General features: G+C 37.1%; 1 protein-coding gene and 2 pseudogenes across 5 annotated transcripts; 1 reads left to right on the forward strand and 2 right to left on the reverse strand.

Annotated features, from left to right (window-relative positions):
* Nucleotides 1-8,233: 8,233 nt before the first annotated feature.
* Nucleotides 8,234-9,134, reverse strand: LOC101724509 (transmembrane emp24 domain-containing protein 2 pseudogene; annotated as a pseudogene).
* Nucleotides 9,135-27,316: 18,182 nt separating this feature from the next.
* Ctdspl2 (CTD small phosphatase like 2) lies at nt 27,317-103,596 on the forward strand. 5 transcript variants are annotated; one of them, XM_004861722.3, is made up of 13 exons: nt 27,317-27,519; nt 54,943-55,152; nt 65,624-65,762; nt 67,790-67,939; nt 72,295-72,510; nt 77,062-77,140; nt 77,692-77,803; nt 81,525-81,611; nt 93,234-93,296; nt 93,401-93,480; nt 97,976-98,102; nt 99,931-100,026; nt 101,528-103,596. In XM_004861722.3, exons 2-13 carry the CDS (start codon nt 54,967-54,969, stop codon nt 101,591-101,593), a joined length of 1,401 nt encoding a protein of 466 aa, XP_004861779.1. In that variant the 5' UTR covers nt 27,317-27,519; nt 54,943-54,966; the 3' UTR covers nt 101,594-103,596. The 5 variants fall into 5 exon arrangements, with proteins under 5 accessions (XP_004861779.1, XP_021097417.1, XP_004861781.1 ...); XM_021241758.2 differs by having other exon boundaries at nt 67,793-67,939; XM_021241756.2 differs by having other exon boundaries at nt 27,322-27,631.
* On the reverse strand, nt 46,891-49,413 carry LOC101703097 (putative C-mannosyltransferase DPY19L4 pseudogene; annotated as a pseudogene).
* Nucleotides 103,597-103,834: the final 238 nt, after the last annotated feature.

Here is a 103,834-nt window from a genome sequence, read left to right on the forward strand (position 1 = left end):
TTCTCAATATGCCAATATCTTGTTGCCTTTGTGTCATTAATAATACTGCAGACCATTCCCAGAAACTGGGTGTTGGGTTAAATATAGTGCAGCCTCCCCTCCCAAATAAACAGAGGTGGTTGGATCTTGGGACAGAGGCAAAGGGCTATAGTTAGCAATGCCCAGAGATCACTGAAAAGAAGACCCTGAAAAGAAAAGAGACCTCCATACTAGCAGCAAAGTCTTACACTGTGATCTACCCACAAAACTCAAAAAGAAACAGAAAACAAGAAAAAAAACATGAGAAGAAAAAGCAACAGAAACATGAGATGGTTGGACAACAGCATGCTTCCAAAAACTAACCCCCAAAGATGATCCGTGGGGTACTCGGGGGAAGGGTACAAAAAGCCACACAGCCAAATTATTTGAAAAGATAAAACAGGAGATAAAAGAAACATCAATAAGATACTCGGTGAGCTCACAGAAGATACAACTAAACAGATAAACAAAATGATTGGTGAGTTCACAGAAGACACAATCAAAAGCTACCTAAGCTAAACAAAATGATACAACACATGAATGAGCAGCTTAGCAAAAAACTAGTGTCCATGAAAAGGTACCAAACAGAAATTCAGGAGATTAAAAATTATATTCAAGGGCCGGGGATTTAGCTCAGTGGTTTTGTCGCCTGCTGCGCAAGTGCAAGGACCCAAGTTTGATCCCCAGTACCCAAAAAAAAAAAAATTCAAAATGTGGGCAGCAGAAGCACCCAGTGAGAGGACAGAGTGTCAGAACTGAAAGATAGGGCTCCTGTCAGTGACCAGTTATTCAGACATACCTTAAAAATAGCAAGAGACCTGTGCATGGCAGTGCATGCCTGTAGTCCCAGAACTCTGGGGGCTAAGGCAGAGGTTCACAAGTTGGAAGCCTGTCTAGGTTATATTGTGGGTTCAAGGCCAACCTTGAAAAAGGGATTCAGCAGCTCTTAGATGAAGCAAAGAAGAATAAGATTAATTGGAATTAGTTAAAAATCAGAAGACAGCACAAATGACAGAAAATCTTATTTACAGAAATACCCTAATACCAGAACTCAGGTTGCAGAGGCAAGAGGATCACTGTGAGTTGTACATAGTGTGGGCTACATAGTGAATTCAAGGCCAGCGTGCACTACAAAGCAAGACTCTCTCTCTCTCAAAAAAAAAAAAAAAATGATAATAATAATAGCAGAAAACATTCCAACTATGAGAAAGAAGTTTACATAAAGGCAGTGAGGCGTATAAAACTCCACATAGCCACAATCAGAAAAGAACCTCTCCATGACATATCAAAATCAAAATCTGAGAAATCCAACATTAAGGACCAAATCGTAAAAGCTGTTAGAGAAAAGCAACAAATCACTTATAAAGGTAAACCCATGAGAATTATAGTAGACTTCTCAACACAAACATTAAAGGACAGAAGAGCTTGAAGTGTTTCAGTCCCTCAGAGAAAAATTCCAACCCACATGAATATATTCTGTAAAACTATCTTTCAAAATTGACAGAGAAATAAAGTATTTCCATGACAAAGAACACCTTCAGAAATTCATAACCACAAAACTATCACTGTAAAAAATTCTCAAGGATGTACTAGAAAGACACAGTGATGCCAACAATGCCAAAAGGAATAACAGAATAAATACACCAGGCAAGGTAAGTAGTTAAGTAGAAGGGGAAAACAAGGAAGCAGAAACAGGAAAATAATACAATGGCAGGAATAAGTCAATAATAATGTCAGTAATAATTCTCAATGAAAATCATCTCAAATCCCTAATCAAAAGGTATAGATTTTTAAAATAGATCAAGAAGACAAATGCAACAGTATTCTGTATACAAGAAACACATTTTATTTATTTATTTATTTATTGGTATGAGGATCGAACTCGGGTCCTTGTGCTTGCATAGCAGGCAGCGAAACCACTGAGCCAAATCCCCGGCCCAAACACATTTAATTTAGAAGAAATTCATAAACTAAACCTTAAAGGCCAGATGATGGAAAATAATATGCCATGCAAAAGGAACCCAAAGAAAAGCAGGTTGTAGCTGTCCTTTTTTCAGACAATATAGAGTTAAAGCCAAAGCTGATCAGAAGAGGTAAAGATAGTCTTTACATATTGGTTGAGGGAAAAATTCAACAGGAGGAAGTAGCAATTATAAATATATATGAACCGCCCAAGTTCATAAAACAAATACTACTGAACATAAATGAGCAGAAAAGAAATCAATACAATTATAGTGGAGGACCCTAATATGCCACTGTCACAAATAGATCAACTAGAGAAAAAAAAATCAACAAAGACATATCACAATTGAACCATATCTTCAAACAAAGGGACATGAATCTACAGAGCTTTCCACCCAAATTCAACACAATATATAGTAGCACAGAGAATTTTCCCCAAAATAGACTATATACTAGCCAATAAAGCATACTTAAGTAAATACAAAAGAGTTGAAAAGTCTTAGTGCAATGAAATTAGAAATCAATGACAAAACAAACCACAGAAATTATACAGATACATGGAAATTAAACAGTATACTCTTTTTTTTTTTTTTTTTGGTACCGGGGATCGATCTCGGGTCCTTAGCTTGCGAGGCAGGCGGTGGAACCACTGAGCTAAATCCCCAGCCCTAAGTAGTATACTCTTGAATAATCAGTGGGTCACAGAAGAAATCAAGGAAATATTTAGTTCCTAGAATCAAACCATAATAAGCCCAAATATATAACCCAACAAGAGTCTGATGTCCGGCACTGGAAAAAAAAAAAAACTAACGATGCACCTCAAGATACTAGAAAAAAAAGAACAATCGAAATCCAAAGCTACTATTAGAAAGGAAATTATAAAAATCACAGGAGAAATTAATGAAATTGAGACTAAAAAATAGAAAAAGAAACAATGAATTGAAGGGCTAATCTTTGAAAGAATAAGCAAAATGGACAAACCCTTAGTCTTACCAAAAAAGGAAAGAAAAGGCCCATACCAATGCAATTAGAAGTGAAAAAGTTGATACATGGACATTGCCAAAATCCAACTTATTAGCAACTACTTCACATACCTATATTCCAATAAATTGAAGAATTTGGAAGAAAAAGGTTCATAGATACATATGAATTACCAAACCTGAACCAAGGGGATATAAAAACGGTGACAAACAGCAGAGGAATGAGACCACCTGAGCAGGCTAATGGAAGACAATAAGACACAGACTTTATTCACCTTGGTGCAGATCAACTGAGGGCAAGAAGTGGCTATCAGTGATGAACAAAGAAAAAACAAGGAGCTTTATAGGAGATTGGGGAAAGGTTCTGTCAGGTCTGTCACACACAGGGGTCAGAACAAATATTTGTGGTTGGGGTCCATGCAGCAGTCAAGGCAGATGTATAGATTTTATCGGGTGACTTGGCACTAGGAAGGTGTTGTGCTATACTTTGTGGCCTTATCTCTTTTCTGTAACATCTTGTTCTCTGTGTGTTCTGTCTATTCAGAGACAGCACAGCCTGTGTCAGGGGAGATGGTGCAGCCTGCACCTGCAGCATGTTTTCCTGAGGGCTGTGGATTTTTCTATCTGCTAAGACTGTAGCTTGGAATTAGACAACATATTTATTAACCAGGTCATTGCCAGATGAGGCCTGACAAAAACCGTGAATAATCCAATAACAGGCAACAAAATTGAGGCAGTAATAATAATTTTGAAAACCTACCAACTAAGAAGAGTTCAGGTCTAGATAGGCTTACTGTTCAACTCTACAAGACCTTCAGGGAGGCTCTAACTTCCATACTCCTCACATTTGAATGAAATTGAAAGGAAAGGAGTACTTCCAAAATCACTCCTAGAAACTAGCATAGCCCCGGTTCCAAAACCAAAACAGAGCCCAGCCGAAAAAGAGAACATAGGCCAATCTTTTGAATGAACATAGCCTCAAAACTCTTCAACAAGATACTGGCAAATAGAATGTAACAAATCATCAAAAATATTATACACAGGCTTTATTCCAGGTGTGGAAGAATGGTTCAAGATTTGCAAATCAGTAAATGTAATACATCACATAAACACAAGCAAGGACAAAAATCACATGATGCAGACAAAGCTTTTGACAAAATCCAACATCCAAATTCGTATGTACCTATGAATCTACCCATTTCACCCAAAATCTCAACAGACACAGACAAAGGTTTGACAAAATCCGGCATCCATTCATGATTAAAACCCTGAAGAAAATAGGTATAGAAAGACCTTATTTCAACCTGATAAAAGCTATTTGTAATAAAACCTATTGTTAATTTTGCATTGAATGAGGGAAAATAAAGCTTTCCCTCTAAAATTATGAACAAGACAAGGATGCCCACTATCACCACTCCAGTTCAGTATAGTACTGGCAACATTAGCCAGAGCAATCAGGCTAAAGTAAGAAATAAAAAGGATGTGTATAGGAAAGAAAAAAGTCAAATTATCATCACTTGCAAATGACATGATCCTTTACATAGAAGATCCAATAGCAAAAGTGATCCTGGGTAACAGGAGCAAAGTAGGAGGCATCATAATTTCAGATTTTAAGTTTTATTATAAAACTGCAGTGATAAAAACAATAGTGCTGGCACAAAAACAGACATGTAGATCATACAACAGACTAGGGAATGCAGAAACAACCCCAGGAACATTGAGCTATCTGATCTTTGACAAAGGAACCAAAAATACACTGGAGGAAATGTAACCTCTTTTAAGAAATGGTGCTGGGAAAGCTGGCTATCCACATGTAGAAGATTGATTTAGACACATTTATCTCACTCATGTACTAAATTAAAATCAAAATGAATCAAATATCAATGTTAAAACAAACACAATCTGCTGGTGGATAAAACAGATACAAATCTTGAAGACATAGGCATAGGCAATGACTTTCTGAACAAAATCCCAATAGCAAAGAAATAATATCAAGAATCAACAAATGGGATCATATCAAATTTAAAAACTTCTACATAGCAAGGGAAATAACCAACTGAATGAAGAGTCAACCTACAGAATGGGAAAAAATTTTGGCAGGTATCCCTCAGAGGAGTAATATCTAGAATACATAAAGAACTCAAAAAATACCCCCCCCCAAGTTAAAGACCCAATGAAAAATGTGCAAGGGAAAGGAATAGACATTTCTCAGAAGTACAAATGGCTATTAAATACATTCAAAAATGTTCAACCATTATAGAAGTGTAAATTAATACAACACTGAGAGTCCATGTTGCTCCAGAAAGAATGACTCTCATCAAGAAATGAAATAGGCCAGAGATGTAGCTCAGTGGCACAGCGCCTGCCTGGCAAGTGCAAGGCCCTGAGTTTGATTCCTAGTACCAAAAAAAAAAAAATCAAATAATAACAAATGCTGGTGAGGTTGTGGAACCCCTCTACATTGTCATTGGGAATGTAAACTAGTACAACCACTACGGAAATCAGTACGGAGATTGTTTAAAAAACTAAAACTAAATATTCCATTCAACCTAGTTATTCCCCTTCTAAGTGTTTTCTCAAAAGAGCTAGATATCATATTACAATGATAAAGATATATTCATTTTTATGGCTTATATGTAGACACCCCTGCCCCCAAGCCTCAAACAGTCATAGGTGGAGCTTTTTGGAGGTGGCTGGATCTAGAGTGTGTGGTACTGGTATCAAGGATGTGATGCTGGGATTGACTCATAGTGTGATGCTAGGATTCAGACTGTCCCACCTGGGGTGGGAGCATTACCCACCCTTGGGTAGCCTGGATAAGGTATGGACAGAAAGAGGGTCATCATTTGTCCTTTGCTTTCTGCCTTCTGCCTGCCCTGCTTTGCCATGGACTGTTTATTCTCTGTAATGCCCCTCTGCTGTGCTCCCCTGCCTTGGAGCCAGCTGACTATGAACTGAAATCTCTATGAACTGTGAACCAAATAAGCCTTTCCTCCTTTAACTTTGAGTTGCGGATATTCTGTCTCAGCAATGAGAAAAGTAACTAAAACACCCATGTTTATAGCACAATTCATTCACTATCTTTTTTTTTTGTACTAGGGATCGAACTCAGGACCTTGCACTTTCAAGGCAAGTGTGGTGCCACTGAGCTAAATCCCTGGCCCCTATAGTAGCACAATTCATAATAGCTAAATCTTGGAAGTGACCTATATCCATCAACAGATGAATGGATAGATAAAGAAAATGTAGTATCGGGCCGGAGATTTAGCTCAGTGGTTTCACTGCCTGCTGCGCAAGCACAAGGACCCGAGTTCAATACCCGGTACCAAAAAAAAAAAAGAAAAAAGAAAATGTAGTATTTATACAAAATAGAGAAAAAAGGGCAAACTAGTCTGTTATGGTTTGGGTCTAGATGTCCCCCCAAAGCCTCATGTGGTCATAGGCCTGATCTAGAGTGTGTGAAGCTGGAATTGATTCATGATGCAATGCTAGGCTCAAGGGCACTAGGGTTAAGGGTGTGAGTGCCACCCGCCCTAAGTAGTCTGAATAGGATAACAGGGGCAAGGAGACGCTATTAACTCTTATTACCTTTGCTGCCTTCTGTGTACCATGTTGTTTTTGCTCTGCCATCCCTGTTTTTTGTCACTACCTTGGATTTGACTGATTATGGACTGAAACCTCTATGAACTATATGCCAAATAAACCCCTTCCCCTTTAACTTCGGGTGTCTGGTATTTTGTCTCAGCAATGAGAGAAAAGTAACTAATACATAGTCATTTGTAGGAAAATGGAGGTACTTTGAGACCATTATGTTAAATGATCTAAATCAAACACACAAGTTTAAATATCATATTGTTTCTCTTATATGAGAAACCCAAAGTATAAAATATAAATATATATAAATATAAACCCAAAATATAAAGAGCAAAGTAAAAGATAGATAATAGGAAAAAGGGAGATAGATCTTTTGCAAATGAAAAGGGGAAGAGATGGGAGAGGAGACAGGAAAGGGAAGGGGATAAAAAAGGAATTAAGAGGGCCAGGGATTTAGCTCAGTGGTTCCGGCGCCTGCCTTGCAAGCACAAGGTCCATAGTTTGATCCCCAGCACCAAAAAAAAGAATTAAATTTGGGCCGGGGATTTAGCTCAGTGGTTTCAACGCCTGCTCCCCAAGCGCAAGGACCCGAGTTTGATCCCCAGTACCAAAAAAAAAAAAAAAAAGAATTAAGATGTGTTATGTGGGGCTGGGGATTTAGCTCAGTGGTTCCAGCACCTGCCTCAAAAGCTGAAGGTCCTGAGTTCAATTCCTGGTACCAAAAAAAAAAAAAAAGATGTGTTATGTGCATGTACGTAATGAGGCATGCAATCATTGGGACCCCCAGCAAAATGATTCTTTAAAGACTTGAGTCACAGAATGAGGGGATCCAAAGAATGCAGTTATTGTAGTAAAGCACTATCAGGCTTTGTGTTTATTTTCTGACAAACTGCATTTTATTATGAAAACAAAAGAAAAAGAAGATCAAATGAAAATAAAAAGAAGGTTCTGTATTTCATTTACGGTGTTCGAATTCTGAAGGGACCTGTATAATGAAGGCAGCATCCAAATAAGGAATTTCATGCCAATTTGTTGGGTAAATTGCCTGACCCCCAGTTAGGTATCGAGGGATGCCAGATCGCCTGATTGAGGAGATGAAAGAAGAATATACAGAGAACAAGGAATAAAGAATAACAAATTATAGTTTATTACTTGGGAGGCTGGGAATTGATCTTAGCTCTATCTGGCTAAGACCAAGATCTCTGGATTAGTCAGTATTTATGATTATACAACATAACAAGGGGGCATAAAGGCAGATGTAAGGAATAGCAGACCTAATGCACTAACAAGCCACACTGTAAAAGGGAAGCAACTATGGATACTTGTGAAGGACAGGTCACAGTTAGCAAACTACCTGTGCTATCTTACAGGTCATAGCTAACAAGCCACCTGCAGTATCTTTAGCTAATGTTTGATCTCGGAGAATAGCTACATAGAGTTATAATTCCTCAGCTGGGGTGCTTTCTTGCTATTAGAGATGTCACAATCTCATTGATCATTGAGATCTCAATTGTGACAGTTGGCATTGGGAAGTCTGTCTCTGTATAGAAGCTGAAGGTTCATTTAGCAAGTCACACTTAGGCCTTGAAATGACTCATAATTTTATTTTATTTTTTTATTTATTTTTTGGTACCGGGGATTGAATTCAGGTCCTTGCGCTTGCAAGGCAGGCGGTGGAACCACTGAGCTAAATCCCCGGCCTCACTCATAATTTTAATCAATAGCCTAACTCGTAAGCCAAATCAATAATATCTAAAACCTGCTCAGTGCACTTTCAAGCTGATCTCCCACACCAATTGAATGTCAGATATTTTAATAACTTTTGCTAAAAAGTTCCCCCCAATATGTATTAATTACAAAGAAACATAAACTGTGAACTTACAGCTCAGAAAATAAAAAATGTAAAAGCTAATAACATTATTATGACCAAGGTATTTAGTGAACAAGTGAATTATAAGTTTGGGAGCATCAGGAAATGGCCTTTCAAATAACATTCCAGACTGCAAAAAAAAAATCTCTTCAAGTAGTAGAACCACTCTGCAATTTGTGTTGTCCTTGGTGGCTTTCTGTATCTTTTCCTGACCTTTGTGTACTCCCATTTGTGCTTTTCAGCTGTCATGGGCACTGCCAGCTCTGTAATCATTTTTTTCCAGTTTGTTCTGCTAAGCTTCCGTTTCCATGTCTTATCCTGCTAGAGCTACCCCAGTACCAGTGGTGAACATCACTACTTTGGAGTCATGGTAGACATCTTGTTACTAAAACAAAACTTAATGTTCCATCCATGTGAGCAGCAAATGTGTGTTTTCCACTAGATTTTAGGTCTCCTTTGTAAATTCCTTTATTATATGGTCCTGTGATCTCCACCTTGATGTTCAGGAAGCTGCCCTTGGCCACCTCGAATGTGAGGCCCATCTTTGTACCTGAGGTGTCCTGCTGGAAGAAAAATTCCTTAGCCTGCTCCCGAATGCTGACCAAGTAGCCTGAGGCCCTGGCCAAGACAGAGGCCAGGAGCACCAACAGCTCTACAAGCTTCCCTGTCACTGAAGTGGGGCAGAAACTACCCTCACAATGGTGTGGCATCTACAGCTTTTGCCCCTCAGCTTATTTTTGGTATTTATTATATTCCAGGTAATGATGAATGTTGAGAAAAATAGAAAAAAGGAATATTGATGTGGCTGCTATTTTAGATAGGCTCATCAGGAAATACTCTTTTGAATAGGTGATGTGAATACATACAGCATAAATATCATGTACAGTACTGTCCAATAGAAATATACACCACTTACATAGTTTTAAATTTTCTAGTAAATAAAAAATGTTGATAGTTTATTCAACCAATATACCCCAAATGTTACCATTTTAACGTGTAATCAATATAGAGTACCACTGAAATACTTTATATTTTTGTGTATTAAACTTGAAATTTAGTGTATTTTACATTTACAGCACATTTCTTTTCTTTTTTTCTTTTTTCTTTTTTCTGTTTTTGGCACTGGGGATTGAACTTGGGTCCTTGAGCTTGCGCAGCAGGCAGCGAAACCACTGAGCTAAATCCCTGGCCCGACAGCACATTTCAACTTGCTCACTAAATTGTCACTGAAAATATTTATAAAATATTTAAGGGTTATAAATATTGTTAAGTAGATCCGCATACTCATTTCAACCATACTTAAACATTTTTCAGTAACTGAATCAAGTATTAATTTTTCCAACAGATATTACTTTCTAAGGGCAGTTTAAGGTTTAAAGTAAAATGAAGCAGGAAGTACAGCACAGTGCTGTCACATACCCTGTTCCTACACACACATGCACACATGCACAGAGCCTTCCCCATGGTCAACATTTTGTACCATTGTGGAATGTTGGTTATAACTGATAAACCAATGTGAAGACATCATTATCAAGCAAAGGCCATAGTTCATGTTGGGATTTATTCTTCCTGTCATACATTCCATGGGTTTGGACAAATGTATAATGATATGTAGCTACCATTATAGTACCATACAGGATAGTTTCACTGCCATAACAATGCCTTGTGCTCCATTTATTCCTCCTTGCTTACCCCCTAAGCCCCTAGCAAACACTGATATTTTACTGTCTTCATAGTTTTGCCTTTTCCTGGATGTCATGTAAGTTGGAATCAAACACGATGTAGTCTTTTCAGATTGGCTTCTTTCTCTTAGTAATGTGATCTTAACATTACCACATGTCTTTTCATGGCTTGATAGCTCATCTCATTTTTAGCTGAACATGTACCACAATACACCTAACTTGGTTATTCCAAGTTTTGGTAATTATGAATAAAGCTGCTATAAATATTCATGTGTAGGTTTTATTGTACATAAATTTTCAACTCTTTTGGGTAAATGTCAAGGAGCAATTTTTTTTAAAGAGGTTTGCTAGGCAGAATTTTTTTTTTTTGTACCAGGCCTCAAACTTAGGACCTTGTGCTTGCAAGGCAGGCAGCAGCACTGTTGTGCTAAATCTTGGCCCTATTAAGCAGACTATTAAGAAAAGAAAAGAGGTCAATTTACAGGTGAAATGCAGTGTCAGAATCCAGTGTATATACTTACTATCTTTAAGGCGCTTAGGAAGTTTTCATGGAAGGAAAAATAGCTTGAATAACTTTTGTGTCCTGAAGCTGCAAGGTTTTTTTGGTGGGGGGTGGTTCTTTTGGTACACAGGATCGAACTTGGGACCTGTGCTTATGAAGCAGGTGGCGGCACCACTGAGCTAAATCCCCAGACCTGCAAGTTTTATTAAAAATACAATATAAAAACTGTAATTTTCCTTGTCTCTTTTCTACCTACTTTTATTTTTTCTGTCCTACCTCACCCAGACCCCCACCCCCAGACTTCTATCCCTTATTGTTTTTTTTAAATTTTATTTTATTGATACAATTTAGGTACACAATATAATGACATTCATCATTGGAAATTTGCACCTTTACATAATCTCTCTTGCTTCTTATTTTTCCCCCTTCCCCTGCCCTCCCTTCAACCCCTCCATCCCTCCCTATTTACAAAGACTGTGTTAACATTTTTTCATTATCTCATATTAATTCCATTCCCTTCTTTCCTTTCCCCTACCCCTCCCACTTCCCCCTCCCCTTTGCCCCTTTTCTTCCTATTTCACATTATCTACTATACCTTTTAGTCCTTATTTACACTTTCAGTTTCTCACATTAGAGAAACTATTCGGTATTTACACGTGTGTCCTATTTATTTCACTTAAGAGTATCGCCTCAATGTGCATTCATTTAGCAGTAAATGTCTCTAATTTCTCATTTTTTATGGCTGAGTAGTGTTCCATTTTATTAAAAAAAAACCACACATTTTCTTTATCCAGTCTCCAGTTAATGGGCATTTGGGCTGTTTCCAAGCTTTAGCTATTACAAATTGTGCTGCTAAGAACATGGGTGCACATATATCACTGTGGTATGGTTCTTTTAACTCTTTGGGGAAGATCCCCAGCAGTGGAATGGCGGGGTCAAATGGGACTTCCAGTCCTAGTTCTTTGAGCTATCTCCATACTGATTTCCACAGTGGTTGCACCAGTCTACACTCCCACCAGCAGTGGAGCAGGGTTCCTCTTTCCTCACAGCCCCGCCAGCATTTGTTATTGGTTGATTTCATGATAGCAGCCATTCTTTCTAGGGTGAGGTGGAATCTCAGCCTTGTTTTCATTTGCATCTCTGGAATGACCAGTGATGTTGAAGACTTTTTCATATGTTTATTTGCTATTTCTACTTCTTTGTGTGAGAAATATCTGTTTATTTCAGATGTCCATTTTTGGATTGAGTCTTTAAATTTGGGAGGTCTGATCTTTTTAAGTTCTTTATAGATTCTAGATAGTAGACCTTTGTCTGAGGAACAGCAGGTGAAGATTTTTTCCACATTGTGGGTTGTCTCTTCACACTGCTGGTGGTTTCTCTTGCTGTGCAGGAGCTTTTTAATAAGAAGAGATCCCACTTGTTGATTGTGCTAGTTCACGGACAACTGAGGTTTTGTTCATAAAATCTTTTCCTACACCAGTGTCTTCAAGAGTTCTACCTGGCCTCTGTTCCAGGCAATTCAGCATTTCTATTTTAATATTTAGATCCTTAATCCATTTTGATTTTAGTTTAGTGCATGGTGAGAGATATAGATCTAGTTTTAATCTTTGGCAAGTTGAAACCCAATTTTTCCAGCACCATTTATTAAAGAGGCTATCTTTCCTCCAGGGAGGTTACTTGGCTCCTTTATCTAACATGAGATGACTGCATGTGTCTGGAGTTGTTTCGGCATCTTCTAATCTGTTCCACTGGTCCTCAGGTCTGTTTCTTTGCCAATACCATGCTGTTTTTATCACAGTAGCTTTGTAGTATAGTTTCAGGTTGGGGATTGTGATACCCCCTGCCACGCCTCTGTTACCTAGAATTGCTTTTGCTATTCTGGGTCTCTTCTTGTTCCAAATGAATTTTTGGATTGTTTTCTCAAGGTCCATGAAGTATGCTGCTGGGATTTCAACTGGGATTGCAATTGAATCTATATAGCAGTTTTGGAAGTATGGCCATTTTCACTATGTTGATCCTTCCTACCCATGAGCAGGGAATGTCCTTCCATTTTCTGATCATCTTCAATCTCTCTTTTCAGAGTGCTATAGTTTTCAGAGAAGAGGTCTTTGATTTCTTTCGTTAGGTTGATTCCTAGGTATTTCAGTTTTTTGGATGCTATTGTGAAAGGAATTGTTTGCCCTATTTCTCTCTCAGTGAGTCTGTTATTCTTATACAGGAAAGCTATTGATTTTTGTGTGTTGATCTTGTAACCAGCTAGTTGACTGAATTTGGTTATTAGGTCTAGAAGACTTTTGGTGGAGTTCTTGGGGTCTTCTACATAGACTATCATGTCATCTGCAAATAATGACAATTTGATTTCATTTTCTATCTTTATTTTTTGTATTCCTTTCTCTTGTCTAATTGCAGTGGCTAATGTTTCCAAAACTATATTGAACAAGAGTAGTGATAGTGGATATCCTTGTCTTGTTCCTGATTTTAGTGTGAAGGTTTTCAGTTTTTGACCATTTACTATGATATTGGCTGTTGGTTTTTCATAGATGACTTATCAGATTGAGGTAGAGACCATCTATTCCAATTTTTTTGTAGGGTTTTTATCCTAAATGTGTGTTGGATTTTGTTGAATGCTTTTTCTGCATCTATGGAGATGATCATATGGTTTTTGTCCTTGGCTCTATTGATATAGTGTATTTCATTGTTTGATTTGTGTATGTTAAACCATCCCTGCATCCCTGGGATGAATCCCACTTGATCAGGGTGTATGATCTTCTTGATGATCTTCTGCATTCTATTTGCCAGTATCTTATTAAGGATTTTTGCATCTATGTTCATTAGTGAGATTGGCCTATAGTTCTCTTTTTCAGTTGGGTCTTTCTCTGCTTTGGGGATCCAAGCGATGCTTGCTTCCAGGAATGAATTTGGGAGTATTGCTTCCCTTTCAATTTCATTGAAGAGTTTAAACAATAGTGGCAATAGTTCCTCTCTAAATATCATAGAATTCAGCAGTGAAGCCATCAGGACCTGGGCTTTTCTTAGTTGGTAAGTTTTTAATTATGTTTTCAATTTCATTGATTGTTATTGGGTCCTGTAGAATTTTTAGGTCTTCTTCATTCAACTTTGGTAATTCATACCTATCTAGGAATCTGTCCATTTATTCTGTGTTTCCCCTCTTATTGGCATATAGGTTCTGGAAGTAGGTATTGACGATCCTCTGGATTTCTGCTGGGTCTGTTGTAATTTCACCCTTTTCATTCCTAATTGCATGGATTTGGGCCTTTTCTTTCCTTTTTCTGACAAGGTTGGCTAAGGGTTTGTCAATTTTGTTTATTCTTTCGAAGAACCAACCCTTGGCTTCATTAATTTTTTGTACCATTCTCTTAGTCTCCATTGAATCGATTTCTGCTCTGATCTTTATAATTTCCTCCCTTGTATGAGCTTTGGATTTGTCCTGCTCTTCTTTTTTCTAGAAGCTTGAGGTTCAGCATTAGGTTGTTTAATTGGGCTTGTTCTGTTTTCCTAATATGGGCATTCACTGTTATGAATTTCCCATGTAGAACTGCTTTCATTGTGTCTCATAGAATCCTGTATGTTGTACTGGCATTCTCATTTACTTGTAGAAACTGTCTAATTTCTTCTTTAATTTCCTTTGTCACCCATTGATTGTTCAGGAGGGTGTTATTAAATTTCCACGTGTTTGTGGGAGTTTTGTGGTTTCTTATTGATCTCCAATTTTATTGCACTATGGTCTGATAATATACAGAGGATAACTTCAATTCCTTTGCACTTACTTAAACATGTTTTATGAGTGAATATGTGGTCTATTTTGGAGAACGACCCGTGTGCAGCTGAAAAGAATGGGTATTCTGATTTTGTGGGGTGGAAGACTCTGTAAACATCTGTTAAATTCATTTGTTCAAGAGTTTGATTGAGTTCTAGTATTTCATTACTTATTTTTTGTCTAGTTGATCTATCTATTTGTGACAGTGGGGTATTGAAGTACCCCACTACTATTGTATAAGTGCATATATGACTTTTCATGTTCATTAGTATGTGTTTTATATAGTTGGGCGCACTAGTGTTTGGTGCATAGATATTTATGATTGTCATCTCTTCCTCTTGGATTCTTCCCTTTACAAGGATATAGTGGCCTTCTTTGTCTCTCTTAATCAGTGTTGGTTTGAAATCCACTTGATCTGCAAAGAGGATAGCTACTCCTGGTTTTTTTCAGGGTCTTATCACATGGAGTATTGTTTTCCCCCCTTTAACTTTCAATCTATAAGTTTCATTTTGAATTAAGTGTGTTTCTTGTATGCAGCATATTGTTGGATTTTGCTTCTTGACCCATTCTGCCAGTCTGTTTCTTTTGATTGGTGAATTGAGACCATTAACATTGATGGTTATAACTGATATGTATTGACTTATCATTATCGTGACTTTTTCTTTTTGTTGGATTCTCCTCCTTTACATTTAATTTCTTGTCACGCCCAATGGATTCATTCTGCTGTGCTTCCTGGGGTTGTGATCCTCATTTTCTGTTCCAGGGATATTATCTACAATTTTTTGTAGTGCTGGTTCGGTATTCACGAAGTTCCTAATGTAGTCTTTGTCATGAAAGTATCTTATTTCTCCATCAATTTTGAAAGACAGTTTTGCAGGGTACATCAATCTGGGTTGGAAGCTGTTTTCATTTAGGGCTTGAAATACATCACTCCAAGCTCTTCTTGCCTTGAGGGTTTGCATTGAGAAGTCTGTTGTGATTCTGATGGGCTTTCCTTTGTATGTGATTTGTTTCTTTTCTCTCACTGCTTTTAAAACTTTGTTCTTCTGTTGGGTTTCTGGAATCTTAACAATTATATGCCTATGTGTAGATTTTTTTGATCAAGGCTATTTGGAGTCCTATATGCCTCACTTATCTGTATGTCAAGTTCTTTTCCCCTGCTTGGGAAGTTTTCTGCCATTATTTCTGTGAACAGTTTTTTTATGTCATCTGCACTCTCTCCTGTTTCTTCGTTGACCCCAATCAGTCTTATGTTATTCTTCTTTGCATCATCTAGCAGCTGCTGGATTGATTTCTCGTGGTCCCTTACAATTTTGCAGCAATTTTTCTTTTCCTGATCACTAATTGCAATCTTATCTTCTATTCTGTCCTCACATTGGCTTACTCTGCCATGTAGACTTTCAATGGAGTTTTTATCTCCTAGAAATCTGTATCTGTTTTGTGGATTCCATTTGTTTCTTCTGTTGGGATTCCATCGTGTTCCTCAGCTCCTCTATTTTTTTTATCTGTGTCGTCTCTAGATTTATTAATCACATCTTGCACTATGATCACAATCTCTGCTGTTATCTGAGAAATGATTTCTAATTGCATTTTTTCCAGATCCTCTTTTATTGCCAGTTCAGGGAGTCCAGGTCATTGAGTATCAGAGTGTCCCATCTCGTTTCCCTTTGGGTTGCTGTAGGTGATCTGGAAGTCTGTTTTTGAGACTTGTTTACATGTCTTCTCATTTCGATGGGAGGGGGGTGCTGTTGGCACCTGCATGGCTCACCTCCTCTGCTCTGGGAGTGGTGGAACGTCGACCCAGAAGCCCCTTTCTCTGGGCTGGGGGCGGTGGAATGGCAGCCCAGAAGCCCCTTCCTCTGGGCTCTTAACTGGAAGTCTGCGGCTTCACTGCTTCATGAGTTAGAGCAGCAGGGACCCCCTAACTTCTGCTGTGGACCACAAGTGGCTTCAGGGCATGTCCAATCCCCAGGTGCTTGGCAAGTGTCAGCCAGCCACAGAGATCACTAAATTCTCCCCATCCCTTATTCTTAAGGGACTGAAGTTCCACCTTCTTACTACTTCAAGCTGAAAAGGGGCACTGACTCCGCCCAGTTAGGGAACAGAATTCTCATCCTGACTGACCGAAAAAGACTTAAAAAGATAGGGTTTTATCAGAACATCATTGAAGCTTAAGGCAGTCTGACATGTGACAAGAAAAGATATCTAGGGATTTGTCAGTAATATACACACATTTTGTTTTAATAATAGCACAAGGTGAGCATCAACTTGACTTGGAGCCAGAGAAGTCAAAGTCTTAGTCTCCATTCCTCATTTACCTCCTGCCAGTGGCTTCTCAAAGGAAATGTGACTGGGCAAGGTACAAGAAGGTCCTCCAGCCAAGATGGTTGGCTAGGGTTTTAGCTCAGTGGCGCTGCGCCTGCCTTGCAAGTGCAAGGTCCTGAGTTGGATCCCTGGTGCCAGGAGAAAAAAAAAAGCCAAGTTGGGGAATCTAGACTTATCCCACTCACAGGGCAGGTTGCAGGTTCACTGACTTCCATTGCAGGAAAAGAATTTTCAGGACAGAGGCCCCCATTCTTTTTAGTGCTGGGGATTGAACCCAGGGCCTTAGTGCTGAGCTAAAGCTAACACCTTTAAAAATTATTTATTTTAAAACTATTTATTTTGAAACACAATATCACCACATCATTGAGTTGCCCAGGCTGGGCTCAAACTTGATATTCTCCTGCCTCAGCCTCCTGAGTGCTGGGATTACAGGCATGTGCCACCACACCCGGCACTATTTTGTTATTATAGTAAAATACACATAACATTTACATTTTACTATTGTATATTTACTAACAAAGCATACAATAACAGAATACAATTCAGTGGCATTAACCACATCACAATACTGTAGAATCATTACTATCTAGTTTCAGAACTTTTAAACACTAGATGGGAACCCTATACCCATTAGGCAGTTGTTCAAATATTAATTTTAAAATTTAAATTAATTCAAATTAAAGAACATTTAAAATTTAGCCAGGTGTTGTGGTGTATGCCTGTGATTCCATCACTTGGTAGGCTGAGGCAGGAGGGTCACTGCGAGTTTGAGGCCAGCCTGGCCTATGTAGTGGCTCCAAGGCCAGCCTGAGGTACATGGCAAGACCCTGTCTCAAAAATAAAAAAGATCAAGATGTGCTATGTATGTGTGTTAATCTCTCAAGCTGAATACAATCACTGTGATATGTACTGCAAATATATACTGGTGAAATTCTTTTTTAATTTAAAAATTCAGTTCCTCAGTCACATGAACCACATTTCAACTGCTCAGTCAGCCACATAGCCCTACATGTCCAGAGATAAAAAGGCTGAGGAAAAAACAAATAAAAGTCTATTGATGCAGGAATGCAGTTTTTCAAAGAACAGTTACTTAGCCAGTCTGACTGGAATACAAAGAACAAGAGGTAGGAAATTTGCTTAGTGAGCTAGTCAAGTGTTATGGCTTATAACTAGATCCCCCCCTCCAAAGCCTCATGCACTCATAGGTGGGGTTTTTCAGAGGTGGCTAGATCTAAGGTATGTGAATATGGATTAGGGATATGTGATAACTGGATTAAACGTGCAGATAACTGGTTTAGTGTAGTTCTGGGTGGGGATAATGGGAAGGCCCATCCTGGGTTTGGGTGGCACTAACCAATAGGCTTACAGCCTGGATGAAATAAAAAGAGAAAGGGATGCTTGCTGCTTCCTGCCTCCTGCCTGCTCTGCCATGAACCGTTTCTCCTCTGTGATGCCCCTCTGCCAAGCTACCCTACCTTGGAACCAGCCGACTAGAGACCTAAACCTCTACAAACTGTGAGGTAAAATAAACCTTTTCTCCTTTAACTTGTGGGTGTTGGGTGTTTTGTCACAACAACAAGAAAGTAACTAAGACACCAAGAACTAGCTAATGAAGAACTTTACAAGTCATAGCAAAGACTTTAGATTTTATTTATTTGTTGTGTTGTTATGGAATGAAGCCTTGTGCTTGTTAAGAAAGAGTTCTGCCACTGAGCTAATCTTCAACCCTTGGATTTTAAGTGATAGAAAATTTATTTATTTATTTTTATTTTTAGTACTGGGGATCGAACTCAGGGCCTTGCACTTTCGAGGCAAGCAGCTGAACTGCTGAGCTAAATCCCTGGCCCTAGAAAATTTATTTTTGAAATATTAAATGAACTAAGTGTTCATTAATGGAACATGCCTGTAACCCCAAACTGCTCAGGGAGGCTAGGGCAGGAGGATCACAACTTTGAGGTCTGTTGGTTAATTTAGCAAGATTCTGTTTCAAAAAGGAAAAAAGGATGGGAATGTAGCTCCCTGGATTTAATCCCTAGCACCCACACACACAAAAAACAATTTGTTGCTGTGTTGAAAAGATTGAAGGGATTCAAGGGTGAAGTAGAAAAATTTTAATCTGTTCGTATTCCAGGTGAGAGATGATTATTACTGAATGAGGAATGTAGCTGAAGTGACAAGAAATGTTTGGATCCAGTATGTAAAGTCAATTCCTCAGCATCACTAAGGGATTGGTTCCAACAATGGAGCTGAGGAAGTCACTCCCTTCCATCTATTTAATTTTCAACATCAGCTAGGCATGGTGGTGCAGGCCTACAATCTCAATACTTGGGAGGCTGAGGCAGGAGAATCACCATGAGTTCAAGACCAGTCTGGACTACACAGCCAGACCCTGTCTCAAAACACTATTGTGTTTTAACCATTCCTCCTTCCATTGTCCTAAGAGAGGTAGAGAATCACATAATAAAAATCTAGGTAATCTCTGGCTCTAGGCTCTAGGTGAAAGGACAAGATGTTGGATCTCCTAGCCTGAACTTCAGTCACTTTTACCCTACATTTCATGCATGTAATTAAGATCAGAGTGAGTTCTGGGATAGGTATGTGTTGAGAGCTCCTGAGATAGCACAGAACTCTGTCAATCATTCTTGTTAATCATACCTAGAGCCTTAGGGGAAGCAGCTGGTCTTAGGTGCATATCCTTTAAATTCCAAAAGCCTGATTTATCTGGGGCCTGCTGTGTGTTTTGTTCTGTGTGCAGTGCTTTTGCTTTCCTGTCATCCTGGCACCACTTTCCTGTTTGTGCCATATCTTCATTGACATAGACTTCCCTGGGCACAACTTGTCACGCTCTTCAATAAATGTAGCTATTAGGGGCCAGGGATTTAGCTCAGTGGTTCCGCTGCCTGCCTAGCAAGCACAAGGTCCTGAGTTCAATCCCTGGTACAAGAAAGAAAGAAGAAAGAAAGAAAGAAAGCAAGCAAGCAAGCAAGCAAGCAAGCAAGCTGTTAGCTGGGTGTGGTGGCACATCCCAGTTTTCATGGTGGTAATTTTTTTTTTGTATTAAATTTTTTTATTGGTACATTGTAGGTATACAACACAATTACATTTCTCATTGGGAATCGTACCTTTACATGCTGCATCTTGGTTCTTATTTTTTCCCCATTCCTAGCCCTCCCTTCACCCCCTCCACCCTTCCCTATTTACAAAGACTTTATTTCCATTTTTTCCATTTCTCATCATTTTTCCTTTCCCTTCTTTCCTTTCCCCTGCCCCTCCCACTACCCCTACCCCTTTGGACCTTTTCTTCCTATTTTACATTATCGATTATTCATTCTAATCACTGGTACATTTTAGGTATACAATATAATGACATTCATCATTGGAAATTTGCACCTTTACATAGTCTCTCTTGGTTCTTATTTTTCACCCTTGCCCAGCCCTCCCTTCAACCCCTCCATTCCTCCCTATTTACAAAGATTTTGTTCCTGTTTTTCCATTTTCTCATATTAATCCCATTCCCTTCTGTCCTTTCCCCTAGCCCTCCCACTTCCTTCCCCTTTGCCCCTTTTCTTCCTATTTCACATGACCTATTATACATTTAGTCCTTATTTACACTTTCAGTTTCTCACACCAGAGAAACTATTCGGTATTTACACATGTGTGTCCTATTTATTTCACTTAAGAGTATGGCCTCAATGTGCATCCACTTAGCTATAAATGTCTCTAATTTCTCATTTCTTATGGCTGAGTAGTACTCCATTTTATTAAAAAACCACATTTTCTTGATCCAGTCTCCAGTTGATGGGCATTTGGGCTGTTTCCAAGTTTTAGCTATTACAAACTGTGCTGCTATGAACATGGGTGCACATATATCACTGTGGTATGATTCTTTTAATTCTTTGGGGAAGATACCCAGCAGTGGTCATGGTGGTAATTTCAACATTCTCAGGAGGATTGCTGCAAGTTCAAGGGCAGCCTGAACTAGATAGCAAGACCCTGGGTCAAAAAACCAAAACAAAACAAATAAAACAAATAATATAGCTGCTTTCCTTTTGCCATTGGGTGTGTGCTTGCAACACACTGGATGTTGTACACAAGAGCCTGGATTATACCTGCTGAATTCATCATGCAGTAACAATACAGCATACTATTTGCATATAATTTATTTACTTCTGTATACTTCTTATTGTTTTTTCTTATTTGCATTACTGGGGATTGGACCTACATCCTTTGCACTGAGCTATACTCTCAGCCTTTTTAAAAATTTTTGGTTGTGAGGCAGGGTTTCACTAAATCACTAAATTGCCCTGGTTGGGTTTGAATTTGTAATTCTCCTGCCTCAGCCTCCTCAGTAGCTGGAATTACAAAAGTGCACCACCATGCCTGGTTGAATTTTAATTTTTTTTGAGACAGGGTGTCACTATGTTACCCAGGCTATTTTGGGTTTTTGTTTTATAAGATTGGGTCTTGCTGTGTAGTACAGGCTAGCCTTGAATTCACTACGTAGCCCAAGCTGGCCTTTAATTCTCCATCTTCCTGCCTAGCAAGTGCTGGTATTACAGGTGTGTGCCACCCTGCCCTGCACTTCCGACTGTTCTTGAACTCATAGACTCAAGTGATTCTCCCACCTCAGTCTACTGAATAGCTGGGACCAGAGGCATACACCACCATATCAACTCTCCCACACACTTTAAATGGTTCTAGATTACTCATAATAGTTGATACACAGTAAAATGCTATGTAAATTGTTGTTATTGTCTAGGGAACAAGGGGAATAAAAAGTCTGTGCTAGCTCAGTATTAACATAACTTTTTGTGTGTGTATATGTGGTACTGTGGATTGAACCCACTGAGCTATATCCTCAACTTTTATTTCTTATTTTGAGACAGGCTTTTGTTAAGTTGCTAAATTTCCCAGGCTGGGCTTGAACTTGTGATTCTACTGCCTCAGCTTTCCTGAGTGCTGGGATCACATGCAAGAGCTACCACATTTCGCTCATACTTAAAAATTTTTTCATTGGCAAATAACAAATGTACATACTTATGGAGTACAAGGTGATGTTTTAATTATTTCAAAGTAGTTAACATATCCATCACTGTACAAACTTATATTTTTAGGTGCACAGGCCTATAATCCCAGCACTTTGTAGGCTGAGGCAGGAGAGAGTTCAAGGCCAATCTAAACTATATAGCTAGACCCTGTCTCAAAAAACAAACTTATTTTTTCAACGATAACAATGATTATTAAGAGCTGTTATTGTTGTGGCAATTTTGAAATATGTGATACATACTGGAATATGTGCTACGTAGCATGGTCACTATGCTATGTAATAGATCTCAAAAACTTATTGTCTTAGTTGTGGAGACAAAAAAACCCCACACTCAAAGTTAAAGGAGGAAGGGTTTATTTAGGTCACAGTTTGTAGAGGTTTCAGTCCATACTGGGCTGGCTCTAAGGCAGGGTGGCATGGCAGAGAGGCATGGAAGAGGAGAAACAGTTCATGGTGGGTAGAAGGTAACAAAGCAACAAGGAATGACCACAGATCTTTCTGTCCCTTATATCTTATCCAAGTAACTTGCAGTGGGCAGCACTCACACCCTTAATCCTAGTGTCCTTGATCCTAGCATTGCACTATGAATCGGTCCCAGCGTCACACACTCTAGATCCAGCCACCTCTGAAAAAGCCCCATCTATGACTTCATGAGGCTTTGAGGGGACAACTAGACACAAGCCATAACATGTGTTCTTCCTCTCTAATTGAAAATGTGAACCCTTGTTCAGCATCTCCCCATGGGAGAAAATGTCTGCAAATCATACATCTCATAAGAGGTTAATATGGGCAAAGGACTTGAACTGACATTTTTCAAAAAAGACATACATAAACATGACCAACAGGCTTATAAAGAGAATTGTTTTTAAAATGAGGGTGAGACTGTTTTTTTTAATTTTAAATTTTATTAGCACATGTTTGCAGTTCATGTGGTTTACAGTCATCTTGGGGAGTGGTTACATGTATATACCACAGCTTGTTTCTTTTTTTTTTAATTCCTTTCCCTTCTCCTCCATCCCATTTTTCATTTTTGTTGATATTATTAATTTTAGCTTATTATAGGATAGTTTACATTAATTGAGGTTATTAGGTTCCTGTAGATGGCATGTCTTTATTCTGATTTCCCCTTCCCCTCCTCCTCACCCCTCACCCTTGTTCCCTTGGATCACTTCTCTATTGCAAGAGATCCATCCCCTAGTCCCCTTCTATCCATCCTTTATCATTCCCTTTGTTTGTACTTTGTCTCACTCAAATGATACCGCATAGTATTTAAGCTTGTGTGTCTGGTTTATTTCATTCAACATATTTTCCATATGCATCCATTTTTCTACAAATGTCTCAAATCTGTCATTCTTTATAGAAGAGTAGTATTTCATTATATATAGATACCACATTTTCTTTATCTAATCATGTGATGATGGGTATACAGGCTGTTTCCAGGATTTAGCTATTAAAAATTGTGGTGCTAAAAACACTGGTATGCATGTATTGCTGTAGCATGATGTCTTAAGTGCTTGGAGGAAGATACCTAGCAGAGGTATTGCTGTCATACATTTTTTTTTTAATGATTGAATCTATTAGATGTGGAATGTGAGGATATAAAAGGCTTGAATATTTTCTGAAAGTTTATTAGACTTTCCAATAGATTGGATGTGTAGTATGCAATAGTGGCACTTATTAAGGTGGAGAACACTGAGAGAGAAGCAAATTTGAGAGAAAATTGTTTACTTTTAACTATGTGAAGTTTTAGATGGCCATTGCCATCAAGTAATTGTAATAATGGAGAAAAACTGTGGTTCTGATATTTCAGTATTGAATATGAATACTGCTTTAGTAACAATAATGATAAAACCATATACATCATGGAAATGGAATTAGAAAACTATGAATTGTTTGGGTTTTTTTTGGTACCGGGGACCGAACTCGGGTCCTTGCACTTTCGAGGCAGGCATCGGAACCACTGAGCTAAATCCCCAGCCCAATAACTATGAATTGTTAAATACACATACCTATGTTTCAAGTAAAATGTTACGTATACTGCATAGTGTTTTGGATTTTGTAATGTTTACATGTACATAATGAGAGGTCTTAGAGAAGGGACCCCAGTCTAAAAACTGAAACTCATTTATGCTTCATATATACTCTATACACGTAGCCTGAAGGTAATTTTATGCAGTATTTTTCTGTGCATCTTCATTTTGATTGTGTTCTCTCTCACATCAACATGCACATGAGGTCAGGTACAGAATTTTCCACCTTTGGTGTCATGTGGTACTCAAAAAGTTTTGGATTTTGATACAGGTGTGGTGGTGCATGCCTGTAATCCCAGCACTTGGGTGGCTGAGGCAGGAGACTTGCCGAGAGTTCAAGGCCAGCCTGAACTACATAGCAAGACCCTGTCTAAACCCCCCTCAAATTAAAACCAAAATAATGTTTTAGATTTTGGAACATTTCATATTTTGGAATTTGGGTTAGGGATGCTTAACCTGTATCTGGAATAAAGGACCTAATAAAAGACTGTTGAAGATCTGAGATACTTCTATTACTCTGTGAACATTCCTATCTCAGTAATGGTTACACATAACAGTAGTTTTGAGTAGTTTAAAAAGTCACACACCACTAGTTTTTTCATGACTTCTTTTTTGTTTTGTTTTGTTTTCTCATACCGGGGATCAAACTTGGGACCTTGTGCTTACGAGGCAGGCGGCAGCACCACTGAGCTAAATCCCAGGCCACTGTGGCTTCTGTTTTGCATTTAAATATACTTCATACTTTTAATTCATATTTTTTAAACTTTTAAGTCTAAAATCTTGGATAGAACTGTTACTGACAATGATATTAACAATTATTACTTAAGAAGCTAGGAAAGCACCTTCTTAAATGCTTTAATAATTTCATAGGAGCTTCATAATAATTCACTTAGGTATTGCAGAACAGATTGTTTGGTGGTGCACACCTAAATCTCAGGACTCTGGGAAGCTGAAGCAAGAGGATTCCAAATTCAAGCCCAGCCCAGACAATTTAGTGTCTTAGTGAGATCCTGTCTCAAGGTAAAAATGTAAAAAGAGTTGGGGGCCAGGCATGGTGGCACACACTGTAATCCCAACACTTGGGAGGGAGGCTGAGGCAGGAGGATTGCTGTGAGTTTGAGGCCAGCCTGGGCTATGTACGGACTTCAAGGCCAGCTTGAACTATAGTAGTGAGACCCTGTCTCGAAAACAAAAACAAAAACAAAAAAACAAAAAAAGGGTTGGGGATGTAGTTCAGTGTGAAGGCCCTGCATTCAATCCCCAGCTAGGGTGGAGGATAGTAGACTGTGGATATAAATGATAGCTAAGGTGAAAAACAAAAATAAGAGTTATTATTTGGGGAAATGCTGTTAAATATCAAATAAATTGCAATTTATTTAGACTTATTACTAGCAACCTTTCTAAACAAACATAATAATGATAGTAGCATTTGTTAGAGGAGATGGTATAATGAGCAGAATGGGAACCTGAGTCCCAAATGTATTTCCTTTTTTCTTTGAGACAGGTTCTTGCTAGGTAGTTCAGGCTGGCCTTGAACTCACTATGTAGCCCAGGCTGGCTTCAAACTTGCTGGAATCCTGTTTTAGCCTCCCAGGTGCTGGAATTATAGGCATGTGGCACCACACCCAGCTCCAACTGCATTTCTTACTAGCTGAGTGAGATTGCTTTGCATAACGTTTGTCTTCCAGTTAACCTTTTTATTTTTAATTTTTACTTGTATATGTTTACATATTTCACATGGATGAACCATTCTCAGACATTTAAAATACACATTAAGGACTAGCGCACATTTTTTTTCATTTTAAAGAAGTTTAAACAAGACACTTGACTTAAAGGGAAAACTATCTAGGATTCTTTTTCTTTTAAAGAGCAATTTACTCCTACATAAAGACAGATTGCCCTACATGTAACAGGTACGTACAAAAAAGTTATAAAATTGTCCTTGGTTTTACAATGATAAATGAAAAATATTAGAATTCTCCAATCAAAACTATTGCACATTTTTGAAGGAGGCATTCATGTCTTTTTTTCCAATTTTTACTTCTTTATTAGTATGTTTGCAGTACATAACGATTGCATTCGTCGTAGGGGTTTGGTACTGGGACATAATACACCTTAATTCTTTTTATGTCTCCTCCCCATTAGCCTTTCAGAAATCTTGTATGGACTTTACTAGCTCTATGCGTTGTATACTGTCCGCTCTCAATCAGTGTTGCCTTGAAAGCATTTTTGGACTGGGAAGATTCAGGGCACAAATGGACTCTGAGCTCTGACAAGACCTGTAATACATAAGGTTTTCACAACCCACCTGCTCCACATCTTAAAATAGAAACCATCATATTCGCAGGGGTGTTATATGGGCTAACTTCTCAGCTTCATCTGGCACTGCCTTCCATTCCAAATCCTCTTTTCCTGGCTCTCAGAACCACTTCCCTAATGGCTCAACTTGAGCTGTCTGTGGACGTTTAGACACTCTTGCGACTCTAACTCCCATTTCACGTGGATGCAATCTTACCAGACTTCTCAGAGCCCTCGGCTCGCATTCTCGCGTGCTCCTAGGACGCCTGTCATTCCACAGCTTGTGGTCATCTTACCACACTGCATTTAAATTTTGTTCACCTGTCTGTCTTCCATAGACTTAATTCTGCGAAGGCAGTGTTCCCGTATGCCTTGTTCAGTTGTATTCCTCATCACTAGTATTTTTTTTTTTTGCTTGATCGAAAATGACACTGGCCTGGAATCTTGGTCCAAAGATAATGCTTCCCCACCACAAGGCTTGTTTTTTTGACAGCTGATACATTTTCGCCGTTGGAGCCGATCCTCCCTTTGAGCCAGACTTTCAGGTGGGAGCCCGTTTGTCTCAACGCTCGAATCCTCAGCCTGCAGAACTACCGCCGACATGGCATGCAAAGGAAGGGCATGAATTTGTATGACTGATCAGGATCGAGTGCTCTGCTCTCTAGGCAGGGAGCTGCAGAAAGGACCCGTAGGGACCACTGGGGTCCCAGGAAAGGAGCCAGATTCGCTTTGTTCCAGACTCAGGAGCGTTCTGCACATTCTATCTCCTCCGGCGCGCCAAGCCGTTAGTCCCGCCCCGTCCACCTCCGCTCCACCCACTTGGCTCCCCCGGAGTTACTAAACTTGGGCCGCCCCGGGCCGACAAGTTCCTAAGCCCCGCCTTCGGGGTGAGGTTGCGCTCCCCCTCCCGCCTAGGCTCTCAGCAGTTCCGTTAACAGCGAGAAAAAAGTAGTCCTTTGCGTCCCGCCTCTCCAATCCTAACGCTTTACTCCCTACTCCCCTTGCGACCACTACATAGCCGGCTACGGAGGCCCCTAAAGTACAAATATCCCCCAGGCCCTGGCGTATCCTGATAGGTTTTGTCTTTTCTTGCTCCACCCAGTCCTAAGGCGCTCTTTTCATTTTTTGTCAGAAATCTAGACTAGCCACCAGGTGGCCCCCACCTCGCCTTCTTAGGCCGCTGGCATTCCTTCCCTCCCACCTCGCTGGATTGTGGCGGGAGGGGGAGGAGGAAGTCAGAGCGCGTGCGCAGGGAAGCCGCTTTCCATCCGGGTCCCTGTCTGTGCGGTGCAGCAGGTCGGTAGGCGGGAAATGGCGACTGGCTGAAGGAACTGGTTCTGTTGCTGCTGCGGGCTAAGCGGGAAGGACACCCCATATTGCGCAGTCGGGACCATAGCCGGAGCCTGAGGACACTTCTCTGTCGTCATAGTGAGGTAATTCCTTTCGTCCAGACGTTGCTGTTGCCGCCAGCCGTAGTCCTCTTCTAGGGCCGTCTGCCGAATCTCCTCCCGCTCTCCGCCGGTCCTCAGTGGTTCCAGCGCGCTGGTAGGCATGCACTGTTTGGCGCGGCATCCGTCCACTCTGTGGAGCCTCTGTTCTCTGGACTTTTCCCTGGGAATGGAATGGGAGCTCGCTTCCCGCCAGCTTCAGCGCTTGGTCTGAGGCCTGTGTTGTGATTTCTGGGGTTAGATTTCACTTTGCTACCCACCCCCACCCCGATCTCACGTTCCTGGTCTCCAGCCGTGTGGGTCCCTTCGGGTCTGTAAGTTAGAAGATCACTTTTCCTGACCCTCTTGGCCCACCTGATGTTTTCGTTATTTCTGTTAGGATGCTCTTAGGGAGGCGTTGCTGTTTCAGTTCCTATAAGTATCTTGAGAATCTGGAGGAAGGGATTTCACTGAGTTGTGTTCGCTTTCTGTACTGCTAAAATGTTGAGTTGACATTGTTACTTTTTCAGATCAAAGGTGCTAGTAAAGAACAGCTCATGTGGGAGGCCTCTGGTTTCCATAGTGGTCAGTTAAGGGTGAATCTTATTAAACTTAATATTCTGTTTTATTTGAGTATTAAATGGCTGTGTGAGTGCATTCTTGACCAGAAGCCTGTGGCATATAATTGCATAAATAAATGTTTGTTTACTTCTCACCCTAGTGGTAGCTGAATGTGTAAATGATGTTAAGCACTTTAGAGCACTTTAGGGATGCCTAAAGAGATACTTCTAATAAACTTTCCCAAGATGCTGAAATGAAATGTATTCAGATGTTCCTTCAAGGCAGGGATTTATGTTTCTGATGCTAGTAAAGAAATACGAAATTACTACTCTACCTAGGTATACAAATTAGTGATTTGAAACGATAGATTTATCTACATAATTTTCAGATTGCAGTTGCTTAATATTCCGTCAGACCATTCGTTGCCAAGTTTTACATTTTTGTTTAGTGGTCCATCTGTTATCCTTACAAAAGTAGGAAAATGGCAAGTTAAAGCTAGTTTCACTCATCCTTTTTCTTTTCTTCATGTAAGCAGTCTCGGTATTGTTCAGAACTTTTTGAACATGTTGAATTTAGGGTCTTTGTAATTTTCTTTTCTCCTATAATTAAGACAAAAAAATGGCTCATGTTACATATCAGTTATTTATTACTCAAAAGCTGTCTGCTCTGTAGGTTCACTTTAGAGAACTTCATTATTGTAACATCATTATAGCCTTCATCTGGTAGACTTTCCCAAGGTCATAATGTCAAGGCAAAGTTTAGCTTTTATATGAAGCACTCTTTTACATTTGGGTTTAGCTAGTTGAATTGGGGTTGGAAAGTGGAAGTGTGGGCATGTTGGATACTTGCTGTCAATTTGTCCAAATAGTGGGGCCAAATACATAACTTAAGGGGATCTAAAATAAGTTATTGATCTAGTGTAGGCTTTGTATATTAATGATCTTTTCAGTAGTTTGTGATGAAATTTGGTTTACAGGAAACTGAGTGAGCATTCTAGACTACATCTTGAAGAATTCTCCCAAATAAATCCAAGCATGATGGTCCATACCTGTAATCCCCGCATATAGGAGGCTATAGCAGGGGATTAGGAGTTAGCAATTTCAAGGCCAGCCTGGACTAAAAAAAATCTTCCAATTTGGAGCTGAGGATGTAGCTCATCTGTAGAGTGCTTGCCTAGCATTCTTGAGGTTCTGTGTTCAATTTCCAGTTGGGGGGGAGGGGACTCTCCCAAACTGTTTACTACTACATTCATTCAGTATTTATATTCTTTTGGTACTCTTTTCAGCATGATTTGAAAGTTGCAAAAGCTATTAAGTGGTGTAGTCCTTAATTCTTATGGACTTGTAGCCGTATTGAAATTCTAAATAGGATTGCATAGGAATACCAAATAGGATTAGTACATTTTATTTTATTATTATTTTTTTGAGACAGGGTCTTGCTGACCCTGAACTCACTATGTAGCCCAGCAATCCTCCCCCCTCAGCCTCCCAAGTGCTGGGATTACAGGCGTGTGCCCAGCAGAATTAGTACAGTTTATAATATTCCATTTTATACAGTGTCTTGTGAGGATTTCATTTGAGCTAGGAAAGTTATTTTTCACTGTTAAGATAGGAAGATTTGGGGAACTTTTATCTTTTCCAAATTAATGTAGCTGCCTCCAAGTTTGTGATTTTGGTCAGTTGTCTTTTTCGTGAGATTATTATACAGTAGAAGCCATCTGATTCTGGTAAAAGAACCTTGGATGTAGTGTTCTGAAAGGATGTTCTACATTTGTAACTATAGAGTTAATTGCTGAATGAGTAAAATGGTATTAAGTGCTCTTGGTTATATGAGACTATGTTTTGGATTAATGAGATAATGAATAAAGTGATTTGCCAGAATTTGGGGGGAAAAATGTAATTTGAAAAAAGAAATGTCTAGCCGAGTGTGGTGGCCCATGCCTGTAATCTAGGAACTTGGGAGGCTGAGTGAGGCAGGAGGATCACCACAAGTTCAAGGACAGCCTGAACTGTATAGCAAGACCTTGTCTCAAAAAAAAAAAAATCTAATTATGTTTGTAATATGCCAACTTATTATGAAAGCAGAAAGTAGAAAAGATGCCTAAAATTAATTTTTATCTACATTTCTTCCCCCTCCCTTTTTTTTTTTTTTTGATAGTATGAGGATTGAACCCAAGGCCTTTGCACTGGGATATGTACCTAGCCCTTTTTTACAATTTTTAAAATTTTTTGGTCCGGGGATTGAACTTGGGACCTTGTGCTTGCCAAGCAGGCAGCAGAACCACTAGCTAAATCCCTGGCCCTACAATTTTTTAAATTTTGAGACAGGTTTCACTAAGTTGCCCAGGTTGGGCTTGAAATTGTTACTGTCTGTCTCAAATCAATCAGTGTTGGGATTACAAGTGTCTACCATTATGCCCTTCTCATTTCCAATCCTTTCTAATTTTATTTTGAGCCAGGATCTCACTAAGCTGCCCAGCCTGGCCTCAGACTTGCAGTCCTGCTTCAGCTTCCTTGAGTACCTGGGATTACACAGGTGTGCCACCTTGACTGGCCAGAAGGGATACTTTTAAGTAACAAATACCAGATAGGCTGCGAGAACTTCATACCAGTATATGGTGTGCCCTTATAAAAACTGACTAATTAAGGCCTGGGGATTTTGCCCAGTGGCACTGCACCTGCCTTGCAGCCCAAGGTCCTGAGTTCAATCCCCGGTACCAAAAAGAAAAAAAAAAAGTTGACTGATTAGGTTAAAAAATTACCTAACCCATTTTAACAAGATTGGCTACAGGGAGTTATTTGCTCCACTTTCAGGATGAAGATATTTATCAGATAATGAAACCTATATTAAAACTGTACAATTGCAGCTTTAATTGACATTTGCCTTGAGGCATATATCTAAGCCAGACATAAATTTTCTAGTGGTTATATGATTACATTAATTTTTAATTTAAACTATACTGCATTATAATTAGCCCTACATCACAAATGGGTAAATAGGTGGTTGAGTAGAGGTATAACTTTAGAATTGCCAGTGCCAAACTTTATTTCTTTCTCTCCAGTGTCATAAGGGGTTCTTTCTAAGATGCTGCTTAAAATCACAAATTCTTAGGGAAAACTTTATTGTCTTTTAGTAGCACAGACTAATTTATTGAATAAACTTACCACACACAGATGACAGTTCAGAGAAAGTGGAACACAGAAAAGTTAATGTGCATTGGTTGTGACGAGGAGAGATGTGAAATACAAGAGTGTATTCTAGAGAAGACAGGCACGATGAAGGTAGAATTATAATGGGACACCTTTGGAGTCCTTTGGGAGTTTTGTGAATCTGGCAATAAGGAGGAATGGTAAGAGTAAGAGTGGCCCTAAAATGAATCATAAGATATTACAGACAAATATAATTTGAACTTAAGATTACAATAGGCGAATCGACTTTATTAGGGACCCCATATTTTGTGGTCTTCATACACTCTTGTATTATAGGGACAGAATACAGGTGAATATGCCTACAGTAAATATGAATCATCAACAGTATTTTTACTTGGAGTTCTAGTAGTCAGGGTTTCAGAATAGCTGTAACACTTTTTTTTTTGGTACCAGGGATCAAACTTGGGTCCTTGTGCTTGTGCAGCAGGCAGCGAAACCACTGAGGTAAATCCCCGGGCCTAGCTGTAATACTTTTTAGGATAAGGAAATGCCTTTACTGTTTTGGTTAAAGAAATATAAAACAGCTGGGTGTGGTGGTGCATGCCTGTAATCCCAGCACTCTGGGAGAATGAAGCAGGATGATCACAAATTCCAGCCTAATTTGAGCAGTTTAGCAATTTAGCAATTAGATTGTCTCAAAATAAGGAAAAGGCTGGGGATGTAGTTCAGTGGAAGGCCTGGGGTTCAATTTCAGTACTGCCGAAGCAGAAAAAAGAAAAGAAACATAAAATAGTGTACTAGTAGAAGGCACTTGAGTACTTCAGAAATAATTGAGATTAAAATTTATTAGCAGTTTGTATAGTTTAGGAAGAGTATTTTCTTCCTTTTGAAGAAAACATTGAGAAATTGGGAGCCAAAAAAAGCAGAGAATTTGCTAAAAAATAATGAAGAGAAAATTTTAGGGTTCTCATGTTGACTAATGAAAGTAATCTTGGGCCGGGAATTTAGCTCAGTGGTTCCGCTGCCTGCCTTGAAAGTGGAAGGTCCTGAGTTCGATCCCCGGTACCCCCCACCCCAGTAATCTTTAGGTAGGAATTTAAAAGTTTTATTAAGAGAATATATTACTTGTTACACATCCAGGACACATAAGTATGTTTTTAGTTCAGAGGAAACTGATTACTTAGTAATAATTGCTTTTTTCCTGGTATTCTGCAAATATGTATGATTATCCTATTGAGTTGAAAATGATTAACCTTCCATTGACTTTATTTTAGGTAAGTTTTGTTAAATTAAGATAATTACGTAATGTTTTAAGTTTTTGATGTGCAGAGAGATAAAAACTATTTTTAAAATATTCATAATGACTTTTCAAACAACCATTCATTGAAATACGCTTTTTAGTTTTCTCTTTTAGTAATAGTGAATAAGAGGATACTTCTTTAAATAATTATGATTATATCAAATCTTTGACTACTGATTCAAATAAAAATTAACTTTATTTTTTTTGGCACTGGGGAGCAAACTCGGGTCCTTATGCTTGTGGGGCAGGTGGTGAAACCACTGAGCTAAATCCCCGGCCCTATTTTGGAAAAGGCTATCATATTTTACTTCATGATTTTAAAGATTTCAGTGAATAATTTCTTTGTCAACATTGATTTTTTCTTACTATCAAATTAATATGTTCTAGGGGTTTCAGATTTCTTTTGGGCTGAGAGTAAATTTAATATGAAATTGATTTATTTAAAGTATTAAATAGTGGTGGTGTATACCTGTAATCCCAGCACTTGGGAGGCTGAAGCAGAAGGATCACTGAGAGTTCGAGGCCAGCCTGGGCTACATAGTGAGTTCAAGGCCAGCCTAAACTACATAGTGAGACTTTGTCTCAAAAAAAAGAAAAAAACAGATTTTTATTGAGTTGGACATGGTAATACAACCTGTAATCCCAGGTAATCCAGAGGCTAAGGCAGGAAGTTTTCAAGTTCAAGGCCATCCTGGGCAACTTTTCAAGACTCCATCTCAGAATTAAACAAGCCCTACATGTGTAGCTCAGCACTACTTGAGTTCAGTCCCTAGCATTCTACACACATATACATTTACTGAAAGAGTATAAATAAATAGCGTCTCTCTCCTTACCCAGTTTTGGTGAGAACTACTTAAATAAAAAGAACTCTTAGGAAAATTCTGCCAAATGCCACTGAGCTAAATCCCCAGCCCTACTTTTTAAATATTTAAATTGTCTTTGTTGATGTATCCAATAAGTACATTGACACTTGTGTACAAACATATGCAGTACATGAAAAAGAAAGTAGGCACATTCTGTAGAAAGGATGGTAACATAATAAGAAATGATAACCTAGCAGTGTCAGGTTTCCTCTAAGTTTAAGAAAAAAGTGAGCTGTGGCCCAGGCATGGTGATACGTGTTTCTAATCCCAGCTGCTTGGAAAGCTGAAGCAGGAGGATGCCAGTTTCAAGGCTAGTTTAGGCAATTAGCAACACCCTATCTCAAAATAAAAAGGTCTGGGGATGTAGCTCTGTGGTAGAGCACCCTTGAGTTTGAGCCTAGTACTGGAGGTGGGAGAAACTATGGTACGTCTTTGGATTTTATGACATGTCATTGCCAAAGTAACAGGTTTTTTGTTTTTGTTGTTTTGCAATGGGGTCTTGCTACATTGTCCAACCTGGTCTTGAACTCCTGGGCCCAGCAGTCCTCCTCCTAGTAACTGGAACTACAGGTGTGACCATGCTGGGCTAACGTATTTTAAAGTTTTATTGACATGAACTTTTTTACATGGGATAGAATTCTTTTTTACAAAATGTTTATATTTAGTGGAAGTAGTTAAAATAGTTTCTAAATTATGTTTCTATTAAAGCTAGGTTAAAGAAACAAAAATACATCATTTTGTCCATAATAAATGCTGATTTTGCCCAGATAGTATTTCTGCTAAGAATATATTGTATATGATTTTAAATTGGGGGACCAATAGTAGCATTTGAAAATGGACTGGGAGGTAGTGGTAGACTAGTTACCTAGGATGGGCAAGGCCCTCAGTTTGATCCCACAGTACTAAAAACAAAAGAAAAGCATTAAGTTGTTTATTGGAAAAACCTGTAAGGAGGAAGAACCTCCAGAATTTTGTCAGCCTAACTCAGCAGCTCTTTTATTCTTGGTACAGTATAGTCCCTATATTTTACAAAACAAACACACACACACCCAAACCCAGGGCCGTTTATGTGCTGGACAAATGCTCCACCACTGAGCTCTATTTACAGGCCTGCCAAATATTTTTGTTACAAATTTAGGTAGTATTTCCTGAATAATAATTGTATAATATTAAGATAAAAGTATACATCAAAAAATAATAATTACTCCCAAAGACCACCTATCTTTATCACACAATTTGTTGTGAAGGGAAGGAAAAGAATTTTTCTCAAGGAGCTGGTACTTTATATAATGCTCTTGTGCTTATACTTTTTGTCCTATTTAATTTTTGATTTTATTAGGTGACAGAAAAGTCTCTTCCTTCTCTTGAGTCACTTAATGACCTAGGGAAGTTGTGGTTCTCTGAAGTCATTGAATAACTTTAAGGAAGTGTAAGTTATTGGTTTCAGATTAGTCAGTCTAGAAATACAAATTAAGTGGAAATAGATGCTATCACTTTTGAAAATACCGTTTGGGGTCAGCTGAAGCAATGACTTTTAGATTTTTTAAATATAAGTATTAATATAAATTTAGGAGTCATACCATTTATAAGGTAGATTATAAGTTAATGAACCCATAGAATTTTAGAGGTAGTGAAGACTAAAGGGGTTATCTCTAGTCCAGTAACAACTGCATATTTTAAATGATGAATTATTCTAAAGACTTTTTAACATAGAGTAAATGTTTATATTAATTGAGTTGTCACAGGTTGAGTTGTATATAACAGAGGAATGAAGACAGCTCAGATTAATGTTCATTTCTCATTTTAACAACTTTTAAAATTTTATAAACCTAAGGCCTTGCTCATGTTGGGCAAGTACTTTATCACTGAACTCTATCCCTAGCCGTTTAAAAAAATTTTTTTTGAGACAGTTTCACTTAGTTGGTCAGGAAATTAATACAGAATATTGCATGCATGTATTATTTATATGGACAGCTATAATTGTATATACCTAAATTGTATGGCAAACCTTGACTTTGTTACCTTTAAAGTTTGACTTGTGATCTTTTTACAAATTTCTGTATATTTACTTTTTTTCTCCATTTGTTAATGGGGATTGAATCCAAGGCCTTGTGCATGCTAGTCAAGTGCTCTACCAGTGAGCCGTGCCCCCAGTCCTGTTTTATTTGAGACAAGGTCTTAGTAAATTGCTTAAGCTGGCCTCAAATTTGGGATCTTTCTGTCTCAGCCTCCTGAGTAGCTAGGATTACAGGTATGTGCCACCACACCAGCTACTACCTAACTTTGTCACCTTCCTCATCCCCCCTCCCCCTTTTTCTTTTAGGCAGGATCTTACCATGTAGCCGCCACTGGTCCATGATCCTCCTGCCTTAGCCTCTTGTGTGCTACGGGGTGTGCCACCACATGTGGCTCCTGTTTTCTCTTAATGTGTGATGTATCAGTATACTACTTATCTATGTCATTCAACAATATACTTGTTTGAAAGAGGGCGCATTAGTTAGTCCTTGGTAACTTGTTAGGAATATTTCATATGGGGCTGGGGATTTAGCTTAGTGGCACCGTGTCTGCCTGGGAAGTGCAAGGTTCTGAATTTGATCCTCAGTACCAAAAAAAAAAAACAACCAATACTTCATATATAATAAACTATTTTCTCTTCATGCTGTTTAGGTAGAAATTTGTGCACTAAAGACTTTAGTAACAAATTATTAACCAAGCTTATCTGTGTATCATTCTTGTAATCTTATTAGCACAAGACAGTTTCAGATCATAATTATTTGCCTCAAAGATTGCTTGGGATAAGGGATTTTGTGAAAAGAAGGAAGGAAGGTTTTTGTGAGGGAAGGTACATTATTAATCACTTTCATTTCTAGGTCCCTTTTCATGAGCAAGAATTGATTATTTTAGTAAGGATTGTTTGTTTATGTGACATAGTTTTCCTTCCATTTTCTGGTCTTTTTAAAAAGAAAAAAATGAAAAAATTATGATGCAGTTCAATGCAGATTGAGTTAGTGTGCTAGTTTAGTAGAATTATAGCTCAGGTCTCTGCCTTCAAGACTCTTACAGTCTAATTATTTCCTTTTTTTTTTTTTTTTTTTTTTTTTTTTTGATACTGGGGATTGAATTTGGGACCTTGTGCTTGCACGGCGGGCGGCGGAACCACTGATGTAATCCCCGGCCCAAGACTCCTACAGACTAGTGCAGTTAAATATATAGAAGCATATAATTTCAGTATGATTTGTTAGGAGCAAAGGTAAGATAATTGCAAGGCTTACACAAATTTGGGGATATGGAGGTGGTTATTTATTGGGGTACATGATATTTGGGCTGAATTGTTAAAAATGAGAGTAAGAATTAGAACAGGGTATAGTGCTCTACAGTTGTAATCCCTGCTACTGTGGAGGTGTAGGCAGGTGGATTGCAAGTTCCAGAACAGCCTGGGCAATTTAATGAAACTTTGTCTCAAAATAAATAAATAAAATGGGCTGGGATAAAAGCTCAGTGGTAAAGCACCCCTGGATTCAATACGCAGTACTGGAGGAAAAAAATGGAAAAGTTGAAAATATGTTTGAGAACAGCAAGCTGGGTGGTATCATATGCCTATAATCCCAGCTACTTGGGATACTGAAGCAGGAGGATTGCAAGTTCAAGGCCAGATGGGTAATTTAGTGAGACCCTGTTCCCAAAAACAAAATTGCAAGGGTTGGGGATGTAGTTTGGTGGCAGAGTGCTTGCCAGCATGTGTGAGACTGTGGGTTAAATCCCTGGTGCTACAAAAGAAAAAAAGTGCGGAAGTATGTATAGGCACAGAGTGGGCAGTAAACTATTATTTCTGCAGTATGAGGAACGAGATAGCAAATATCATTTAAAAGAAAGACCCAGAGGGTAGATATTGTAGGGATATATATATATATAATATATATATATATAAATAAAACACCAGAGGTTAGTTCTTATTTGGAAGGTAGTTGATGGCAAATCTAGAGAGAAGAATAGGGATTTTTGTGCAGTACAATGGACTTTAAGGAGATGAAACTGAAAAATATTTTAGAGATTAGATCATTACAATTTGATGATTGACTGACTAAGGAGGTAAGGGAAAGGAGTGATAATTAGAATTTTAGAATTGTCTCTAAATTTTGGGCTTGCTTTTATTAGGTAGATAGTCATAGCATACTTGTGATGAAGAATGTGGTAGGAAAAATACAGAAGGAAGAACAGAATTTCCTATTTGGGTGGGATGGGAAAAGTAAATTCAGTTTTGAGGTGCTAAATCAGTATTGAAGAGGGAGTTGGATGTGAGTCTGAAATATCAGGTGGTGGTCAGAGAAACTGGCAGAATTTGTGTTGCAGCTTATAATAAATACTTGGAAGAAGTTCTTTCTCCATATTCAACCCCCCCTACCCCCACCCCGTTTATTGCTTTTACCTGGGCTGCAGGAAAGTAGAAAATAAACTTCAACTTACAGTTTGAGATTGCTGTGCAATCTTTTTTGGGGGGAGGGGGGACAGAGTCTCTCTGTGCCATGTGGGCTGGCCTCGAACTCCAGTGATCTTCCTGCTTCAGCCTCCCCAGTGCTGGAGTTAGGGCTGCAATCAGCTTTTTAAAAATTTATTTATTTTTGAGACAGGGTATCCCTTTGTAGTTCAGGTTGGCCTTGAACTCACAGTATATCCTAGTCTGGCCTCGGACTAACAGCAGTCCTCCGGCTTCAGACTTGCAAGTGCTGGGATACAGGCATGCGTCACCATGCCCAGCATGCAGTCAGCTTCTAATAATTGTAAAATGAGATCTGGTTCAAATGTATAAAAAGTGAAACTTTATTTATTTATTTTTGGTACTGGGCATTGAACTCAGGTCCTTGCTCTTGCCAGGCAGGCACAGTGCCACTGAACCCTTGTTTTGTTTTGTTTTTTGAGACAAGGTCTAGCAGTGTAGTTCAGACTGGCCTTGAATTCATGACATTCTTCCTCTCTCAGCCTCCTGAGTGCTGGGATTACAGGTAATGGGCCACCATACCTGGCTCTTGAGTTCTTATGCTTGAAATATTGCTACCATTGCTGTGTTTGTTTTGTGATATAATTATTTTAACTTGATCATTTTTATTCATTAGTAGATTTCCTAAATATGTGCATTTCTCAGTCTTGTTTTCTACTGATAATAGAATTTACCTAGAACTGAGCCAAGATGAGCCTATCTATGCATGTTAAAATTTCTCTTTATACTACAAATGTAGGTAATAAAATGATGTTATTACAGATATTATATAGGTAATCTCAAACCTGTACTGGCCCAGTTAATATGTATCAGGGCCGGGGATCTAGCTCAGTGGTTTCGCCGCCTGCTGTGCAAGCGCTATTACCTGAGTTCGATCGCCGGTACCAAAAAAAAAAAAATATGTATCATCTTTGATATTAGTATCATGAAAATAAATACTAGCCTCCTAAAATGAGGTTAGAAAGTGTTACCTTCTCTTCTGTGTTTTGGAAGAGTTTGTGTAGATTTGCTGTGTTTATTTTTTAGATATTAGTAGGTTTCCCTAAGTTTCCCTAAGATATTAGTAGGTTTCCCTAAGTTTCCCATCTGCACCTCAAGTTTTGTCTGTTGGAAGTTTTTACTGTAGATTCAATTTTAAAAATAAATATAAGACTAATCAAGTTATCAATTACTGTGTGAGTTTTGGTGATTCATATTTTTTGAAGAATTTGACCATTTCATCTAAACTGGTGAGTGTATAGGCATAAATTTGTAATGTTGCATAATTTTTCCTTTCAAAATCTATAGGATCTGTAGAACATTCAGTTTTTCACTCCCAGTATTGACAATTTGTGTCTTTTTTTCCCACTCTTGCCAGAGGTTTCTTAATTTACTGATTAAAAAAAACCAAACCCTCAAGTTTTGTTTTTTTCCACACCCCTTGTCCCCAAGTTCTGGGGAACCAAGTCTGATGCATGGTAGATAGGCACCCTACTACTGAGCTATCTGCACAACAAGCCCCCCCAGTCTTTTCTGTTTTTAACTTCATTGATTCTGGTTCTGTTGAATGCTTTATCTCTTGATAGAGGGTTGTATTTTCTTCTCTTTTGGGTATCTCACAATATTTTACTGAATTCTAGATATTGTGAATAGGACTGTAAAGACTGCATAAATAATATTTATGTCTGGAATATATGGACTTTAAATATAGAGAGTTGAGTCAGCCTAGTCAGGACAGTTTCAGTTTTGATGCTGCAAAGGGTGCCTTCAGTACCTCATTGGCCTCAAATTTTTCATGTTTCTTTGTGGTTAGGCTTGTGGTTGGTGTATGTGAAGATGTTTCTCAGTTTTCCTGAACACCTCTCAGCTTTGGCTTGTCTTGTGCCTGTACCTTTCTAGATAATTTCTAAATGCTTCTGATTCTCTTCCAGAGAGATAGTCTGCTGTTGTGTTACTTGGTGCTTGTTGGCTTGTTGGAGTCAAGGACGTCTCAGTTGCTCTGGTCTAGGCTGTTTGGATAGGTCCTTTGTGTGTGGTCATCTGCAGTAGGACTTCCAGTGATCTTGTCCTTTTAGATGAGACACCACCTGTATCTTTGCAAATCTTGTTTGAGAAAATAATTTTCCTGATTCTTTTTTTTTTGGTACTGGACATCGAACTCGGGACCTTGTGCTTGCGAGGCAGGCGCTGAAACTACTGAGCTAAATCCCCGGTCCCGAAAATAATTTTCCTGGCATTGGTATAAGATCTGGTGCTTTAGACTATTTTCTGCCCTTCCCTTAGTGGTAGAAGGTTATTTTCTTTTATCTTTCATCCTTAACAATGTTTTCAGTTGTGCCCTGGGGGGATTACTAGGCTTGTGGTGCCTTAAAGTTTTTTTTTTTTTAATAGCACAACATTTATTGGTACATTTTAGACATATACAATGATAACACTCATTAGGGAATTTGCACCTGTACATGGTACATCCCGCTCCTTTTTTCCCATGATTTTTCTGTTGTTGTTTTGGTTTGTTGTTTGTTTTTCTTTTTGGGGAGAAGGGTCTGGTTGGGACTTTGTGTTTTTTCTCTAGTGGAGACAGCTCCCTACCTCCAGCACTGAACCACACAGGAGGACTCTCTGCAGTCCCATGTTCCCATACTTCTGAGCACTTGGGGATCTGGCTAAGATCTTGCAAATGGATTTGAATTCCCATTGTATGTATGGCTCTGAGGGGTTACAAGCTTCACTTTTAAGATTTTTTTTTTTAACCTGTTTTTAAGGCACCACTGTTTCTTGACTTGCTGTATGACAGATGAACCAGTGCTTGTGTTCTGGCTCTCCCAAGAATGTCTTTGTCTTTTCTTGAGCTTGAAATTACTTGGTTGCCCCAAGCCCTCAGCTCTCAGATGGGCTAATTTTTTATACATTTTCTTCCCTGCTACTAGGCTGGTAGCACATTCTTTGTGGCTTTCTCTAGCCTAGGCAGAACCCAATTAATTTATAATAATAGACCTGTAGGCAAAACTCCAGTTCGTCATAGTAGCTCCCTTTTTTCCTTCCGTAGATTATAATTGTGTGATGTTTTTTTTTCCCCCCTGCATCAGGTTGCCACCTTTTATTTTGGGAGAGGTTGCCTTCTTTTTGGTTAAACTTAGACCAAAGAGAGCATTCACATTGGCTAGACTGATGATGGAAAAAGAATATTCCCAACTTGCTCCCTGTTGTCTTTTCCTCTTTCTTAGACACTGATTCCCACAAACTTGTGTACAGCTTCTGTCAGCTTCTCCTCTGCAGTGTTTGTCATCTCTTCCCAGTTTTTCCTCTCAACCCTGTTTATTCTTACATTGTTTCCCATTGTGGAATGCTCAGAAACACTGGACCAAATTGATATGAAATACTTCAATAATTTGTATACCTGAAATTTGCTTTGTTTGGTCTGCTGGTTATTTGGGGTTTTTTTTTTAAGTAATTATTTAAAAGGTGGGGCAGGAGGACAAATTTTGCTTCATCCCTTTTCCTGTCCCTTTTTTCTGTTCCCATCATAGTAGTTTTTTAAAAAATAATAATAGAAGATAACTTTGTTTTCCCACTCTAGTCTCTGCCTTTCACTCTATTGGAAAGCTTTTCTTACGCTTCCATTTGTGGCTTGGAATTTTTTTTTTTTAATAGGTGGTTATATATAATATAAATTTACAATTTTAATCTTTTTTTCTTTTTTTTTGGTACTGGAAATTGAACTCAGGGCTCCTTGCTTGTCAGGCAGGTGCTGTGCCACTAAGTTACATCTCCGGCCCCATTTTAATCACTTTAAAGTATATAGTTCAATAATATTAAGTTCGTTGAGTACCTATCATTACCGTTACCTCTAGAATTCATTCTGTCCTCTCAAACTGAAATTCATATTCATTAAACAATCCTCAAAGTTCATTTGTATTGTAGCATGTGCCAGAATTTTCTTTTTTTGTTGTTGTTTTTTTTTTGGTTTTTTGTTTTTGTTATCGGGGATCGAACTCAGGACCTTGTGCTTACAAGGCAGGCGGCAGCACCACTGAGCTAAATCCCCGGCATGAATTTTCTTTCTTTTAAAGGCTGAATACTATTTTAATTGTATACATGTACCAAATTTTGTTTATCCATTCATACATTGATAGACTTGCTTCTACTTTTTTTTTTTCCTTTGTTATTGGGGATCGAACTCAGGACCTTGCACTTGCAAGGCAGGTGCAGTGCTGCTGAGCTGAATCCCTGGCCCTGCTTCTACTTTTGACTGTTGGTGAATAATGCTGCTGTGAATAATATGGGTATAGGTTTGTTTGTTTGTTTGTTTGTTTGAGACAGGGTGCCACTATATAGTTCAGGTCACCTTGAACTTACTGTGGTGGGATTACAGGCATGCACCACAATGCCTGGCTATTTCAATTTTTTTTGAGACAGGGTCTGAGTTGCCCAGGATGGGCTTGAATTTGTGGACCTCCTGACTTAGCCTCTTGAGCAGCTGAGATGACAAGCATGTCCCACTAAGCCTGATTTGGTAAATCTGTATGTAAGTTTTTGAGGAGCTGTCAACCATTTTTCCATAACAGCTCCACCATTCTAAATTCTCACCATCAGTGCAGAATGATAGTGTCTCACTATGAATTCCAGGCTGGTTTTGAACTCACTGTGTAGCCCAGGCTGGCCTCCAACTTGCAATCCTCCTGTCTCAGCCTCTTGATTGCTAGGATTATAGGTGTGAGCTACCACATCTCATTGAGGTTTTGTTTCTTTTCTTTCCTTTTATTTTTACTTATTTTTTTGAGTTTTTGTTGCTGTTGTAGAAGTTCTTTATATATTCTGGCTATCTGATCTCTATAGATGGATGGTTTTCTTCCATTCCTTTTTTTTTTTTTTTTGTCAATACCAGGGATTGAACTCAGGATCTTGCGCTTGTAAGGCAGGCATGGTGCCACTGAGCTAATAAATCCCCAGCTGCCTTTTCATTCTTAATAGGGTCATTTGCTACACAAATGTTTTAAATTTTTATTTGGTCCCATTCATACTACTTTTCCATCAAGTGAGATGAAATATCCAAAATAAACAATTTAAAGGAAAAAGTATTTATTTTGGCTACCATCTCTGAAGTTTTACTCCAGGGTCTCCTGGCTCTACAGCTTTTAGGTTTGAGGCAGTGCAGAGACTTTGTGGTAGAAGGGAGTGGTAGAGGAAAGCTGCTCACCTCTTAGCAGCTAAGAAGCAGAGAGGGGAAGGGCCTAAGCCAGAGGAAGGAGCCAGGGATAAAATATACCCTTTTAAAAATGTTTTATCTTTTGTTTTTATTAGTACATAATGATTACATTCATCATGGGGAGTTTCTACATGTACATAATTCATCTTGATTTTTTTACTTCCCCAGAGATATACCCTTCAAAGTCATGCCCTCAGTCACTTCCTTCCTTCCTCTAACTAGGCCCAACCTCCCCACAGCCCAGCAGCTACGAATTTATCAATGGATTAATCCGATGATGAAGTTAGAGTCCCTATGATCTATTCACATTTTCAAAAGCTTCCCCCCTCAACAGGTGATCCTTTGGGGGCCATTTTAGATCAGACCATGTTTATCTTTTTTTGTTGCCTGTGCTTTTGGTGTTATAGTTATCTAAGTTTGATAGCTTTAACTCTTTTCTCTTCAATACCAGGAATTGAAAGCAGGGCGCCCTATGCATCTAAGCGTGTACTCTACTACTGAGCCCTATCACCAGACTAGTTAAAATTTTATGTGTTGGGGGGGGGGGCGGTCCTGGGGATTGAACCCAGACCTCTGCACTGAGCTGCTTCTCCAGCTCTTTTTATTTCTGAGGCAGGGTCTCCCAGTGTTTTCCAGAATGGGCTTGAATTTGTGATCCTCCTGTCTTAACCTCCCAGAGTGATGGCATTACAGGTATGTATAACTATGCTGGGGTCTGGTTAAAATTTTTTCTAGGTAATGAATATTTTCCAATCACAAGTTATTCTTTTGAAATTATCCAGCAATTGTTCATTAAGACATTTCTTGCCGGGCCAGGGATTTAGCTCAGTGGTACCATGCCTGCCTTGAAAGCGCAAGGTCCTGAGTTTGATCCTCAGTACCTCCCCCCAATTTTTTCTTGTCATCTTATTCATTTTCTCTTTTATAAAATGGAAACAATGGAGATTATATGATTGAAAATAAGTCAAATGTATAGTACTAGAAAGCATTTAGGACAGTGCCTTGCACATATAGTAAGTACTTAATAAATGACAACTGTACATTAACATCACTTTAACTTTTTCCATATTCAGATAAATGTAAAGAAAATAAGTACTTTATTTTTGAAAAGAATAGTTTGGGGTTGGCTTTCTGAAGTCAACAGATAGAGAATTAGCCTCACTAGAAAACCATCATGAAACTTTTTACTCAGTGCTTTGTAACATGTGGTTGAATTATGTATCAGTATTCAGGTGAGCATAGACATTTAACCCTTTATTTTAGAATTTCAGTGACTTGCAAAAAATATCAAGAGATTGAATGCAATTATTTATTGAAATGCTATCACACCAGTGTAGTTCTGTGAGGTGAAGCTCTTTGGAAATTCAGGTTAAGAAAATTTCTGGTTAGAACTGTGTCCTCCCCCCAGGACTGGGGATTGAAGCCAGGGTCTCCCACTAGGCACTGTACTACGGAGCTTGAGCTACATCCTCAGTGAGAAGTAATTTTTCCCCATTTTTAATGTTTGTATTATGAAGTAATGAGCTGTATGTCTCTTTAAGCGTTCAAGTAGATGTTAGATTACTTTTTCTCAGGAATGTTCTCTGAGGTACTGTGTTTTGCTTTGGCTGGGAGGGATGAATTAGGTCTTTCAGCTTTGATGTTTTTGAGTTTTAGAAAAAGTGGGGAAAGGGCCAGGTGTGATGGCACATGCCTATAATCCCAGCACTCGGGGAGGCAGAGGCAGGAGGATTGCCTCGAGTTCAAGGGTAGCCTGGGCTACATAGTGAGTTCAGGGCCATCCTGAACTGCAAAGCGTCTCAAAAAACCAAACCAAAACAAAACAAAATGAATGGGGAAAGGGCATGCATAGACTTTTAATGAAACAGAAGCTAGAGGTAGTTTATAGAATGTGTAATACACAACTTAAAATAATTTTAACTTTCAGTTACAAATTTTTTTTTTTTTGGTACTGAGGATCGAACTCCAGTCCTTGTGCTTGCACAGCAGGCGGCAAAACCACTGAGCTAAATCCCTGGCCCTGTTACAAAATATTTTAAAATTAGAAATTAAATCTGATGAGTAAGATTCAATAATTTTTTTTTTTGTACGGGGGATCGAACTCAGAACCTTGGCACTCACCAGGCAGGCACGGCACCACTGAGCTAAATCCTCGGCCCAAGAGTCAATAATTTAGGTATTCTGTATGCTGCTGGTTGAAAGTACTTTTCTGGAAAGCTGTTTGTTATTATTTCTGGAGATAACTACCAAATGTGAATAGTTTTTTTTTAATGTAATTTACATTTTATTTTTTTCCCTCCAAATCTATTTTATTTAAGGAATTGACAAGCAAAATCAACATACTAAAATGGCAAACAGGGCCGGGGATTTAGCTCAGTGGCACAGCGCTTGCCTGGCAAGCACGAGGTCTTGAGTTTGATTACCCCTACCTCCCATAAATAAAAAAAATAAAATGACATGGCAAACAAAACATAACTACCAAAACTAATTCAGCACATGTGATCATAATATAAGCCAATTGAAGTTTAATTAAATATTTCACATTACATAGAAAGTAGGTTGTTCTACTTCCTCTTCAAAATATACAAGCTGACTTTGTTTCTTTGTTTTTTGGTACCGGGGATCAAACTCAGGATCTTGCTGTTGTGAGGCAGGCTCAGTGTCACTGAGCTAAATCTCTGACCCTGCAAGCTGACTTTTAAATTACATTTTTTACATGCTCTGATCACAAGTACTACATGTGACAATTTGTTCTGTACTTAGGTAGGTATGGTAATATTTTCATAAAGTTGGATGCTAAACACAAGGAAGTCACTACTAAGATGTACACAGTCACCTGAAGTACATTGCCTGCAACTATCGGAATATAGTTAAAACAGTTATATAAGAGCGAAATGAAAACCAACAAACAAATGCATTAGATATATGCACTCTGAAACAGTTCTTAAGCTCCAGAAGAGCAAAGCATCCTAGAGTTACTCTAAGAATAAATGTACTTTAAACATATATGTGCGTGTGTGTGTGTGTGTGTGTGTGTGTGTGTGTGTTATAGAAAATAAAAACAACAGGAAGATATTCCCTCCTAATGGAGTAATTTAGAGTTCCAAAAATGCAATTTTTTTTTTTTTTTGGTAACAGGGATCAAACTCAGGACCTTGTGCTTGCAAGGCAGGCAGCGGAACCACTGAGCTAAATCCCCGGCCCCAAAATGCAATTTTTACAGTACTCTAACAAGTAAAGTTTCAAAACCTGTTCACTGAACAGGTATATAAGGCAAAACTAATCATGCATCTCATCTTATTAAAATGATACATCTAAAGCTGTATCTATCCTGAACCTCTTTAAAAGGGCAAATTAATTGTTTTAGAATTCTTTTCATAAATGATCAAAAATACTAAAGGAACATAGGATTTACACTGTGAAATGGTGTTTTAAATTTTCTTATAATTTTTTCTGGATGTAGAAAATTCTATCATAGATTTGTAAATAATATTTGTATTTTAGAGTGTTTCTGCATGTAGAGGTATGTTTAACAGCATCTACATATACCTCAGAAACTGGTGTACATTGTAGTATACATATTATTTTGAGAGTTTTTTATTTAATACTTTCATGGAAAATGTGAACAGACTGTATACCCTATATCTGTATTTTTTAAAAACCTGAACATTTTTTTAAATACCCATGTAAAAATATATATTTATGTATAAGTAACAAGCGTTATTGTTTTATCATGATTAAATTGTTGTCAAATTAATGGACATAAGTGAAAAGATAATCACTTAATAAAGAGACATAAAATAATAAAATTCAAATAACCTGCACTGTGTATTACTAAGAAAGTGCTCACTTATAGAAGCACCAGATGAGAGTGATATCATGGAATATTGTGGATATACTTTTATGTATATCCTTAAAATACCTTTTATAATTTCAGTTTTAAATGTCACAGATTTTCAGCTAACATTTAAATTAGTTTTTTATTGTAAAATTTCAGTTATTAAAACATTTTCAGCAACCTGCTTGAAGAATAATCTTTCCTTTTGTGATATAATTATATCACTACATATTTATTAAAATTATGTTTGAGAAGTATACTGACCTTGAACACATTCAAATTCAAGATCAATATTATAGAATGCAGATTTGGAAACATTGAAATAAGCAAAATCTTTAAAGACCATGTGACAGTAAGGAAGAAACCTGTCTGGAATATTGCACAGTGACAGATTTGACATTTGACTCAAGATCAATAATGCTTGATCTACTATTTCTCACAAAAAACTGAGCCAAGTTAACAGCAGGAGGGAAAAGGAGCAGCAGCATTTCAAATGGCCACAGTTTGATCTGCATCAGACACCAGGTAGGTAGAAGAAAACTGCATTTTACTTCAGGTACAGTAAGTCTTTGAAATGAAGGCTCTGTTACTTTTCAAGACTGGAAAGATATCACAGTGTTAATTTTATATACAAAGTAGGATCTGTTCCAGTATACTTGAGTGAAGTAATTCACATATGGAGACTAGTTAATTTTGACCTCATGACAAAATCGTCCATATTTTGAGTAGGTTAACTTGTCGCCTTCTTCACAAACCACGTGAGCCATTTGCAATGTCTAATAAGTCTTTAATCCTACAGCCTCTCATGGTTCCCATCTCATTGCAGATAGCATCTTCTACTATTAGGTAGTTAGCCTTGTAGGATGTCAGAATTTTATAAATATCTTTGGCAGATCGCTTTGAACAGATTTGATAAATATTTTCATTTCTCTTGAGAAGATTGTCATCATTGTAGAGAGGCAAGCTGGTCACCATCCATCCAGTGCACAATTTAATCACTGCCATTAACTGTGGGCTTCCTGCAAACACAGCTGCCACTGGGGCTTATCTTTTTATCCAGGTCATAAGTTCCACTGTATCTGGGTCATAGAGTTCTTGTAGTTCCGTTAACTCCATCATTAATCTGGGAAAAAACTCTTTCCATAAACTGAGAACTATTATGGTGGGCACAGCCATGCTTAGAATAAGAGCCAACAATGTTGGGTGCACAGTTCTTAATTGAAGCCACTTGAAAAGTGTCGTCCAAAGTTCAGGAGAACACACACCAGATGCTGCCAACATGCACATGTAAGGAGTCCAAATGCATTTCAAGCCTTCTAAAACCATTGCAAGAGAACCCAATAAAATAGTGTGAATTATATGATAAATTATTTCTGTCCTTTCTCCAATTCGCCCACCTTTTGGAAAAACAATTTCTTTCAAGGACTTACCATTAATCCTCCTAAAAATAACTTGCATCATAGAAGACAAATGATTAATGCTAGAATATAGAATGATAATAAAAAAGACTGTGTCAATCGCAAAAGAAAATCCTGAGATGGTGTCTGGAGGGACTCCTGACACAGGAGCCAATTTGTCGTAAAATTCTTAGTCATATTGAGCCCAAATTTTACTTCAAGGAATTTGAGTATGTGCTCATTTTCTTTGTGTGGAACAAACATCTTTATTATAATATTCGATGTCACTGGCAGAGTACACACCAGGTAAAAGTTAATCGATTCTTTCATTATTTTAGCTACATAAGTTCTTTTCTTCCCATTCAGCTGAAGGCACTTTGTAAGCATTAAGGCTGCTACTAAACTTAATAAAGGAGATACTAATAAAGCTGGATTCTCAAACTGCAGTAAATATCCCAGAAACAGAGAAAATATGTAGATTTTATACACCTCATGGACCTTGTCACCTTGCTCCACTGAAAAGACATCTAGCAGGAACAGAGATACTGCTTGAAGAAACGAGATAGTGGCTGTACTCTCACATCATAAAGGTGTAAGTTGAAGCGCTCATCAATAGGTAGCAAAACCTCTCTGCATAAGTATTTAAGTTGCTTTTAAAATAGCTTGTAAGTGCAGCAACTTGGCATGCAAAATATGGCAGTCCCCAGTTTTCTCTTAAGGGAATGGAGTATTCAATTCTTGTTGTATCTACCCTGTTGTTAATGAACCATGCAACAGTAACCATTCCTGCTAGCCATGTTCCACTCATAAGCGAACTTGTAACAAATAAAGCAGTAACATATATTCCTTGCAATCCAAAACAATGCCAATATAGAAATACATAGGCTCAATAATCTACTCTCTCAAATGAGGGCACCTATAACATATCTTTATAATAGGAGTATTAATAGCACTCACCCTGAAATGTGATTTCCCATTCAAGTTCATTTTGGAGCTCTTTCAGGAATTGGAATGTCACTGATTTTCTCTTCTTTGGCAGATTCCTTATTTTCTGAAGACTTTGGCTTTTTTCTTTGGCATAGTTTTACAGCTGGACATTCTTCCTCTGCCATGTCTCTGCAACGCTGCAGTTGGCCTCTGGCTCCCGCGCGGCCCAGAGTCTCCCTCCCTCTGCATCGCCAAAGCCCTCGGCCACCCTGGGCCCGCTCCCAGCCCCGCTCCCCTGTAATTTACTTCTAAGAAACTTTTTTTTTCTTTTTTTGAGATAGGTTCTCATTGTATTACCCAGGCTGGTCTTGAGCCAGATGGTCCCTGGTCCATCTATCCTCCTACCTCAACTTTCTAAGTAGGTGGGACTATAGGTACACATTACCTCACTCAGTTTAAGAAACTATTTTAAAGGGATGGGACTCTAGTTCAGTAGTAGAGTGCTTGCTCAGTATATGCAATGCTCTGGGTTTCAATCTCCAGTAATGCAAAAAAAAGAGAGAGAAACTGTCTTAAGGGAAGAAAATTTATATAGTTATTCTATTTGAGGTGATGTTAGAAATTTTGAACAGTTTAATTTCTAAACCAGTTAATAAATATAGGGATTTGTCTATTATGTGACCATTACAAATTGAATTTTTAAATCACTGTGGTGGTACTTGCATGTACTCCCAGGTAAAGAGGGCTGAGGCAAGAGGATTGTTGGATCCCTGGGGTTTGAGGCCAACCTGGGCATTATAGTGAGACCCTGACTTTAAATAAATAAATAAACAAACAAATCAACACCTCAGATTTTTGTTTGTTTTGAGACAGAGTCTCACTATGTAGTTCTGGCTGGCCTTGAACTCGATATGTAGTCCAGACTGGCCTGGAACATTGGGTGATCCTCCTGCCTCAGCCTCCCAAGTGCTGGGATTATAGGTATACGCCTCCTGGGCCAGTTCATAAAACCTTGTATTTTTAAAAGAAATAAGGGAAAAAAGGTAATACATGTAATGTGTCATTCAAAATTGATTAAAATATGTGCATTAAAACCGACATACCCATATTTCATTCATCTCAGGGTAGAGGAATTATGGGATCTTTTTTCATGCTTTAATGTGCTTTTAGTTTTAAAACAGTATATATTTTATGCCTGTAATCTGGGAGGCTGAGATAGGATCAAAAATTTGAGTCCAGACTAGCCAATCTAGCAACTGTTAAAATAAAAAATGTTAATAAGGCTAGGAATGTACCTCAGTTCAAAGGCCGTGAGTTCAATCCTCATCACCCCCCATAATATATATTTTATAATCAGAGAAAAGTGTCAATATTTCATCTGAAATAAGACTTTCAAAATTTTAGGGGATCAAGCCAAGCATGGTAGCACTGTAATCCCAGCACTTGGAAGACTGAAGTGGTTTCAGGTTTGAGGCCTGTCTGAGCTATATAGTGAATTCAAGAGTTCAAGGCCAGTGTGAACTACATAGTGAGACCTTGTCTCAAAACAAAAAAAAAATCAAAATTTTAGGGGATCAAGAATTAATTTTGTTTTATGTAGACTAAATTATGTATATGTTTCATTGGGTTCCTGTAAACCTGGCACATTATTAATATTCATTTATTTTTTCCCTCTGATTTTGAGTCATGTTTCTAGTCTCATAATTTTTTGTTGAAAATTGACTGTTTTAAGATAATATTGTAATCACTGTGGATTCAGAATGTTCCCCCCCTGCCAAAGTGGTTGGTCATAACTTCCTACAAACTATTTCTCCGTATTATGCAACCATTGATGTCTTTACTTATTTTTATTATTTTTTAAATTCTTTCATTTTGAAGCCTGATTTCTTTTCTTGGGCATACTCCTGAATCTGCATAGCCCAGGAATCATGTAAATATCTTAAGCATAGATCTTAGCTATAATATTTTGACAAATAGATCCATACTCTATCACATTTGAGAGCTTCCCTTCCTCTAAGGCAGCTTCTATTCTGATCTTTACTTTTGTTCCTTTTTTTTGTGTGCCGGAGATTGAACTCAGGACCTTGCACTTATGAGGCAGGCAGCAGCACCACTGAGCTAAATCCCCGGCCCTTTGAATTTTGTTCCTGATAAAATTTCTTCTTGGGCTGGGGATTTAGCTCAGTGGCACAAGGTCCTGAGTTTGGATTCCAGGTACCAGAAATATAAAATTTCTTTATTTTATTTTATTTTTGGTACCGGGGATCGAACTCGGGTCCTTGCGCTTGAGCAGCAGGCGGTGGAACCACTGAGCTAAATCCCTGGCCTAAAATTTCTTAATGGTATCATCAAAATGTATTTGTGTCTGCCATTGTACAGCATTGTGTGTGTGTGTGTGTGTGTATGTGTGTGTTTGATTCTTTTGTGTTGTTGATGTCAATAATTGTTACATTGTATGAAAACACCACTATCTTTATCTTTCTATAGATTGTAGTACAGAAATAGAAATAATACTGTATTGAATATGGCTTTTTTATTTTATTTATTTTTGTTGAGACAGGGTCTTCTGTGTAGTTCAGAGTGTCCTTGAACTCACTGTGTATGTAGCCCAGGGTGCCCTCAAAAGGCAGTCTTCCTGCCTTAGCTTCCCAAATGTGGGATTACAGGTGAGGGTCACCACACACAAGTGAATACAGCTTTTTTAAAAAAGTAAAAGTGTGTCGTGTACATGTTTATATTTGTCTTAGATAAAAACTCACAAGTGCAATTACCAGGTCAAAGAATTAAGTGTATTTACATTAGAACTTTGCCAAAAAACTTCTGTTCCTACTACTGTAGCAGAGCATGAGAGTTTCCTTGTTTCATCTGTTACTATTTTTGTCAGTCTTTTACACATTTGCCATTCAAGGAATGCTTTTATAGTTTTAACTTATACTTCTGATGAATATTGAGTATCATATTCTTATGGTTTTGCCATTTAGTTCTTTTTTTTTTTTTGTTACCGGGGATCAAACTCAGGACCTTGGGCTTGCGAGTCAGGCGGCAACACCGCTGAACTAAATCCCCAGCCCTATTTTGCCATTTAGTTTTTATGAAGTCTCTTAAGTCTTTTGCCCATTTGTTTTGTTTTGTTTTTTCATTTTTGGTACCAGGAATCAAACTCAGGACCTTGTGCTTGCCAGGCAGGTGCAGAGCCAGTGAGCTACATCCTGGGCCTTTCTGCCCATTTTAAAAATTAGCTTGGTTACCCATTTTATGGCATTGTAGGACTTCTTTAAATGTTCTAGATAAAGTCCTTTGTGAAATACGTATTTTGCGAATGTTCTGTCAGGTGCTTGCCTTCCTAGTTGTTTTCTTAGTGGTGCCTTTTGGTAGACAAAACTTTTTATGAAGTTAGTTATTCCACTCTTTTGTTCTTTGTAGATCACATGATCTGCAAAGAGAGTTTTGCCTTTTCTTTCTGATACGGTTTTCTTTATTTTTCAGGCCTAATTGCATGTTAGACTCTCCGGTGAAATGTTGAGAACAAGTGGTGAAGCAGGGTGTGATATTGTGTGCTTGTAATTCAGCACTCTGGGAGGCTGAGGCAGAAAGATCACAAGTTTGAGTCCAGTCTGGGCAATTTAGTGAAAACTTGTCTCAAAAAGAGAAAAAAGGGTTGGCAGGTAGCTAGGTTAGAAAGCCCCAGGTTTAACATAACGTGTTCATGACTCGTAGCTCAGTTAATAGGGCCATAATTTGTGTGTCTCACTTTTGGGTGGCTTGAACCACCAGTGGTACAGGCATGACTGTCCCATTGGACAGCTTCTTATTAATTTTATTACTAGTAAAAAGACCGATAAAAGTGATTAGATCTGTGGTTCAAGTTGGCAGGAATGTGTTAATCCCCAGTAATGAAAAGAAAAAAACAGTGGTGAGAGTTGAACGTCTTTGAACGTTGAGTGTTTTAACACATATGACGTGCTCTAAGTTTTTCATAGGTTACTTTTATCAGGTTGAGGAAGTTCCTTTCTATTCCTTATTTGTTGAAATTATGTTTATCGTGAAAGGATTTGATTGAGTGCTTTTTCTGTGTCAGTTAAAGTGATCATACAGGTTTCTTCCTTTATCCTGCTAATATTGTATATTATCAGTATCTTTTTGTTTTATTTTGTGGGGATAAGGTGCCAGGGATCAAACCCAGGGCTTCAAGCACACTAGGCTTGCTTTGCCACTGTTATATTCCCACCCCCTGATTTTTTAATTTTGAGCCACCTTTGCGTTCATAAAGGATATTGATGTGTGGCTTTCTTGTCTTGTGATGTATTTATCTGATTTTGGTATACTGATAAGGTTGGTCTCATGGAATGTGTTGGGTAGTGTTTCTTACTAATTTTTTGGAGGCATTTAGGAAGAAATGGTGTTAATTTTTTAAATATTAGGGGGAATTATCGGTAAGGCCATCTATCTGGTCCTGGCCTTTTCTTTGTGGGAAATTTTTCTTTCTACACATGTTTTCTTTTATATAAGCAGAAGGGGGTAACTGAGAGAGGGAAGGGAGATGATAGGAAACCAGGAGTAGACTTCTGAAGATGGGGAAGAGACCAGCGGGAAGGGGGAGGGAAGGAAAAGGAAGTGGGCTGGGGATTTAGCTCAGTGGTTCAGCCGCCTGCCTCGCAAGCGCAAGGTCCTAATTTCAAAGCCCCCTGGCCCCCACAAAATTTTCTGTCCATGATTGGTTAAACTTGCAAATACAGAGGTCAGAGTATACTTTATAAAAGTGAAAGAAAGATAGTTAAGTGATGTAGCTTAAGTATAACCAAAGTTGTATTAAAATTCAAATCTTAGTCTTTGTATTTTTTTTCACAAATTATAATTCAGTCTGTGACCTTAATTTTCTATGTGTTGTAGCAGTCTTGTCAGCCATTAATTTTATCATCTGTAAAATGAGAGAGTTCAAGTAGATAGCCTCATTTTTTTCCCCCTTACATAAATCCAGGCTTTTTTGTTTGTTTTTGACTGTGCTGGGGATCAGACTCAGAACCTCACACATGCAAGGCAAATGCTTTACCACTGAGCCATATCCACAGCCTATTCATCTAGTTTTTTGTTTTTGTTTTTGTTTTGTTTTTTGGTACCGGGGATCACACTCAGGACCTTGCACTTTCGAGGCAGGCGGGGATCACACTCAGGACCTTGCACTTGCGAGGCAGGCGGGGGAACCACTGAGCTAAATCCTCTGCCCTTATATGGTCGTTGATTGTTGAACTATGTCTATGAATTTGATTCATTCATTGAATGATAGTTTTTCCCATTATGTTTTAAGGGCAAAATCCTTCCCAACCTTTTTTACTACTTATTGTGTTTACCTAGCTCAGTGCTTCAAGTATGGTTAACTGCTCAATAATTTGTAGAATAAAGGAGTGATTAACAAATGATAACAGTGGCATAGGTGTTACAGGCGGCATAAGATTGTAGGAAGAATATGCATACTCTTTGGATCCTTAGTTTAGATCATAAGATACAATATTTTAGAGGTTGTTGAGAGGATAACTTGAGATAGTAAAAAGTAGAAAACCTTTTACTTAAAATATTAATTTCTTCTTTTTAATTTCTTATTTCAGTCTGCTTAAAGACCAACATTTTTTTAATCAGTGTATTTTTTTATCATATAAGCTGGGCATATTTATGTACACTAGGTTGAATTTTAATAAGCTTTATTTTTTCTCTTAAAGTTTTACATGTGGCACCCATAAAAGATGAGACTGAGAACACGAAAAGCTTCTCAGCAATCCAGTCCAATCCAAACACAGCGCACTGCCAGAGCCAAAAGGAAATATTCAGAGGTTGATGATAGCCTGCCTTCACGAGGAGAAAAACCACCGAAGAATGAGACCGGCTTATTGTCTTCAATTAAAAAATTCATTAAAGGAAGCACACCCAAGGTAGTAGTTTTGCCATATACTTACACTTTTTAAAAAAAGAGATTTAGATTGTATTCTCTAAGCATGTATACATGAAAAATTGATATTGACAAAAGTCACTTGTAAGGGGATATCTGCATTTTGCTATTACTTTACTTTTAGGATTATCACATGCAAAATATTTAATGGAGGTTGAAGGTGAACATTATTCTATTGAACTAATGGGGAACAAAAGAAAAAGTTTCCTTTTTTTAATTTGACTTGTATTTTTTTAACTTGTATTTTCTTACATTTCAAAGAAAAAGTTTCCTGTTGATGTTCATTTGCTGTATCTTTAGGTTATTTTTTTGTCTATCAGAATTCTAATGTTATTGTAGAGTGAAATTATTACTCAAAGAGAAAACAAAATTATTTAAAGAAAGAATGGACACTGACATTAAGTTTATTATTTGATAAGTAGAAAAATTATTGTTGACTTAGGTGGTAGATTTTGTTGTAAAAAAATTAATACAGTTTAGTAATCATGATCAAGATTTTGATGTATTCTGTGTTTATGTAGGATTTGGTGCTTCTTTGTTTGTTTGTTTGTTTGTCTTGAGACAGGATCTGCATATGTGGTTCAGGCTGGCCTTGAACTCACTTTAGCCCAGGCTGTGCTAAAACTGCCTGCAATCTTCCAGCCTCAGCCTCCAGAGTGCTGGGATTATAGGCGTGCACCACCACACCCAGCCTTGGTACTGTCTTTGTGTGTGATTTCTTTTGTCAATTTTGTTTCTTTGAGTAATTTTGTCTTATTCTGCAAGTATTCTAGTGGAAAATTAATCATGTGATAAAGATCAAATTTCTTCCAGAAACATGAATTCCCATCTCTTTAAATTTCTAGTGAGTTTTCATTGGCCTCTGTTGATGGAGGTTACTATTTAGTAGCTCATTCTCCTGCACACAACTGTAATTGTTATTCTTAGTAGTAATTCATAATTACTCTTTATTTTCTCATATATTCTTTTTCAGTATTCTTTCACTAGAAGACAGATGCTGTGATTCCTTAAATGTGCAAATGCAAACCCCTAGTCATTACCTAGCCTGAATATTTCTAGATTTTATTTTATGATGCTTGTGATACATATATGTCTAAGCATCTTGGTTACTTTTTTCTTACTCATGCAATATAACAACTAGAAATGAAATTAAATTTTTCCTATGTCTTTTGACTTCTGCTCATATTATTTCCTCTGAGCTTCTATTAATGGGACTTCGTGTTGTACTTTTTCCTAAACCTTTAACTGTTAGTTCAATCTTTGTTGGTCAGCAAATTTTTTCACATGTCAATTTAAAACACTCAGGATCTTTGTATCGAAATTTTAGTCAAAAAAGAACCATTTTAGCCAAAATGTATTAATATCCGCCCACTCAAAGATGTTAGGTAAATAGGAGAATGAAAAATATGTTTGCAAATTAATTTATTAATTAATAGTTTGGGGTTAAGGTTTTTCCTATAGCTACACATTCATTTAGTTGTACTGATACTCAACTTGGTTTTCTTTATCATATTCTATAAAATTGTTATGGAAATTAGTACTGTATTTAAATGCAACACTGAAATCATGGTACATTGGGTCTTTTCCCAGTCTACTGACCCTGTGTTAAAAGTAAAAAGTTTGTCATGTATAAGTTGTAATGTCCTCTAATTAATGTTGCTGTTTTATGTACATCATCATAAACCATCTTCTCATATTCTAGTTATCTTACATGATGCTTACTTATGTATGCATCTTAAATACAGTATCTTTTTTTCAGAACTTGAAAAGTTCACAGCTGATACTGAGGTGCTTTATATTTAGCATTTTCTTAATTTTTATGACCATCTTTTGATATTTTATGGAAGAGAAAACTAAGACTTAGTGGACATAGGTAAATATTGTCAATACCAGTAATTATAATAATAAATAACTTGCCTAGGATAAAAAATTAGTAAGGAACATTGTAACAGTCACTGATACTTATGGAACAGTTACTATATGCTAAGAGCACTTCTGAGCGTTTTCAAATCTGATAATTTACTTAAGCCTTACAAACAAAGTAGGTCCTATCATCGCCATATTACAGGTAAGGAAACAGGCACAGGGAGGTTAAATAACTTGTGGAAGATTACTTAGCTTTAAGTGGCAAGAATGGAACTCAGTTATCCTGGTTTCAGAGCATACACTTTTGTTTTGGTACCAGAGATCGAACTTGGGTCCTTGCGCTTGCAAGGAAGGCAGCGGAACCACTGAGCTAAATCCCCAGCCCAACATACATGTTTAACAACTGTTATTATAGCATCTCTAGTGACTGACAGTGCTAGCCCCTTTTTTAATTTTTAATTTTAAGACAGGTTCTTGGTAAATTGCCCAGCCTGGGCTCAAGCTTGTGATCCTGCTGCCTTGGCCTCTCAAGGTGCAGGGATTACAGGTGTGCCAACCTCATCTGGCCCTACTGTCCTTGGTGTCTTAAACTCAAGTATATTGAACTCCAATACCTGTGCTATTTCTCCTTTATTATTCTGTCTCCAAAATAGCTAGATACTGCCTTTACTTAATAAGTGTAGGGATAGTAAATCTCTTGTGTGGAAATTATTCTTGGTGAAAGTAAAAAAAAAGATTGGTTCTTCTTTTGCTTTCCATTTTGTCATCAATTTATATTGTCATCAGCTTAAAGCTTGAAACTTGTTCTTTTCATAGAAAATTTTTTTCTGTAATATTTTGTGCATTTGCTGTCTTTAGTCCTTTTGACTAGATGATAGACCACTCTTTATTTTTTACTAGTGTCCTTTTCAAACCTAATTGAGTTACTCATCTCTATGTGCTGCCACCTTTGGTTTCCTTGGTACTTTTCCTTTTCTTTTGGATTTGTATGGCTATGTGAGTAGACTTGAAAGATTCAGACAAGCATAAGCCTGGATTTTAGAAACTTCCTTGTCTGCTTTTTTAGCCTATTCTATTTGCCTTCTTTTACTGTTATCTAAGATCACATGGCTACTGGTGTTTCTTAATATATTGATTGCTTGCTTGCAGTACGGACTGGGTATTGAACCCAGGGTATTCACACTGAGCTACATCTCCTGCCCTTTTTAATTTTTTCCTTAAAAAAATTTTTTTTTTTGAGACAGGATCTTGATATGTAGTTCAGGCTGGTTTTGAACTCTTGGTAATCCTCCTGCCTCAGCTTCTGAGTGCTGGGATTACAGGTGTGCACCACCATGCCAAACTTTTTCTTTTTGTTTTGATACTGGACCTTGTTAAGTTCCCTTGGTGGAACTTGAACTTGCGATTCTACTGCCTGAGCCCTCAAAGTGCTGGCTAGTGTGTGTGTCACTATGCCCACCTTCTATTTTTATATTACCAATCAGGTTTCATCTGTACTCTCTTCCTGATATTGCCATAAATTAAGCATAAAAGTATTCAGGTTATCAAAACAAAGGTTGTTGGGCCTGGTATTTAGCTCAGTGTTACCGCACTTGCCTTGTAAGCGCAAGGTCCTGAGTTCGATCCCCAGTACCAAAAAACCAACCATAGGTTGTTGACTTATGAATATAAGGAGTATATACTTATATATATACTTATATATACTCATTTGCTAGGGCTGCTGTAATAAAATATCACACGCTGAGCAGCTTAAATAGTATTTTCAGAGCTGGGCATGGTGGCACACTTCTGTAATCCAAGTATGGGAAGTTGAGGCAGGAGTATGAGGAATTCAAGGCAACTTGTGCTACATAGCAAGTTGGAGGCCACCCTGGACTGTATGGTCATACCCTGTCTCAAAACAACAACAACAACTATAAGACTATTTTTCATAGTTCTTGGGGCTAAAAGTCCAAGATTAAGGTGTTGGTAGGTTTGATTTCCTTTGAGGACTTTTCCTTGATTTGTACTTTCTCTCTGTGTCCTCACATGGTCATCCATTGTCTTTGTTCTAATCTTCTCATAAAGATACCAGACATACTGTTTTAATAACCATACAAACAAATCCTTTGTAATTTAGTTACCTTTTTATTTTTTGTTTTTCTGTGACAAGGTCTTGCTATGTAATCCTGGCTGGCCTTGAACTTACAGCAATCCTCCTGCTTTAGCCTTCCTAGGTCAGGAATTACAGGCATGCCCCACCCCCCCAGCCAGTTACACTTTTAAAGACCCAATCTTCAAATACAGTCACATTGTAAGGTACTCAGAGTTAGGGCTTCAGTATATGATTGGGTGCATAGTTGGGGGAGTCACAGTTCAGCCCATAAAATAACAAAGCCACCTTTTCCTCTTCTTACTTAAGTACTGTTAGACTTTCATAGGTAAGGAACAATTTTTTATATGAGTGTAGTTCTAATGAAATTCTGAATATTCTTATCTTACATTAAATCGGTATCTGTAGACCTTTAAACTATGATAGGCATATGATAAACTATGACAGTGCATTTTATACTATATTATACATATTAAACAATTCTTTTATTGGTGCATATTAGTTATAGAGAATAATGGATTTCATTTTGACATACTCATTTATGCATACTTTGATCATTTCCATCTGCGCATTACTTGTCTTATCCTTTCCTGTTAATTAGGTTAATTGATACCTTCCTTGAAAGTCAAAAGAGCATATATATGTAGATCTTTTTCTGAAATGTATTCTGTTCAACTGAACTCTATATTTTTATTGGACCATCATTTTTACTGTATTTTTTTTAGTGAGTCTTGAAATGAGATAGTGTAAGTCATCTAGTTTTGTTCCATTTCAAGTTTGTTTTAAGGCTTCTATACTTTCATATAAATTGTAGAAGTAGCCCATTTCTCTTAAAAAGTTCATTAGAATTATAATAGAAATTCTACTGACTATATAGTAACCCTTGTTGCTGTTGTGAGGGGAAAAGGATTGCTTTCACCATTAGTATGAGACTAGCTAGATATTTTTTATAAGACTCCTCTACCAGTTTGAGGAAGCTTTCTATTTCTTATGTGTAAGAGTTTCTAATCATGTTGAATTTTGTTACAGGCTTTTCTGCTTCTTTCTAGGTCTTCTTCAGACTTTCTTTTATGTGAACTGTTTTTGAATGGAAAACCATAATTTGTATTGTTGGAGTTGATTTGTTGGGTTTTGTTTTGTTTTTTAGGATTTTTATGTCTGCTCAAGAGGGATTTTGGTGTGTAGTTGTCTTGATTTGCAATATTTTAGTTATGGGGATCAGGTTCATGCTGGTTATGAAAAAGTTGAAGACTTTGTTTTGTTTTGCTTTTTTTGAGGCAGGCTTTTGCTTTGTTGCCCAGAATGGCTGAGACTACAGGTGTGTGCCATCTCATGCTGTCTTGAGAATTGTTTATTTATGTTAACAGCAAGCCCTTTATGCTTGAAAATCAGTTGTGCTAGATAGAACACCCTGGGGTCACATTTTATCTTCTTGATTGCTACTCCATTTTCTTCTGACATAGAAGACATTGCTGTTTTATGTTTGATAATTTTTTTTTCCTCTATAAATGAGTTGATTTTGACTTTTTCTCAAGGATTTTGTTTCTTGAAATTTTTTTAGATTATGTCTTAGTATTGTTTTTTCTTGATTGATATTTTTAAGTAAATAGGATAATATTCTTTCAATATGTATTTCCAAATCTTTTTTTATTTGGAGTTGAGCAGATTTTGGTAAAAGGATACAAAAAGGCTGGTTGTGGTGGTGCACTCCTGTAATTCCAGCTACTTAGGAGGCTGAGACAGGAGGACTGCAAGTTTTATGCCGGCCTGGACAACTTAGGCCCCATCTCAAAATAAAATTTAAAAAGGGTTGGGGATATAGCTCAGTGAGAGTGTTCCTGGGTTCAGTCCCGAATAATGCATTAGAAAAAAGAAAGAGAGCAAAAACAGTCCTGTTTAAAACTTGACAAAGAACTCAAACAGGAGTTTAAAGAAAACATATAAATGGCAATAAAGCACATGAAAAAATGCTCAGCACCATCATTCAATAGAGAAATGGGTATCAACATTACAGTGATACAGCTTTTCACATGCTCCTGGTTAACTCTGGACAACATTTCAGTTAGATAGGAATAAGTTCAAAAGCTGTATTGTGCAACATAGTGACTGTAGTTAACAATGTTATGTATTCTTGGAAATCCCTGCGAGGATTTTAAGTGTGCTCACCACACACGCACATGCACACGCACACATATATGATATATTGCATGTAAATAGGAACAAAACTTAATGTCATTTCACTTCTAACCTTGGATCTCCTTTACTGTTGAGCTGGGCAACAATTCCTTTTTCCCAGTTTCATTTGTGGTTACTAAGTAGCCTGCCATGCTTTCCTGTTAGGTATTTGGAGCCTCTCCTATTCTCAGGTTTGTCACCCCCTCTGCATTGTTCTGCATTGGTATTTATGAGCATTTTTGTATAGTGGCTGTTGGTTTGTATTTATCTGCTTGGATTTTTAAATTTATGGAGGATATCTTGTTTTCTGGTTTTGCATTATTATCATTTGGTTTTTGTGGCCTCTTTAGTTCTATGACTGTGCTTACTTGAAGATTCAGATTTAAGAACATTACCTTCCCAGGACTTTCCCCCTAACACCTTACCTTACAGACAACTTTGAACAATACAAATTCCAGAGAAAGTACTGTAGTATTATTAAATTTAAGCAGCCTATTTACTAATGTAGAAATTTTATTTCTCCCAAGTTCCTTTTACTAAAATGTCCCCAAATTACAAACAGGCATGTGTCACTTAACAACAGAGACATGTTCTGAGAATTATGATGTGAGCCAATTTTGTCATGTGAACATGAGGGTATTTGCCACACTGCCTGTGTGGCTGAAGGGTTCACAGAGTGAGAGATGACGGAGAGAGGTTAAGAAAGACAAAGAGATATAATGAGCTATAGGTGGGGCCAGGTGGGGCTCTAGCTTCTGATGGGAAGAAAAGACCACCAAGCAAATGGCAGCACGTTTATTTATAGTGGCAGAGGTAGGGAAAGTTTAGGGGGAGTTAAAAGGGCTGGTCTGTAACCGGAACTAAGGTCTGCAGGACATCGTGTTTGATGTTTCTCTGACGAATGGGTGGGAAGGAAAACAGTCCTGTTCTCTGTTCTCGGCCAGGCCTTGCTCCACCATTCCCTCTTGGAGCCTGTTCTCCTCCAGCAGGGCCCTGCCTGGCTCTGCCTCATCCGCAGGAGGAGGCGAGTTAGGCCTGGCTATAGTAATCTACAGCATATCGGCCCAGCAGGTATTCACACAAACCTAGACATTATATGTCAGTCATTTTAGGTGACCTCTTGAGATAGAGTAAGAGAGCTGGAGGTATAGATCAGTGGTAGAGTGCTTGGACTGGCATGTGTCATGCCCTGGCCCCAACCCCTAGCACTGCAGAGAGAGACGTAGGTGGGGTGGGAGCAGGTAGGCATATGATAAACAAGATGTATGAGGCAACTGCTGGCGCAACAGGCTATTTTACAGTAAACTCTTTGTATTTTAAGAGTATACTCCTACTTTTGTCTTTGTTTTTGTTTGTTTCGGTTTGGTTTTCGAGGATGCGCCTCACTATGTAGTTCATGTCTCAGCCTACCAGGTACTGGGATTACAGGCATGTACCACCACGCCCGGCAAGAGTATGCCCTTAAGATAATTATAAAAATACAGCATATTAAATGTGTAAACCAGTAACATAGTGATTTATTATCATTATTAAGTATTAGGTAACGTATATAACTATGTATTATACTTTTATACAATTGACAGCTTAGTAGGTTTGTTTATATCAGCATAAACACAAAAGCATTAAGAATATTAACCTATGACATCAGCAATAGGAATATTTTAGCTCCATTATCTTTTGGAACCATTGTCATGTATGCTGTATGTCATTGAATTGTCGTTATGCACAGCGGCATGGCTAGTTGGATGTTCAAGAGATGGGTTGTTGATATGTTGTCTTTCAGATTTGAGTTATCAAACATTTCAATGCTTTATTCTGAAGAGTAGGATGGTCAGTGACTGCACTACGTTAGTTTTCTTCCTTTTTAGAGATGTAAGCTAAAGTACTTGAATGTTTTCTCAGTTAACCACAATATAGTCAGTTCTGTGTGGTACCTCCAAAGTATCAATTTACACAGCATTATTAAATAGGAAAATAGTATCAGTATGAATGGTGTGTTGGTTTATGCATGATTTTTCTCTAGACAAAAGGATTCTGAATAATAGGAATTTGATTTTATATTTCATCAGGAAGAAACATTCAGTTCATGTTCTGCATAGGCAAATGCCCCTTAACTTGTATTTCTTTATCTTATCTTTTTTTTTAAAATTAAAAATGATAACCTGCAGTGAGGGCTCCCTTCCCAGAGTGGTAGAGTCTAGCAGGAACTCTTCCAGTATGGCATTTGCATTTCCTTTTATGGGTATCTTTTTTTTTCTTTTTGAGTCAAGTTCTCATTATGCAGTTCAGGATGTGAACCCACTGTGTATCCCAGTCTGGCCTTGAATTTGCAGTGATCCTCCTGCCTTAGCCTCCTGACTACTGAGATTACATGTGTTTGCCACCATGCCCAGCTGGCCATTTTAACAACACCCTTACTAATTTAAATCTCCACCATAGAGGTCCTATAAATCCTTGTTTCTGCTTCATTGGTTTTGGTACCCTGAGGTAAGAGTGCAGCTAGCTACTTTTACTGCCACTCAAGAGTTGCTCAGATTATCCCTAGAGGACCCAGTCTTTGTTTTTGTTAGTGCTGTTAGTTACAAAGTTACAGGAGTATTAAGTAATCTGTCCTAACATTCTCCTCTCACCCTTTCTGGACCCATTTTTTTCCTTAAGCATTGTTACTTTTAGTATTGCAGAATGCAGGTTCTCAGGAATGTATATTTATGTTTATAGCGACTGTAGTAAATTTCTTCCAGAGGAGGCTGGAATTTAAGCTTAAATTTAAGCTTTGCTGTATTTATGTTTTTGAAGGACTTTATAAAGAGAGCCCTGTTTTTTCTAGTGGAAATTCCATGTTTCAGAAGCTTCCTGCTTGCCATTTTATTTTATTTTATTTATTTTTGAGACAGAGTCTCACTATGTAGTTCATACTGGCCTTGAACTCACTATGTAGCCCAGGCTGGCCTCAGTGATCCTTCCTGTCTTTGCCTCCTGAGTGCTGGATTATAGGTGTGTGCCATCACGCCTGACCATCGCCATTTTAAAATACAGGGGAATATTAAACAGTAAAAATTTTGTTGTAGATTATTGAGACTATTTCGTGCGGTAAAACTGTCTTGTTTGGTTGGAGTACCCTAAAATTAGATGAATTGCTATGCAAAAGTATAAGTGTATATTGAATATTTGCAGTAATATCTTCTGTTTTGTATTTCTGCCGTTTATAATGCCATCGATTATTTAAAAAATAAAATAATACTCAATCTCTCAAAAATGCAGAACAGTATATTGTATTAGTTGCTGTGGGGTAAAACATCAAATACAGAAAATCAAGAAGTTACTGCAGTCAAATAAGAATGTTGATGTATATAAATTGCATAGAGTTATAGTTTTGAAAATATAATCCTTTTCATTCTGTTTCAGGCAGTCTCAAATCAGCAAGGAATTATAGGGTAATATTATAATAGTATAAGAAAAAGACTCATGCAATAGGTGACTAGAAAATTTTACAAATGAGAAAAATAGGATTGGGGGTATAGCTTAATAATAAAAGTGCTTGCCTAGCAAATGTGAACCCCCTGGATTTAATCCCCAGCACTGTAAAACAAACAGATAGAAAGAAATAAATGAGGCTAATGCTTAGAACTATATTATTTTAGTCAGTTACACTGCAAGAGTAGTATCACCTGGTCCTGTGGATTGCCCCAAATAAGGCAACAAATAGAGAGCTTTGAGTCCTTGGTGTTAATGTGGATATTTAAATAATTGAGGCAGTAGAGATGCGGCAGTTGGCAGGCCCTGTTTTTTTATTTTTTATTTTTTGGTACTGGGGATCGAACTCGGGTCCTTCCGCTTGCGAGGCGGTGGAACCACTGAGCTAAAAATCCCAGGCCCAGGCCCTGTTTTTTGAAAGTTGAGCACCAGCAAGTTCAGTGAGACTCCTTCTCCTACCCTTAGTGCTTAAGGAAATAATCTCTTTTCCTAAGAACAGTTCTAAAAGTAAGGGAAAATAGGCTGAAAATTCAGAATACATTGTACAATTCAGTATTTCCATAGCTTGGAAAATTTAGCAAAGACTCAGAAAAGGATCTGAATTGTGGGATGTCAAAATTATGGGGATGCTGTAGTTGCATATAGTTGCATACTGTAACTTCATCGATACTTTTAAAACAAAAATTTCTTGTTTTTTTAAGTTTACACTCTTTGATATTAATTGCATTTTGTTTCTCCAGGATCTGAAAAACAAGAGAAAGTATACCATATTTTATCATTTAAAACAATGTAACATTAAGGAAGAATGAGTGTGCTCAGTGCATGTTTTTTCCTCTTATATCTTAAGGAAGAGAGAGAAAATCCTTCGAAACGAAGTAGAATTGAACGTGATATAGATAATAATTTGATCACATCAACACCAAGAGCAGGAGAAAAGCCTAACAAACAGATATCTCGAGTAAGACGGAAAAGTCAAGTAAATGGAGGTTTGTTAATATTTAGATACTGTTTTACCTAGGTAAAGGACAGATCTCACTGACATGTTCCTTATCTGTTTTTAAAAATCTGCTTTGAGCAATTTTTGCCCTATTTTTATAATCTTTTATATTCAGTATTCGTAGTATAAAGTGAAGTAAAAATTTGTCTTCCACAAACATTTTACCTCAAGTCAAACTAAAGGCACAGTAACTGTTTAGCATAAAAATATAAACAGATTGGGATGTAGTTGTATTGCTCAGTGGTAAAGCATTTGCCTAGAATCGATGGAGCCCTGGGTTCAAATCCCAGCACATACATGCACACACACTGATGTATGCATCGACATTTTTTTAACCTCTAATAACCACATTTCTTAGAGCAGTAATAATTGTGACTTAATTTGAGATATGTACAAAAACTTGTTTCTGGATCATGCTATGAGGGCTCAAAAAGGTATAGTACTTAGGTCATTTAGTCCAGTAATTTTAAACTAGGAGTGTTATTGTTCCTGTGGGATATTTATCAATATCTGGAGACTTTTATAGCTGACATACCCTGTGGCGGGGTTGCATAAGCATAAGTAAGGGGTGCTAGCAAGCATCCTATAGTGCATAGTACAGATCATCACAGCAAAGAATTATCAGGCCCAGTATTTACCGAATAGCTGAGAAGCTCCTCAAAGTCTACAAGGAGAAAAACATTAAGGACAAGCAGAGAAGCTATAAATATAAAGAACAACACTTCAGAGCATGGAGTTGTCTTTTAATTAAAGCTGTCTTCATAGGTCAGCAGCAACCTTGTGTTGTGTCTCCCATCAGTAGAGTAATATATTGTTATTACTTGAAGTGACTAGTGTGGTCAAAAAAGGAGACTGAGATGGGCAAGGACACAAGACAGGAGAGAAAAGAGAGAAAGAAACAAGTTTTAAAAAGTTTAACAAAGAAGGAAAGAAATGTAGTAGTCACCCAGTTGATTTCATTTTTATATTTCTTCAAAAAAAAACACCAAACTATGAGAATGTTTACTTTCAAGATGCTGGACATGGTGATGCAGGCCTCCAATCCTAACACACAAGGGGCTGAGGCAGGAGGATTGCCACAAGTTTGAGGCCAGCCTGAACCATATAGCGAGACCCTGTCTCAAAAAAAAAATTTTTTTTACTGTACTTACAAGAAACTTATAAGTAACTGAGTAGTCTTCATAACCACTCTGAGATGGCACCTCAGTATCAATGAGTATTTTTGTTTGTGTTCTGGAGGAGGTGGTGCTGGGAATTGAACCCAGGGCCCCACTCATACTAGACAAGGGCACTACCACTGAGATCTTCAACCCTCATAAGTAATTTTTGATTCTGCTGTGTATTGTCTTCCATAGAGCTATGTTGCCTCTAGTCATATAACTGTCATTCATTAGAAATAGATGTAAGGGGAAGTTTTATGATGGAGGTAGCACCCCCAAATGCAAACAGAAACAGAGTCTTCCATTCTGTTTTTGATACTGATAACTTGTTAGCTTACTTACAAAGAATTTGCTTCACTTTCTTTATTTTTGTTGTTGTTGGTACCAGGGATCGAACTCAGGACCTCATGCTTGCCAGGCAGGCGCTGTCACTTTCTTTTATACTATGTTGATTTGAAAATTTTCAGTGATTTTAAATGTAAGTGTAAGTTGGGAAAACTCAGTAAATGTTAGCCTTTCTAAATTATTACAAATACAATAAGATCACATGATTTAGAATTGATTTATTTCATGATTTCTTTCCCCCTTTTTTGGCGACAGGGTCTTGCTATGTAGTTCAGGCAGGCCTTGACCCTAGAACTCACCAGCAGTCCTCCTGCCTCAGCCGCTGGAGTGCTGAGATTACAGATGTGTGCCCCCACACCTGGCTATTTCATGATCTCTTAGTAGCACTTCTGAACATTAACATTAATCAGTTTTCATGAAGTGATTTTTGGAGGTGTTTTTAAAATGAATATTTACAACACATTTCTAAAAGTGTTTTGTAGATCACAAAGTTGTTGTTTTTCTTTCTTAGAAGCTGGTAGTTATGAAATGACAAGTCAGCATGTAAAACAAAATGGAAAATTAGAAGATAACCCTTCCTCTGGCAGTCCTCCAAGGACAACGTTGTTGGGGACCATATTTTCTCCTGTCTTCAACTTTTTTTCACCAGCAAATAAAAATGGTAAGTGTAAGTCATTTTTATGTAGTCAAGTATTAACTAGAATTTGAGTTTCAAAAATTCAGTTTTTCTAGTTTTTTGAAAAGTCTTTTAAAATTTACTACATATTTTGTTAGCAACTTAGATTTGTGTATAATTTCTTTAAAAATACGCAATTCTGAAACATTTTTTAAATAACTGAAATAAGTTATGTTTAATTCTGTTGTAGTGAACTCTCCTTTCATTATCGGAAAAGCTAGATTTAAAACTGGATTGGAAGGACAAGTTTTAGTTTTACTATCTTGGGATGACATATAAAACTTTTTTTCTCTTGGCGGTACCAGTGATTGAACTCAGGACCTTGCACTTGCCAGGCAGGTGCAGTGCCACTGAGGTACATCCCCGGCCCTGATGTATAAAACTTAAGAGAAATATTTTCAGTATTCTTGGTTGTTGGAATTAATTGAAAATCTTTAAGCTAAAACCGTAAGTTTTTTGTGTTTTTTACCACCCAATTTATCATCATTTGATGATTCCTCCCCAGGAATTTTTAATCTAGATAAATAGTAATTCACTTAATTAGAATTTTAGGTAAATAGTAAAGCTTCCCTAATTCAAGTGATTTAAGGTATTTTGAGACAGTTGTTGAGCACATGGAAAAGAATCACTATATGGTTGTTGTCTGGATAAATTCTAATCTTAATCGTGTTTCTAGATAATAGTACAATTTTTATAAGACATAATGGTATAACGTAAAATCAGAATGTCTTCAGGGAAAAAACACTGTAATGTATATTAGCACCTGAAAGGACTATAGAGTCCTATAAAAGAAACAAAATAAATAAGTGCTTTTAAGTTTTCAATCTTACCTGTATCTCCTAGACATATACGAACATATATTAATATCTTGTAGAACTAGATGCTAGTGTATTGGAATTGTTGGCATAAACGAAAGAGAATAGACTTTGAAGTTAGATAAACATGTTTTAAAATTCTACTTCTGGGCTGGGGATGTAACTCAGAGGCACTGTGCCTGCCTGGCAAGTGCAAGGTCCTGAGTTCGATTCCCGGTACCAAAAAATAAAATACAATAAAATTCTACCTTTGCCACTCTTGAACCACATTACCTTTCACAACTTCTTTAAATTCCAGGGCCTCTTAATCCATGAAATGGAATAATTATATTTAAATGTTAGGAGTGTTTTGAAGATTTCAGTTTATACAACATATATTTATTGAACATCTGTAGTGTTCACCATTAGTCAATGAAGACTTGAAAATGAATAATAACACATGATCCTTGTCTTTAAGGAACTTACCTTTTTTTTTTTTTTTTTTTTGGTACCAGGGATTGAACTGGGGCCCTTGCGCCTACGAGGCAGGAACCACTGAGCTAAATCCCCTTAAAAAAAATTTTTTTTTTTTTTTTTGATACCCGGGATGGAACTCGGGACCATGTGCTTGCGAGGCAGGCGGTGGAACCACTGAGCTCAATCCCTGGCTCCTCAAGGAACTTACTTTTTATGTGGGGTGGGGGTGTGATCCAGCAGTGGTGGCACGTGCCTGTAATCCCAAGCAACATTAGAGGCTAAGGCAGAAGAATTTCAAATCAAAGTCATACTGGGCGGGGGCTGGGGATTTAGCTCAGTGGTTTCACTGCCTGCTGTACAAGCACAAGGACCTGAGTTTGATCCCCGGTACCAAAAAAAGTCATACTGGGCAATTCAGTGAGAAATCAAGGAAGAAGCCAGGAGAGACTTCAGTTCATAGATTCCAGAGGAAGTGAGACTATCCAAGCCCAGGGTCAAAGACTTAATAAAAGAAAATGAGTTTTGAAAAGAGACTGCTGAGCTGCGTGCAGTGGCACTTGCCTATAATCCTAGCACTTGGAAGGCAGAGGCAGAAAGATCATGATTTTAAAGCTCCTGTCTCAAGAGAAGAGAGAGACGACTGAACCTGATAATTAGAAAGTCATTGGTTTCTTTGCTAGAACAAATTCAGAGGAGTGCTTACATTTGAAAGCCCAATATCACTGAGTTAGGAACATGAAATGAAGAGTAAGAGAAGAGACAGGACCTGGCGTGGCAGTGCATACCTGTAATCCCACAAGTTTGATGCCAACCTGAGCTACATAGCAAGACTCTGTCTCCCAAAAAAAAAAAAAAAAAAGGAAGAGACAACAACAGTAGGTTACTTTTATGAAGTTGGATATGAAAAAAATTAGAGAAATCACAGACTCCAGGGATAGATTTCTCTAGAAATAGATAGATTTCTCTAGAAAGAAAACAAATAGAGAAGATTTCTAGAGACTGTTGCCAAAGTTGGAATTGAAAGAATAGTAAAAGTCTTTAAATTGAAACAGGGCTGGGGATTTAGCTCAGTGGTTCTGCCACCTACCTCATAAGCACAAGGTCCTGAGTTCAATCCCTGGTACCAAAAAAAAAAAATTGAAACAGGACAGGTTTTGGGGGGCTTTTTTTGTAATGTAGAGGAAGCACTACAGGTGTGAACAGAAACAGGTTTTGGAGAAAGAGGAGTTGATGTTTGATAGTTACAATGTTTTCTTTGAGGAAAGGAGGTGGTTTCATTTACTGAGGTGGTCCTGGTGGGATAGTCTTGAAGAGAATAGTGAAAGTTTAGAATGGTTGCTCTAGGAAATAAAAAAAGCGAGCTGAGACACACACACACACAAGTGTTGAGCAGCATGCTGTAAGTCTTGTTAAGATTGGAAGATTTTATCTGGAGGGTTTTTACCAGTCTTTTTAATCATATTATCCTTTAGTAGCCTGAGAAGTCTGTTGGTTAGATAGATTCAAAAGGGATTTCTTGCCAGGTGTGGTGGTGCATCTGTAATCCCAGCATTCAGGAAGCTGAGGCAGGAGGATCGCTGTGAGGCAAGAATACATAAAAAGATCATATCTCAAAAAAAAAGAGGGAGCTCTTGTCAGAGGAAGGACAAGTGAGCAAGACTTCTGAGGGTGCCAGTTTGAAAGTTTGTCAAGTGATGCACTATAAAGTCTAGGTGAGAAAGGCAGGGAATAAGTTGCTGGAGGATGTGTTTGGACTAAAGAGACTGACCTTTATCAATCTTGAAGATCAGATATAATGGGGGTGTAATAGATAATTGGAAAGTTAGGTTAATATATTCTATATAAAGCCTAGTATTTTAGGTTTCAGTTTATGTCCAGGTTGTAACCATAATAACACCTGCTAAAAAGCAGTATGAATGAAGATAGTTGGAGCTGAAGAGGGAAGAACTTTGAGAATTAGTCACTGAAATCATTTGTAATAATAGAAAAAAGTACTGTATTAAATAGGAAAGTAAACCAGTAGCTAGTGATTGAGCATCTGTGATTGAGGATTCTGGCAGTGTAGATGACAGCAATGAAGAGAAGTGCGGAATTGTTTATCTATATTATATCAGCTCAAAAGAACAGGTTTTCTGGCCTGGAATGTAGCTCAGTGGCACTGCCGCCTGCCTTGCAAGCACAAGGTCCTGAGTTCAATCCCTGGTACCAAAAAAAAAGAACAGGCTTGCTTTTTTTTTTTGGCAGATTAATAGAAAATCAGTCATCTGGCAGCAGCAGTAGGGATAAATGAGTTTTGATTTAACTAGTATGTTGAATATGGGAGAATAATGACCAAGGGGGAGGGTATCAGGAAAAGAGATTTTTTAAGAGATTAAATTTAAGGTTTCATGAGGAAGTTGAGAATATTGAGGGTTTTTAGGACATTTGAAAGATTCCAAAATCATTCATAGTGGAAGAATTGGATAACTTCAGTCTTTGTTATTGAGATGGGATTTTGCTGACCAATTATTCTTTTTTTTTTTGGTACTGGGTGTCGAACTTGGGACCTTGCGCTTTCGAGGCAGACGGAGGAACCCCTGAGCTAAATACCCGGCCCTATTCTTTGGTTTTTTTAATAAAAAAGGTTTTCATGATTAAGAGAACATTTAGCCCTTTCTTGGATAATTACCTTTGGTAGAAAAATTACAATTACCCACAATAGCTAGAGTGTTTAGTATTTGAAAGAAAGGATAAGGAGCTGTTTGGGGGTAGTTCAGTACCTGGCCTATAATATGTCTTCAGTGATACTTGCTTTAATGAAATGAAGTTGTAAGATGTGGTTATTGCTTGACTATAAATAGGTGTTTCTAAACTACTTGAAAACTTAAGAAAAACTGTGTATTACTTTAACCTATAATAGTTTTTATTTCTCATTGTTTGAAATGTTTCTAAAAACACACTAAGTGGTATCCTCAGCTTTGTTCTTTTGTGAATTATTCATTTAAATAAATTGTATAGTGGTAATTTAATTTAGTTTTTCTAAGTATTAGAATTTTTAAGTGATGATAGTATGTTAAATGATGATTTCAGGAACATCAGGATCAGATTCCCCAGGACAAGCTGTGGAAGCTGAAGAGATAGTGAAACAACTTGATATGGAACAAGTGGATGAGATCACTACCAGTACTACTACATCAGCTAATGGAGCAGCTTACTCAAATCAAGCAGTTCAAGTGAGGCCATCAATAAACAATGGTTTAGAAGAAGCAGAGGAAACAGTTAATCGTGATATCCCTCACCTTACAGGTAAAAATAATTCCTTTTTCAAAAATGTATCATCTCTATTTTCATAGATTAAATGCTTAAGTTTTTGTTTCTTGAAGTTAAAAAAAAATTGAAACAAAACTTTGTCCCAAAAATCCAGTTCATTATTTGTACCTTTAGGTGTGAGGTTCCTACCTAGAGGCAGTCTCATACCTTCAGATTTGCTTCATATATAAATGATTATCACCACCGCCAACCTTGGAAACTTCTGTTCCTGGATCTCTTACTGTATCTCACTGTTGCTCCCTAACTCTGGATTATTAAAAAGCCCTAACATAATTATTGTGTTCCTGGCCAGTTGACATTGAAATGTGGAAATATACAAGATCAAGAATTTATTACCTCTGAGAGCTGTGGTACAAAAAAGTATAAGATGAATTTGTGGCTGGGCATGGTGGCACACACCTGTAATCCCAGCTCTCAGGAGGCTAAAGCAGAAGGATTGCCTCAGGTTCAAGGCCAGCTTGGGCCACATAGTGAGTTTAATGCCTTGTGTCATATCAAGACCTTGTCTGAAAAAACAACAACAAAATGCATTCCTTTTTTTTTTTCCTAGTATGCGGGATGAAACTCAGGACCTTGTGCTTGAGAGGCAGGTGTGGCGCCATTGAGCTAAATCCCTGGCCCCCTTCATTCTTTTTTTTTTTTTTGTACCAGGGATCGAACTCGAGTCCTTGCGCTTATGCAGCAGGCGTCCCTTCATTCTTAAAAGTGAAATAAAACTAAGGATAGGCCATCTACTCCCTCTGGGACAAATTTCATCCCAGATTTGTTTTCTTTCTTTTTTCTTTTCTGTCTTTCCTTTCTTCCCTTTCTTTCCTTTCTCTCTTTCTCTCTCTCTTTCTCTTGCTTTCTTTTCCCTCCCTCCCTCTCTTCCTTCCTGTCTGTCTTTCCTTCCCTTTCCCTGTCCCTTTCCCTGTCCCTGTCCGAGGCAGGGTCTCACTGTGTAGCCCAGGCTCGCCCTGAACTCACAGCAATCCTCCTGCCTCAGCCTCTTGTGCTGGGATTACAGGTGTGCACCACCACCATGCCCGGCCCTAGATTTGTTTTGTTCCTTATGGTACCAGGTATTTGAGAGAGCCCAGCAAATGTGTATTGATTAAAAAATATGGTTTGATGTGAGGAAGTACAGTAATATAAGTACTTACTCTGAATATAAAAGAGACACTTTTTTTTTTTTTTTGGTGTTTTGAGACAGGGTCTCGCTTTGTAGTTCAGTCTGGCACTGAACTATGTAGCCCAGGCCAGCCTCGAACTCACGGCAATCCTGCCTCTGCCTCCGGAGTGCTGGTATCATAGGCATGTGGCACCACACCCAGCTGAAACATTTTTTAAATAACTGAAACGGTAGTAAACATTTTAAAGAAAAAATATATGCGGTTATGAGGCATCTATACAGTATAACCCAGTAATACTGTTGTGACGAGAAAAGCAACAGAGGAAAGATATTTTAAATTCATTGAGTAAAAGATTCTTTAATGTTAAGGGCAAAATTTAATAATACTGAATCTTACAAGCAGATCAACAAGATTATAAACAGGTAACTCATTCTTTCATGGATGAAAGTTGAAAATTGACCTATCATTTTATGTTACTGTGCCCTGGGTTATAAGGCTAATGAATGGTAAAGTGTAAAGTCCAGGGCTCTTGGCTTCTTGTTCAATATTTGTTCTGTTTTTGTGCTGTTTTAGTATTTATTTATTCTGACAGCTGTGAAGATGGAGAAGGTATTTCTGTAACTTTTGTGGTTTCTAGAGGAGAAAATAAGACTGTAGTTTACTCATTCATTCCCCTAACATGAGTACGTATTTTTTTTGTGATGGGAATTATTGATACAAATGAGTAAGATAGAAAGATTACTATATAGTGTGGTGATTACTGTTGAAAATAAGTGAACAAAGTGACACGGTGGCCCATTGCAGTTGCTCTGGGGTGATAAGATTAACAGAGGTAACATTGATCATAAGAGATAAATATGAAAATAAAATAAAAGATGAAAATGAATGTAAAAGTACTACTTTTTCCTAACTTTCAGAATGTAGTCAAAGAGAACAAGAAGGCAGGAGGCTGGCTCTGCCATTTACTTAGCTTTAAAATGGTGAAGAGCTGGGTACACTGGTGGAAGCTAGGAGTCCTGTGTCCTCAGGAGATGGAGGTGGGAGAATCACTGAGTCCCAGGAGTTCAAGACCATTCTGGTCAACATAATGAGACACTTAAATAAATAAAATACCAACTTTTGAAGGTTAAATGTGATGAAATATGAAAAATACTTAGTTTGTAGGAACTCAATACACATTCTTTCCTTTCTCTGAAGTTATTGCAGTTTGAAACAACAGTTGGAAGATACCCTGGTGTTAATGAACCACTAGAGATATACATTGTCACAGATTAATAAAAATTCTGCACTACATCTGATGTCATATATTGGACGTACATACTAGATAACCTTATCTAAGAAGGTATAAACATATAATTGCAAAAAGGATTAGTTTTTGTCTGGAAAGACTATTATCCACCAACATTCTGTTTCTATAGAGTGATTACAGCAATTTCATTGGGTTCCACTCTAAACTTTTTATCTCTGAGACATATTACCTGCTTAGCATAAGGAATCTTCATCCTCTCCAATTTAAGTTATAATTTTTGAGGTTTTTTTGTTTTATCTTTTTTGGTACCAGGGATCGAACTTGGGTCCTTGAGCTTTTGAGGCAGGTGCCGGAACGACTGAGCTAAATCCCTGGCCCTTATAATTATCATTTTAGAAAATTCTCAGCATATTTCTAGAGTGTTATCAAGTGATGCAGTCTTAGTTTAAACAGACTGAATTATGTGGCATGGAATATAGGCTTACCACTTTGATTTTTTGAGACACAGTCTCGCTGCATAGTTCAGGCTGGCCTTGACCTCACTGTGTAGTGTAGGCCCGGCTGGCCTTAAACTCATGGTGATCCCTCCACCATAGCCTCCCCAGTGCTAGGATTACTGGTGTATGCCATCACACCCAACTTAGAATTGCCTCTTGATTAAAGTTGCTTGTAATTTAGAAATAAAATAAATTTTCTAAGACAGTGATTTCTTTTTCTTTTTTGGCACCGGGGATCGAACTCGGGACCTTGTGCTTGCAAGGCAGGCGCTGGAACCACTGAGCTAAATCCCTGGCCCAAGGCAGTGATTTCTATACAAGGCAGCATTTCTTTATAAGGAAGTTATTTTTGTCCTGCTGGGGCTTGAACCAAAGGCCTTGCACACTCTAAGCCAGTCATCTACTGCTGAGCTACATCCCCAGCCTATCCAGGCAGCAGAATTTCTTAACTTGTGAAGATCATAAATAACCTTGAAACTCCTCAGAAAATGTCCATATATTTTTTTCATAAGCCTTCAGTGGGGTTTAGAAACTTCTTAAAAAATGTATCTTGACTGATACATAAAAACAAAAATTGTGTATGTTAATAAGTTGTTCCCTATAATGATCAGTTCATGCATACGCTGTAATTTTTAAATGAGGTTAAACATTTATCTCTTGGCATTTCTTTCTTCTCAGTAATGAAAATATTCAAAATCCTTTCTTCTAGCCTTTTGAAACATACAGCACATTGTTGTTACCTGTTTAGTAGCACCCCAGAACTCCTTGCTCCTAACTGTAGCTTAGTACTCACTCATCAGCTTCTCTCCCTTCACTCCCACCAGGCTCTGGTAACCACCATTTAATGAAATGAACTTTTTAAGATTTTGAGTATGAGTGAGATCAAGTTTCACTCATCTGTTTGTGCCTGGCTTGCTTCCCTTAACCTAATGATCTAAGTTGCATCCATGTTGTTGCAGATGACAGAGTAATAGACTTGTGTTGGTGGTGCTAGGGGTCAAACTCAGGGCCTTGTACATGCTAAGCAAGTTGTCTACCACTGAACTACATCCCAATCCCTTAGTGGACTTCTTAAAGACTATTCTAATGGATCTTAGAACTTAAAACCATATTTAAATCTGTTGTCAGCATATATTCATTTGACAGCCTGTATGTGCAAGGTGGTATATTACTGCTACAAGAGCACCATAAAAATCTTTATAATTTGTTTTTGGGGTTTCTTTGGTACTGGGGATCGAACTTGGGACCTTGTGCTTGTGAGGCAGGCGTGGTGCCACTGAGTTAAATCCTTGGCCCTTGAAATTAAATTTTTGTGGAGTATTATTTTTCTATTAACTAGTAAGTTTTCTCTTAGCTGATGGGGATCCTCATTCTAGTCACTAGTTTGCCATTTTGTCCATAGGGGTAATTTTTTTCCTTTGGATATAGTTATTTCTATCTGTAATTAAATTTGCTTTTAAATGCTATTTATGTATTATTTGTTTTTAACCTAAAATACACAGAACCTCCGGAAGATCTTTTATAGAAATAGTAGAAATATATACTTCATGATAAGCATTGATTAAAAGTTAACATTTTCTAGGACCAGGGATTTAGCTCAAGGTCCTGAGTTAGATCTCTGGTACCAAAAAAAGAAAAGTTAACATTTTCCTTTCACTTTATTAAATAGCACCAGTAACTCCAGAGAGTGGTTATTCGTCAGCCCATGCAGAGGCCACCTATGAAGAAGACTGGGAAGTATTTGACCCGTGAGTTGTTTCTGTGGTTTAAAAATTTTTTCTTTCTTTCCTTAATGTTTCAACTTTGTAGTGGTACAAAAAAGATGTGTATTCAGTAGAAAGCTTACTTTGAAATTTGAATTTTTCCTGGGCTAGCAGATATGTGGTAAGATATTTTCTTGTGATGCTAGACCAGTGGCAGCTCCCAGTCAGCCATGTGATCAGGAAGAGAAATAACCAATCCCCTGCATTGTAATTTATTGCTAAGTATTGGTATTTGGTAACTGAGGTATATTAAATGCATTTTCAACTTAAGATATTTTTAATTTAAGATGGGTTTATCAGAAGATAATCTCGTAGTGAGGAACGTCTGTTTTATAAAGAACATGTGACCTGTAGGTAATTAATACTTTTACTGAATTATGGAGATATCAGTTTGTATGTTCCCACTTTTGCTTACATATTTGGTAAGTTTAGTTTACTTGGTTAAATGTGCTTTACTTAAAGATTTTTAGATAGGCTGAATTTAGTATTATGCTTTATAAAGAAATGTTGAAATTTTCATAAAATTTGATTTATAGCTATTATTTCATCAAACATGTTCCACCACTGACAGAAGAACAACTGAATAGGAAACCTGCTCTTCCATTGAAAACAAGAAGCACACCAGAATTCTCCCTAGTTTTAGATCTGGTAAGTGTATTATCTATAGCAGTAGAAAGAAGAGAAATTCTCTTTTAAAGTAACAGTTTAGAATAACTAAAAGAGCTGGGCATGGTGGCACACACCTATAATCCCAGCACTTGGGAGGCTGAAGTAGAAGGATCACCATGAGTTGAGGCCAGCCTGAGCTACTAAGCTATGTAGAAAATTCAAGGCCAGCCAGAACTGCATTGTGAGACTCTGTCTCAAACACACACACAAAAATAAAAATCACACACACACACAGAATACCTAAAAGAATACAAAGAAAGCTAGAGCAGTGGTATACACCTGTAATCCCAACATTGAGGGAGGCTTAGGCAGGAGGACATCAATTTTGAGTCACACCTAGGCAACTTAGTGAGACTGTGTCTCAAAATAACAAAAAGGCTTAGGGATATAGGTCAGTGGTATAGTGCCCCTGGGTTCAATCTCTGGTACTGGGGAAAAAATAGGAATATGAATGAATGGAGTAGCCATCATACTTAATATAAATCTATCCTAGATCTTCTGAAATGCCTTTGTTTATAGTTTAATGCTAGAGTCTCCGGTTTGTTCAGGTACTCTTTTCTTTTTTTTCTTTTTTGGTACCGGGGACCTTGCGCTTTCGAGGCAGGCGCTGGAACCACTGAGCTAAATCCCCGGCCCTGTTCAGGTGCTCTTTTTGGGAATAAATCAGTCTTTTACTTTTCTCCCCTAGATATGCTAGATATTCTTGTGATTTGTTGTTTTTATTTTTATTTTTGCAGTGGTGAAGATCAAACCCAGGGCCTTAATGTGCTAGACATGTGCTCTTCCATTGGGTCATACCCCTAGCCTGTGATTTGCTTATCTCCCAGAAAGTTGTAATTTTATTTCATTAGAATATGCCTAGATTTTAATTCCTTCTTTTATCAGGCTTCCATGTTTCCCTGAATGATTAAATATAACTTGGGTCTCAAGTGAGTTAACTACAAGACCAAATTCTTTCCTATTTTTATTTTTGCACATTATCTACCAATAAACTTTATTAATAGTATTTAAAGCATAATCTCTTCATTCAGACTACTAAATCCTTTAACAAGCTCTCTTAACTACTCAGGTAATCTTTTTTTTTTTTTTTTTGGTACCAGGGATCGAACTCCGGACCTTGCGCTTGCGAGGCAGGCGGCCGGACCACTGAGCTAAATCCCCGGCCCCTCTCTTGATGTGATTTAAAATTTATGTTTTAGCTGGGTGTGGTGGCATAAGCCTGAAATCTGTGATCCCAGCACTGTGGTAGACTGAGGCAGGAAGATCCAAAGTTCAAGCACATCCTGGTAATTTAGCAACTTTCTCAAAATAGAAGGATTAGGGTGTAATTCAGTGCAAAGGCCCTTGGGGTCACTCCCTAGCCAGTATTGCAGCAAATGGGAAAAAAACAAAACAAAGCCTACCTTTGGGTCCAAGAGAGCTTTGAAAACTGAACATCTCATCTTTTGCTAACACAATTTAATATGTAGTCATTATATTTACCACCTGCTTACCGTTTTGTCATATTAGCAAAAACAGTATTATATAGGATAATGTTTCATTGTTTAACATTTGTAACTGGTACCCTGTAATTAAAGATGTGGTTTAGTTCTCGTAGAAAATTTATGTTGAAGGAGAAGACTATTCTTTTGAGTTTTTAATTAATATATTAGTAGAGTTGCTTTGATAGTTCATTGCCATAGCCTTTACCTGGTCAAAGAGACATACATAAAAGTGCTACATGAAAGTCTTAAGATACTTTTTTCTTTTGTGGTACTGAGAGTTGAACCCAGGATTTTCTCACTGAGCTACATCCTCAGTCCTTCTTTGTTTTTTAAATTTCTTTGAGACCAGAGACTCACTAAATCACCAAGTTGCCTAGCTGGGCTTGTACTTGGGTTCCTCCTACCTCACCCTTCCTAGAGTGCTGGGATTATAGGCATGCACACTACATCTGGCTCTAAGATACTTTTAGGGGATAAATTAAAAAAAGAACAAAAGTTTTAAAACTGATTATGACTAGTTCAGATTTGATGTACAAGTTAGAGGTTAAGTGAAAGACTTTCCTTGGTTTTTCTAGTACGAGTTCATATGTTTTTTTTTGGTACCGGGGATCGAACTCAGGACCTTTCGTTTGCAGGGCAGGGTGTGCACTGCTGAGCTAAATCCCCGGCCCTTGAGTTCATATTATTTTGATTCCAGTGTAAAAGAAAGATAAGAATTGGCTGAGCATAAATAATCTTATAGAAGTAAGTGAATGATCAAATTTTAATAAGCTGAGATGAGGTAGTAAAATTAGTTTTAATTCAGTTGTAAGAAAGATGATACATTTTCTTAAGATGCTAACAGAATATCTTGAAATGTGTATGTAGTCTGATAGGTAGTCAGAAGACATAGCTAGAGTATTTTTTGCTCCTAACCTCCTCAAAATTTTAATTTAGTTTAAAGGAACCACACCAGCTAATAATAAGATATGTTATCAAAAGCTAGGATTGTGCCAGGGATTTAGCTCAGTGGTGCCACTGCCTGCCTATCAAGTGCAAGGTCCTGAGTTTGATCCCCGGAACAAAAAAAAAAAAAAAAAACCTAGGATCATTTATGTTTCATTTTAATTTACCTTAAACACATTGGAAATTTTATAGTTAGTGATTAGCAGCTTTATTTTTTTTTTTTTTTTAAAAAAAAGCTGGATGTGGTGACACATACCTGTAATCCTAACACTCTGGGAAGCTGAGGAAAGAGGATCAAAAGTTCAAGCTCAGGCTAGCCCACTTAGTAAGAGCCTGTCTCAAAATTTAAAAAATTTAAAAGGGTTAAGGATTTAGCTGAGTTCAAAAGTCTTGGGTTCAATTCCCCAGTACCACAAAAAAAAAAAAATTCTATCAATTACTTAATATTAATGGAAGCCTTGCTTTTGTTTTTAAGCATTTATGACGAGAAATACAGATATTTGCATTTAACAAGTCTTTTCTTCTTTTTTTTTTTTGATACTGAGGATCGAACTCGGGACCTTGTGCTTGCAAGGCAGGCACAGTGCCACTGAGCTATATCCCTGGCCCATTTTCTTATTCTCTTAATGAGAAAACAGGATTTGGTAATCAAAAGTAAATTTTCATTGACTGCTATTTAAACAGTGTAGTGAAAGGTATTCATGAGATACTGAAACACCTGTTCTCTTTGTAAGAGTCTTTAAAGCTGAAGATAAGGAATTATGTGAATAGAATATACATATATACACACACACATATATATATATGTATGTATGAATGACTGATTCGTACATGTGAATGAATGATTCTAAACTTCTGTTTGCTAAGCATAAAAATATATGTGTGATTTTAATAGAAAGTTGGCAATTGCAGAGCTCAGAACAGTGGTTCTCAAACCTGAGAATACATCAGAATCACCTGAATAGCTTGTTAAACCAAAGATTGTTCAACTCCATTCCCACTAAGTTTATTAATTATCAGAAATGGAGCGGGACAACTTCATTTGCATTTCTGATTAGTTCCCAGATGATGATAATGTGATTTATTGGTCCAGGAACTACTGCTACATGTTAGAACAAGTGACTCGTATCATAAATTGCTATACCACATATGAATATAAAATTCTACATGTGAATGGATGCTTTAATGTTTTTTGTAATCATGATTACATAAAATTTTATTTGACATTTCTTTTAATATAGTCTCATTCAGCATATGTTTTTTATTTTAAGGATGAAACACTAGTGCACTGTAGTCTAAATGAGCTAGAAGATGCAGCACTTACTTTTCCAGTCCTTTTCCAAGATGTCATATATCAGGTAATTAAAAAAAAATTTTAACTTGACTTTTGACCTGTTAGGTCACATTTTAAGCCAAAAAACAAAAAAATAACTTTAATGTGATATTCAGCGTGTTTTTCTGTAGATTTCCTAATGGATTTCATCAGTCTTTTGGTCTATTAACACAAAGTAGCATTCATGCTAGACAGTAACATAAAATATTAATTTATTAACACAAAACACAAACTTTTCTTACCCAGAGATATCTACTAGTTTCATAATCTGTTTGCCAGCAGGTGGAGGCAGGAGCACTGACATAGATCCTTAAGAGGAGCATGCCAGGTTAACACCTGGTGTTGTTGTCCCCCTACCCCATCCCCCAAATGTAATTAATATAAAGAAAATTCATTCCTTTTTGGTCAGTTTTATTTCTGATAGCAATATCATCTGTAAAGTTCTAGTTTAATAGGTCTATTTTATATTAAGCACAAAATTCTAAGCTATTCTGTTAGTTACTGCTTTGCCTAAAGAGTTTGGTATTTCTCTCATCTGTGTGATGGGCAGGGAACCATGCAGAATATATACTTAAGATTTCACTGTGGGTTATATTTGTTGGCCATAGATTTTACTCTAAGATCTCTCTGTCTTAAGATTGTATTTAAATACACTTTGAAAAGTACTTTTTCTGTGTTGGCTGTTGTGTATTTAATTAGTATTATCTTCATATGTACCAGTTGTTGAAAGATTGGGGAAGGGTCAAAGAATTTGTTGTTTATCACAAGGAAGCTGACCTAAGGATTAACTACATAGAAGCACAAAGCATTTACTGTGTGGATATTGAAAAGGTTTTATGGTTATTTATGTGCTCTTTATAGGCAGTTAGAATGTGATTATAGTTTTCTTGGCAGAGTTTGGTTGCTGTCTCACAGGAATTACAAAATTTCAGAGTTAAATAGAAGTTTGTGTTTCAGCGCTACTCTACCAAATACTTTCATAAGCATATTTACTTTAGCAGTAATTATCAGTTCTAATTTAACCTAGGTAGGAATTAAAGGCATAGTAATATCTGAATACTATTATTCACCTCCTTTCTGTGTAAACTAATTTTAGTCATGATCAGCAAAATATATATAAAGAATTTTAAGATGTTTCTGGTTATTATTTGGTTCAAGGCAATTCTTTTCCTTAATAAGACATTCTTTACCACATAGGTTACTCTTGTTTATTGCACATCAAAGAGTAGTTTTTTGGCAAATGTAAATAGTAAAGCAGTAACTTAATTTTCTTTGTTTAGCTCAATAACCTACTTGGTGTTTTATTGTTGTTTATTACTTTTCTTTTTGCGAGGTAGTGTTTGAACACAGTGGCTTTAGGGCCTTGAGTTTGGAAAGGAAGCTACTTGAAAAATATAGGTAAATAATGATTTTGAGATGACTTCTTAAGCTTCCAAATTTGAAATTAACTTCTTACAGATGGTCTTGGGTCTGTTTATGTAATTTAATAGTGAAATAAGAAACCTGGAAAGTAAATTTGATTCTTTTCAGTAGGACCATAAAATTGAATCTTTTTCTTATTACTCCCATCATTTCTGCTTTAACTCTTATCTTTTAAAAAGTTCTTATTATTTTGTTTTGGTTCTTTTTTGGTACTGGGTATCGAACTCGGGTCCTTGTGCTTGCGAGGCAGGCGGCAGAACCACTGAGCTAAATCCCTGGCCCTAAAAGTTCTTATTATTTTAATGTGGATCTGAATAGTTGCCTTATTTAAAGAACAGGCTTATAACAGTACATGTTGACTAATACTGTATTGCACCTACCTCTGGAATTCTAAAAACTCTTTATATTCTATATTTTGAAACTGAAACTGAAAATGACCAGAAAGTTTGAATCTTAGAAACTATGGACATGGTTCTATTTTAATGCTATGATTTATTTACTACATCAAGGACAGAGTTTAGTTCACTTTCAGATTTTTGAGTATGTCCATAGTTAATATTAAGTATATTCCCTTGAATTTCTGGTTTTTGGCATAGCCAGACATTCTGTCTGCTTTTTTAAAAATTACTGAAGAAATCTTTGGGCTAGGGTTCCCCTAGTTTTTTCAGACCAGCAAGCTCCCTTTAAACAGGGAATGATGTCTTTTAAACTTTCAGTGGTGTTGTCTCCATCTACTGGCAAAGAAGAAATATACACAAGGGTCTGAGATGATCTAAGAGATTTTGGAGAAACCACATTATTAGGTAAGATGTAACTTACATGTTTAACCACTATACTGTAATGTGGCCCACTTAAAGGTAGAAACCTGTAAAATACTGTATATACTCTTTATTTTAAAAATTTGAGGTTAAATTAGGTGACATGAAATTGACTATTTTCCAGCTAATATCTCTATGTTATTAAATATGTCAGTCCCATAGTATTATATTCTGTCTCTTCTCCTCTCCCCACCACCATCTTTTTTTTTCTGTTAAGATAGGATTAGATTCTTTATCTGAATCAAGGCCAAATGAGACTGTTGTTGCTTTTGTAAGTTTGTTACGGTTGACCCATATCTAATTTTAATTTTACATATTATTTCTTTCATTTGAAAATAATTTAATGGGTCAATTGTAGTAAATATATCTTAATAATCTTCTGTATCCAGAGTTGGCAGACTTGGTTTAAAGAGCCAGTTATAAATATTTTAGGTTTTGTGGTCTTTGTTGCAGTACTTTTTCTGCCATTGTAATATGAAAGTAGCCATAAATAAAAAACCATGTTTGTGTTCCTGTAAAACTTTATTTACAGAAGTAAGTGGAGGCCTGGATTTGGCCAGTAGGCTATAGTTTGCTGATGTGTGGTCTAATAATTATGAGAGTATATACAGTAAATTTACATACTCATTCTAAGTGGAAGCAAGTAATCAAATGCGCATCAAAATTTTTGTTACCATATATGGAAAATTTAAATGGTCCACAGTAATCTGGTTGTAAGCTTTCCTAGTTTTTTCCCCCCAGATCAGAGCTTTAGGGAAGCTTGAGGTGGCCACTACTCACATTTAAATATTGCCTGACTTCATGACACATACCCTTAAAAGTTAGAATTTTTTAGCAGGTAGATTATTGAAGTTTAAATTTTGTATGTATTTAAATTTCATTTCATTAGGGAATAAAAACTTAAAAATCCATCTCAAAAGTTAATGTACTAACACTATATGGAGCAAACAGGTTACAGTTTCTTGTGTATGGATATAGTCATTTGAATGAAGAACTGACTTGGAAGTAGGGTATGGCACAAAGGGAAAATGTATAGATTTTTCTTTGAATTGGTATTTTGTTTACATAGGTGTTTTTTTTTTTCCTGAAAATTGTTATATAAGTAGTTATTGTGGAAACACTAATTTGTAAAATGGTAAAAGTAGATTTGATATCTGGACAAACAAGTGCATGATCACTTCCAGTGCACCTGTTTAATCTGTATATTTAGTTTATATTGACACATTTTCAGGAAATCCATCTCATGGTGTTACTCAGTTAAGAGGTCTCCACTGTATTTAGTTTCTGTTCCTGCAGATCCACCAATTCAAGACTGTAGGTCATCTCACTCCCTCTTCCATCCAGAAGATGACTTCTATCCACAAGCAGGACTGAATCAAAAGACATTTTTCACTTAGTCCTTGAGCTGAAACACCTCCTCAATGACCTTCCTCTATCTCCATCAAGAACTGGAGCTCAGTTATTTGAAGATGTAATAGAGCTACTCAGCCCAAACGTGGCTGTTTGAAGAAAAAAAGAAGATACCTCATATGTGTCACTACAGTGCAGCCAAACGTAACTGTGTTGTCCAACTCCTCAATTCTGTAAAGTATGGCAGGGGAATCTTGAGTTTTTGATTGTTCACCAATAAGACTTTAGCCAGTCAGTGGCTTTCTGAAGATCAGTAAAATCAACAGACTTTGGGTCAGCTGTCCAGAAATCAGATTGTGGTAAGCACTCAAGGAGAGAGAGAGGATCCTATAGGGAGCTACTTGTACAGGATACTTTGTTTTATTGGTAGATGTTTCTTTTTTGGGAAAAGTTGGGGAATGGGAGGAGGATGGGATTCTCCATGGTTAGCAAAGTTCATCCTCTTCCTATTATTATAGTTTGTTTCTTGGAAATCTTATACGTTAGGATAATGTTTATACTACAAAACAAGAGAATTAGGGGTTCAGTGGCTTCTGTATTTTCTACAGACTTTCCTAGAAAAGTTAACTTTATTTGTTCTGTGAAAAAAATCATTTAAGTGAAAAATTTTATACTAAAAAGCTAATAATGTTTTTTTCCCCCAAATTCTGACACACTACCTACCAAGAAACATTTTTAATTGTTGAGTTTCATCAAACATAATTTTGTTGTACAAAAGTAGTATGTATATTTGTATCTTAAATATAACATTTGGGGTAGTTTAATTAGTAGGGAACAATATTTTGATAATTACAAATAGTGTTTAAAATACTACAGAGTAATTTTAGAGTAACTTTCCAATCCTTAGTAGTAAGTATAGTTAATCATCATTTACAGATTAACTTATAGTTCTGTCCTTCACAAAAATAAGAAAATGTTCTGCCACCTGCCTCACAAGTGCAAGGTCCTGAGTTCGATCCCCAGTACCAAAAAAAAAAAAAAAATGTTTTTCATAGGAAATTCCTTGTCTTAACATGTCTTAACATTCCTTGTTTTAACATGTCTTTCAAAATTAGGAGCAGTTCAATAAGAAAATATACTGTATGCAATATTCTTGATTAATAGCTAAAAATACATTTAAGAGGTGACAGTTGATTACTAAAACTAATTAAATTGAAGGCTTCATTCTCTTTGAACCTTAGAGTTTGGTTTTAAAGATGTTTTTATGTCATCACAATGGTTACCTTTTTGCCTTTAAATAGTAAAACATAAACACATCAGAAGGTTCCTATGTACTTATATCAGCATGTGTAGAAATAAAACAGCTAGTTTTACTTGATTGGACATTATGCTTTGTTGAAAAATTTAAATATATCATCCATATTAATACAATAAGCTTTATTTTATGCAACTTGGACTCTAAATGAATTTCCCTCTCTGTTGACCCTCCCATCATTTTTGGAAACAGGGTGTTTTTCTTTTTTTTTTTTTTTTGGTACTGGGGATTGAACCCAGGTCCTTGCGCTTGTGAGGCAGGCAACAAAACCACTGAGCTAAATCCCCAGCCCCGGAAGCAGGGTCTTACTATGTCATCTAGGCTGACCTTGAACTCAACTCTGTAGCCCTAGCCTGGTCTCAAACTTGTGATCCTCCTGCCTCAGCTTCCTAAGTGCTAAGAGTGGAGGCATGTGCCATCAAGGCTGGCCAAAAAAATAAAAAAGCTAGCCCCTTTCAGATGAAGTCTTTTATTTAATAGAGCTAATGTTTTATACAAATTGTTTTATTTTTATTGATTTTAATGTTTTAGTATTAACTTCTTCATCCCTAGATTTATCCACCTACAAATACTATTCTCACACCTATAATTAATCCCAGCACTCTAGAAGGTCAAGGCAAGAGGACTGCAAATTTGAGCCTAGTTTGGGCAACCTAGCAGCCTAGCAAGACTGTCTCAGAATAGAAGGACTTGGGGCTCTATGTTCAGTAGGAAGGCCCTGGGTTAAATCCACAAAACCAAACAGAATACATCTTACGGAGCATCTGTCTACCTCTTACTGGAACTTTATGAAACTGAAACAACTAGCTGGGGATTTAGCTCACTGGTTTCACCGCCTGCTGCGCAAGCCCAAGGACCCGAGTTCGATCCCCGGAACCAAAAAAGAAACTGAAACAACTCGATGGGTTATAAAGATGAAGCCTCTACCAGGCCAACCTGAATAGCCTTCCTTTCTTGGAGGAGATATGGGTTTTGTCACTATGCTCTGGTATTGATGTTAAGAAAATACTAAGTTGGTCGGAGATTTAGCTTAGTGGTGCCGCTAGTTGCCTCACAAGCACAAGGTCTGGAGTTTGATCCATGGTACAAAAAAAAAAGAAAGAAGGAAAGAAAATACCAAGTTAATTGGGTAAACCATCAACTGAAAGTGGTTATCTTCCCTCTTCCAAAAGAATAGATTACAGTGGTACCTTGGTTCATGAACTTAATTTGTTCTACAGTTTTGGAAAAGATGGCCATTTCTGTTTGTGTGGGAAAGTTGCCCACAGTTGTGTTTGTCGCCCAATACAGAGTTTGCAAACAAAAACAAAAATTTTGCCAAGTACTTTTGTGAACCAAACTGTTTGCAAACAAAAGTATTCGTGAACTGATATACCACTGTATAGGTGTAGGACCTGTTGGAATTGGGATTGCCCAACTCTGTCCCTAGAATTATACTCAGTTATTCTCTTTACTGGTTACTTTTAAATAATGGGGTGGATAATAATAGTAGCTAACAGCTATTAACACTTCAAATGTGCTAGGCACTATTCCACATGCTTGGTATGTACTAACTTATTTAATTCTCACAGTAGTACTGTGAAATAGGTATTGTTACATCCCTTTCATGAATAAGGAAACTGAAGTGTACACAAGGGTTAAACAGTTGTCAGAGCCACTCGTATACCCATCTACCCGTTGCAAATAGCATTTCATCGTTCACAATCCTCAGCCTTGTGTATTTGCATTGCTTTAATTCTTATTGCTAATAAGAAATAGCACTCACTAATCATCTTTTTGTTTAAAGGAAAACATTTTATAAGTGGATGAGTTCTACTGAATTTACTACTTTTTGGGGGAGCAATTTTGGTTTTTTTGTTTTGTTTGGAAACAGGGTCTCCCTATGTAGTCTAGCCAGTCTTAAACTCATTATGCAGCCCATACTGGCCTCAAACTCATACTTCTGCTCCTCCTGCTCCAACAATTCCCTGGACCCTGTGATTGAACCCATAGCCCTGTGCATGCCAAGTATGCACTCTCCCACTACTATATCACCAACCCTTGAATTTATCATTTAAAAAACCTATTGCTAGTATATATCACTAAGTTCAAAGGATAGCATAGAAAAAGTATCAAAGAGGTTTCTTTGTTAATGTTAGGACCATATTGTCAGGTCTTAAAAATAATTTAGCGGGCCTGGGATTCAGCTCTGGCGCTGCACGCCTGCCTCGCAAGTGAAAGGTCCTGCGTTTGATCCCTGGTACGGGGGGGCGGAAATTAGAAATACTTTTCTTGTAGAGTCACACGTAAAATGTTTTTTCTAGCCTTTTGCATACAGGTTGAAACTGCCTATCTTTGAGTAGGGTTGTTTTAAATTTTGATTTTTTGATCATATTATGATATAGATCAAGGTTTGATAATAGAAATTCCTCAGTTGAATTTTAAATGGACTTTACCACAATATTTATAATGAGTTTTTAAATGGATTTATATTTTAATGGCTACTTTTATTAAATCTAATTCTGTTAATAACTGTTAGTGGTCTATTCTTACTATCTGTATACATTTAGGAAATTCTCCTTACCACTAAAGAAGGTACAAGCTGTCAGATATTCAAGTAGTGCTAAGGTACTGTTAATGTAATATTTTTAAAAAATTATATATGCAGAAATAAGGATCAAAATGTATAATAGATAATTTGAAATAGGAAGAAAAGGTCCAAAGGGGAAGGGGAAGTGGGAGGCATAAGGGAAAGGAAAGAACCAAAATGAATAAATATGAGAAAAGGAAAAAATGGAAACAGTCTCTGTAAATAGGGAGGGCAGGGAAATGGAGAAAAAAGTAAGAATCAAGATATATCATGTAAAGGTACAAATTCCCAATGATGAATGTCATCATATTGTATACCTAAAATGTACTGATAAGCTTAATGAGTAAAAAAATTATATATGCAGTGTTTCTATGTAAGATTTAAATTTCAGTAGCGTAACAGGTTATACAAAACTAGCTCCATTATCAGTATTTTGCCAATATGACTCTAATAGATTTTTATTTTTAAAGTTTGACATAAGGACTGGGGATATAGTCCGATGGTAGCATGTACAATAGGTTCAACCCCCAGTACTGCAGAGAAAACAAAAAGAATAAAGTTTGGCATAATGAACATATTCACATGTCCCTGTATTCTTGTAGCAGTCAGATTTCTAATTGTGTACCATAATTGTTTCTTATTACAGCATTAAGGCATTATTTTAAATTTCTGACTCTTTTCAAAATATATTTGGTTTATTGAGAACCAGGGATGGTGCTACACGCCTGTAGTCCAAGTGCTCAGGAGCCTGAGGCAGGAGGATTACCGAGAGAGTTCAAGGCCAGCCTGAACTACGTATGTCTCAATAAACCAAAAACAATAAATACAACAAAATCCAAAATATGTTTGCTTTTTTAAGAAAAATTTTAAACTCTTAAAAAGATAGAACAGAATAGTTACTATAGATTTGGAAATAATATATATTACAATGAAGTGAATCTTTTAGTCTATTAGGGACTACATGGTTTTTAGAGTCTTAAGTTTGAAGAAAGATGGTTGTTAGAAAATGAGTAGTAGATTGCTCAAGACAAGAATTTTTTGAGAGAAAGAAGAAAAATGGAGATAAAGGCATTGGTGGAATAGATTGTAAAGCATTTAGAGGCATGCCTATGTGTGCATCCATATGTTTGTATATCTCTGTAACCTAACAAAATAAGTAATGGCAGTCTCAAGAATTAAACTCTTTGTGTTATACATACCTTTACTTGTTTATACTGGACAATACTTAGTGCTTCTTAACTTATGCATTTCTGCTCACACTTAATATATCCAAATGACTTAGACTGCCGGTCTTGTATCTTCATCTGTATCTATACTTGTGTTTCTGAGATTTGCCTTTGTATCACATGGTATAGCCCTAACCTCCAGACTACTCAATGTTGTTTTGTACTTTTCTGGGGTCGTTTTGTTTTTTGTTACTTTTTTTTTTATTTTTACTAACGACCTTAGTCTCTCATGAAACACCTTTATGTTAAAGTAGTGGATCTGGGGGTAGGAACTTGTATAGTCAGTAATTACTTTTTCTGTTCTCATGATATGGAAACATTCTTGGGATATAAGTTCCTTCATCTTTAGTGCCACCTTTCATCTCCAGTAAACATGTTTTGAAAGCAGTTTCAAATTTCAAGACATATGTTCGGGCTAGAGATGTAGCTTAGTGGTAGACCACTTGTCTCTAGCACATGAGACCCTGGGTTTGATCCTCAGTACTGCAAAAATAGAAAGAGAGAGAGTTATTTAAATATAGTAGAAGAATGCATGACTATACCTTTGACCTAATCTGGAAGTCACCTTGGAAATTGGAAAATGTCACTTCTTTTGGTGCTGTGAAGCTTACCCTGGGACTCACATATTTCTAAACAAACACTGTACCAGTGAGCTGAACACGCAGCCTAAAAACGTCACTTTTGAATACTGTTCCACTTTTTATGCTTGGAAAATGTAGTTTAAACAGAAGTAGTCTTCTGCAATGGAAGTATGTTACAGACAGAGGAAACAAGTTCCAAATTACAGAGGCCCTTGGCCGGGGATTTAGCTCAGTAGTTCCATGGCCTGCCTCACAAGTGTAAGGTCCTGTGTTCGATCCCCAGTACCAAATTACAGAAGCCCTTTGTACCTTAGTTTATTATATGGAGCAAGTGATAACAAAGATATTAAAAATAAATGAAAATAGGTCCGGGGATTTAGCTCAGTGGTTCTGGTGCCTGCCTTATAAGCGCAGGGTCCTGAGTTTGATTCCTGGTACCAAAGAAAAAAGAAAACATTTATGTAAAATGATATATTTTTGGTTATTACAAATCTATTTTTAAAAGATTAATAGTAAAAATGATTTTGCCAGTAAAATGTAATATTACTAAAATCTGTGTTTGGCTTATCAAACAAATATGGAATGTTTGGTTTTCAGTCAAGGCTATAAACTAACTAAACATTTTAGGACAAAATGTAAAAATTGGCTAAGAGAGCAACTATTGTTAGTATTTTCATATCTCATCCTAGATATGATGGGATACTGAGAATTTGGTTATTTTTATTTGCTAGGAGAGGTTGTATGGCCCACTTTGTTTTTACTTTGTCATGGAAATAAGTTAAAATGCTTGAGTAGTGAGATTAAAAACAAAGAAACCCAGCCCAGATGAGTAGTTATTAGCATAGTGATAATCGTTCAAAATGTGCCTTCTATAAGTGTTCAGTTAAGATAATTTAATAGTGTACTTGTGTAGTTGTGTAGGTTTGCCTGTCTCCATTTGTATTGCCTAACTTGCAGTTCTGTTTCACTTAATTTTCATCAGGTTTCTGCTCTATATTTTGCATTGTCTTATGTCTCTTGGTCTTAGTAAATTACATAGATTAATAATACGTTGTTCCTGCCTCTGATTATCCATTTCACACTTTCCCTGTTTTGCTGTAAAACATTACCAGAACTGGGACTTTTTTTTTTTTTTTTTGTACTGGGGATCAAACTTGGGTCCTTGCGCTTGCGGGCCAGGCGGCGGAACCACTGAGCTAAATCCCCGGCCCCCAGAACTGAGATTTTTGTGTGGATATGTGTGGATGCTAGAATTAAACTCTACTAAACATGTTTGATTTGTAGTTACTACATGCTTTTTTTCCCCCTTTCTTTTAAATGAGAATCTGTTGCATCTGGAAATACTTATTCATGGTATCTGAAGTTAATAGACTTTCATTGGAGTACAGATTTTTTCTTTTAATAAAATTTTATAACAAAATAATTCTAACTTAAAGGAGTCAAAATCTTTGGTAAATAGTTTTGTGATTGCTCATGGCTTGCACTTCTGCGCTTTTTGAATACTGGAGTCCTTTATAACAAGAACAATATTAAATGTTAAACAAAGAGGAATAAGATAATAACATATAAGACAGTTCTTTGGGTATTGCAGTCTTGTCTTATATTAACAGTAGGTTCTGAGAACTGGTGTGTTTGACTGTTATATACTTTTAATATCAAGTAACCCAAAGGTGCTAATTTAGATGCTACATAAGAAGAACAAGTTTGGGCCGGGGATGTAGCTCAGTGATTCCACTGCCTGCTTCGCAAGCGCAAGGTCCCGAGTTCGATCCCCGGTTCCAAAACAAAAAACAAAAAAACAAAAGAAGAACAAGTTTGATTTCTGAAAAATTGTGGTTATTTAAACCCACCAATCCAGGCTTCTTCTTGAATAGTTTTACCTTAATAGAAATTTAAAATAAATGTATTTCTAGCAGGTGACTGTTGAAAAGAAATTGAGTATTTATTGAGGAAGGTCATTGAGACAGGTCAGCTAGAAGTGACACATAGCCTGCCTAATAATTGGATGGATGCTACCTGGCTGGAAGATGGAGCTGATTGGTGGATCAAAATCTCAGAAGGAAACCTACTATGTTTAGTTTAAATGTTTATTAAAATTATATTTCCGTGAATTATTGTTGTATGCTTTTATTTAACTATTAAAAGTGAAATGGTCACCAGTGATGATTATTATCCCATTAAAAGATTGTTTTAGGTAACTTCTTGTATGTTAAATACATTTGATTTGAGTAGTACTTAGTAAACATTTCTGTTTCTTTAAAATATCAACTTTTAAATTATACCCAAGTGTAAAGCACAACACACCTTAAAATAAATGGTTTCCATTTTATGTTTATTTGCTAAAAATTATCTTTATATTTTTTCAGGTTTATGTGAGATTAAGACCGTTCTTCAGGGAATTCCTGGAACGTATGTCTCAGATGTATGAGGTAAATGTGCTTAAGCTAGTTACATATGTATTTTTATTTTATTTATGTAATAGCCATATTTAGATCATGTATAATGATTACTTCTTTTCCCCTTGAATTTGTAGATCATTCTTTTTACTGCTTCTAAGAAGGTGTATGCAGACAAGTTACTGAATATACTAGACCCTAAAAAGCAACTGGTCAGGTAAATTTAATTGAGAAATAGTAGAAATGTCTGTTATACTGATCTGTGAAATTATGATGATTCTATTTCATTTTAATGACCCTTTTTAGTTGACTGCATAAATATTTACTGTGTTGGGTGTTGAAAATAAATGAGTTTTTAAGCCCCAGAACTCTGTAAAGAGTTCTTAATTCTGTAACTCTATAAACAGACATTCTTTAAAGGATATAGAGATCAAATGTATTTATTCTCTGTGACAGCTGCCTTTAATCTTTTTTTTGGTACTGGGGATCGAACTCAGGACTCTGTGACATCTGTATCTTCATTTCTTCTGGAATTGGGTGGGGTGGAATGGAATTTTTCATTGTGCACATGGTGTTTCACCTCTTTCTGTCTCTGACATAATACATTATATGACCTAGAGAATAAAAGTTAATTTTAACAGAAAGGATCAAATTAAATTCTTTTGCTTTTTTTTTAAAGAACAAATTTATCTTCCATGTGAAAGAACATGTTACATGTTCTAACTGGAAATTAAAATTGTAGTCACTCAGGTTATCCTGATCTGGGCTTAGTTCCTTGTGTTTTCCCTGAACCAGCAGATACAGTGTATTCCTGGTTATGCAGGAGTGCCTTGGGTGATTTTTAAACATTTTGGAAATTACTTCATTTTTTTCAATTGAAGTGAGACAGTTAAGACTACAACAGTCTTGCTGCCTATAACATGTAGGAGTTAGTTTAAATTTTTGACCAAGAACAGAGAGAGATGGCACAAGAGGCCCATAAAAGTTTTAATAGCTGTTTATTTATTTTCTTACTTTTCCCCATATATTGTCTTAGTGAAAAATATCTTAAATTTTCTACTCTTAAGAAATTTTGGGGGCTGGGGATTTACCCCAGTGGTTTCAACGCCTGCTGCACAAGCGCAAGGACCCGAGTTCGATCCCTGGTACCCCCCCGCAAAAAAAAAAATCTTTATTATTGAGTGGTTGCAAAGTATATATACTGAAAGATTTTTCCTAATGTACACATTTTAGAATGTTTTTCCCTATTTTTTCTAAGTTTATTAGTATATGTTTGTAATGTAGTAAATACATTCATCATGGGGAAATTGGTACATACACATATCACATCTCTATCCTTTTTATTTCCCCTATCCACTTTGCATCCTTTCAAAGAACCAACTCTTTTTGTCCCATTAACTTTATTGGTACATTTTATGTATACAGTACAGTTACATTCATCATTGGGATCTTGTACCATTACATGATGCATCTTGGTTCTTATTTTTTCCCCATTCCCCTGCTGCCCTCCCTTCACCCCCTCCACCCTTCCCTATTTACAAAGACTTTGTTTCCATTTTTTTTCTTTTCTCATATTTTTTCTTTGCCCTTCTTTCCTTTCCCTTACCCCTCCCACTTCCCTGACTCGTTTAGACCTTTTCTTCCTATTTCATAATATCAATTATACATTTTGATCCTTATTTACACTTTTAGTTTTTCGCACCAGAGAAACTATTTGGTATTCACACATGTGTGTCCTATTTCTCAGAGAACCAACTCTTAATTGACTGATCCTCTGTAAGGTTTTTTTTGTCTTAATTTCATTGATTTTTGCAGTAAAACTGTGATCAAAATAACCTGTAGACATATAAATGAGAAATGGATAGCTTTTTGTTTTTCTTTTTATGGTGGTACTGAGGATTGAACCCAGGACCTTTACACTGATCTTACAGTCTCAGCCCATTTCTTCTTTTTTGTATTTTGAGACAGGGTCTTACTAAGTTGCCCAGTCTGGGCTTGAATTTGCAATCCTCCCACCCCAGCCTACCAGACTGGTGCGATTACAGGCGTGTGCCACCACACCTGGTTGAGAAATGGTATTTTCTATTCACAAAAGTATATTGCAATTCATGCTCATTTTTATGACTTTAATGAAAGTGTACAAATGATTTGATTTCATGACTTCATTCATTTTAAAGATTTCTGTTCCAGGGAACAGTGGTGAGCAACACAAATACTTCTCTCTTGGAGCTTTCATTTTACCTATTCATAGTCATGGTGTTATCTGTTTTAAATTAACATACATTTTTAAGGCTAAATGTACATATTTGAGGGTTTAAATTTACCTAGTTGTAATATAAAAAAATTGAAACAAGAAAAGCTTTTTGGACAGTACATATGAATTTGTTAGCGTGCTATAGGGAGTTAATCTGTAGTAGTAAGGTAGACTGTGCAGTTCTGTATAATCTCTGTGTTCCATGAATTGAAAGTCAAATTTGTTGACATGGAGGATCTGCTGTTTCATGACTAGAATAAAGTGGCTTTTTTTCTTAAACTGCAAAATGTTGACTCTCAGATTCCTGAATAACAGGGCAATTTTTAGTGTAATTAAAAAATGATTGTGTTATCCACATACATAGTTGTCTCTTGTCTTGGTGAGTCTGCTACTATTGGCAAAGAGGCATCAACAGTGACTTGCATTTACATGCTATACTTGCCTCTCCTGTTTCCTCATGTCTAAATGTTTATAGAAATAAAACATCTACTATTGGGCTGGGAATTTAGCTTAGTGGTTTCCACTGCCTGCCTCGCAAGCGCAAAGTCCTGAATTTGATCCCTGGTACCAAAAAATAAAAATAAAAATACTCCTATAACAAAGGGAGAAAGAACTGTTATACATTTTCTCTGTAAAAGTATTCCTCTTTGCCATTGCCATTGACACTAATATTTTTTTTTAAAGGTTGAGTTTGTATGTGTGTGGGGAGAGGTTAAAATTTCATTTGTTTTTGTTGAGCGAGCTGTGACAGAATTTTGTGGTTAGAAAATAATCCTTTTGTGAAATTGTATAATTAAAAATACAAATCTGAGTAATCTCTATCTTCTGAAAAATGGCTAGTCGAGGTAAGAAACATGGAAGACAAACGTACAATTATTTATTTATTTTTATTTATTTATTTATTTTTCTTTTTCTTAAATTCTTTTACTGGTACATTTTAGGTATACAACACAATTACATTTCTCATTGGGAACTTGTACCTTTACATGATGCATCTTGGTTCTTAATTTTTCCCCATTCCTAGCCCTCCCTTCACCCCTTCCACCCTTCCCTATTTACAAAGACTTTATTTCCATTTTTTCCACTTCTCAGCATTTTTCCTTTCCCTTCTTTCCTTTCCCCTGCCCCTCCCACTACCCCTACCCCTTTGGACCTTTTCTTCCTATTTTGCGTTATCGATTATTCATTCTAATCATTGGTACATTTTAGGTATACAATATACTGACATTCATCATTGGAAATTTGCACCTTTACACAGTCTCTCTTGGTTCTTATTTTTCACCCTTGCCCAGCCCTCCCTTCAACCCCTCCATTCCTCCCTATTTACAAAGATTTTGTTCCTGTTTTTCCATTTTGTCATATTAATCCCATTCCCTTCTATCCTTTCCTCTAGCCCTCCCACTTCCTTCCCCTTTGCCCCTTTTCTTCCTATTTCACATTACCTATTATACCTTTTAGTCCTTATTTATACTTTCAGTTCAAACTTACAATTATTAAGGTGTACCTTGAATGGGTATATTTCCAGGCAAAGAAAAGTTCTATTTGTATCAATTATTAGTAATATTCAGAGACTAATAGTTTGAGTATAAATGGAGATTACATAATTACTATCGTATATAAGTATTATTATAAATTCTTTATTTGGACTTTCTATTTAGTTTCTAAAATTGGTGAAATATTAGTTTACATTTATTTGAATTTAAATTTGAACTTACCATCTCAACCCATTTTTAAAAAATGATCATACACACATGCTCACACAAATGAAAGGAAATGGCTGTTTGGGAAAAGTTGAAATGATAGAATGTTTTGGCCTTGGCAGCACCTTTTCTCAGAAACTTTAACAAAAACTAAAAAAAAAGTTTTAGAAAAAGTCAACACAGTGGTTCCGGTGCCTACCTCGTAAGCACAAGGTCCCGAGTTCAATCCCCAGTCCAAAAAAAAGCCAACACAACAACATTCCTTCTTACATTTTCTATTCTGGCATGTACAGGAGTAGGGAGGCTGTGTGGCCTACTGGTTAGAGCAAAGGCCTGGGAGCCAGGAGCATCACAGGTTATAGTTTGGGGCTGAGTGACCTTGGGCAAGTCACTTAACTCGTTGGGCCTCAGTCAACCATCTGGAAAATTGGATAAAAAGCAGGACCTTGCTGACAACCAGATGCTGCCTCTGAGCTGAGCTTTTCAGGATAAAGAAATCACAAAAAATTAGAATTTTATTCCCTTTTCATAATTTAATGTAACATTTTTGGATAAACCAAAGTTCTTTAAGGCATGGCAACATTTGGTTATAAGGTTTCAATAATTGCTAAGAATTTTTATAGTAATACTATTACCCACAGCCTAGGCCCAATATTTGTATTTGTAAAGCCTGTGGTATGTATATGTGTATACTTTTTAAATATATAGTAGTTTTTAGAAATTTTTTTTAGTAAATTTATTTTTATTTTTATATTTAGGCACCGGCTTTTTCGAGAACATTGTGTTTGTGTTCAAGGAAACTATATAAAGGACTTAAATATCCTTGGAAGAGATCTTTCAAAAACCATAATAATTGACAACTCACCACAAGCCTTTGCATATCAGGTAGGAAGAGAGTTGCTAAGTAAACTCAGATTGGAAAAAATATGAAGACAAAAGCTGCCAAGTTAGTATATTATTTAGTTATTGATTTAGTAATTTAATTGTGAACATGTTGAGAATTATAATTCACTTACTTGTGTTTGTAGTCTACTGAACATTCTGAAATATTTTCTTAAACTGTTTTGTCAGTATATTTTTATCCTTTGTTAATACCTCTTTGAAATACAACTAAAGATGAGCCATCCTTGCAAAATACAATTTACATTTTATTTATTTATTTATTTATTTTTACAATTTACATTTTAAATATGTCCATGAGATACAGTTTCTGAGATTTGATTCACAGTAAATCAGTGCAGAATAGGGATTAGGGTATTAACTTATGTTTGTTCATAATTTTAAAAAGAGGTAAGAGAATCTGTATAGTATTGAAATATGTTCACTTTGGGTGTCTACCTTTTAGTGGAGGACATTGGTCATTGAATTTAGAACTTTGTGAACCCTAAATATATGCTCTACCACTGAATTACATCTCCAGCCATAATTCCCTACTTTTATTTGCTTGCATTTAAAAATACTGTTTTTAAGAACTTCAGCTAGGTGCCTTGGTATGTACCTGTAGTCCCATCTACTGGAGGTTGAGGCAAGAGGATTGCTTGAACCCAATAGTTTGAGACCAGCCTGGGCAAGACAGCTAGACCTCAAAAAAAAAACCGAAAGAATTTCATCTTGATTCCTAGATAAAATTATTCCCATTATCCTCTATCTCAAAGACATCATTTAGCTTAAATTTTAAAGTAAAGACATTTTAGCATAGAAATTGCTATAAAACAAAATAAAGCTTACATTCTTTAGACTCTTCTTCAATGAAGTACCATTGAGTCAAGAATAGAATAGTGGTAGTCAGGCATCATGGCCTGTACCTGTAGTCTCAGGTTTGAGAGGCTGACACAAAATCACTTAGCCCAGGAGCTCAAGGCCAGCCTGGGCAGCACAGTGAAACCTCATTTCAAATGAATGGGACATGGTCCCTGTGTAAAAGATGTTCAGTGGACCTTTGAGTTACAACTGGCCTGACATACAAATAACTTGGGATATGACCCAAATTTTAGTTTTAACTTATGACCAAAGTCTGGAGTTAAAACCAAAATGCTGGCCGCTTATGCTTCCAAATGGTCTCAGATACAGATTTAATGCTTAAAGTTGCTTCTTGGCCTTTTGGCTAAGATTAAGTGCAGATTTAACCCTTAAAGAGTTCTGGAAGGAACATTGCAGCATCCTCTCCTGTGTGGGGTGAGTGGAGAAATCCCGGGCCAATTTCTCTCTAAGGACACAGATCTGCCTGGAAGAAAGCGTGGCCTAAAATTATACAGGAGAGAGACTTTGAAGGCAGTTGACCAACTTGAGTTAGAACTAGCCCTCAGGAATGAATTGAGTTCGTAAGTCAAGGGTCCACTCTGTGTGGGTTTTGATAGTAATCTCTGCCTTAGATTAGCGGTATCCTTTTATTCATAATACCTAGTACTATAGTCATAATAGTTATTTCTTGAATGAATAAAAGTGCTTTTAGTTATGGTAATGGTTTTTCTAAAACTTGTTTCTGTGAGACTTTTTAGTGTTATATTCTAACACTGAAAAATTAGTTTCAGTTTATGCCTTAACTGTTTTTCTCCTGCATTATTGAGTTGTCAGCAAAAAGTTTGGTAGCATCCCTTTTCAAAGGAACTTTTAGATCAGTGTTTGCTTAAATCTGTTGTTACCTTTTTAAACTTTTACAAACTAGGCAAAGTACAATTAAAAAGAGAATTGAATTACTTATTTATCATTTTAGCTTTCTAATGGAATCCCTATAGAAAGCTGGTTTATGGATAAAAATGACAATGAACTTCTAAAATTGATTCCATTTCTGGAGAAGCTTGTAGAACTGGTAAGTGTGTCTTAGAATCATTCTTACATTAAAACAAAAGATTTCCTATACTATGACTATTTAATTTACAAACTGAAGAAGTAAAATGCTATTATTTAGCATCCTTTCTGATAAAGTGTACAAACACAAATAGAAGTACCAACAATGGTTTTCAGGGGCATCATAAGAATGGGCTTGGCCCTGACTTGTGAAACCAGACTAACCCCAGTGATCTGGATTAGTCTCAAGAGTCAAAAATATGGTTTTTAGTTTCTCCTTAACTCGGTAGTTGTTGAATAGTAGGGATAGTTATGGGAGCTTTCCAGAAAAACTGTTCAGTGTTCCCCAGAAATGAAGGAGCTAGGGTCTTTGTATGGTGAGGACAGAAGAGCCACCTACAGAGTGAGCTAGTGGCTTGGAAGTCATTGGGTGAAGGCATGTTGGCAGATCCCAAAGGCTAGTTGTGATTCAGGGCAGAGGAGTCTTAAGTGCTGCCATCACCTATAGCCACAAAAGTTCTGCTGCAGGGCTCAGCAGGGGTGAGTAAAAAAAACTCACCCTAAAGACACAGTTAAGTTGTGGCATATATCTAAAATCTCAGCACTCTGGGAAGCTGAGGCAGGAGAATCACAAATTCAAGCCCAACCTGGCCAATTCAGTCAGACCCTGCCTCAAAAAGTAAAAGGGCTAGAGTTGTACCTCAGTGTGAAGGCCCTAGGTTCAGTCCCTAGTATGGGGCAGGGTAAGGATGGGGGGAGGACACAGTCATTATTCAAGGGAAATTCATCAGTACTCAGTAAATTGGCCAAAATGATTAGGGGAAGATCTTTAATGCAAGGAAATAAAGAAGTGATACATTAGGAAAACAAATAGAAAGGCCAGGAACATTGGAAAACCAAGGACAGGAAGAAGGCTGCCTCTCCCCAAAGGCTTTGGCTGAGGTTTCTGGGCTGGAGGCAGATAATCTCAGGCTACGTAAATAGCGAGCCTCTCCTGAAGGCTAGAAGGGTCCTCAGAGAAAAATGTAGTGATTTGGAGTTTCACCTGGGGTCCTAAACCCTAGTACTCACTGCCCACAGTGGCTTCTATCCATGTTTTTAAATCCTAAATTAATTGTGTTGATGGTCATATTTTTGTGCAGTTATCCCTTGATAGCTCTCTTTGGGGTTATTGATTCTACAATGCTCTGTTGATACCAGAGTATCCCTAGATTACTAACAATAGTTAATTCGATGTAAATGTTATATAATTGGTATATAAATAGTGGTATATAAATCATTGAACTATATTGTTTAGGGATTAATGACAAGGAAAAAAGTCTGTACATGTTCAGTACAAATGCAGTTTTTCCCCCAAATATTTTTGATCCAAGGATGATTGAATTTACAGATGTGGAACCCGTGGATATAGAAAGTCATAAAATAGTACATTTTCTCTGAGAAGTAAGAATGATTATAATGTTATGTGGATAGTATCTTTGAAATTACATGGCTTTAAAAAAAACTGTCTTTTTCCCACACAGAATGAAGATGTCCGACCTCACATCAGAGACAGATTTCGCTTGCATGATTTGCTGCCCCCAGATTAAAAGACTTGTCAAAACACTGAAGGGGGAGAAAATGCAGGACCCTTTTGGACTAAGACAAAAACATTGCCATTACTGTTGAAATTTTGCATTTTTGTACCCTGTCTTGCTTTTCTTATCTTTGGTGCCCAATAATAATCAAGGGTTACAGAAAGAGACTATTTCAGATTGCATACATACAGTAGGTAGGCTAAAACAGAAGAGTCTTTAGAACTAGTGCAACTCCAGTGAAATTTTTTTATGTACAGGACATCTGCAGTTTATAAAGAATTCTGTTTCTGCCACCAGCAGTTTGACCTGTAGTTACACAGGATTTTATGATAATAACAGAGATGAAAATGGACTTTTATTTTCTCTCTGTTTGGTGCTCTAAGTGGGTTTGTAGCCACTTTTCTGTTACTTTACAATTCTCATTTCAACAGGAATGGCCAGTAAAAGTTGTTTTATTTTTCCTGTTAAGGTTTATAACCTTCTTACATTTTTGACCTGTATTAGATTAGAATTTCATTATGCATTCCTTTTAGTTGAGGCGCTTTATAGTTTTCTGGAAATAGTCAATTTTTAGTTTTTTTATTGTATGTTTGAATGGCCGTTTTCCTGCTTTGTCTGCCTGCATATTGTATATTTGTTTAAAACTATTCTCTACTTTTAGTCCATGTAAGTTTCATTTAGAAAGACATGCATTTATATTTTGTTTCTGTAATATTCTACTGTAGGTGAAATCTTTTCAGAAATCAAGAGACTGGGTAGATAAGATATATGAATGACTAATATTCAAAAGATTTAAACCATTGTGATGGTGTGTATTTTCAAATGGTAATATCTTGCAATGGCACACAGATTTAATGGATAAAGGTATACCTCAGACTTCATTGTGCTCACCAATCTTTGAGGAGAATGAGTTAGTCACCTGTTGGGCTTGATTTGGGTATTGCTGCCTTTGGTTTTCTCCAGGAATGAAGTATTCAGCACAGTGATTCAGTATTTTTAATTTCTTTGCATGGGCTGGTAGTATGTACCTCTGTTATGCTCTCAGTTACAATCAATTTAAAACTCTGTGTAACAGCTTGGTACCTAACAGTAGCTATGCATAATCCTGTGGCACAGTACACTCCCAAGCCACCAATGCAGTTAATATGCTCTCGTAGTGGTTTTCTATGCTATATGAAAATGGTCTTCAAGCCTTGGTTCTCTAATGCAGCTACCACAAGAGGTTGATATTTTTATAGTGGCATGTAATCTCCTTTTCGGGAGGCTTTTTATGGAAGGTAGAATTTGTAAAAGTATGCTTTGCCTCTCAACTGCATTAACATGCCACAGGCTCAGACTGTTTTTGTGTAAAGGATGTCAAAGAACGGCACTTTTTCTAAAGAGAAGTTTGATATTTTGTATGCTTGTTAAGAAAGTACAGTATTGGAAATTAAAGGTGGACAACTGATAATTAAGGAGTATGTCAGTTAATTTTTTATGTATATTACCTGTTTACTTGTACAACTTATTGTACAAATTACATGCAGCTTCATTTTCAAATGAATCCTTAAAATAAGGAAATCTTTTTAGGAAAACATTTAATTTTTGTATTTTTGATTTTAAAGGCATGAGTTATGTCAGATTTCAGTGTATTAATGAAGATTTTAACTTTTCATCAGGTTGAGTGTTTTCTTACTATATTATCTGTTGTGTGTGTAGTTAGCATATTGTGTCACTGAACTGTTTAAAAATCTAGCATGTAGACCAAGCCTGTTTTGTGGAAAATCCTTATTCATTAAAAAATAATTGTGGCAGATTTTCTGCAAAAAAAAAAAAAAAAAAAGCAAAAGCATTTGCAATTCAGAAACTGATTTTTTTTTTTAATTTAAAGAAAGGTATTTTGCTTGCAGGAAAAAATACTACAGATTCATTTTAATGAGAATCTTTGAAATGTATTTATCTTTAGGGCATCTGGGCATCTTTATGCTGTTTGTCTTATGTCTTTCTTGAAATAAAATGTACATACGTTACCTTTACATATGCTCTTGCTCAAAATTGTGAACCTAGTTACATTTTTTCTTGTTCTCTTCCTTTTTATGCTCAAACAGAAAAATCTATATAAGATCTGAACTTTCAGCATGCATCATATTTGCTGAAAGTTTTCTTGATTTAAGTAGGAGTCTCAAAGGGCCTTCCCACAACTTACAGGGAAATGTAGCACCTAATATAATTGTGCCTACGGGCACTTTAATAACAAAAGGCAACTTTTAATCA

The sequence above is a fragment of the Heterocephalus glaber genome, unplaced genomic scaffold (genome assembly GCF_053883595.1).
Source record: "Heterocephalus glaber isolate CG9 unplaced genomic scaffold, H.glaber_assembly_v1.0 deba00000809, whole genome shotgun sequence".
Classification (NCBI taxonomy): domain Eukaryota; kingdom Metazoa; phylum Chordata; class Mammalia; order Rodentia; family Bathyergidae; genus Heterocephalus; species Heterocephalus glaber.

Excerpts from the sequence above, each read along its gene's own strand:
- Ctdspl2 (XM_004861722.3), top strand. The coding sequence starts at position 54,967 with ATGAGACTGAGAACACGAAAAGCTTCTCAGCAATCCAGTCCAATCCAA. Across the intron at positions 65,763-67,789 it reads GAAAAGTCAAGTAAATGGAG|AAGCTGGTAGTTATGAAATG; the intron begins GTTTGTTAATAT and ends TTTCTTTCTTAG. Across the intron at positions 67,940-72,294 it reads TTCACCAGCAAATAAAAATG|GAACATCAGGATCAGATTCC; the intron begins GTAAGTGTAAGT and ends TGATGATTTCAG.